The sequence below is a fragment of the Urocampus carinirostris genome, chromosome 3 (genome assembly GCF_059441175.1).
Source record: "Urocampus carinirostris isolate Australia breed hairy pipefish chromosome 3, RoL_Ucar_1.0, whole genome shotgun sequence".
Classification (NCBI taxonomy): Eukaryota; Metazoa; Chordata; class Actinopteri; order Syngnathiformes; family Syngnathidae; genus Urocampus; species Urocampus carinirostris.
Window position 1 is genome coordinate 39,576,472 of NC_142351.1, and position 127,715 is coordinate 39,704,186.

The 127,715-nt window shown below is 38.3% G+C and overlaps 3 protein-coding genes across 4 annotated transcripts; 2 read left to right on the forward strand and 1 right to left on the reverse strand.

Annotated features, from left to right (window-relative positions):
- Window positions 1-2,334: 2,334 nt before the first annotated feature.
- On the reverse strand, window positions 2,335-11,968 carry pln2 (phospholamban 2). Its single transcript, XM_088331809.1, has 4 exons — window positions 11,735-11,968; window positions 11,072-11,204; window positions 9,964-10,037; window positions 2,335-2,872 (listed from the first exon to the last, which is right to left on the reverse strand). Exon 4 carries the CDS (start codon window positions 2,749-2,751, stop codon window positions 2,590-2,592), a length of 162 nt encoding a protein of 53 aa, XP_088187935.1. The 5' UTR covers window positions 2,752-2,872; window positions 9,964-10,037; window positions 11,072-11,204; window positions 11,735-11,968; the 3' UTR covers window positions 2,335-2,589.
- An 8,079-nt stretch (window positions 11,969-20,047) lies between these two features.
- On the forward strand, window positions 20,048-25,345 carry LOC148369681 (T-cell surface antigen CD2-like). Of its 2 annotated transcripts, none has more exons than XM_088331807.1 (8): window positions 20,048-20,112; window positions 21,262-21,552; window positions 22,296-22,369; window positions 23,656-23,830; window positions 23,891-23,977; window positions 24,052-24,129; window positions 24,882-25,036; window positions 25,105-25,345. In XM_088331807.1, exons 1-8 carry the CDS (start codon window positions 20,061-20,063, stop codon window positions 25,180-25,182), a joined length of 990 nt encoding a protein of 329 aa, XP_088187933.1. In that variant the 5' UTR covers window positions 20,048-20,060; the 3' UTR covers window positions 25,183-25,345. The 2 variants fall into 2 exon arrangements, with proteins under 2 accessions (XP_088187933.1, XP_088187934.1); XM_088331808.1 differs by having other exon boundaries at window positions 23,903-23,977.
- Window positions 25,346-31,011: 5,666 nt separating this feature from the next.
- Window positions 31,012-112,957, forward strand: ptgfrnb (prostaglandin F2 receptor inhibitor b). The gene is made up of 15 exons (XM_088331802.1): window positions 31,012-31,426; window positions 46,388-46,500; window positions 46,588-46,846; window positions 54,444-54,851; window positions 59,953-60,381; window positions 70,584-70,730; window positions 70,819-70,979; window positions 71,050-71,170; window positions 72,490-72,709; window positions 72,808-72,995; window positions 75,191-75,298; window positions 104,352-104,538; window positions 106,838-106,956; window positions 107,041-107,091; window positions 111,083-112,957. Exons 1-15 carry the CDS (start codon window positions 31,363-31,365, stop codon window positions 111,193-111,195), a joined length of 2,688 nt encoding a protein of 895 aa, XP_088187928.1. The 5' UTR covers window positions 31,012-31,362; the 3' UTR covers window positions 111,196-112,957.
- Window positions 112,958-127,715: the final 14,758 nt, after the last annotated feature.

Sequence of the window (127,715 nt, forward strand, 5' to 3'; positions counted from 1 at the left end):
GAAGTCTGAGGTTGTTTTTCTTCAATTTCAACTCCCTTCAAAGAAAATGAGGTGACGGTAGTCAAATGTCACTATTGACCCTGACATTGGTGCTGGTTGGTCTGCCACTTGATTTTGCTTTGAGCGGAGTTGAGAGTGGATCCTCCTTGTGACTTCAATAGTTTTGTTGGTCTTGGCGTAAATGTACAACAATAATAACAATGTTTATATTTATATCATTTCTGTTGTATGTTATCAAACAGTAAAATTATGATTGTGACATTTTGGTGAAGTGTTTTATGTGTGACGTCTTTTTTCGGCGAGGAACAATATGAAAACTCACCAAACGCTGGACTGGGCGATTTTTTGATAAGATAAAATCAGATCATAAAATCCAGTTGTGTAAATTCCTGTCCTGGTAAGTTAGATTTCTATGGATGGTATTTTAGATCAATTGCTCTGCCGTATTTGCTTGATTTTTGCAGTAAATCCGTTCCATAAAAAAGCAGTGTTAAGTAAATCTCCATGAAGTAGGAACATGTATTTATAGTATACTCGCGTGTAAAACAATAGTTTCGCTCCTGCAAATTACAACGTATGAGCAGCTTTTCTCATCCAGGATATTTTCATGCTGCAAAGCACTGGGGGACTTGTAGCACAGAGATGCATGAGACAAGCAAACTTCGGTTAACTCGCTAAAAAGCTTCATATGTATTGGTTGATTTGTCTGGGGAATTTCAATTCTATTTTCCGGCTCGCAACAAAAATACTACAGTATTTGTAAAATTTGGACAGATTCCTCTTTAAACCAATATGGATGTTGTTTTATTTTCGAAACACCTTGTAGCTTTTTCACTCAGTTACAAAGACTCTTGCTCGGTGTACCGTAATAACTGGTCTGAGGCACAGGCAAAATAAATAACCATATGTGAAAGTCCATGTATTGCGGATGCCACAGTTGTTCTTTTCATATATAGTGTAAGTCCATGCTTCTGGCAAGTCACGTATGAGTCCACCTTGTAAACAGACAGGGACGTTGCAATAGAAGACACTTGTAAAGCGAGCGCAAACAAGCGTAGTCCAATCTGTGCACTTTTGTGTGGGGACGTAGCTCCTGCTTACCCCTTCAAATTTGTTTTCTTGCAAATGCCATGTATGCGGCGTTAGTTTTTTGTCACCAGGCATTTAAACTATTCAATTGGATTGTTTCAATCAGAGAAAAGCAGACAAAGCAGTTATTTGGTTGGTTTGAGTTTAATGGCGCTTGTTTATTCATGCCGTAATCCCACAAAGTACGTATTCACCTGTAAACCCTATTAAAATGATAAAATCCAATGCTCCAACTACAAGAAAGTCGAAACCGTGAAATGGCGAGGGAATAAATTTAAAATTCGACTCGATAATAGAGCTTTTTACTACATAATCTTGGCAGTGTATCGACTGTGTCATGTAATTTGGATTGATTTATATATCATGAGTGTAATTTCAAATATTCACCAAATTAAAACTAATTTTATTTGCTATTTGCCTTCGCTCTGAAAACACCGGTCTACTAGTGATCCCAAAAGCCAAGAAGAGATCTGCAGGTTCGAGAGCGTTCTCCATTTGGGCCCCGGTGCTGTGGAATGCTCTTCCCCCTGAGATTCGATCTATAACCTCAGTGGAAATGTTTAAATCTAAGCTTAAAACACACTTCTATTCTATAGCATATGAATAACCTATATTTTATGTTGATAATATGTGTATTATTTGCCCTCATGTAGGTTTTAGATGAGGGGATGGTGTCATAATAGTCTGTAGTTTGCAATAGTCTTTGATCTGTGTAGCCCTTTGACACTCTTTGTGTTTAAGGGCTATACAAATAAACATGACTTGACTTGACTTTGCCAGCCTCAAATGATTGTATGACATTGCATACTTACAATAGTCGCCAGTCTTCGTTTTTTTCCAAGCACGGGGGAAAAAAACATTTTAAAGGACTTCCTTTTCCACCTGTAGAACGCTCCGTATTGCGACTTACCAAAAATTACACTTCATAAAACATTTTGATCTTGAGTCTTTTTCTCAACCTATGCAATCACTAATCGAGGTTTTTTTGCCTGACTTTAGAATTGTTAATCCGTTGATAACAATTATGAATATACCTATATTTTTGTTTTATATCAGAAATATTATAACCCAAGCAGTGAGCTTTAAGTGATTATTTGGATTGCTTTTGAAGTAGAGCAGCCTTCATATCCCTCATCGAAAATGAGTCCAGTTTCCTGGAAAAAAAAACAAGTTCATGAAAACTACATCAGGCATGTGTGGAAAGACATTATCCATGTTACCTTAAACAGAAAACAACGTCCACACTGTTATTCCTTTATGTTTATTTAACAGTGATCATCAAGTAAGGATTTCATCTTTTGTTCTCAGGAGGGGAGTGGGACATAAAACAACCCGTGGAAGTCCGAGAAAACTGTGAGTTTTACACATCAATGTGTGCGTGCTGTAGCTCACTCATTTTTGAGTTTGAATAAACTGAAACTAAAGTCTATGGGTAACGTAACGGAAACATGAAGTCACACACGGAGTGGATGTGAGTGCGCCCGGTCGGTGGACGCAGCATCAGCTGCTCAAAAGAACGATGATATAGATGAGGAGCAGGCAGATGAGGATGAGGGTGAAGTTGACAAAGAGCTCCTGCAGGTTCCTCTTTGCCTGCGGAGTCACCTCGATTTGCGAGGCCCGGCGGATGGCCGACTTGGTTATGTGCTGGACGCGCTCCATGTTTAGCTTTTGCGGTCTTCAGTGACAAGAGGCCACAGCGAATGGGTCAGGGCATGAAGTCAAGTATCTCAGGTGTGGAGTTCAGGTCCAAACTGGTTACGCAATAGAACACGCTTATTCCCTGCGGTTGAAAGGAAACAGGAAGAAGTTTGGTTTTACCATTCAATTGAGAGCAAGTACAGAGAGACCCTCACTGCGCTCAACATGTGATAATTTGACTTAGACTTTATCCACAGTACTAAGTACTGTGCCACTTTTCTAACGACAGTGTGGCTGTGCGGATCAGCCGATCATTTACTGTTCCGATTTCATGTCAACTCAAACATTGATGAATACATTTAAAAAAAATATGTTATAGACCTCATAGTTTGGATTAAGCCAAGATAAACCAACATTTTTATTATTCTTCCAACTTAAAGAAGAAATTTCCCAACTTAAAGAAAAAAGTCCATTATTCTGGCAAAATGTGTTATATTTGCCTGAATCTGATTCGATATTGTTTATTTTCTAATCAAAGTACTCACTCTAGATGCAGTCATTTTGTATTGTATCTTGACCGTTTTTTTTTTCATGTTTAAGAATGACTTTGTTTCATAGTAAAATGGACTTTTTTGAAAACATGAATTCATAATTGCACGGTTCCCTGAATTAACTTCTGAAATACCAAGTCAAGACAAAATTCCTAATGACGGCTTTAAGTCAAGTCTTGCACATGTCCGTCTTACTCGCTAAAGTGTATTTTTAAGAAATAGATATTGCAAACAGCACTGCTGCAGCAGTTCGTTGCTCCGAGATGTATAATCTCCAAGATTCCCCAAGTCTCTAAAAATAGAAACTTACGTCTCTAAAGAGCTTTAATCGAGAGCTTCCATCTTTAGTTGTAGTTCATATTTTGCAAGGCATCCATTGTAGAGTATTAAGAAATCCCCTCACCCCGAAATCTTCATGTGTACGGTCTCCTGCACAACCGTGCACCTTGAATTGAGTGAATGCATGCGTAGTGTTCATCTCATCTCATCAGCTGTACCGCTTATCCTTATTAGGGTCGCGGGGGGCTGGAGCCAATCCCAACCATCTCCGGGCAGTGGGCAGGGGACACCCTGAACTGGTTGCCAGCCAATCGCAGGGCACACGGGGACAGACAACTCACTCGCTCAGTCACACCTAGGGACCGGCCAATTCACCTGAAATGCATGTCTTTGGAATGTGGGAGGAAACCGGAGGAAACCCATGCAAGCACGGGGAGAACATACAAACTCCGCACAATAAGGCCGGTAGCTGGATTTGAACCCATGCAGGAGGTTCCCACGACCTCAGAACTGTGCCGCACACGCGCTAACCACTGCGCCGCTGTGCTGCCCATGTGTAGTGTTATAATATTAAAATATGTCACTGCCTATATTTAGTCATGATTGTATAATTTCTTTTTAACTTGTTTGTTTATTCAGTTATAATTATGAAACTCTAGTTGTGTCTCATTTTATGGCCAGAAATTGTCTTTAGTGCCATTATTGAGTCTATCACCTTACTTCTTTAAATAGATTACACAATGACAGACAGGAAACATCAATTTTATCTCATCACTAGATGCGATGAGCTCAAGTCGGGAATCTCATCTGGCCAGGATTGAAATCTTCCCTTCTGGGACCCAATCAGGAGGAGTCTCTAACACTTTGAGCGGACACGATCGTAAATGGGGTAAGCTAACTCTCTGCAAACGAAATAGAGTTGATTCACTCAGGCAAAAGGTAAGTTGCTTGAGCAGAGTGTAATAGGTAACAAGGCTATCTTCAGAGGGCACTGCTCCCTTTAATGTTGCAGCAAATGCACAATAGTTTTAAAATCAGCAAACTGTCTACCAACATGTGCCCAGAATATTCTGTAAATCAAACCTTTAAAGGATCTAATTTCAAAATAACACACAAAAAAAAAGAAAAAGACAATTTTTAGCTATAGGCATAGAGAAACTATATGAGGAAAAATTCCATGGGAAGATAAAAGCATATAGCAATAGGAAGTCAACCCCAAAAACAGGTCCTAGATAGAGCCCAGACCAGTTGCAGGCCCCCCTCCGTCTCCAGAATAAGACCCTTGACCACACTTAATACGTATATTGGAAAACACCTGTTCAAAAAGGTTCTAAAAAGAGGCAGTCTTGATTTTGGTGTTATCTCCCCGCCATGTTGCTAAACTTATCTGCCCACCCCTTTTCGCAAAAACATGACCATTATTGCCGCATGTTACAACGATAACAGAATCGGTTTCAGGCGCCAGCTGATGTCTGAGGATGGCCCGTCTCAGACTAGCAGTATTTTTACGTGTTTTCCATGCGTAGCTGCCGCATGCCAAACTCGATAGCAAGTGGTGACATTGGAAATGTCTTTCATTGCGGCTTTGATTGCGTTTGATGACCTGAGCAATGCCAGTGCAGCGAGGTGACCATGTTTTTGCATTAGCAGCTGCTGCTAACAGGGACCATGTTGCGCTCATGTGTCACTCCTTTAGCTATTTTAACAGATGAAATATTTTCATATACCGCTACTGTTTCTTGGGCGTTATCGTTCTTTATTTTCCTCTCACCTTCAACTCTTAAGTCCCTGTTTATAACTAGACATGTCAACACTTCATCCAGCTTCGAGATAGCTTTTCAAGTGTGTGTCTGCTCATACTGACAACTCATGGCCTGGCTCATTCTTTGTTTACATTATTATGAAAGAATATATTGCCGGGCAAAGACATTGAGCGCCAGGTAGAACTATGATATGAAAGACATAACTTTGAACAGTATTCCCGCCCTACTTTGCAGTTTGACTTTCACTTTCATGGTACATTGCGTATTTTCCCTTTTAAAAGGTTGTATAATGCTTCGTGTTTCATGAAATTACTCCAAAAGCTTTAGCACACTCAAACAATCACAATAACGGCCTTCTCTTTCTTTGGGGCTAATTGAAACAATCCAAATGAATCATTCTCAAATAACCTTTTCTACACGCCATTTGGGACCAATCCGTTCGGCCGAGAAGGGGGTGTATAAGTACAACTAACTGGTTTACAAAAGGATGCCGTTTCTCTGTTTAAAGGTGTGCAGTGTGTCGTTTGAGGTGTCCTGAAAAAGGTGAAAGTGAAAATGTTCTTTACTAAATACTGTATGTGATTACAATGCCCAACTGAGTTCAAATAGCCTTTATTATTTTATTTTTTTTCGTTGTGCCTATCTGCTTTTTTTTTAAAAATTTTTGTGAGATTTTTGAGCCCCACAACATATTAGGAGGTCGGAAAGGGGGAAATAGGGGGGGTGGAGTGTGATCTTATACAGTTTTTTGTTAGTGTAGCCTAAGAATCGTGATAATAACAAAAGGACTGTTTCAAATACTTTACAAACGCCAAATAAAACCTCCAAAATTATAAAAAAAAGTTCAAACGCATCTAAGAAAGGCACAAACTTGCGCCCTATTGCTAGGAACCCCACTAGTTATAAGGTGTGCTCGTGTTTGGGCCTTTAGCATTTTTGCTGTGGGGGCAGAAAATAAAATGGATAATGTCCATAAAGAAATCAAGCAATACTCATTACCAGATTAAGTATCTTCCGAAGTTTTCACCACCAGTTTATAGCAAATAACAAAATGTGAATTTTCTAAGAAAAATACAAAAACTGAAAAGAAAAATCTATCCATGTTCATTTTTGTTTTGATTTTTTGGGGGAGAATCAGTTGATTGTTACAAATATTAAACAGTTATATTCATACGAAAATTCTACAATAAAGTTAGTAACGATTGGTACTTTGTTGTTTGCATTTATTTAAGTGATAACATCGTCTAAGAACCACTTTCAACCTAAAAAACACTATAATTACACTCCACAGAATTTAACTTGATCGGGTAGTTATGGAAGGAAATTACTGCAAAAATTGAGGGGAATAAGTCAAATCTCCTTAATTATAATCTACATGACATTGTCCCTGAAAAGTTTAACAGTCTATTTTGAAACTCAGCGAAAAGGCCAGTAGCAACGCACATGATATTTTGTGGACCTTTTTAAACACGTTAAGTAATCCAGACCCTTCTTTTTTTCATTTTTTTCCTGGGTGTTGTGTCAGTGTGTGCTTTAAATCACCTAAGGCAGGCGTCGGGAACCTTTCTGACTCAAAGAGCCATAAAAGCAAAAAATATTAATTTTATTTTGGGAAAGAGCCACACCATATATTATGAGACAAATTTACTAAATTGCTAAACCCGCGCCCCAGACAAAAGCTTAGTCTTCAGCACATTTATTTTTGATGATTTGATGAAAATTATGAAAAGAGAATAATGCCAGAGCCCCTGTCCCAAATTCAACAAACAGACCACTTTAAACTTGTCTCTTTCTTGCAATTACTCAAGATCGGTTAAACTCCTTTTGACCCTTTTTTTCATACATATTGGTTTCAAAACCAGATGCAAGCATTTATTTTGTAAAAACGTCACAACATTCTGAGAATAGGGAGCCTTATGTGCTTACCTTTGGCGAGAGATGGGAGGGAATGCTTGTACTTTTTGCATAGCTCCACCCATCCCTCCCACTCACCCAATCAAATGACTAAGTTCTCTTCCGGTGTTTTGGCGTATTTACAGTTCTGTGGATTCATCATAAAGTATCTGAACACTGAACACAGATTATATAGTGAACTTTTAAATACAGGATTCTTTAGCGTTGTACAGCCAAAACGAGTTTTTTTTCCCCCTTTTTTTGTGTGACACCTTGACTGTAAATTGTAGTGAAAAATGTGCCCTATATATACTGCGAAGTGTTTCCTTTGCATTTAGCTTTGGTTTAGCTTTACGTGCACCTGAATAGGATAGACAATCTCGGTTTTGAACAAGATGGAGAAATTTTGCATGCAATCAAATTGGTCTCTGAGCCATAGGTACTCATAGAAAGAGCCATATATGGCTCGCGAGCCATAGGTTCCCGACCCCTGACCTAAGGGCTTACTTAGCACTTACTCCTGACAGCAAAACATAATTCTGTCACATTGGCCTGTGTGAGCAAAGTTAGGATGAGAACAACTTGTTTTAAGACAAAAAAAGGAGGTGGATTTTTTGGTCCTTGACACTTAACATGACTCAATACACCTTCATACCAAAGCGCTGAAACGCTGATTTGCAGAAAGAAATATGATTATTGTTCTCTTGACAGATAATTTTGCTTATATATTATCTATATGTGTTTATCTGTGTGTGTGTGTATGCGGAGCCCATACTTTTGGCAATAGTTGACCAGGGATAATGGATCGTGGCCACAAACGTGCATTTCATTTTAGGCAACAGAAATATGTGCTTGTGGATAATGCATTGCAGCCGCACAAGTGCAGTTCACTTTTTGGTGGACAGAACGGAAATGCCAGGCCTGACAAAAATGTGCTCTGCTGACCCCCGCTCACATTAATAGGTGATTAGGGATAATAGATTGGGGAATATATTTTAAGCCGGACGCACTGAGGCCGCAAAGTATGAAGCGCAAAGTAGCAACTATACGATAAGGGTTTAACTAAACATATGTTGTAATTTACTAAGTCCATTATGTTCTAAACTGTTATGACAAAGATGAGATTTTTTCATGGAATTGCGCAGCAATTTCTGTACAAAATTAAATACATATTTTAAACAGCTAAATTGTTTTCCAACTGCTATATCAGACAATTTTACCCAATTTGATTACGTTTTATATTTTCATCAACGTTTATAGAAAATAAGGAACAATTATTGTTTATTTTTTTATAATTTAAATTATTTTCATTATTAAGTTGTTTTCTTTTACTATAATTTTACTTGTTTTTCCACACAATTTAAGTTTAGTTCCAATAAAAAATAATTCTGCCATTTTTTTTTGCAGGAAAAATAAGACATACAATTAGTTAAATTGCTGATGGGTTAAAAATGTCAAAGGAAAAGACATAATAAAATAAAAGTACATAATATGAGCAAAATTATCTGCTAACAAAACAAGAACTTTTAATTTAGATATTGGTATTTTACATATTTAATTATTATTATCAATAAAGTGTAATAAGATTAATATCTAAAATATAGCATGGTTTTTTTTTTTTTTTTTTTTTTTTTTGCAAGAGCATTTAATTAGAAATATTCATATTTTTAGTATTTTACTAGTACGGAGCTGCAACATTCCCTTATTCATTTAAATTCTTATCCTCACTTGTTCAAACAGAGGATTGTTTGAGTTCCGAAACATTTTTTCCCATGCAAATTAATGTAATACGATTACCAAAATACACAAAATATGAATAGAAGGTGTACTTAATAAACAACTGTGAATACCCAAAATATGAATACAATGTGTATTAAAACAAGAAAAAAAAATTGTGTAGATAATGACATACTTAAAAATAACAACCATACCTTTATGCAGAAAAAGTATTTCCATTTTATCTATTACTCATACAATAATAATATATCATATTAAAAATACATAAAATTGTTTTCCAACAGAACATAAACATTTTGGGACCGTATGACGCTATTTAAAAAAAAATGCTTTTGTTGTTTTGTTTTTTTTTAGTTGGTTTTTGCGTTATGCCTTCACAAAGTCAATAATAAGTCAGTAATGAACACAAACAGCTATTGTTAGCTCCTTCTCCTGGAATCACTCCAGTGTGGCTGTGGTGCATCATGTGCCGGCTCGTGAAACTTTATATAAAAAAACTTGGAATGCAAAAGCGATCACACACTTGAAAAGAACATGGCGAGAGGGACTTTGGGGGTCCGTTCTCATTTCGAACAGCTGGCGCTTTGTGGCCACATTCTTCAAACTCATTCATAGTTTCCATCAAAGTGGCTTTCAGCTGCTATGGAAACTCAACACGCATTGTGGAGATGAGTTAAAGTGATGATAGAGAAGTCATGAGGGGAAACTTTTAAATGATTGCTAAGCTTGTTTTGTGAGTCGGTGAGCTGATGCGCTTGGGATGTCATTTGCCACAGATTTTTGCTTCTTGGAACTTTGCAGTCACAAGTCACAAATGTGAGTTTTTTTTCTACAATAGCAAAATCCTTGTGTTGGCAGTGCAGTTCCAAATCAGCGTTAACAGTTGAATACAACTCAAAACTGAAGTCGAAGGCTCAATTTTTGTAACTGAATTTTAATTAATGAAGGAAGTTGCAGGGGGTGATAAGCAAAACATTATCATTTGATTATGTGTGGATGATAGCTCTTACCTTTCAGATGGGAGCAGATCCGACTGCTGTTAGAGAGATGAAGAAATGTTGCAGATTCCAGCCTGTAAACAAAACTGGGGGATGGAGAGAAGGAGGGAGGAAGAGTCAGAAAGAGAGAGCGAGAGAGAAACAGAAGGAGAGAGACAAAAAGAGATGCAGGGTAAAGGGGCTAAACGGGAGAGATAGGGGGCGGAAGGAAGAAATGTAGGAAGTGAAGGAAAGAGAGGAAGAACAAAGGAAGGAAACAATTGAAAGAAAGACAAATATGGTAGGAAGAAAATAAAGCAAGAAAAAAGGAAAAAACGATATAAAAAAGCAGAAGGAACAGAGGACGGAAAAAATGAAAGAAGGAAAGAAAGAAAAGGAAAAAGGTAGGAAATAAGGAAAGAAAGGACAAAAGTACAAACGAAAGAAGTGAGGAGGAGAAAAAAGAAGGCATGAAGAATCAAAAGAAGGAAGGAAGGAAGGAAGGAAGGAAGGAAGGAAGGACGGAGGTAAACGAATATTAAGAAAGAACATAAGAAGAAGGAATATAGGAATGAAAGAATAAAAGTAGGAAAAATGAACAACAGAATGAAAGAAAGAGAAAAAGAAAGAAGGAAAGGAAAAAACAGTAAGGAACACAAGAAGGAAGATCAAAAAGAACTAAAAACGAGAGAAAGGAAAGAATGGAAAAGGAAAGAATCAATCCAAGAATGAAATGAATAAAGAATGAAAGTAGGATTGCAAGAATGGTGGTAGCAAAGTAAGAAAGAAAAAAGAAAGAAAGAAAGAAAGAAAGAAAGAAAGAAAGAAAGAAAGAAAGAAAGAAAGAAAGAAAGAAAGAAAGAAAGAAAGAAAGAAAGAAAGAAAGAAAGAAAGAAAGAAAGAAAGAAAGAAAGAAAGAAAGAAAGAAGGAAAGATGACAGGAAAGATGGAAGAAAAGATAGAATGAAATGTGGAAAGAAAGAAGAAAAGAAAGAACGACTTAGGGGAAGGACGAATGAACGTAGGAAGGTAAAAAAAAGAATAAGGAATGAAAGAATGAAAGAATGAAGGAAAGACAATGCAAAATTTCAAGTGAGAAAATGAATGTGCCCAAACAAGAAACAAATCAAACTTCACTTGCCAAAGACCGACCCGACTACCTCTGCTGTCGGGTTAGGGCAACATAAAGAGCGGGTGTGCAGACTGATCTGGCGCCGGTGGGCGCTCCCCAGCCATATCCCCGAGGTTGACGCCCTCTAGTGCCAGATCCTGACCTAAGTAGAATTATGTTGTCCACTTTGAAAAAAAGAAGTCTTTGTTCTTAAACAGGGGAAGGAAATCGTCTAAACATTTATAATTCTACCTAAAAATTTCCCCCAAAAATTCAAAACGTAATCACAAAATGTCACGATATTTCAATTTAGTTTCACATTTGCTAGGGTGTTTTTTTTTCTCCAAGCATCAACCAGACTTCAAATGTTAATGGTGTGGAACAGCAGGCAAACCAAAGCAAAATGTTTGAAAAGAAGACAAACGGATATTTAAGTGTGTGAATTAAATACAACAGCAGGTACATGAGACAAGCTGTCAAAACACGTGGCGGCTTAAGCAAGATTTAGTTCTCCGACGGAATCGAAATTGTGGGAAGAACTCGGATAAATCTGCTATTGTGTACGGGTATTATTTAACTGACTAAAGAGTAGATGAGAAGTTAGTACTACTTGTACTGGTGTTTAAAAATAAACATTAAAAAACTCTCAAGGTTTTAAGTTTTCTTCCGGGGGCTTTAGCAAATGCAACTCACATGGTTTTTCTGCGTGTCTTTTATTTCCTGCTGCAAAGAATGAGGTTTTCTTCTTTTTTTTTTCCTTGCAGGAGCAACAGTGTTTTGTATCCTTACATGGTGAAAAGATGACTGATCCCAAACCAGAGTGAGAGGATGAGGGAGTACTAAACAGCTTCACAGGCATGTCAGCACGTTTTATCTTTCAGCATGGAAGAGGTGATAACAGAGATGTAGGTCACTGGCATGATGTGCCTAAAAAAAGGTGAAAAAAAGCACGCATTTATCAATGTCCGAAATAACATCTGCGTGCGTCTTTTATGTCAGGCATACAACTTACAAAACGTCTCCGCCCAGGTGGCCGATCATTTAAAAAAAAAAAAAAAAAAAAAAACATTTTTCTTCAAATCAAAAGTTTGCTTTATTTTCTTTGGAAATTTCTGAATTTCGGTTTGTTTGACAATTTGCATACTCGGCAGCCAATCAGAAGCCTTCATCGAATAACTGCTTCTGGACGAGCGTTATAAGGTCATGCATTTGCATATCATTTTCCAAAGTAGACGCACACAGAACACAAGAAAAATGGACAAGTGGTTAGGAATCTTGCCAAAAAAGAAGAAAGATTCAAAATAAACTTACAAAATTTGTAACGCTATAAAACGTAAACATACATTAAAAGCATCGTGGAAAGAGGAGTTCACATTGCAGATACATAATGGTGAAAGTGAGGGTACACATACATATATACTGTATATATGTAGTCATTATTACTGATGTGACTCAGCTTTGCCTGCTCCTTTGGCGCCAACTGCCGCGGGTTCTGATTGGCTCCCGATTAGTATTCGTACCCAGTCCTGTCCGTCCCCTTTTGTCAGTCCATCTGCGAACCTCAGTTAACACTAGGCAAGCCTTTTTCGACCCTGACTCCCACCTGTCGGTTTTTTTGCTTCCGTCTGACCCCCGTTTTTGATCCTGACCACAACTACTCTCCCGTCCCGGATTTCAACCGCTTTTTGTCCCCGACCACGTCTTCTCTCCTATTCTGGCTTACGACTCGCTTCCAGGCCCGACCACTTTTTTGCTCTCCTGTCCTGGCTACTGACCGCCACGGAAGATCCACTTCCGCGTTCGGAGCACAATCCGAGTTTCAGAGTGACAGCAATCACCGGATCGTTGGCGCAACCCTGGTACGGGGGTTCCGAAGGTATTCGCTGATTACCATAGGATTTTATCCCCGCTATTTGTCAATTTCACTTTACAGTCCCCACTTCAGAACAGATTCGTACGAATAACTTTCCTTCACTGGTTTTACTGTACTGTCATTTAGGTAGATATGACTAAGGAGTATATGTAATGTTGTTTTTTAGTGTAGTGCGTAAAGGCTTCAAATCACAAGATATCTGCCTTTTAAGGTAGCACCATTTTAATTTGACACACAATTTTGGCAGGAAACAGAATCATCTGCCTCTCAATCTGTCGGCACTAGTAATGTGGTTATTTCGGGACATGCGCTTGTGTCCGAGGATTGTTTATGGATAAAGCACGCCCACAAACTTCAGTCAGAATCTTAACATGCGTTTTTCATCCCCACTGTTGTTATTGTCTTGTTTTTTGTTGTACGGACGAGACGCTGCCTCTTTTGTTAGCTTTGCAAAGGTTGAGAATCCCCCGATAGGCTAAAAAAAAAAGCCCCCTCGTTCCTCGCCCGTCTGCCCAATCTGCATCAACTCCCACTGTACTCCGGATTTAGACAACTATGTAGAGTGGCCCACCGATAGATTAGCCCTGCAGGCCTGCTGCGCGGCACAGAGGAGATTTAGCATATTTATGTTTATGGATTTGTAAGTCATAGTACAACTCTCAAATTGTCTTACCAAAAATATTTACTCCTTGGAGGTTTTATCTGTCACTGGTGACTTTTATGTGTTATTTTTCGTGGAAACAAAGTCTCTTTTATGTCAAATTTATTATATTTTTATGTTCAGTATTGAAGGATTTTATACATTCGAAATGAAATGAAATGAAATGATCTGCATTTATATAGCGCTTTTCAAGTCAATGACTTCCCAAAGCGCTTTACAATGTGCTCCACAATTCCCAATAGCGGCCTTGCTGCCATGTAAGGCGCTAACCTGCTTATTGGGGGTATTAGGGGTTCAGTGTCTTACCCAAGGACACTTCGACATGTAACACGGATGAGTCGGGATTCGAACTGGGATCCCTTGATCCCAAGACGAGCGCTCTACCTACTGAGCTACTGATTTTATACAATTGAATGCAAGTTACATTTATTCAGTGCAATGAGGATTTTCACCGAGTTGGCTTTAGTTCAATGAGCAGTGAAAGTTCAGCGCATCTAGATGCGGTGGGGCCCTGATGACGGAGGACGGCAGGCATTGTTTTGATAAACGCTCTGCTGTTTTGAGTTTTTCCAGACATCGAGGCAAGGGGGTGGAGCCCACGTGGGGGCTTTCCTGGCACGCCCATGGGAGGAGCCGGCACACCAGCTTGCGGAAAAACGTGGGCCGAGAAGAGACGCGAGTGAACGAGAGAGAGGAGGCTTGACAGAGAATCTAGCGACACTAATTTGGCTAATTCGGCCATATTCGATGGAGTTCACTTAGTTAAATTGTTTAAGAAATTAAATCTGCCCCCGTGTGGAATTGCCGGTCTCTTGTCCATCTCTACTATCAAGAAACAAGCGCGCAAGTCAGATAACTAATTCAAACAATTTGGTAAACGGTACATTTTAATATTTAAAACCTAACAGTATCTATTTTCGTTTTTAGGGGGAGCCTTGTGTCACATAGATTTTTTGGTATAAAATAATGTTACAGTAAAATCTGTTTTCCAAATATTAAATCAGACATATCAAACTAATTTAAAAATGTTCTTTGTAATCTGAAAACAAAATGTTCTTTTTTTTAGATGTTGGAATAAACCCTGAAAGACATTTTTATGTCATGTCCTATAAATAACTTTAAACAATTTTCATGTTTCCCTGCGACTGGTTGGCCTCCAGCACCTTCACAGCCCTAGTGTGGATAAGCAGTGCAGATAAAAGATGGAATGATGTTTTGTTGCAAAAGGTTGATGACATAAACCCTAGAAAATAAATAATTACTTTAAAAAAAAAATAATTAGTCGAAGAAACGCCAAAATGAAAAAAAATGATGGATATATTTTTCATGTTTCCTTCTTTCATTTTTTCATGTAATATTATAAATGAGTATATTTTTCATAAAATAATTCATAAAAGAAACCTTAAAAAGAAAACATCTATAATAAATACAACAAATATGAAATATTTTGAAACATGTTTTAACAATATAAGAAAAAAACAACTATTTCTTTTTTTGTAAAAACATTGATAAAATAACCCCCCAAAATGCAAATGATTTTTTTTATTATATTTGATAAGAAAATAATCAAAACAATATACTTTAAAAATCTTCATTTTAGGAAAACATTTGAAAATGGGTGTCAAGTATTGTTTATGAAATTTGAAATTCTGTCAATATAAGAAAAAAAGAAAAAGAATGATCATTATCTGGTAGTGGGGCACAAAAAATATTTTGACTACATTTTTTAATACAGAATGTTTTGCACTACAAATATTGGGGGAAAAAGTCCTTGGGAAGCTTCATTGGTTTCAAAAAGGCATTTGAATTATTAATAAATCCTCAATGCCTCAATACTTGGCTACTTAAGTGCTTATTTAGATCACTACCCTCGCTATAATTTTGAAATCTGTATATCTATATATCGTTTCCCTGTGCTGCTCTCACATGAACAGCGCGATTGTATCCCGTGTCTGATTGTGGCCAACTAAAGGAAAACCATAAGTCTCGGTCACATTTTCATGCTAGTTTTCAGCTAAAAGGCAAGCGAATAAAACTTTGTGTCTTGGCTCGGATGTTAGACTCGAGCAGTGGAAAAATATCTGTTCTATTTATAAAGGCCCATTTAACAGAACGGGGTCATGTGTGTCGCACAACATGTCAGGATGTGAGAAAGACGTCACTGAACTTAAAGTTTCTTAGATAAGATTCATAAACATAGAGTATAGCCACAGGATTTGACAATAATCTATATAACGAAAATAAGAATCATATAGTAATTAGCTCCCGGGCCTCATATCAATAAAAATATGTTCTACCGTATTTATCTTAGTATAGGTCACAGTTTTCTTTCATAGTTTGGCCGAGGTTGTCATGATTGCTGACGTGACTCAGCTCTGATTGGCTCCCTGTCAGTATTTGAACACAGTCCTCTCTGTCCCCTGTTGTCAGTCCGTCTGCGAATCTCCAATATCCTAGGGAAGCCTTTTTTGATCCTGACTCCCGCCTGTCCCATTTTTGCTCCCGTTTGTCTCCGGCTACGACCAGTTTTGATCCCAATCACGTCTGCTCTCCCGTCCCGGCTTACGTCCCATTTTTGATCTTCGTTCACTACCAAGAGCCGGCTAATGGAGACGTTTCATTCGTGAACACAAGTTGCTGCATCTCAACCCCTGTTTGCCTTTTCTTTTGGCGCGAATATAATTACTATATTAATAATCGCTATCTTACCAGATGGTAGTCGCTATTTTCGAATAGTGACATGATCCAAAAAGACGTAAGGTAGACGGCTTAAAAAATAACATCATAAAGACTATTATAATTATTCACAACACTTATCACTTGACAATCCATCCAAGGAAAGGAGTGTGTACCGTTTAAAACAATGATATTAAACTAGATTCACCCCTTCTTCAAGAAACTAAGTTTACATCACAAAATGACTTTAAGTTCCGGATATACTCACATAAACGCCTACATCTCATATACGCGACACCCTACAACTGTTTTAAAATAGCCACATACTAAAATAAATTCAAAATATTACTAAAGTAAAGACATTGATGCGAATTGAATTATGTAGTTAATAAAAATTAATACAGTGGGCGGTCTACATCACTACATTATTTCAATTGAGTTTTTAAAATATGGTAATGTTTCAACTTATTTGATAATGTTTAGGGATGTTGTGGGCTTGAGGAATTTTTGAAAACTCTGTTATTACTTATATTTTATGTTGATAATATTTTGTATTTTCTGTATAGCTCTTTTAGACTTAAGGGCTATACAAATAAACATGACTTGACTTGACATGTTATCTTCACACTAAACTCAAGAAGGCGCTCTAGGCCCATGCTGTGCCGAATATCATGGCAGGAACGTTCAGAAGATAAAGTGTCAAAAGTAAATATTATCAACTTACTCAAAAGTAATTTTTCTACAAGGTGCAAATGCTCTGTTCTATTACATTTCCTCAAAAACGTGAGAAGTTAGTAGTGAGAATTGCGCCATGCTTGGGGGTGCCTTTTTTTAATTGCCTTTCGAGATGACATGTATGTTTTTGGTGTTGGATTTTAACAAATACATATCCCCCCATTAAAAGTGCGACTTTTACTCTAGGGGTAACTTGTACAGTACGTTTTTCCTTCTAAATTATGCATGCTCAGGGGGTAGAGCGCTCGTCTTGGGATCAAGAGGTCGCAGGATGGATTCACGGCTCCTCCGTGTTATATGTCGAAATGTCCTTGGGCAAGACACTGAATCCCTAATGCCCCTCATAGGCAGGTAGGCGCCTTGCATGGCTGACTCCCTATTGGTGTGTGAGTGTGTGTGAATGGGTAAGGGTGAAGCACATTGTAAAGCACCTTGGGAGGTCTTCATTGACTTGAAAAGGGCTATATAAATGCAGACCATTTACCATTTATTTACCATTTTTTTGGCTGGTGCAATTTATATTCCGGAGCAGTTTACTTGTTAAATTTACTTATGTGTAATATACTGTACATCCATCCATCTATTATCTGCACCGCTTATCTTCGGGCAGTGGGCAAGGGACACGCTGAACTGGTTGCCAGCCAGGGCACACATGGAGACTGACAACTCACTCACTCATTCAAACCTCGGGAAAATTTGGACCGGCAATTAACGTGACATGCATGTTTTTGGGAGGAAAACGGAGTGCCCGGAGGAAACCCACGCAAGCACGGGGAGAACATGCAAAATCCACACAGGAGGATTTGATCCCATGAATTCAGACCTGTGCCACCGGCGCGCTAACCACTCAGCTGCCGTACATGAATATGTTAAATAATTGATACGTTTGTAGTTCTGCAGACATTCAAAAAGAGAGAAGACCTGAATGCATTTTGAACTTGGAGGTCCGGAGAGGACTCAGACCTCATATAAAAATTCCAACACGCTCCGAAAGCCCTCCCCGTAGCTCTTTCGTTTTATCAATTCACCTCAAAAGCAGGTCTGCATAAAAGGTTTGGAAATCAAAGAACATAAGCAACATGATTGTCAACAGTGCATAAAAGTCAAAACAACAAACGACAGTGGGGCATGATGGTCAAAATAAGCAACTATGCAATCTCCTTTGCAGGTGTCAAATAATAAAAATCAGAATAAACTTATCAATAACATTATAACTAAGTACACATGTAAAGGAAAAAATACATTTTATTTACCGTTTTTATTTGAGTATTTTAACCTATAAATAACTCAAAGTTCGGGTGCACTTCATACACAAGTATATGACCATATTAGTGCAATTATTGACCATTCGAAAAATATCGCTGACCACATTTGCAAAACTTGGGATGTATGGGTAATCGAACCAGAATCGCCGTGGTGAGAGCCCCAAATCCTAACCACTAGAGCTCATGTGATTTAGATGACATATAAAAATACATTTGATATCATCTTATTATCACACTCTTTTATTCATGGTACCAGACATTACAGAATGGAAAAAACAAAATGTCGTCCTTAAGAACATAAATAAATGCAAAAAAGCACCACGAGGTAAACAACTCTTTGTTGTATCTAATGATTAATTGGACTTTGAAAAACGTTAAATAAATAAATTGTAAACTTCATGTTGGAATTGTGTTCATAGTTGACGTTTTCAATAAATGATTTTAACGATGTCCGCCTCTATTCAACAATAGTTGTCACTTACAATGCTTCGTTTAAGCTGAGAAAAAGTGAAATATCATTTTTTCCTGATCTTTAATAAAAAATTTGGGTCCTGCGTTATACATTAATTTGTGTTATACACAAATGAATACGGTACTTTTGGAGTGATGTGACTTGAGCTGGTCAAGTGGAGTAGTGGGTGGATGCGGAGGAAAAGAGGAAAGACCGGCAGGGTATTTAAAATGAAACTGATTCTAAAACATTTACCATTGAGCATGTCATGCCCTTAGAAAATTTCCGTGCTTTAATTGCCTCCTTATTTCTTTAATAGTCCATTGGTTTTGGCATTAGCCAGGCTAAATATTTGTGTGTCTTCTTTGTATTTCTTGATAGTCACACCCTTCGTTTCCATGGTTATTATGTTTCTGCTTACAGTGCAAATAATACAGCATCGTGTTTTTAAGTTTTTACGGAGCACACAAGATTTTAAACTAAATGAAGAGAAAAGCATTGTGGGAGGGAGTTGACAAACGGACCCAAAAACTCAGGCAAAATCATTTTTTGTTGATATAGTATTGTGGGCTAAAATTCCATATGAAGGGGCAGGAGAACCATCTTATTTCACACGGTAAATTTATAAACGGCAAAAGGCTGGGACACCGTATCAAGAGGATCTACTGTAAATGATTTGTGCAAGATAGCCAAATTGAATCGAATTCGTAAGTCTCCACTGGCTTTTATTAGAATCAAAAAAATCAAATGTCATACAATACAAGGCTTACTAATACCTTAAAATGTATTAAACAGTTATTTAAGAAGGTTAGGTAATGCTCTGGGATTTACTGGATTAACATTTGATATGACATTTATTACAGTAGTTTTAAATCTGCAGGTTTGTATTTTTCACTTCTCTCCAACAGCAACTCAGAAGAAGTGTGAAATCAATCATAATTGCACAGGAATTGCTTCGTGCATTTGCTACAGAATTGCATTTAAAAATGAAAACATTAAAGAACATCAATTGTGTACAAATTCCCCCAAAATAAATTAAAGATACATTTGATAAAATAAAATCTAAAAAAGCAAAATTACCAGGGTTTTTTATCGTTTTAAATTATTTCTTATAATAAATAGGAAATCAAATAAAAACGATCATTGTGAAAAAAAAATTACTTTATTGCAGTGTGCTCTCATCCACATTGTTCTACCCATTTTTTTTTAAACACACCTCAAGCACATTTTTTCTCTTTTTTTTAGGTAACAAGTGGCCCCCAGATAGCTTCCTTTTTAGGAAACAACAAAATGAAACAAGGTCACGGCTGCTGCAAACAGGAAGTAACCTTTATGTATGCTCATCTTCTCAAACAGCTATGAGGCCGATGCTCACTTTGGTAATCGTGGACCTGCTCCTCGCCTCCGCAGGTAAAACACTTTTAATATATATATATAAATAAGCGGTGCAGATAATGGATGGATGGATATATACACACATATATATATATATATATATATATATATATATATATATATATATATATATATAGAGAGAGAGAGAGAGAGAGAGAGAGAGAGAGAGAGAGAGAGAGAGAGAGAGAGTAGAGAGAGAATTAATGATGGGAAAAAAGGGAGGGGGGCACCGGAGATTATTAGCTATTTTCGCTATAATGCTCGATTTGGGTAGATTCCCTTGCACAGAAAAAAAAAACGCTCATTCCCAAGAAGCACCAAACATGGTGTTAAAAATGAAACCATCCTCTTACTTGTTGTTGCTGAGAGGTTTGGTCTCGTGCTCCGGTTGGACACGAAGTGTGCCCCACGTGCTGAACTCTAAGCCATAGTGCGGGCCTGCATGGCCACATCAAGCGCCCGCCATGCGGGGCAGTAGAAAAGAGATTAGTTATTCTTTGTTGTGGACCAGGGACGCTTGACCAGACCAATTGTTTATGGGCGTGGTAGTAGATATGTGATCATGCTTCTTTGGACGTGGTCTTAGACATCTGATATTCAAAGGATTGGATCATTGAAGTTGCTAAACTTGTTTGAAAGCCAAGTGAGAAATTTGCGTAATGTTCTGTACTTGAGAATGCCCCTCCAATTGACATAAATTCTTACAGTGAGAATATTATTTTATCCATACATAGTATTGGATGTTTTAATTACATTTAAAACTTCATTTTCGGATTTCAATATGATCCATTGTGAATTTGTATGTTCAGGAACTGTCCTAAAGAGGACGCCGTCGTTCCATCCATTCCAAAGTTCTGAGTTACTTGGAAGTCAATTTTGTGCTGGGCTTATTTGCTCTACTGAGGAGGAGATCTTGAGTTGTACGAATTGAGTGTGGTCTGTGAGTTAAGAATGCAACCATTGGAGGAGGGTGTGGGTTATACCAATTTGGTCGCTTTGAATCTCTGTAGTTTCTATTATCGCTTGAACTTTGTAGCACTTGTTTTCGATTGCACTAAAATATACCACAACATCTCATGGTCAAATATTACACTGTGTCACTTTAATAATCACAAGATTATATACTAAGCATTATGAAATAATTACTGTATCTTTTATCCCTAGAACCTCAAGACAATTGTGACGGCCACGTTGTTGTGGGCGGGCGTTTTTCAGTGCCTTTAGAGCACAAACTGGAAAAATCCCAACAACTGAGATGGACGCACATCAAGTCGGTGATCTTTCTCGAAAAACGCGGAAAAGTCATGACTGGGAAGCCGGGGGATGTTTTTGAGAACGGATCGCTGAAGCTGAACCACGTAAACAAAAGCTTCCAAGGCGTCTATTACCCCCAGATTCACGATACGATGGGGAAATCTGTATTTATGGGAAGAAACTTTCATTTGTGTGTGCTGGGTATGTAATGAACACATGTTGAATTCTTCTGCTTTCTTTTATTTTAGTATTTTATTATTCTCTGCATTACATGTTTACCTTTGGTCAGATAGACACATACATTCCCATTCTTCAAATGGAGCTCAGATTTCAATACTGGAGAAACTATGATGACATCCTAATTGAAGTAGTGGTTTAGCCCAATAATATAGCCAAATTTTTTAAATGTTATTTTTAAAGTACAATAGACCCCCGGCATACATAAAAAAAATTCAATTCAAACTAAATAAATCTGATCCGAGGTGGGGATTGCAAAATGAAATCGCCGGGGGATGGAAACCATTGGTAATTAACTAATGTATTTCAAACACCCCGTACCTCAGATAAAAACAATAAAATAACAAAACACTATAAATTAAGTACTACTTATATGTAATATACGTACATAGGATTGAATGATATTATAAAGAACTTAAAAATGAACTTTTTTTTTACCTTTGTTGTGACTAAACTTAAGCTGGTCTAGTTGAGTAGCAGGTGGACGCAGACTGGGGAAGAAGATGGCAAAGGTGAATTAAAAATGCAACAGAATTTAAAACAGGCCCTTATTAGATTTATTTGTTTCATCGCCTCTTTATTTAAATAATAGACCCGATCACCGGTTGAAATTGAACGAGGGCAGCGATTTGAGTGCCTAGATGGTATTTCATGATAATCGTATGTTGTTTTGTTTTTTTGTTGTTTTTTTTCCCAAATCTATTAAGATCCAGTGTTGAAGCCAGGAGTGAAAGTGGAATGCAACTCGTCCTATGTGAAATTTACCTGCATGCCTGTCAAGGTAAGAGCAAAAACATTTTTTTTGTTTGTTTTGTTTTGGTGATTTTGTTGTCTAAAGATCTATCACAGGGGTCACCAACCTTTTTGAAGCTAAGAACTACTTTTTGTTAGTGAATGGCTAAAAGGGCTACTATTTTGACATAAATTCCTAAAATAACAATTTGTGTTATTACTATGTGTTCACTACGTTATTGCCATGTTGTAGTGATAAGAAAACATCAGTTAGAAATAAAATTTACTATAAAATCACAATGACCCAATACTGGCGAGCGATTTTGGGAATAGGTTCGAGAGCTACTAAGGTGATCTCAGGGGCCTACCTGGTGCCCGCAGGCTCCACTTTGGCGACCCCTGGTCTAGTGAACATATTTTAGCTTACTCAAAAACTAACTAATAAAGTCCAATATGATCAGATTTATAAAGCTATGTTTTCTTATGGATCTGTCAGTCATTAATTTTCAACAGGCACAAATTTCCTTGATATAGAAATCCCCATTACATGAACATAAACCGCAGGCTGGTAGAGGCCTGGTGATAAGTTTACAGTTTAGTAGACACTCAAAATGAAGAGAGAAGACACCACTGAGTTTGAAACTTGCAAGGAGCACAACAATGGACTGTACAAAACAACCCTCAAAATGGCAAATTCCAGAGATGTGTTCTTAAAGCCCCCTCTGAGAATCGGAATCACCTTTCTTATCATTGTATTGCGACAAGGAAATTATTTTTGCACTCCACTTGGCAAAAAACAAAGACAGGTTCAGGAGGTAATGTGCTCTTCTTGGGACCCTGAGGTCGCAGGTTCGATTCCTGGCCTTTCCATATATATGTTGACGTGTCCCTGAGCAAGACACTGGATCCCTAATGCTCCTGATAAGCAGGTAGTTGCCTTGCATGGCTGACGCTGCTATCGGTGTGTGAATGTGTGTTTGAATGGGTAAGTGTAAAGCACACTGTAAAGCGCTTTGGGAAGTCTTTATTGACTTGAAAAGCTCTATATGAACGCAGACCATCCAATGAAAGAAGCCGGTATTTTTTATATTTTATATCTTAGCAAAAGTGGGCTAAAATCACTTCAAAGAAATAAGTGATATCGTTTTTTTATCATTCACTTAACTACATTGAAATAAAGTGCAAGAAGTAATGCACAGTATAAAACAAATACACAGTTTCTGGTGTATGATGCAATTATGAATCAAGATAATCTCAGGGGCCTAAGAAAACCTTCTCAGGGGCCCGATGCGGCCCCTATGTCTAGACTTTTACATAGGTGTTTTTGCCCCACAGACACCTAACACCGCAGTCAAGTGGTTTCAGAACGGCGAGCTTTTGCCAGAAGAAAACAAATGGAGTCTGCTACGAGTTGCCCAAAAGGTGGCGGACATTTCATTCACATGCTCCGTTTCCAATCCTGTCAGTTCCGAAAACAGTGATGGTGTAACACAAAACTGCGTAGACTCTGGTGAGAATCATTTAGTTAATGATGATTTTCGACCGTATTTTATTGTCTTCTCTCACGTAGGCATTGTTTCAGGATCTTCGATTTTCCCTAAAGAGCTATTTGGTCTGGATTTTTGGATCATGGCCAGCATACTGGCTGGCATGGGAGGTCAATTTTATCAAGGAAAAATTATACATCACTTCATGAAAAACTTACAAAATGTGATTGTTTTGTCTGATCAGGCTTTGCACTGTTGCTGGTCATCGTCTTAATTGTTTGCTGTGTCCGTGCCGTGCGAGACAAAAAAAGACAGGTCACGGGTAAGGCATCACATTGGCATTTTGTTGTTGTTGTTGTTGTTTTTCAAATAATAACATTGTTACCATTCTCAACTGCAGTTTTTCACTTGCAAAAAAGCAATACGGGCCAGAAGAGTACTGTGCTCCACTTTTGTTTATACTTCCTTATCTTTGCTCCAGCTCGGTATCCTAGATGGTAGGGCGCCCGCTCCGAGACTGGGTGGTCGCTGGTTCAAGCCTCGGCCGAGTCATACCTAAGACTTACAACATTGGTACTCATTGCCTCCCTGCTTGGCGTTCAGCATTAGGGGTTGGAATTGGGGGGTTTGGCCACCTAATGACTCCCAACACTTCAGTTGGGTTGAGCGAGAGGGCTGGGAATCCCCTCCTCTGAATCAATCTCCCAAAAAAGAGTCAGAAATGACTCTAGACACCTCCCACTAGGGGGATATGGCTGTGGTATATATCTTTGCTGCAACCACTTTTCCTGCGCCTTTGTGCCTTTCCTTGCCCCACAGTGCCATACATGGAGAATTTGTGATCCGTGATTGCTTACAGCTGGTTGGTAATGCTGAGGAAGAGAGGCGTGGGAGAGGCTAGGCCGCCCCTGAGCTTACTCGGTGAAAAGGGGCTTGTGTCTTATGTTCTTCTAACTTACTCTAAGTTTTGTGTAGAATGGATTCTTTTGCCCTCCTCATGAACGTGATTTGCTAGAGTAAAGGGTAAAATGGAGGGTAAGGAGGAGTAATGTAATTGAGCCTTAAATCCAACAGCGGAGAAACAGCGTCTAGCCTTGAGCAATCCAGAAGGACACCGCCATCAATGTCATCACACGAGCAATCTTCATCACCATTCTCATGGACACGCTGGACCTCAGCATCTTCGCGGAAAACATTACTGGACAGAACAATCCAGAAGGCTGGCACAGGTCAGAGTGGGAATTGAACCCTGACTTTGCCCACTAGTCTAAGCTTTTTTTTTTATTATTGCTTCCAGGGCTTCGAACTTGCAGCCACAGAGCAGGCTCCTCCTTTACCTAAGCCGAGAAAGAAGATCCATTCGCAAAAAATGTGACAGCACAAAATTATCGCAATTTCCTAAATCATGGAAGTCATGGTTTCCCACTATTCAGAAACTACAGGACCGCTTTTCACTAGTTCCTTTTGCTTTATTATTGTATTGTTCTCAGCGAAGGGATGCTGCTGGAAATGTGAATTTTCCTGCGGGGATGAATAAAGTATCTATCTATCTATCTATCTATCTATCTATCTATCTAGTGACGGGTTCTTGCTTTGTATAAATAATCAATGACCTGATAATTGTGTATTTTCTTTAAATCTAAACTGTAGATCAGGAAAAGATATGAGTATCACCTCTAACGCAGTGGATTTATAGACCCACTGTAAATTTTTATTAAAAGTTTTAATCAAAACAAAAATTGTTATAACTGTAAAAGAAGGATTGTTTTTATGAATTAATTGGCCGGTCCAAATTATACCTTTTATCAAATCTTGTAATACCAAGCATAAAAATTTAACATAATTCTTAACTATTATAACGAAAGTTAAATAGAAAATAATTGATAGATCCACAGGGTAGAGAAAAAATAACTCTGCCTTAAGAAATGAACTGTAACCATCTGGTAAGTTTAAAATAAAATGTGCAAAGTGATTCGTTTTTTTACAGAAAAGGGAGTTACTGTAATTCCTCGTTTATTGCAATTAATGAAGACCAGAACCTTTTCTGGTATGCGAAACCCCGCAAAGTAACATGCTTACAGAAATAGTCACCCGGGGATAATTCTTCCGGGTCGCACAGGTGCCTTTCATTTTAGTTAGAAAGAACACAAAGACGCATGCCCTCTCTGTATCATCACTAGTAGAATAGGGATAATGGATTGCGGCCAAAACAGCAAAGTTTATTTTAGGCAGGCCACAATGCCACGCTTCAGCGTTTCATCTGCCAAAACCGAAAAAAAGGGTTCTGCTGGCCCTTGCTTTCAGCAATAGTGTACTCGGGATAATGAATTACAGCCAAAACATTCCAGTTAATTTAAGGCGTGCCACAGTGGCACGCTTAAGCCGCCAAGCCCAAAGAAAAAATGCACTCTACTGGCCCCTGCTCTAAGGAATGGTTAACCGGGAATAATGGATCGCGGCCACCAAAATTGGCCATTTCATTTCAGGTAGGCCAGAACGACAGGCTTCTTGACAAAAGTGTGTTCTGTGGGTCCCTGCTCACAACAATATGGGGTTGTGGATAATGGATCTCTGCCGCACAGATGCAGTTCATTTTAGTGGTAAATACAGTAATGGTAGAAAACAGCCATCTGGCCTGAAAAATGCACTGGCCTCCACTAACAGCAATGCTCAATTGGGGCTCGTGAATCATAGCCGAACAAGTGTAGTTCACTTCTTGGTGGATAGAAGAGCAGAAAAGAGCTCCCAGGACTAAGAAAAATAGTTTCTGCCGTCCCCTACTTGCAGCATTATGTGATTGGGGATGATGGATTTTTTTTCAACCCGGAGTATACCGAGGCCGCAAAGTACGGAGCGTGAAGTAGCGAGATAATTTGCCAAACGGTATGCTTTAGCCTCCGGAGTGTGCCTTCTTTAAATACTACATTCTGAGCTACATCGACCTCTAGTGGCGAATTTATACTTACTGTTATTTTAACAATTTCAAGTTCCACGTCATTTTTTTTCTCACTATGTGAATCTTAAAGAAAATGAATGTTTTTCAAATACAAGTGTTTCATTGTGACAAACAATTTATGTAGATAAAGGGTTTAGTAATAACATTTTATTATGGTTAAAAAACACAACAACCTTGAAACCTTTAGTTGGTTTTACCTTTTTCTCAATCACAAATTCCCAGATCTGTCATTTGAACCGTACTCGTAGTTCGAATGAAAGCGTATGAATGTAAACAAATACGTATGCTGTATATTTTTTATTTATGCAAGAGAAAATAATTTTAGGATTTGGTGTGTTGTTGTAAGCATCCGCGAGTGCTTTCAGCTCCGTTCAGAGCAGGCGCATCGTAGAATTGTGCTCAAATGTTGTGGTTAATTTGTTGATCTCAAAGAGCTTCCTGCTTTGTGGGAATTGTTTTGAGGGAAGAACATCTTAGCTTTTTTGCAAAATTCGAGCTTGGTCTCATAAATTTATTCATAATATCTTGATAATAGGTCTTAATGAATACATAAACGTTTATCTAACTGTTTGGAATGCAGTACATAAAAGTAACAAGGTGAAAGTATTAAAGAATAGTTATGTCGACCCGCTGGGAATTTAGCCACAGTAAAGCTTTAATTTAACGGCAGAAGTGCACTAGTATATTATGACCTCTAGATGGTGGTCTTTTGTTAATTTACTTGACAGTTTTCCTTATCCCAATGAATCAAGTGGAAAAAAAAATCAGAGTCTTGACACAATTCATAAATGTCACAAATTAAAGAAATATATTTGCATTTAAACGTATTTAAAATGAAATCTTCCACAAGCATTTTGCATTGAAAAAACAACAAAATACACTTCCATTAAACTATTCCTAGAAATTAAATTAACTTTTATTTTATAATCTTTTATTTAGGGTTACTTTATTCGACCTAAAAACACATATTTTTGTTTATTGGAGCTAATGTTGCTGCAAGGAATTGATGAAGAGATAATTTAATGTGAATCTTAATACTGTTATTGTTAACTCCTGTATTTTTCTCAATCTATCCTTTATGCACCTTTGGGATTAGAAATTCTGAAATTCTTAGTATGAATTGGTATAGAAAACGAGGGTTGATATCAGTTTTTTTCAATTTATCCTACTCATCAATTCGTTATTAAACAAGTAATTAAATTGTTTTTTTATGAAACCACAGTGTGACATATTTGACCGCTAAGCGGCAGTCTGTTCCCACGTACGAGCGAAGTCAGTGCCAAAGTGCACAACTTGGGACCGGTAAAACATGGCGGAGACTTCAGTAGGGATTCCACGATAAAAAGAAATACAAATTTTTGACCTATAATTTTCATACCTGTCAACCTCCACGGCTCCATGCCCGTACAAACTGTCGTATTTTCCCGTACAAAATGCAAAATAATCGTACACCATTTTTTTTTTCCGAATGATGCATGATGGGAAATCCCCAGGCGGCAGACGCATGCGCACAGTAGCATCAAACCGCTCGCTTCGTTTAAAATTTTAAAAAAAACGATACCTAGATAGAGGCTTCCGCGGCGAACTCCCTTGACTTTGTGATAGTCGGTGTATACCGGATGGTACCCATCATTGACAAATTTGCGTTTTTCTTAAAATGCATAAAAATCGTACTTTGTACGACAAAACCATACAGGTTGACAGGTATGGATTTTTTTAAGGAAAATTAACATTGGCTTGGTATGATAGATTTCGTATATTTGCCTTGTATTCAAATCCACGTTTTTTCTGAATTAATGTTTTTGTGTACCAATAGACCGCACTAAATATTACACACTGTCTCTTTGATTAAGTCAAAATGTTTGCTGCTCTTAATTATTCTAATTCATTTGAACAGAATGCGCCTGTAAGGCATGTCCGACAAAATAAAAGCAAGGCCAGGGTCTGGCCCCTTGCCTTACCTTAAGGAACGCGGCGGGTCGCATGGTGTCGTGGGTTGTTGGAAAATTCTTGTCTGTCATTATTGATCATTCCTGGAATAAAACATTGCGGCTTTTTTGGGCAATGCCATTGGAGTAAAATCTCTGGAGGACAGTGTTGACAATATGTGGCCCATAAAAGCTAATTAAACTAATACGTCATCCAGCATAAAACGGTTGGGGGGGCGCTTGTTTTTTCTCTTCCTCTCTCTTACTCTACTCTCTCTCTTTTTATGTGTGTCTCTTCTTTACACCCTCTGTTCCTCTTTTTCTCTCCCCTAATCCATCGCCTTTCCCATTCTTTCCAATGTTCCGCTATGTCTCTTTTTCTGTCTCTCTCGTTTTTAATCTCACTCTTTCTGTATCGCTCTCTTTCTGTATCTCTCTCTCTCTCTTTCTGTATCTCTCTGTCTCTTTCTGTATCTCTCTCTCTGTATCTCTCTCTCTTTCTTTATCTCTCTCTCTCTTTTTCCTTCTCCTCCTCTCTTTCTCCCTGGTATACTCACCCAATCCTTAATCCCACTCACAGTTTCTCTATGTGTCCTTCTCTCTCCTTCCCTTTTTCTTTGTTTTTCTTTCTGTCTTTCTCACTTTCTATTTTTCTCTCATTCTCCGCCTTTCCTGCTTTCCATGCCTGTCTCTATCTGCCTCTCTTTTTCTCCCTTTATCCATCCTTTTTCTATCTTCCCTTCTCTTTCCCTCTTCTCTATTTCTTTCTTCTCTCTCTTTTTTTGTTCTCTTCAGGGTTTGTATGGGTGCTTGAAATCCCGAAAAATGCTTGAATTTTATTGTTGTGTTTTCAAGGGCAGAAAAAAATGCTTGAATTTTATTGTTGTGTTTTCAAGGGCATAAAATGCTTGAATTTGGGGTGAAGTGCTTGAAAATGCTTGAAATTCTTTCCTTGTTTCGCAGCAGACTGACTTGACAGACCATGCATCACACAAAGAAACATTTAAAAACGAAATAATAAAGTCCGATTAAAAATGCTCCAATACAGAAGCTGCTCTTTACAGTGGGTTGTATGGTGTTGTCATGTGAAGCACCATCGCACAGGCTGCTAGCAGGATTTGAACCCAAGACCTCAGAACTGTGCCACAGACACGCTAACCATTCAGCCGCTGTGCCGCCCTCTAAAATCATGTCTATATATTTCCACTTGCAAGATTAAAAATTGCGTATGTGAATCAGATATTTTTGTGGCTCTGCAAAATCTATAATTCCATACCTGTCAACCTTCACAGCTCCATGCCCTTACAAACTGCCGTATTTTCCCTAACAAAATACAAAAAAATTCTTACACCATATTTTTTTTTTCAAACGTGTTTATTTATGTAGTTTAACATTTTATCTTGCACATGTATTTCGTTAAATCATATATATTGTTAATTAACATTTTGTTGTGAGTTACTGAGTTGCTCGGCATGAATGAGGTTTATTATAAAAAAAGTAAAAAAATTAAGTAACTTGGACGTTCACTGTAAAAGGAAAAAAATACATGCAGATACAATTAAGTAAAATAATATATTTTCTTATTCAAATTATTAATTCATTTTCGGCATTAAATTATCATTGGTAATACTGTATACTGATTAAAGGGATAACCACAAACCTGTCTTTTATAATTTTCTCCTTTTATACTTCCCTTTTTTATTAATTTCTTTATTCAACATAATAATTTGTAATATAATGAATCAAGGCAAGTGAGCCGTTTGAGAAACGGCTCTCTTTAATGAGTTGGGCCGAAAAAGCCGGTTCTCTAAAAAGAGACGGACTCCTATCACTACACATCTCGAACTTGTTTGACATGATTGATTTGCCGTTTCGTGAAAGTCGGTGTATACCGGATGGTACCGATAATTGACAAATTTGCGTTTTTCCGTACAGATTTTCTTGTACGTTGTACACGTCTTAAAATGCATAATAAACGTACTTTGTACGGCAAAAACGTACAGGTTGACAGGTATGTAATTCACACCGGATTTTTTCTCACTATCACTAATTAACTTAAAGGGACAGTGTATTATTTGACTAAAAATGTCAAATTGTCCTTGAAAGTGCTAAAAAAGAGCTTGAATTTGCCATTTAAAAGATGTACGAACCATGTTTCTTCGTTCTTTCTTTATGTGGTTCTCTCTCATCCTTTTCGTCTTTCTCTCTATTTCTTTCTGTCTTTATCTCTATCTCTCTTTATCCCTCTCTCTTTATCTCTCTATCTCTCTCTCTCGCTCTCTATCTCTGCTGCTCAATATCTCTCCCGCCTCCTCTCACTCTATCTTTCCCTTCCCACTTCTCTTCGAAGGCGGCCAACTTCCGGCCCCGGTCTGCAGTCTTGTACCTGCTTGGTGACTTAACATCCAGCGCGCAAATTTCAGCCGGTCCCGTCCCACAAAAACCTCCCCATGTCTGTGTCGAAGGTTTGGATATATCGCCTCCGCATTTGGACTCCGGACTGCGAGCGTTGCTAAAAGTGCCCGCCGGAGTTTCTTCTTGGAGGGTCCGACAGCCGCGGAAGAACAAGGAGGGCACTCTTACTTTTCCTTTTTTTTTTTTTCATTTTTTTACCCCCCACGCTGGACAAACAAAAGAAACGCGGTGGGGGGGATTCAGGATAATTGGCTTTATGGAGACCGGAATGATGGAAACATATATTTTGACGCTGCTGTGGGTTTCCACGCTCATGTGGGGTAAGTAAGACGCCTTGTTTGACAGCTCAACTCAAAATTCACGCACGAGGGGAATCTAAAATTCACGTTTAGTTTTAATACGCTTACTATTTGTGCCAGGAGACATCACTTTCGATCATTTAAGTGTAAGATTATATCTAACTTCACCCAGCAGACTCAAATTCCGATGCAGACAGCGACGACTTTCGTTGCTAATATGTTAAAAGTCTGATAACTTTGTATATTTTCACTTAAAGGGACAGTGTATAATATTTCGAGCCTCCTATTGGCACAACAATCTTCATTCAGTAAAAAACAACATTGAATGGAATTATAAACAAAAATACATGAACTATCACACAGGTTAATTTTTTTATGAATATTGAAATTTGTATTTCTTAGCGGAAGTTGTCATCACCATGTTTGTCTGTTATCTTGCTGCTACGGCTTGCATATGGCATGGGTTTTCGTTCGCATTAGACAATTCAGTGCCATCTAGTGGTCAAATATAATACACAGTACTTTTTCATGGTGGACTGTATATTATAAAGTGGTAAAGAACTTTATTAGTTAAAAAAGAAAACTATTGATTCAAAGAATAAGGAAAAATACATGAACTGTCCTATGAACTTGCCTTTTTATATGGTTGGTTGTTTTTTTGGGGCACCATTTTCTGTGGTGTGTCTTGGGCAAGGACAGCCCGGTGGAACCCATCCCTTTCCAGGCTGACATATGTTTCCACCCGGTCTCAAACCAGGGACCACACTTCGCTAAGTGACGGCCTCAAAGGACTAGAAACAAAGCAATAATCTATTGTACAAGTTTAACAACTGGATTGTCCACCTGGGTGTATAAAATCATGATATTTTAAGTATCCCTTTAAAATACTTTTAGGTGGAGAAATTTCAATTTATTTCATTAATGTGAATCAAACCTAGTGGGTGCTGACACCATTGTAGGTCATTTTCATGCTAAGGGTACCCCAAACAACCAAAAACCTAGAGAAAGGTTGGGCAAAAAATGAGATGAAAAATAGTGCACTTTAGTCACATTCAGATCCAGTAGTTTTGTACTCTTCCTTGTGCCTTTTAGCACTCATTTTCAGTTACACAACACAATACACTGACATCAAGTGGTCAAATATTCAAAATCGACACCTTCTATAATATATATTATCGTAGCATAAACATAATTAAAAGAAGCAAAAATAATTTAAGTAATCAGCAAAAATACATGAACTATTCTATAAACTTTTATTTTGTAAGGACTCGTTGGTTGAGAAATTCGTCATGATAGTAGGCCATCATGCTGCAAACCGTAGCTCAAAATAACAAAAACTGTGTCGTTTTCAGGTGCACTACACAATCGAGGGACATCTAGTGGTCAAATCATACTCACTTTCCCTTTAAGGTTATCAGTATTATAATACATTTTGACAGTAACATCACATTGAAAATCGAGTAAAAACCTAAACTGCTCGATTAATTAAAAAAAAAAAACATTTATGTGTTTTATTATGTTTGGTGCTTTATGTTCACTTTACATCTCTGTGATTTTTATTCATACATGTGATTTTTAGCACTGGTTTTCCGTTGTTTCAGTACAAAATCTAGTTGTCACATAAAACACACTGTCCTTTTAACTTTCTTTTTAAGGCATGAGCCTCAAACTATCATCCTGATGGCCGCAAATGACCCCGGGGGCTGTGAGTTTGAGATGATAAATGATGAGGAAAATGAGAAGCATGGCGTGCTTCAGCCACAAACTTTGTAATCTCCCTTGTGCTTTCTGACTCTTGTTTTTGGTTTCACAATACAAAACAGCAACACCTATTGGTCAAATGATGAACATGGTTCGATTAAAAGTAAGTGACCGTTGACAAATTATTTCACTGGGGTTTGTCGTCAGGTTGCTTGGAGGCTATATGTTAGCAAGTCTGACTCCTGTATATTACAATATGATTGCATAACAACAGTTGGCCAATGGCAAATTAAAGGCTAAATCTGACTACGTAGTTGAAAACCGAACAAGTACTTCCATAGTAATGTTTTTAACTCATATAGAAGAATCACCTACCAGTTTGGGACCACAAAAGGCACAATTAATTCTAGGGGTTAAACAACTAACCCGTACAGCATAAAAAAGGATTAAAAGTAGTTGAAAAGACTCTTAAAATATTTCAAGATTTTTAAAAAATGACATTATTACTATTTTTAATTGTCAAGTCACATTTATTTGTATAGCTCCTAATCACAAAATGTCTCAAAGTACTGCACAGGCCAAAATTACACCATCCCCTGATCTTAAGCTTACATGCAGGTAAGGAAAAATGCAAAATCTGTAAATTTAGACCATCTTGGAGAATGTTTTTGCAACAATTCCTCATTAGGGACTAAATCTGGCCACTTCTGATAAGATAAAGACAGCTCAATTTTAAATGTCTAGTTTTGGACTGGATCAAGTCTACAGGAGACCAGACCAGATTTACGCCAACATCTCAAAGACCAAATTACCACAAATGCCCCTACTCCCCCCAAAACACCTGTAAGTTTGGAACCCCGAGAGATACAGAAGATTCTAAGGGTTAAAAAAACTAACCTACAGGACATAAACTGGTTGAGAAGTTGCCACTGTTCCTTCCAGAAAACAACTTAAGTGGTTGGAACATGTTGGAAAAGTTTAAAATAATTAATTTTCAATATGTTTCAAAGACATATTTTGGGGAATTAATTTTTGACCAAATTAAATTATATAAATGCAACAATTACTTTTGGGGACTAAAGTCTTAACTTTTTGTGATTAAAGGCTATACAAATAAATATGACTTGACTTAAATCTGGTCTACGTTTGATGAGAAGATAACCTGGTTTTTGACGTCTATTTTTGGGGTAAATCGAGTCTAAAAAGGACCAGACCAGATTTATCTGAAAACCCAACAACCAAAAGACCAATAACATCTCCTAGTTGGGGGCACCGAGAGGTATAGCAGATTCGAAGGGTGAAACAACCAACCTACACAGCACTAATTGGTTAAAAATATGTCAGAATTACGTTCGAAAGACACCAAGGTGCCATCAATATCTTTTTGGTTGCGACGTTAAAGTAGAAATAGGGTCTTTGTCAAGACATCTGTTTTGTTAGACAAGGTCAAATAAACAACTACTTTTTTGCGACTACATCTTAACCACATATAAAGGTAAAATACTTAGTTTTGGACGTCTAATTTTGGACTAAATAAGTTTTAAACAGACCAGAACGGATTTGGCTCAAACTAGGCTAAAAGACTAAAAGCTGAATTATGGTCTGCAACTTGCTTTTTTTATCGCATTTGGGCCCCCCATTTTCTTCGATGTTCGGGTTGTGTAATTACAGTTAAAATATATCGATGTTTGTTGACAGTTTTTATTATTTATCATGGAAAAAATTATCATGATAATTAGCATCAGCATTTTATCGTCCAGGCCTAGTGTAACCCATTTAGGGTATGCACACCTCTTGGTTTGTAGAAGCTTGGAGAAACCAATAAGCGGATGACACAGTTTGAAAAATATAATTTTCGTAAAAATTTTGAACATTTACAACATACAATATTTTTTATAATATTGAGCCCAAATTTAAAAAAAAAGATGATCCTTTCAGTGAGTTTGTTCAAAAGGTCCCTAAAATCCATTTGGGGTTTAATTACAGTTAAAGTCAAGTCAAGGAAAATCCCGATAGAAACAATACTACCACGTGATCACTGGTGATGAAGGGTGGGAGTATTGGAAGCTCAAAATGGGTTGCTTGCCATCTATCTCGAGTCCAATGATCCAGGGAAGATGACTAGAGCTCCCAGGTCTACCTTGTAGGCAACTGGGGCGGCTCAGTTTCCAGGCAGTTCAAAAAAACTGATTTGAAATTTAAAAAAACATGCTTATGATATGTGAACAAAAAAATTACAGTTCTAAGTTTCATCCAAATATGATTCTGTACAACAAAATTATGTTTTGGTTTTTTTCAAAAGTAGATAATAAAATGTGTTACAGAAATTGAATAAGTTGTAATACTCTTTCACAATCTTAGTCAAAATATAGTATTTGCCACCTTTTAAGGCATTAATTTGAATACAAGTTTGTTTTTCTTTTACACAACATACATGCTTTTTGACAAAAATATATCAAAAACTAATTTAAACTTAGAAAATACTTATAGAAGCCCACAAGCTTAGCTTTCATAAATTTTGGTGTTTACCACTCTCATCTTGAAGATAAACCTTTAGAATTAGCGTACCAAGCTAGAAGGGGTCTTTTCTTATTGGAAAGTGCTTCAGACTGCATCAAGTGGCTCGGTGTACTTCGAAAAGAACATTTTGACCGTTTTATATTCTTAAAGGACTATACAAAAAGTGTCAGTTGAAATTATAGGGCGTATGTACCTTTTCATCTTGTTTTTTAACCACTCACAGAGATGGGACAATTGTGCGTGCGATCTCTTTAACTGTGTTAAGCTTGAGTGAGATATTGCCAGCGCAACTTATGATCATTTCCAAAATAAACCTTTATTTTACTCAAATGCACAATACAGATGAATAACAATAGAAAATATATACAAAGCTTTTGCTAACCCCTTCTTTTCAGTTAGGTTACAATAGTATTTATTTTGACCCTCTGCAACAAATTCAATAAATGCCTCCACCCCAAAAAACACCCAGTGATTGGGGACTCCAAGAGGTACAGTAGATTCTTGGAGTATAAAAACCATCCCACAAGGTACAAACTGGTTAAAAAGACGTCTATTTTCAGACTCTATTTGGTCTTTAATCAATCAGACCTAGCCTAGTCCAGTAAGATATTTTGGAGGTAAAGAATTCTAGACAAACTACTAGTAATTGTTTTCTACTGTACTGTACATTTAACTGTACTTTCAGGATTAAAATGTATGTACTCTTCCCAGTGTAACATCGTTGAACTTCTGTTAAGATCACTGTATTTAATTCAATGTTCATTTAACACTCAAAGTGTGGAGATACAGTATTTCCATGATCTGTGAACAGGGTTTTTTTAATTCACATGCTGAGTTTTCACAAACCGTTGGCATTGTCGGTTCCTTTTCAAAACTCGAGGCTGTGTCTTAAACATTGTCTTGGGTTGCCTGAATGTTTCAGCATCAGTGCCCTCACTAGGCCACCTTATTCACAAAATGACATTTGTAATTGGATGTTAAGTCAAAATGTGCAACTAAGACCATTATTTCAATTATTACTCATGGAGAGAATAGGCATCCTGACAGCTCTGACTAATATGAATTGAAAAGTGTTTAACCTGAGTTCTTTTGTCAGTTCTGGTTCTCTGGTTCCATTTTGCTTCTTATTATATTGTCCCATCTTTTTACTATAATCATTGACTACATTTACATAATGGATTAGTCTGACTAGGATCTGAATGAATTGAGTTTGCTTCGTCCCATTCCCTCTCAGGCAATCTGTTACATTTACATGTGTACACAAGGAATGTAACTCAAATGAATGATTGAAAGAGAATTGTTTACATACCTAGAGACAAATTACAAGGGTGACACCGGAGCAATATCATTACTCGAATAGATGTCGTTGCCGCGTATAACTCTTGACAATAAATAAAGGATGATTTCATTTATGTCACTCAACAAATTAAGCATAGTACAGTGCTTGTTTACACCATGCCCCAAAAATAAATGAGCCCTGTTGCTGTGTTTACATGGTGTGCTTGTACGGAGTTTACCAAAACCAACCAATATATTGTGTATACAACCAATATATTGTGTTCTACAAGTCCCATAGTGCATTGCACCTGGACTAATAACTTACTCTGATTTCTGTGTGTGTTTTCATGGCTTTGCAAAATCTGAATAACAATTGTCTTTATACTGGCAATAGTCTGTTTCTTATTGGGTTAATACCATTTTAGCTTTTCATCCTTATAAAACTACACATTATTATTATATATTATCCTTATAAAAGGCCATGAAACTATTTAGTCACCAACCAAATTTTCCCAAAGGCCTGAACGTTCTTATCATACTGACATCCGTTTAGTCATCACATTCGTATTGGTCACAAGGAGTTTGCTTAATTTAGTGATGTGTCAGATGCTCAAATGTCGCAAGCTCTCCTGCGGTGCGTCTCGTGTGATTCCGCCTTGGAGAAGTTGGAACTTGATAGTTGACGTTTACTTCCTTCCGTGAATTCCCATATTTCCACATAATGAGATTGTAAATTGACAAAAAACGGTAGGAAATAAAATAGATTGGTCTTAAACAATGACAAGTGGATAGACTTAGTACAGTCTAGTATGTCAACATACAAGACAGTAGGATTATTGTTCAACTTTTTGAGAAGTTAAAGCACCCTCCGTTTTTTTAAAATGTCATTTCCATTGTTAAAATTAAATGTTTCCACACCAAGTCTTTCAGGGAAATGTTTTTACTCTTGCAAGCTGTCTTAAAGGAACATGCAGTTCCTTTTAGGTGGGCCACAATCATACGCATCAGTGACCTGTATCGAAAAAAATGGTGCTAGTCCTCATCCGCAGTAAAATGTAATTGAGGATAATGTATCGCAGCCACACAAGTGAAATTCATGTTCGGTGAAAATGCAGTAACGCCGAAAAAAAAATTATGGTTGTCATCCCAAATCCAAGTGGAAAGGCCAAAAAGATCAGGTTTTGTAGCTGTGGAGAAAGAGTGAAACGTAGTGAAGCAACCTGTACGAGCCATTCCCTAAATGTAAACAATGACCTCTTTTCATACTCTGGGTAATAAGATCCTAATGTTCCATCCAAAATACAGCTTTATTAGGTTGAAAAGTAAAATTAAAAAAAATATAAAAACAGGACAAGAAGAAGAAATAAGTATTTTATTCATTTATAATTCATCCAAACTAATTCAACTAATTGATGGCTCCACTATTGACTGCGCTTTAGCCAACTGAATATTTTGATTTGTTACTTTTATTTCATGTACAGTCTTCCTGAAGTCGTGAATTTACAGTATTGACATTGTTTGGATTGAATTACTGTTGATGGAATATTTTTATTCTATGCGGAAAGGAAGACCCAACTGTAGTTAATAATAATTTAAGGAACAAAGCATTTTATCCAAAGCCACCAGATATCATGAGAACACAATCAAAATGAAGAATAAAGAACCTGTTGAATATTCAAAAATTAAATTTAGATACACTTTTTTTTCTTTTTGTAATTAAATTAATCGAAAAGGATCAACTACGAATGGTGCATTTATTTTGTTTTAAATATTGGAGTCCTGCAAAGGACATAGGATGACAGTTTGTCATTTTGATTATTATTGCACACTGTTGTTTTTACCATTATGAACTCAATACACATTGTCACTATCAGCCAATCATGTTGCTGTTCTTTGATTTTCCACATCCTTAAGGGCTTTTAATTGTAATCCTGTGCAGTCCTTCGAGACATTTTTGTGATTAAGGGCTATATAAACAAATGTGACTTGACTTGGCTGATCAGTTTTGTAACCTAGGAGATTTAATAAAAAGAAAGGTCTCAGGGGTGGTTGAAATTTCGTATCTGAAGTTTCGCTCTCGTGTACGGCACAGTTCTGAGCTCATAAGATCGAACCTCCTGTCTGGAGTTTGCATGTTCTCCCCGTGCTTGCGTGGGTTTGCTTCGGGCACTCCAGTTTGCTCCCACATTCCAAAGACATGCATGTCAGGTTAATTTGCCCGCCCGAATTGTCCCTAGGTGTGAATGAGCGAGCGAATTGTCTGTCCCTGTGTGCCCTGTGACTGGCTGGCAACCAGTTCAGGGTGGCAACCACTTTAGGGTGTCCCCTGCCCACTGCCCGAAGATAGCTGGAATGGGCTCCAGCACCCCCGCGACCCTACTGAAGATAAGCGGTGCAGATAATGGATGGATGGATGGAGGCTCGCTCTCCTGTCCTCCTTAAAATCTACTACTGTCCTCTCTCCTTATTTTCAGTGTACTATACTCTAAATTGACTGTTGGCTGATGTGACAAGTAGGATCAATTTGAATTGGCGAAATATTTTTAAAAGTTATCTGTATTATGAGTTTGACTGTGGTACAGCTTCTTACTATTCATGTGTAACCGCGGTGTACTGTACTTGTCCCACCAAAGATCCACATTCACGCTGGACTGGATGATGAGGTTTTTATTAGAGTTTCTGAAGATGAAATGAGTCACAACATTAACTTCCCTGCTGGCTTTGATCTCTTTGATCTCGTTGGCAGCTCGCTCTGTAGACTGCCCAAATTATATCAAAGAGCTTTTTTTTCAATTTATAAAAATACATTTTAGAATATCACAATACATTTTTACATCTATTTTAACAAGATACTTTTAACAAGAGATCGTATAGTGGTTTAACGTTTACAATAAATTCAACATATTTTTCGTTAGTCTGAATTTTAACCAACATCATCCTTTTTATATATATATATATATATATATATATATATATATATGGGAAAATAGAAATAATAACAATATTGAGTATAAAAACGGATACAATTCACCTGCAAATGAAATGAGTCACAACATTAGCTTCTCTGCTGGCTTTGATCTCTTTGATCTCTATAAGGGGAATTAACATTTTAGCACAACAGCTTGACAACAATCAATCACATTACTGTGCATGTTGAGAGATTTGTCAGCTGTGGTTATAATGTTTAAAATTACCTTTTTTTCGTGGAGCACCAAAAGATGTGTCTTACCATTGGCAGCTCGCTCTGTAGACTGCCAACAAAACCCCGCCTTCTGGTCACATGTCAAAAGCCAAAACAAACCCTATCCCATACCAGCAGGTGGCACTGTTGTACTCATCATTGCAGGACACTTACCAAAAACTATACACATAATTCAGTACGAATTTCAATAAAACAAAAGTTGTTATTACACCCGTTACACATGTTTCCTTTTCCGGCACTACTCGCTATACAAATCCATAAACTGACTATCACAAATGAGCTGCCTGAACAATCGCAGCTGCCATTTAGCAGCAAACTCACGCGACCTTTGACTGCACTGGCTGAAGCGACTCGGGTTTGATACCTTGCACGGATATAGAACAAGAATGAAAACAGAGGTTGGAAATTTGTGTCTGGTTTGAGGTGTTGGGCCAGACTATTAAACTGACAAGTTTTTACGCCTGTGGGACTTTATACCTTTAGTTAAGGGCAAAGTTCAGTTGGAGATCTAAGCTGGGCGGGTCAAAGTGTTCGGTGTCTACTCATCAGTGTTTGGTTTTGTATGGTTAACCGTATTTTCTGGAGTATAAATTACACCAGTTCCATAAGTTTTCTGGGTGTGCAAACTACCTCAGAATTGTGTTTTTTTTTTCTCACCTTGGACAATCCATTAGTTATACTTCGAATGCCTTTTAGCCAGCCTATTTTCAAATGTTAATGAATTTGGAAGGTCATTTAATGGGCAATGTGTTTTGCCTCTTGACAAGTTTAGATTTTAGTAGACACTCAAAATTAGGTGACACGACATCAATGAATTTTGAATGTGCAAGGAGCACAATAAAGGGCACAAACTTCAGATAAGAAGATCAGACCTTTCTATTAAATTAAATCTCTTGGGTTACAAAAGCAGATCCACCCTAAAGGGTGTGGAAATCGAATAACAGCAACATGATTGGCCGATAGTGACAATGATGTAAACAGTTACCATAGTCAAAACAACGAACAGCAGTGCTCAATTATAGTCAAATAATGAACTAAAACCCCGTGCAATCTACTTTGGAGGTGCCCTATATAAAATACTTAATACAATAAAACAATAAATATTCCCTTCATCATTGGGTACCTATCTCACATCGTCATTTGCAAAAATGATCCTGTTTGTAAAACAAAGCTTGCTTGCTTTTCATATAGATTTGTCTTTCTACATTTATTTTAAAAACTGCACATACTCGCCTAGACAGGCTTACCTTCAGGTGTTTATTTCACCCCGTCTGAAATCCACTCACAGGATCCTAGGGATTCACTCCCGCTCTGGTTATAGTTTTAGGAGGTAAATAACCATTGATGAACTTCCGGTAATTGTTTTCTCTTATACAGTACATTAAAATCTGCTTACGAGCTTAAAAAGTATGTACTGTACTTTGCTCCCGTGTAACATATATTAATTAATAACTTGGTACTCGTTAATAATCCGGTGCTTGAATACCAAATTCTTTTAGTACCGAAACATTTATTCCCAGACAAAGTAATATTATTTATCTATATGTTCCTAAGCATTACGAAGTACCCAAAGTCTTAATAAAACGTGTACCTAAACAATATTATTATTATCATTATTATTATGTGTGCATAATAAAGTTCACCCTTCTTGTTTTTCGTAATAATTTCTCTTTTCAACTCTATCATTGCTCTCACTGTTTTCAGAATTTCCTTCCTCTAACTTTTTTGAATCCATCATTATTGGCAAAAAAAGCAATAAAACAAGTTAAATGACAATGCATTTTCAATGTGTGGTGTTGGACTGACTAGCTCCCTTAAAAAAATGCTACCGAAGTAGCAAAGATTTATGATACATATCACCCGGTCATGCATTTGTCTTTCAATGTGTTCAGGTTGATTCAATCTTTCGCTTGAACGCTGCTGCAAAGTTGTTCTAATATTATCGATTTAATACCAATTTGTTTGAATAGAGTGATTCACTGTAGAAGTTCAAAAAATACAGTGATATATTTTACTAAACGAATAACCAAAAGGAATAAAAATGAAATCTGAAATTATTTGAATTTTTGTATGTATGAGTGAAATATCTAGCAACAGAAACCAATCTTATGTTAACTAGGGACCATAGTGCTAATGCTCAGGAGTAATAACACCCCATTTGTTCTTGATTTGAGAGCTTGCTTTAAAATATCCGTAACTAATTTTTTTTATCGAGCTGTTACTTTATTGAAGGTGTAAAACTGTCATAAATACTACACTGAAAAAAAAACGACCAAGCTCCTTGGTAATAAATCTGCATGGCTTTGAAACAGCTGCTGGCAATAATAGTGTGGCAAACACGGTCTACGGAAAATGATCATTACCATCTTGTCCAAACTGTTGACAAAAGAGCTTCAATCGAAATTATAAAAAAAACCTGGATAATAAGAACATTATCGATCGCTAATGAAATAAGAAATGACTTACTGTTCATACTCATCTGAATAACTCTTTTTCTTTCTGCTTCCTGGACAATCGTCATTCACATGAATTCTCTTTTAGCTGCAACTTGGTTGTGTTTTCTACTGTTCCTCTCACTCTGCATGTTGATGCGTGTCCACTTTGTTAACTTGGTGTGGAATGGGTGCAGAGTTTTGTGCCATATACATGCATCTAAGTCAATGATTGTAGGTGTGCAATGTCTGTCTGTAACTCTTAGAATAGAATTGTCTTGATTGTCATTGATAACAGCGTAGTGTACCATTGACAGGACATCTATATTCTACTGCGATACTAAGCTTTACAGACAAAATCTCTGAACAACATAACTCTTTTTTTAGATTAATTCACGTTTTTTGTGTGTTCATATGACAATACTGTTGGGAAATACAGAATACTATAAGCTTGAAATGATGCTGACTACCTTAACATTGAATTGTCTTTGTCATTGATGACAACGTAGAGAAACATTGAGTAAGCCAGAATTTACACGTATAACTCGTCTCTATACTATAAGACCCACAGTGCTTTGCGGCATAAAAATATCCTTGATGAGGGAAACTGAACGTGGGCACAAGAAATCTGATTGCTCAAATTCGTATACATGCACAAGTAATCTGAAAATTACAGTACTAAACCAAGTATTGCAATCGGAATACTCTGACCAAGACCTTAATACGATTTCTGTGTGTGTTTACGTGGAGAGTATATTTTCATGCTGCTTTAATCCTACATCCAAGCTCATTGGCATCCCTCAACATACTTGATCTGGTAAGGAGCATTACTTTAAAAGTCCCTAGTCAACTCCTAACTTGGGCACATTGTTTCCATCTATTGGTTCCTACCAATATTCTCCCATCTGTACATGATCAGAAAACTTGCAATAGTCTATTTCTGATAGATTGTTGCCTGTATGTAAACGCATATACCTTATTGATTTTCTTTTAAGCCTTTCAGTGGTACTTTAAAAAATCTAACACAAGCAAGGGGAAAAATAAGAATACCATTATTGGTAAAGTAATTCTGAAAAATGAAACTTGAAAAAAGTTCAAGGTATCAAACTCGCATATCTTTGAATTTGCAGTGCAGCAAAAGTAAACCTAATCGATTTCTGGTAGAAGTTTTTTATCTGCACTCATATGGCATCTTACTTCATTTTGAGATTATTTTTAATTCAACAAAAACTCATTAAATGGGTTTTGAAGAGTGTGTATCTGTCACATCTCATCAGATTAGTTTGTAATTAGTTTTGAGGAAGTGGTGCATGAGGCTTCTTTGATTTGTTTAGTTGAATTCTCATTACTATACTTAGGCTAGATAAGAGTGCTTCCAGGCTCTGGCTTTTAAATGCACAAAATTATGTTGGTCTTACTTTGTACATAGAGGTAACCATTTGCAGTTTTTTTGTGATTTAGGCCAAGATCTCTAAATAGTTAGTTGAAAAACAGGATACGGGAGTTTTGTTTTTTTATCTGATTCCGCGTTTTACCTGAGTTGTGTTAGGCACATATTTATTTGATAGACCAGATCAAACGGTTTCAAAACAATGCTTAAGAAGACAAACCCCTCTCTGTTTTAGGTGTCCAATTTGTCCTTTCCAGAGACTATAGAGACTATCCCAAAAAAATACTTATTCTTACGTACCTTCTCAGTTTGTTTGTGATAGTGTACACAGCCCAGACAAATCATTTGCTGCTCTCTACCCAGTCTGGAGGACATCATTGGCTCTTAATTCTTCAACAGAGCCACCAAAATTAAAAAAGGAGTCCTCTTACCTTGGACACCACCTCCTTTGAATTGATGCCCAGCGGTCAGACGCTACAGGTCCATTAAAAGAATAGACTTACAAGCTAAGACAGATTCTTTCCCAAGGCCATCTCAACCCATAAGAAGTGCACAAAACTGAGAAAAAAATATATTGCCCATGTGTAGAACTATAATTATATCATATGTGTATTCTTCGACTTATTTTGGAAATACAGTATGTTGCAGCTGAATGTCAATGCACTATTCTGATACACATACAACTCAGGCCAGTCTCCAAACACTACCTTATGAAAGGTTATTCCTTGTCATCCTTACATTCTTTATTATTATCTTAAAGACTTAAACAGATTATTATCATGTTTTTATTCCAATCAGTTATTTTATAATAATGTATTTAACTCCCAGTAAAAAATAAAAACACTTGCAAGCTGGGGAATCCACGAAAGAACTAAACCCCACAGCTTTAACAATGTCAAAAAGGCGTTTAAAAGATGCCAAGAATGTCATTGCTCTATTTTTCATTGCACTATTTTTGTAATGCACTTATTAAAACTTGGGCCATTCTCCAAGCACGACCTTGTAAAATGTTTGCCTGTTTGTGGTTGGTTGGTTGATCCCTTAACCACTAGAGTTGTAGGGGCACCATTTCCTGTTGTGGGTCTTGGGCAAGTACAGCCTGGTGGTGCCCATCCTATTCCAGGCCAACAAATGTTTTTATCTTACTTTTCTCTTTTAATCATCGATTATATTTTTCCCAATCAGTTCTTTTATAACATGGCCTCTAACTCTCTAAGAAATACAAAAAAGTGTTAAAGTTGGTGACCCAGCAAAACAACTATACCACACACATTAACAGGGTTAAAAAGATGTTGAAAATTCAAAAGGATGCCAAGATTTTTAGAATGTTATTACACTTTTTTATTTGCACTGTTTAACCCAATCTCAAATCACTACCTTGTAAATATTTATCCTACAGTATTTACCCTAACATTCTTTTTTTAAGCAAGCTTGAAAATACGTTAAAAATATGCTAAGATTACAAGAATGCCACCTTTCTCTTTTAATCCTTTATTGTATACCATATTATTTGTGTATAACCTGAATCCCGGAATTTAAATTAAAAAAAAAAAGGTATAAAATTGTAAAGTACAAAGCACTGAGTAACTAATGTAGTTGAATACATGCAGAAATTATTACATTTGTTTATTGACAATGTAAACCATGAACATAATACCCATCCATCCATCCATCAATTTTCCATACTGCTTATCCTCACGAGGGTCACAGCGGTTCTGGAGCCCATCCTAGTCATCTTCGGGCAGTGGAAACCCATAACTGGTTGCCAGCCATTTGCAGAGCACACATGGAGACTCTCTTTCTCATTCACACCTAGAAATTATTTGGACTGTGGTCAATTAACCTGAGGAAACCGGAGTGCACAGAGAGAACTCACACAAGCACGAGGGGGAACATGTGATAACTGGAATTGAACCCAGGATCTTTGCACCATGGGACTGTGCGCTAACCACCCAGTCACTGAGCCATTTTAACACAATACCAATATAATATTTTACAAGGTATTTATTTAAAGTCCAATTCATCTTTAAATTCACCAAAGTGTTGTTTTTCATCGTGCTTTTTTGCGTTTATATCTTTCAGGATGACTTTCTTTATTGTCTAACATTTGTCTCTAGTCCATTGAATAAAAATAGATGAGATAAGATCTAATGCCTTTCATATGACATCTATATCACTGGTGGCTTTCACTATAGTGGCGTGGATTCGATTCCTGTTGCATGCAATGTTTGGTGATTTTATTCAGGACAATTTTTTGGCTGATCAATCATTGCATGAATACGTGTATGACGTACATCTAAACTTTAAGGTTTTAAGATTAAAAAAGGCATATTATTAACAAATATATATGATATGTTTATCCTAAAGGTTTTTGTCTAATCTCGTAGACAATGTTCACTACATTGTTATCAATGACAATAAAGCCATTTCAAAATCAAATTTGTTGCTTTTAATTTAAGGTGGATGCTTCGCCCGGGTGGTGACTGTATCTCCCGGCCCTTTGATCCGTGTGCAGAGTCAACCAGTCTCCATCAGATGTGATGTCAATGACTACATGGGTCCCCGTGAGCAGGTTTGGACATTCTACTCTGCTTCTTCTTAAGTGTTTTTCCGGTACTTCTGGTGTCCAGATCTGAGCTTCTCATCTACTGGCCCTCAGGACTTTGAATGGATGATGTCAAGGGAGGCGAATGGACAGCGCATTAAAATAATCTCCACCTTTGATGCCAGTTACTCGCACCAATCGCTCACCCAGCGCGTGGCGTCCGGGGACATCTCGATGATGCGTCTCCAGGACAATGCTGTGGAACTAAAGATAGCGGAAGCCAAATCACAAGACGCCGGCTTCTACTGGTGCCAAACGCCTAGCACCGACTCTGTCATGAGTGGCATTTATGAGGCTCAAGTCCAACTCATCGGTATGAGGAAGTGTTTGTGAGTGGTTGTTTGTGTGCATGAATGAGTGTTCCGATTAGTGTAGCGTTTGACCAGGCTAGCTTGTTTGACTTTTTGAAGTGAGTTTATCTGTATACGGTTCATTTAACAGCCAGTGCCATGACTTAGCAATGCTCTACTAAACATGTTCGAACTGTAGCACACGAGCAACCACTACAGTTTCTTATGTATGGCTTCGATTTGGACCTTCATGTGGATTTGCTTTAAGGACAAAAAGTGGGACCTCTAGGCCAAAACAAGAAGATATAATTCCTAATGAGGTGTTCAAGGCCTGTGAAAAAATGCTACCTTACTACCTTCATCCATCCATTTTCCATACTTAATACATTAGATTCTCAGGATACAACATTTATCTGTATGAGATGGGTATTGTGAGGTGAATTTATTTTATGGCGGGGGATAATTAGCTAAGATCTGCTACCCCAGGAAAAAATAAATAAAATTGTATACACATTTTGAACATGACAAAATAGTATATAGTAAGTAGACACTTAAAATAAAGAGAAAAGACATTACTGGATTCCGAACATGCAAGGACGACCGGGAGAGAAAACTTCAGGTTTGGATTTCCCACCCGTTTTGAGACCTTTGTTTTGATTACATATCCTAGGTTAGAAAAGCAGTTCCGCCCTAAAGTTGTTGGAATGAAAGAACAGTAACATGATTGGGATATAGAGACAATCATATAATCATCAAAACAATGAACAACAATGCACAATTATAGTAAAAATAATGACCTGGCATCCCATGAAATGTCCTTTGCAGGTGCCCAATATTAAAAACAGAATTAACCTTTTAATCTTATATACGCTTTTAGATAACAGTATAAATTGATAGACACATAAAAGAAAATGTAAATTTTAGTTACCTTTGTTGACTTGACTTAAGCTGGTACAGTTGTGTAGTGGGTCGATGCTGAGGGGGAGAAGACTGCCAATTGTAATTAAAACTGACCTTAAAAATTCCATTTATGAGGATTTTCATGTCCCTTAAAGTCTTTGTTACTTTAATCGCCTCATTATTTCTAATAATTCTCTTGATCGTCAATATTCCCTTAGTAATGGTAGTTATGCGTGTGCCTCCATTGTATTCCTTGGTAATCGCAACCTTCGTTTCCATGCTATCATGTCTGCTTCTATCTATGAAATACAATTCAAACCATACAGTATTGTATCACACTATCTCTCTAACTATTTACAAAGCAGACTAGATTCTGAACTGTACCAAAAGAGAGAAAGAAATTGTGGGATTCATGATGTCGTAAAGCAAACCAATAGCAGACCAGCATCTTCTATGACCTTGACCGATCTTAGAGACGGCCATACACACGAACACCGCACAGTTTGAACTTCAAAACTTCAAAAGGGTTTTTTTTCTTTCAATTTTTGGTTGTTGTTGATGTCGTATGGTGAGGAAAATGGGGGTATACTATGCCTTGTATTATAATCGCATGCATGGATTGAGACCACTTTCCACATGTGCAGCATTTTTTTTTTTTTTTGTAAAATCGCCTCTGTCTTCAGAACTTGACCTTGCTCACCAAAGCAAGGAGACCTGCCAGTTCGCCCTTGCCAAAAGGCGGTGAAAAATGGCAGCGGGATTACGCTTTGCTCGCAGAGTATAGGCACCTAAGGTTCGTTTGCCTGGCTACAGATAAAATTTGTAAAATAGATCAAATCAAAATGTATTTGTACAAATCTCTCGAGACAACAAATCACAACTCAAAGCTCTGTATAAAGCATTCAAAGTACAATAAATAAATAAAATCCCCCCTTTTTACCACCCAACATTTAGGAAAGGTAAATGCACGGATACACATACAATGGTTAAAATAAAATAAATACTAAATAAAAAAAGGTTGAGTAAATACAATTATGACCTTGCACTGACTAACCATGTGAGGAAAGGGTTAATTGTTGGGCCCGTTACATTAAAAAATGAATTAGTTGTAGTTACTCACTACTTTTTCCAAAATGTAATTGAGTTAGAAATCTTAGTACTATATTGTAAAAGTTACTAGTTACCAAAAAAATGTAACCATTTCCATTCCTTTCAAAATACATTGTTGCATGTCAAATATTTTTTTTATAAGTTTTCTGAGCAGTATTTGTGTCAGTTGAATAGAGGAGAACAAAAAGGGACTTAAATAGGTGCTGTTGCCTCCGGACACATGATTTGCAATCAGCAAATGGCACCCGGACCATAGTTTGGACACCCCTGATCTGGTGCAAAAGCCGCCTTTCTTCTTTTTTTTCTGAGCTCAAGTCTTGCATAATTTGGCCTATTTTATGATTCAAAAAGAAAACCTTGTCTTCAGCATTTTCCTTTGAATTTAATTGGGTTTCTGGTCTGCAGTTCGTTTCCCAAATATGTAAATAACATTGTCCTGTGTCAGTGTAAATACGCTGCTATCCTTATTTCTTACAGGGAAATGAAAAGGTAGGCGTGTTTTGTACTTTTAAAAATATATTTGACACAAAACACCATGAAGCCGGGAACAGGTTATTTAGTTCCATAATGCACAATCATGTTCAGCTGCTCCCAAGCTCACCTCCCTTGGCACCTTGTTAAATTTAGACCTAAATTAACTCGGCAGTACTGTTATGTGGAGCGTGCGTGCACGTTGCCATGCACGGGGCGACAAATATTCATGTTGTTTGTGTGTGAGGGAGCTGCTTGGTTGTTAGACGAGATGATGAGTCGGATTTGCTGCTGCAGGGCGCATACCAGTCGAGACTTGTGCACAGCGCTCACACACAAGCAGGCGTCGTCTATTTCCCTGATGAGGGTTTGGTTATGTAAGAAACAAGTGAAGTGGAGGTCGCTACGGGTTTGAAAACTTGGTTCAGGCAAGATTTAATTGATAGTGCAAAACATGGATTAGTTTTTTGTTCTGCCTTAGCTATCTGTCATCAACAATCATATCACAGCCGCACTGACCACAAGTTGCCCCGGACTGCAATTGTGGTTTCACTAAATCTTTTCCTACTTTTTTCATTAGGAAATGCATATAACCCTGACGAAGTTGACAATTCTCATCCCCCAATAATGGTGTCCCCAACATAGTTAGCAACATGTATACAGTGGATCATATTTCCCCTCTGTTATGTTCTGTGGAGGCAGATCCACGCGCAGATACACGAGCTGGGTGACAAGAGTTTATCCGGGGCAAAAGTAATTAACCAAAAGTGCGCCGCTCATCGGAGATAAATGAAAAACATAGTTCGGAAAAACTCACTGCTGGCAAAGTTGAGGGAGTCGGGGATTGATCAAATACTGCTATCGGGGGATCAGGAAACATGCGCAGGCAGGGACATCAAACAGGCAGGCAATGATCCGACACCTTCTGCTGTTGGCACAGTCCTTAAATGCCCTTCTACTGATTAGAATCAGGTGCAAGTAATGTATACTGGTGTGGCTCCTTCAGTCCGTCTGCTTGTTGGCATTGTCTTAAGGATGGTTTCAACATTATCGAAGAAAAAATGTGCAGATTTTTTTGAGATTTCCTTTTTTAACTCAAGGAAAAAAAAGATTATGTGCTAACACTCACTGTTTATGATTTGGATTATTTCAGAATTCTGTCTCCAAAATCACAACACCTAAAAATTGTGGCTGGTGTGTCCTGAGCAGACCTCGATTTAAGTGTTGTTTTTTTGAGTCATTCCTAAGACTTAAAAAGTGGTCGGCGGCGCCCTCTGTTGGCTGCGGCTGCATCGGCTCGCTACAACGGGTCAGGTGCAATCGACATTTCGTTCTGTGTACATTGTTACACAGAATGACAATACAAGGAAATTATTATTATTATTATTATTATTATTATCATGTACATCAAAGATCGGGTTGTAAATATAAATCATTTTTCTCCTCATGCGGAAGAAGGCATTTCCAGTCCAAGACCGTTCTTAATATAATCTCGTCTTGATAAGCTGTTGAAGGTTAATTCCAAATGACTATGTTTACATGCAGGGAATAGTCACAATCTGTTTGTGTGTGTGGGGGGCGGGGCAACAATCATTGCATTGTAGACAAACCTTACGATGCTCCTTAGACGTATTCTGATCAGAGAACCAAAGCACCTGCGGCGTCATTAAACAAATAGACGTTGTTTCTGCCTTTAACATGACATTATACAAAGAATGATTTTCATAGATGCCATTCACTAAAATTAACAGTCATGATTTTTTTCTCTGTGGTTTGAAAGCCTGCTCGATTACCGGGTTCTTCCTGTTAACAGGATCACCCGTATGTAGCTTGCCAACAGCATGAACTTACACTATACACGGATAGATATAACTGGGGCATAGTCAAGTCAAGTGTAATGTATTTATATAGCCCTTAATCACAAAAACGTCTCAAAGGACTGCACAGATTACAATGACACAGTTACCTGATCTTAAACCAACATGCGGGCAAGGAACAACTCAAAACCTCAGCGTGAGGAAAAAGAGAAACCTTGAGAAGGGACCTCACAAGTGGTATCCCCCTTTCAGGATGACCAGGGTGAATTACATTTAGCATTACAGTACACAAACATAGTAAACACTAGGTAACATGTTGAAAATTTGTCCGGAAAGTGCATCACAGCAGCGACGCCCCCAGCCTGTAAACTAGTCCAAAAAGTCTATGACGGCCACGACGCAGCTTCCCATCTCTGCCAGCTGGTCCATGCAGGCGTTCACATGCTTCAGGTCAAACGCTGGTCCCCTGACTCATCTCAAATCGTCCTTCTCCTTCATATCACCACCAGGCAGGCAGTCGGAAAAAGACAGGACATTACTGAATATGAGGTAGGCATCAATCATAAGCTTTGGAATGGAAGTGCGTCATAAGCCTTGATTTAAAAACTTCCATTGAGGTTGCAGATCTTATCTCCGGAGGCAGGGCATTCCATAGCACCGGGGCCCGGATGGAGAACGCTCTCAAGCCTGCAGACTTTTTGGCTCTCGGAGTCACAAGTAGACCGGCATTTTACGAGCGCAGACTCCGTGCAGGAACATAGGGGGAAATCAAATCAGAGCGATAAGAGGGTGCAAGTCCATGCAAACATTTGTATGTTAATAAGAGAACCTTAAAGTCACATATTAAGTGGACTGGGAGCCAGTGCAAGTTTGCCAATACAGGAGTAATATGCTCAAACTTTTTGGTTTTAGTCAAAAGTCTAGCTGCCGCATTCTGAAGCAACTGCAAACTTTTGATGCTAGACAACGGGAGACCAGAAAGCAATACATTACAGTAATCAAGCCGAGAAGTAATAAACACATGAATTAAAACCTCTGCATCTGATTGGGACAGCATCGAACGATTCTTTGCAATATTACGGCGGTGGTAGAAAGCTATTCTGGTAATATTTTTCACGTGTGACTGAAACAACAGATTAGGATCAAATATAACACCTAGATATTCATCTAAGGTGCAGAATATAAAATGGAATTGGCCCAGATAATCTACCAATACACATGAGGCTTTTTAAGCAAGTAAAGCAGAGTTTGCATCTATCACTCCTCCCTCTACTGCAAGCCCAGAGTGCTTTGCTTCAAAAAAAATAATCCCGGATGGAGGAACTGTACGTGGATACAAGCAATTCGATTTCTCGAATGAGAAATCGGAAAGTGAAACGACTGACCCAGCCATTGCAATCGAAAAACTCTGACTCAACCATTATCATAGTTCTGTGCGCATTTACATGGCTTAACATAACCAGAATAGCAGTGATAGTCAGACTTCAATTAGACAATTCCCTGCATGTAAAAAATGAGCATTGTTTCAACAAGGCAGGTAGCGAATGCCAATAATTCAGAACCAAGACAATCTCTGTGTTTTCGCCACCAATCAAGAAGGAAGTAAAGATAAGTCCAATGAACTGCTCAGCAGCCAAAACACAACAATAAATTTGATTTGAATACATCTTCACGGTTGATAAACTTGTCAGAAACTCGACTCAACATTATAAAAGAAGCCCAGGATAGAATTGGACTGCAGGAACACTCCCTAGGTGTGTTTGCTCCAGACATCCTTGCTCTAACTTGTCAGACATCTTGCTGTGCCACATGAATCATTACAAACCTTTAGTCTTAATGTAACATATTTGGTAATACTGCATGCACTGGGATTGAGCATTTTAACTGTAAATCTTAACAAGAAAGATGTCTGTTAGCTTTGTATCTTTTACCACCAATTTTCTCTAAACCCAAAATTTTCCCCTTGATCTTAATTCTCAAATGTTCACAGTGAGAGTTCTCCTTGAAATTAAAACTAGGTCAAAAGGAAGGATATGAGGTAAACACAGAGCTTATCTTCATTATTTTTTGTGCGTGCGCTCCTCTTTTATTAGTTGTTTTATTACATCGCAACAAGATCTGAAGCAGTCTGAACACCATGAATAAAAAGACACTTGCAAATGAGAGCACAGACATTCAGATTAAAATCAGAAAGCAAAGGGATATTTATATATATTTGCAAAGGGAGTTTTTAACACTTACCAGATTTTAGCAAGGAAATTGAGTTATCCACACAGCATTAAAAAAGGACGCTCACCATTCATAACGAGATCATCCATCATGGTGGACTCAATACGAGTGCCCTCTAGATGCATTACTGCTATTGACAGGAATGAGTAATTTCTCAGTTTTTGGTACATAATTATTTAGCTCCTTTTGTTACAGGGAGAAACTGGAAATCTATCATGTTTGTAACATTTGACCACTTATAGATTTTTTTAGAGGTTTTGTTACTTTTTTCAACAGTTTTTTAAAGTTTCATATTCCAGACCATAGGGTGCAATAAAAAAAAAAGAAGAAAATCACGAGAAATTGAAAAATCCATCCGGTGCACCTTTATAGACAGGAAATTCGGTCAATAAAACTAGAAATGCATAATTACAAGTGAATGCTTGTACATATCGTAACCATTTGTGAGTGAATCAATTAATTTAGTTGTAAAACTATATTTCCTATTATTTTAGTTTTGTTTATTTTCTGACATTTTACCTTTTGTTTAAATGCCAACCTCACTTTTGCTATCCAAAATGTTTTGTGAAGTAATATTTTTTAGGGTGTGCCTTATACTCAGGTGTGACTTATACTCCAGAAATTACGGTACTCTTAGGAAGCTTGTTCTTGGGTTTCTGAGTGGCCAAAGAAGTTGATCCCATAAATGTTGACACAAAATAAGATTCTAGAGAAGTATTTATTTCCAGAAGAGAAATTGAGTCGTGTACAAGAACAGAACAACAGATACAACTACATAATGCCCCAACACCAATGGACAACGGTTATATACAAATGACTACAGCAGCTCTTACTGTAGTTTTAATTCCAGGTGCCTTATAGTATTGTGCACATAACATACGACAAAATATAGACAAATGACTACTTTTAAAAGTGCACCTTATAATCCTGTGCACTTTAGAGTGTGAAAAATACTGTATAAATACCAAACGTGTAAATGGTTGAATAAAAAAAAGTATGTGAAGTTTAATAAATATTGACATGTTTCCTCTGTTTTTTTTTATAAAATTATGCATTGTCTTAGTGCTTAACCATTTTCTCTTTTCTTCCACAGTTATCCCCAACACCCTTAAGGTGACCCCGCAGACTCCACCCCCAATCATCCCTGAGGGGAGTGATGTCACGCTGTCCTGCAACGTCACCCGGGAACTCGCCCAGCCCACCTACCTGTCCGTCACCTGGTCACTGAAGAAAGGAGGAACTTCCGAGGAGATTTTGACTTTTGGCCCTCAGGGCGATGTGGTCACAGGGGCCAAGTACTCTCGACGCTACGCCGACGGAGCCATCCGATTGGCACCTGGAAAAAACGGATTGTTTGAATTGGTCATTTCCAGAGTGACCACATCAGATGAAGGAATTTACGAGTGTAACGGAACAGAGTGGACTCATGAAAACGGGGGTAAATGGATTCAAATTGTGGGGAGCACAAAGGAAATGGGAACCGTTGCTGTTACTCCGACAGGTAAGAAGTAACATTTATTCTGAAATCAGACGGGATGCGTTTCTTATTGAGTAGACAACTAAAATAAGGAGAGAAGACTAATGGATTTTGAAAGATAACAGAGTACAGTCAAAACCTGAAATAAGAAATTCCAACTTGTTCTCGCAATAATAGTTAAAGTAACAGAACTGGCACCCTAGGCAAAACTCCTTTGCAGATGTCTAAAATTCTAAACAGAATAAGTGTATCAAAAAGCCGGTAGGAAATGTTGGCGTGGTGCTTGATTTAGTCTCTGAAGAAATTTTTGGCTGCAGTGACTTCAAAATACATGAGCAGATGGTGGGGCTGGACTTCAAACCTGTGTCCACCCATTTGTTTGAGACAAATATAATGCTCGTTATACTGAGCTGCTCTTTTTACCACGTACCGGTACTTCTGCAAGTGGGTGGCAAAGTCAATTAGTTGTCATGTGATTCAGGCAGAGTGACAGTTAGCCATCAAGTCTAACACTGTTTTCACAGCAATGTGTCAGTTGGGAAACATGTTGCATGAAGTTATCTACAACTTTATTTGCTATTATCAGTGTGTTAAATCTTGTCCCAATCAGAGTGGCATCTGCATTCTCTCCCGATATGTAGACCCCCAGGATACGACGCTAATACGTTCTGAAGTGGGGATTGAAAAGTGAAATTGCCCTATAAAATAGAGTAGAATCCTATGATAATTAGCTAATACATTCCAAAGTCGTAGTACCCCAGATAAAAACATTCAAAATAATATATAGTAAGTAATACATGTGCATATGATAAAATAACATTATAAATACAATACATGTAAAGGCAAAATAAAATTATATTTACCTTTTGGTGTGACGGGATTTGAGCGGGTCAAGTGGAGTAGCGGGTGGATGCAGAAAATGGGATAAAACAGCAATGGCGGATATAAAAATAAATACATTTTAAAACTTCCTTATGCGAGCATTGTCATGCCCTTAATTTTTATAATAGCCCCGATAATTAATTGGTTATGGCCATGCACCTAAGGGGCCTGTCACACAGACATTTACAGCTGAATCACAGCCAGAAATTTCTGCCTTTGAGGCGGACGCTATTGGACGCATTGAGTTCGCCATTAAGACGAGATACAGCGGTGCTCAACACGAGTTGGAAATTCGCGCGCGGGTGGCAGCGCGAAAAAGTTTTACCCTGCTCAATTCTTCAGAGCGCGGGCACACAGCCTTTCTCGAGCGTATTGAGGCTGAACCACGGCCAGAAATTTCTGACCGTGAAGCAGATGCTGTTGGGTGCTGTTGGACGTTTTGAGACCTCCATATAGACGAGATAGAGCAGTGCTTTACTCGCGGTCGGACATTTTCACGTGGTTGGCCGCGTTCAAAACTTTTGAGCTGCTCAAAAGTTTGAGCACGTGTTAAACCGCGTGCCGCACACGTGGTCAACACGAGCAAATGACGCGGAAATGACGCGGAACGACGTGCTCTGGCCGCGGCCAGGGCGTGCTTACACATGGGTAGGACGGGAAATTTCAGCGGGTAATCGTGGGTGGAGCATGGTAATAGCATGTTCTGCGCCTGTATCGCGGTGTTATTACGTGAAATTTGCGTGTTACGCGTGTGACAGTCAAACGCCTTTCTCCGCGTATAAACAGTGCGAATGCCGAGCACACGTCAGTTGTGCTCGTGACGTCAAGGGGGTGAACATGGATCCCCGTCAGCGTAGTTTCTCTTCATTTCGAATAAATCTTTCGGTGCATTCGCAATGGTCACAGTAAGGTTTTAATGCTAGGACCTTAACTTGGCCTTTTAGCTGAGAGTAAGAGTCCCGGCTCCTAAGCTTTGTATCATATTATGAACTGATCGATAATGGACAATGAATAAAGAAGATAGACCAATAAGACTTAAACCCCACCCCCCCACCCCCGTCAGCGTAGTGACCTCGTCTTAATCCATTTATATTTCTTGACATTTCTTTTCAAGATAATAAAATAAAAATGATGCGATAGCTTGAAATCTTGATCTTCACGAGACTGTGTCTTGTGCGGTTATGATTTCTACAGCCCGGTGCCGAGATTTGCATCCCCTCGCTACTACATCCACATTTACCTCGTTTTATCTCACTTTTAGGGAATGTAATGGCGAATATATAACCAAAACCACTTCGTCTTGCATTTGTTGGAAATGTATTACAACTTAAACCATTCCGTCTTTGTTTTTGTTGTGAACGTAATCGAACGGAAATCCTCCCCCCCTCGCGTGAACACGCATTCTGCTGCGCTTCCAACGAAAGCGATCGTATTCTATATAAAACGCTTATTAAAACAATAAAGCGAGCTAATTATAACAATTGGGAGATCCTAGTCTATATAACGCGTTTATTTAAACAATAAAGTGCGATCGTATTCTACAAAATGCGTTTGTTAACGTGGATGAAAAAGTCACGCGAGGGGGTGGGGCGGTGTGGGTGTTGCGTAGGAGTCGGATTTGGGCACAACACCGGGAGCTTTTATACCCGTGGTCCACACGAGAAAATGACGCAGAAATGACGCGATGAGGAAGCGGAACAGTCGCCGGCGTCTTTTTTCCGGCCATACCACAGACGAACGGCGGGTTGTCAAATTTTGCGCATTTTCCATCCCGGGCAAACACGGGCAAAAAAAAAACGCAAAATTTTAGCCGTGATTCAGCCGCAAATGTCTGTGTGACAGGCCCCTTAGCAAGGGTGCTGATTTGTGTGCCTTCTTCTTATTTTATAATAAGAATCTTTGTTTTCATGTTTATTATGTTTTTTTTTCAATTCTCTAACATCACTGCAAGCCTTGAGACCTATAGCGAATGCCCAGAGTATAATACTGTCCTAATGAAACACTAGATTCTGAAATGAACAAAGTGAGAGAAAGCCATTATGCCAAGGGAGCCAATGGCATATTGGCAGCTTGATGATACCGTGATGAAAACCAATAGAAGTCCAACATCTTGTATGATGTCAACCAATAGCAGACAGGCATCTTAGTATCTGTGATGTGTGACTCGCAGTAAAACGCACAAACACTGCAAAGTTTTGCATTGTACACTTTTGGCCATGTGAAATAATTTGTTGTTGATGTTGTGTAGTGCGTTAAACACCATAAGACAGGGTGTAAAAGATATCTTGGTCCAGAAAATGAACACATCGTATCCTGGGGGTCTCAAGTCAACTAGGATAGGTTAACCTGCAACCCCAATAATAAAAAGTGGTTAAAAATTGTTGGCTTGATATAATGTAGACATTCCTCATACATGACATATGTAATCCTAAAGAGGCTGTCTATATTGGAACGGCATCCTTTACGCTGTGTCCCAGGAGCCTGATGACCCTTGCTGCTGGAGTGTACTTGTGTTTTAGTGAAGCTTTAACACACACACACTTTCACACACACTTAATACACCCAGTCTTTCATTGTTGTTGCCGTAGCCACCATATTGTCTCGCTTTCTGGCTCTCCATATCCATGTTGGCTACCAGTAAACTGCCTGACTGATTTGTAATGAATCTGCAGCACTACTACGCACTTACATGCACACATTCACAGTCTACTTTGCACATGTCTGGGGTCCATAGTGGCTTTTGTTGAATGAGCAGCTTGAGCAAAGATGAGAAAAGTCAAACAGTGGCCTTTGTCTCATTTTGTCCCGCTCCTGATGCCATACAGAGAACTTTCCCAGCATGCTGCACTCTCTCGAGGTTGCCATTGGAGACTGGGTCTGAGTTGTCAGTTTAAAGATACAACACTTTTAAATCAAACCATCTCTTGTCAAGTCAAGTCAAGTCATTTATTTTTGTATAGCCCTAAATCACGAAGAGTCTCAAAGGGCTTCACAGATTGTTACACTATATTACACAGACTATTGTCAACCGACAAGAGGAGTAGGTTATTCGTATGCAATAGAGTAGAGGTGAGTTTTAAGTTTAGATTTAAACATTTCCACTGAGGTTGCAGATCGGATCTCAGGGGGAAGAGCATTCCACAGCACCGGTGCCCGGATGGAGAACGCTCTCGAACCAGCAGAAGACTTCTTTGCTCTCGGGATCACCAGAAGACCGGCACTCTCAGATCGCAGGCTTCGGACCGGGACATAGCGGCAGATCAGATCTGAAAGATAAGAGGGAGCAAGTCCATGTATGATTTTGTACAGTACTAAGAGAACTTTGAAGTCACATCTTTGGCTAACTGGGAGCCAATGCAGGTTAGCCAAAATCGGTGTTATGTGATCGTACTTTTTTGTCCTAGTTAAAAGCCTCGCTGCGGCATTTTGTACTAGCTGAAGAGACTTGATTCTGGACCTCGGGAGACCGGAAAGTAGTGCATTACAGTAGTCGAGACGGGAGGTAACAAATGCATGAATTATTGTTTCCGCATCAGACTGAGACAGTATTGAACGGATTTTAGCAATGTTGCGAAGATGGAAGAAGGCAGTTCTAGTAATTTGCTTTACATGCATCTCAAATGATAGATCAGGGTCAAATATGACACCTAAATTTTTAACTGAGTCACTCTGTGTGATGTGACATTTGTCAAGGTTCACAGCAGTTTTTGAGAAGAAGTCACGGCATTTAGAAGGACCAATGACTAACATTTCGGTCTTTTCAGGGTTAAGACGCAAGAAATTGAGTGACATCCACTCTTTTATCTCAGTGAGACAGGCCTCCAAATTTCCACAGTTTAGTGTGGAAGATTCCTCCAACGGAAGATATAGTTGAGTGTCGTCTGCGGTTCCTGACTTGTATTAGGGCATCCTGTCACACATCCCTAATTTTTGAAAATGTATTATTACACTGGAGTCAATTTAAAAAGATTTCCCTCGACCTTGCAAATAATTTTAAAAAATACATTTATTTTAATTTTATGTAAGATTTTTTTTTAATCAGGGTTCACATGGTAGTTCTTTGGTGGTTCTCAAAGGTGATTTCAAATATAGATGGTTTTTCATTTTTGCAATGCTCCTTTCATCATGTACTCGTAGGGTTTGGTGCAGCTATATAATTCAGCACTTAAGTTGAGAAGGCCTAAAAATTCAGCAAGAAAGCTGTCTTTGTGTAATTGCTACCATCTGCTCTTATCTTTTCAAGGTCAGTCCCTCAGCGTGAAGGCTTCTTCATCTTCATCCTCACCCTCCTCGAATCTGCAACTAACCCCCAGTGACAAAATGACTTTGTTTTGCTCCATCACTGCTGACAACCTGCCGTCCCTGTCCCTGGAAGTGTCCTGGTTAGCAAACGGCCGGGATATCATCACTATGGAGCGCAGCGGGGTGGTGATCTCCAATATGTCGGCCAGCCCGCCTCAAGGAAATCATGGGGAGGCGAGCGTGGAGAAAACCGGGGCCAATGAGTACAAGCTTACAGTGAGGCAGGTGAGCATGGAGGACGGAGGTGCTTATGTCTGCCGCATCCGGGCCTTCATCGAAAAAGGAGGGAGAAGCTCTGGAGGAGGAGGCCGTTGGCACATGGCAGCTGAGAAAATGTCCAGCCCCGTAATGGTGAAGGTGTCTCAGATCAGTGAGTGAAACATACCACAGATCTATTCTCTGTTTTTGTTTTAAAATGCTTATTTCAGAGATCTTTTATATACATTTATTTTTGCTTGATGATGCCAACAATGCACACGCACTAATACTTCATTAGGACAAGACTGTGAAAAAATATACAATATATCTTGGCTATCTATAGAAAAATGAGTATTCATATTTTGTTTCTCAAATCTCGTTTTAGAAATATGTTGCTGCTTATGTCATTGCACCAGGTGCAATGTTTTTTCAAGTTTTTTTTTGTACTTGCGAGGTGCGGTGATGGTCCTATGGGAGAAACTGGCTCTGAGCTTGTTATTCTGTTTATTAAGGAACCTGTAGCGTCAGAGGGGTGGTTGCTGCGATAGCGACAGCTGAAAAAATCTTTAAACTTGTTGGAGAGCAGCCGATGATTTTCTGGGCGGTGTTGATGACTCTACAATGTTCTCCAGTTTGCTGCTATGTTACCAGCATACCAGACCATTATGCCATATGCATCACTCTACTTTCTCCTTTTTCAAAATATGAGAAAGAAATACTAGAAAAATTGTTGGATAAGGCAGATGGAAAGAATTTTGCTGATACAATGCGTTTTTGTCTTCATATTGGTAAAAACTATATGAAAATGAGTTTATTTTAGTGGAAAAATTGACTGAAATATCTGATGAAAATGTATTATAATAAAAAATGTCCGCCAATTGGCTAAGATATTCTTTTAAACGCATTACAATGTGTACTTATTGTTGTTACAATTTTATTATAGAGTTGCAAATGACCAATTATTGGTCCGTTTTTTTTTGGGTTTGTTTTGCCATAGATAACTGCAACATCCATTATCTGTTTGATAATATCGGCTTGATGATTATCATGCATATCATAATTCAAATTATCTGTCGACTGTTGCGTGGCATGTCACTTTTTAAACTTCACAGCTTTCAGTTACTACAGCAGCCTAAAAACTTTCCAATGTCCCAAAAGGACGCCGAATGCGTTAGCACATGCTCGTGTTTGCGCAAGCTCCTCACAAACACTTGTGTCCCACATATTGGCCATGCAGGACTGTTCTAACTGGTAGAGCTGATACCTTGTAGCCTGGAGGTATACATTCCGTCAATTCTTCTTCTGCTCACACACGTGAGCCCTTCCCGTCTGTTGCGTATGCCACCCCAAAGCACACACACAAACTGTTTTTTGGACATGGTAAAGGAGGTAAACGCATGCTTGCAGTCACTCGTACCATGGGTAATTCCTCTCACCCTAGGTTGTAGTTTGAAGTGTGTACCTGTGATATTATATCAGCTGGAATTGTTGTTAATAAAATGTCTCAACATATCAATTTACTAACAAACTTTATAGCAGGGGTTCTAAAACTTTTTGGCCCCAAGCACTTGTCGAATATTTTCTGGAAACCCCTTGGGAAGATGATAGTTCAGTTGACCCCCTAGATACGATATTAATCCTGTCTGAGGAAAGGATCCTAAAATACGGTGCTGTATATCCGAAAAATAAAAACCTATGGTAATTAGCCAATTAGCCAACCCCGGTACACCTGATGATAATTATATAAAAAAATAGTACATAGTAAGTAATACTTACATCTGTAATATTTTCATATGAATAGATATTATCATAAATAAATATACTGGAAAGAAAAATTACGTTTGGTCACATTTGTTGAGACGAGATTTAAGATGGTCCATTGGAGTAGCGGGTAAACGCATGCAGGGGGTAATGGCAAACAAGGATAAGAAAATTAGACTCAATTTGAAGCTTCAACATGAGAGGTTTGTCATGCCCTAAAAGGATTTACTTGCTACAATTACTTCCTTATTTTTAATAATGGTCCCGATCGTCAATTGGTTACAGCCATGCAACTTAGCAAGGGTATCAATTTGTGTGCTTTCTTTGTATTTCTTTTTAATTGCAAGAATCGTTTCCATTTTTGGCTTTACTTTTTTAGCATCACTGCAAGCTTAGGACCCATAGTGAATAAATATAGTGCAAACAAAAACGCGCATCATTTCACCGACTCGCAGTATCTTGACAAAGAGCCAGAGATTCCAAACTGAATGAAAAGAGAGGGAGAGGGGCATTGTGGGAGGTAGTTCTGCCGATTTCATACGTGTATTTTGTTGTGGCGCAAACCAATAGCAGACCAGCATTTTATATAGTGTCAAACTATAGCAGACATGCATCTTGGAAACGTAACTCGTCATACACAAGAACACCGCACATTTGAATTTTGAAGTTTTGGGGCACGGAAAATGTTTTGGCTTTGATGTTGTATAGTGGGGAATATCCCATGAGGAGGGGTCTAAAAAAGACATCCTATTCCACACTTTGGACGCCATATCCCGGAATCTTCTGTTTTTTGCATCCATAACTCTCCATTGTGACTATAAATAGCATTATTGGTTTGAAAATTGTCTCAAAAGAGAGGTTTTAGTCTTTCTGCCTCATAAACTTTGGCATTAAGAGTACACTGCCTCTAATTAAAGTGGATGTACATTAGCAAGTATGGCAGAAATTAAAATCCTCCAATCTTCCACCATTTACCCCAACCCTATATTCCGATTTGTTACTGTGAGTGTGGCTTGTGAGGTCATTAACCACACGCTTTTCAACATTTTCAAGCATGACCAATACTTAACGCCTAGATTATTCAGTGCACCCAACACCGGGTTATTCTATTCCTGGCAGGATGGATGTTGACACAGCAACCCAAGCCACTCCTTTTAATCTTTTCATGTCACGGTGAAAAGAGCCCAAAGTTTGCATCTGTCTCTACGTTGTTTTGACAACAAAGTTCTTCTTGTAGAGAGGTCCCCGTTGTTCAAATGGCCACTCCTAATATGGTCAACAGTACGGGTTGTAGCGTTATTCGAAAATGTTTACCTTCAGTGGAATTTACTGACGTGTTAACGTATTTGCATGGGGCAAAAAACTAAAGAAACACTTATATTTTGTGAACATTTATCAATATATGGTAATATAATATTGTTGTGTATTTTTTATGTTAATCAAAAACAAGTTTATAAATATCACTTTTTTTTTTTTTTATACAAGCTCTTTTTTCTTGCAGTGTTGTGTGCTTATTTAGGGTGATAGCGCTGGGTAAGAAACTGTCTCTTAGCCTGTCAGTCTTAATTTTAAAACTCCTGCACTGTTGATTCCTTAATAATGCAGTCCGCTCTGCTGCGGTAGCGAGAGCCAGCATTGTCCTCCAGACTGGAAAGAGAGTAGCTGATGATTTTCTGAGCTATGTTGACAATCCCTTTAAGGTCCTCCTGTCTGCTGTTTGCACAAAGCATACCACTCTGTGATGCTGAGGTTGAATCTCGAACAACAAATTGTCTGTGTTTCCACCTCCTCCATGTAGAGAGCAATAAGCTGAGATTTATACTTACTGTTTTTTGTGAGTAATCGATACATAAATATAATAAATAAATAATGTACAACAAAAAGGCTCTTGAAACGGAATAATGACACACCAGGTCTTAAAATCAGGTTTTATTTTACCTTTTTTATACCCCACGTCCACTGTTATTACAAACAATGCACGTGTGATAAAACTAAGCTTGCAAACTATTTGAACTGCTGACTTTGCACACAATTACACCAAGTATGCACCGGAATCAAACTAGTTAATGATTGCAGCCATCCAACTGAATCAGGAAGCTCAAGTACAAAGTCTTTTTTTGACCCTGCTCCTATTTGAGTTATTGCAGTATGCGGCCTATAGTCCGAATGTCGCGATATTTGGTAATCTACAGCCGAGTCACCAACCTTTTTGAAGCGGAGAGCTTTTCTAGTGCTTGCTCCTTAAACAGATTGCTTGTAAACGGCACAGGGTTATTTGTAACTAGACATGTAAACTTTTAATTTGGATTGTTTCAATCTGCATCTCCAATTGATTTGCACGAAAAGGCGCTTGTATAGTGTTAAAGTAAATACGCGAAGTAACTTGTTTATTCAGTAGAAAATAATCTGTGGAAGCCTAAAGATGGAACAGCGAAAAAGAGAGTAAATACTGTACAATGCAATACTTCATTTGTGGAACACCACGGCATCACCTGTGCAGATGTGATCCTCCTCCAACACCAAATTGTTGTTTCTCATTAGGCACTGAGAAATGCGCATACAGCTTTATGTTTGAAGCTGAAGGAAAAGGGTGGCAAGACGAACTTGGTGGGTGGTGAATGTTGTCAAAGCGCGGAAGAAATCAGCCTGTCACACCCACGCTTTCCACTGGCAACACAAAAGAAAGACGTGTAAGTGATGGCACCTTTTAACAATTCATGTGTCATCTGCTTTATCTGAACACAATAAATATGTAAGTGTTTTCCTCTTCTCAGTCTTTCTTTGAATAGAAAATGCAAATTAATTGGGTGTAAGAATAATCATCTTTTGTGTCTTGTGAAATGTCAAAGAACTTTATCGTTTCATCCATCTCGATTTTATTTATCATGAAATTTAAGTGTAGAAAATGCGGCGGGTCCGAAATGCCGTATTTTGAAGTCGAGTCGAAGTTTTTGTTTTGTTTTACTCAATAATTGAATTGAGTTTTTGATTTATTTGATATGGCGCCTAGAAAGGCAGTTTCTAAACCATGTTTTTGCGGTGCCGTGGACCATGGAGCAATGATCCAGTGCAGTCACTGCAAACACTATATACACTATGAGTGCTCTGGACTGTCAGTTCAGGACCTAAGCCTCGCGATACAGGATAAGCAAGCTACTTACATCTGCAAGTCCTGCGTCCCCGGCTTATCCGCTGATGATAAGGATTCTTACGCCTCTCTGAGTAGCTCTGGAACGGTATTCACCTACGTGGATAGCACTCCGGTGCCTCTATCCGGGTAGTCTGGGCCGTGCGGTGCCCTGAACTCTGCTGATTTGGTCTCCACTGTCCGTGAAACCGTGAAGGCCATGGTACCAACTTTGGTCCGAGAGATCATGACGCAGATGATGCCAGAAGTTGCCAGAATGTCGGCTAGCCGAATGGAGGAAATGCTAGCAAAGGAGGCTAGGAAGCATAATCTCGTGGTGGTTGGAGCAAAGACACATCGAGAAAATGGGGAAGCTGTCCAGGATATCCAGCTCTTTCAGGAAGTCGCCGAAGCAGTCCCGGGAGTAGAGAAACAGGACATTCTGGAAGTTTTTCGTGATGCAAGGCTGAGGAATGATGATAAACCCAGGATTGTGAAGATCCGATTCCGGAATACAAGATCAAGGCTGGCGTTTTTCCGTGGATTCAATCGGGTGAAAAGTACCTTCCCGACGTTGTCTTCTGGATTTGTTCGTCCAGATATGACACCAAAAGAAAGGGAACGCGACAGGGAACTACAGGACGAACTTAAGCGCCGTCGGGACGAAGGTGAAGTAAACATTATTATACGGGACGGGAAAATTATTGTCAAGCCGGGAAATGCCTAAGGTCGCCTTCTCCTTTATTGAACAGCCCCTTGATTCATCTCATTAATGCCCAATGTTTGACTTCTAAGGCAGATGACTTGGTCTCGTACATCAATTTCTACACCCCTGATATTTTGGCAATTACAGAAACTTGGTACTCCGCTGGTGACACAGGGCCAACTATAGGGAAATATCAGTCCATTAGAACTGACCGTAAAAATGCCCAACATGGAGGAGTTTTGCTCATGGTTTCTCATGGTATAACTGTGTTTTCTGTCGCTAATTATCAATTCGATAGAATTGAGTTATTGAGATGTGATATTCTTATTTCTGGGGTGAAGCTGAGAATAGTGCTTGTATATCGCTCTGGTCTGAGCTCTTTTCAGGCCAACGTCGCTATGTTCGAACATCTGAATTCTATTTTTGATACTAAATTGCAAATTCTACTTATGGGTGATTTTAACTTTCCTGACCTTCACCACAGTTTTCTTCAAAATTCTGATACTAATCTAACTTCAATGTTCAAAAACTTGGTTTCAAATGCAGGTTTCTTTCAGCATGTCGATAAACCAACCTGGGAGTCCAACGTATTAGACCTTGTGTTTTCCACTGACAGATATCTGATTAAAAACCTTGACGTTGGGCCGAGTCTCTCTACCAGTGATCACGATTCTGTTACTTTCCAACTTAAACTGGCTCTTAAAAAAGATACCGCTGCTCAGAACTACATACATTTTAAAGACTGTGATCTACATGGCATGAGATACTTTCTGTCTAGTGTCAACTGGTACCTCTTATTTGAAAATTGTGGGAATATTGAAGAAATGTGGGCAATATTTAAATCTGTTGTTTACACTTTGATATCTGTATACGTACCCTCAGTTGCTGTTACACCTCACGTCAACCGTGATATAGCTGAATTGCATAGGCGAAAGCAGTTTATTCACAAGCTTTATAAACGTGATCAGTTGGCATACTTGGAAAGTTATCAAGATGCTTCAAAGGAACTGCGGAGGGCCATCAGGCGGGAAAGGGTGGCTGAGGAAAATAAAGTTTTAGAGGCTAATAATACTCGTAAATTATTTTCATACAACCGTAAACTAATTTCTAGGGCATCTATTCCCAACCTGAAGGCATCTGACGGTACCTATGCTACAGATAATGCTGACAATGTCCGTATATTAAATGATCAGTATGCCAGTGTTTTTGGTCGATACAATGGGGTTTCACCCGACTTTCCCAGCAGAACTTCAGCTGTTCTAAATTCTGTGGAACTTTCAAAGGAGTTAATTCATAGATACTTGTTAAAACTTCCCAGCAAATTTTCAGCCGGCCCTGACAAAATTCCAAATTTCTTGCTTAAAAAGCTAGCTGACTTTTTATGTGAACCATTATTTTACCTGTTCTCTAGATCTTTTGAGGATTCACAGCTGCCTGAGGACTGGCTTAGTGCTATTGTCATACCGATTTTTAAAGGGGGGAGCACAACAAGTGCAGCCAACTATAGACAAGTTAGCTTGACTAGCTGCGTCTGTAAAGTGTTTGAGAAAATTATCTCAGATGCCATATAGAAATTTATACAGGAGCACAATCTTTTTACGTTTAAACAACATGGGTTTAGGTCCGGACATTCTACCATGACTAACTTGATAGCTCATTTGAATAATATTACCAGTATGTTTTTTGTTCACAATATGGCTGGTCATGTTGTTTACTTAGACTTTTGCAAGGCTTTTGATAAAGTGTCTCATAACAAGCTTTTACAAAAACTGAAATGCTATGGTATTAGTGGAAAACTGCTTGAATGGATAACAGCATATTTGTCAAATCGTAAACATTTCGTAAAAATTGATGATGTTCTTTCAGCGTGGTCGGAAGTTTGTAGTGGGGTGCCGCAGGGCTCAGTACTAGGACCATTATTATTTCTGTTTTTTGTGAACGACCTACCTGAGGCCATTCAAAGTAGTGACATCTCAATTTTTGCCGATGATGCTAAACTGTCGGCTTTCTTACCAAAAACCCAGGTGACAGGAACAATTGATTCTCTCCAAAATGACATTAAATCAGTTTTTCTTTGGTCCGAAAAGTTGCAACTGCAATTGTCATCTCATAAATGCTTAGAACAGTCGTTTTTTCATGGTTCTGTTCCGCTGTATAACATTAATGATCATGATTTGCATGTTGTTACTGGACATAAGGATTTGGGTGTCACTCTTACTTCAAACCTAAAGTTTATCACGCATATCGCCAAAATTACCAACAAAGCCAATAACATAGCATCAAACATTTACAGAAATTTTTACAACAAGAACCCAGCATTCTTAGTTCGAATGTTTTGCGTTTATGTTAGACCCGGGTTAGAATATAACAGCGTTGTGTGGAACCCTTACTTACTCAAGGACATTAACCTACTGGAAGGAGTTCAACGACGGTATACGAAGCGGATACCTGGGATGCACAGCTTGTCATATCCGGAAAGACTACAAAGACTGAACTTGGACTTTTTGAAGCTCCGTTGAATTCGATTTGATTTTATTTTTGTGTTCAAAGTACTGCATGGAATGATCGATGTGCCTTTTGATAAATTTTTTGAGTTCTGTCGTGTTGATGGTTTACGTGGTCACAGATATAAGTTACGGGTGTCTAGACCTACCAGCAACTTGCACGGAAACTTTATTTCCTTCAGGATACCAAAAATTTGGAATTTTTTGCCTGACCGGGTTATTAGTGCAAATACGGTGCAAACCTTTAAGCAAAGGTTGGCAGAAACAGATCTGTCAAATTTCCTTAGGGGAGGGGGCGTAAGGTGACCATATTTGGCCATGCTCACTCTCAGCATTAGTTTTTCTTTTTGTGTCATGTTTTGATTAATGTATCCAACAATACCTTCAATAAACATTTATTTTCATTTCAGAATATTTTTTCACCCCCGATTAGGAAAATTGCAGAGGCTGCATGAGATTGTGGCACAAATTTGGTCTGAACCCAGGAAAGGAGTCTTGATTGGTATCAGTGATCTTCTGCTTGTGTTGCTTTTCTAAATAAGACATTCCAGTGAGTGAGAGTGGTACATGAATAATTGCCATGGAGGCTTCACACTTCCTCATCCATCAAAGTGTGTGTGTGTCTGTGGGGGTGCTGGAATCTTAAAGCAGATGGTGACTGTGCATGAGGTGCAGAGTCTGTTTGTGACGTTCTAATGACATTGCTCCAATCCCAGTCTTTTGCCAAACGCATGAAGTTTTACGTTCCTATAACTTGTGAATGTTTCAAAGTTTCCTGGCCATATTGAGGTTCGACTTTCGTGTCCTTAGCACATTGCAGATTTTTTTCTATTGATTACTTCACAAATTTGTCCATGCATCTCTTAATGAGCGTCAGTACAGTCAAATCAATTGGGTAACTGCCTTCAGTTTCCTGGGCGCTAATATATAAGTTAATGTATATAAGTTAAGTTGATCATTCGTCTTTGTACTACAAGCAGTTTCCCTTTTTGGGATGTTTTCATGCCGCAAAGCACTGCAGGACTTATAGTACAAAGACAAATGATCCATGCAAACTCCGACTCACTCGTTAAAAATAGTTCCGTGTGTATTAGTTTATTTTCTCCATGACATTTCCATTATTTTCTGCCCCTACAGTGAAAAAGCTACAGTCCATATAAAGTAGATGCAACAGTTGTATCCATTCAAATGTAGTCGATGCTTGTGGATAGCCACGGACAGCATATCTTGTAAACAGATGGACGCAGCAATCCAGTCCATTCTTGGAGCGAAAACAAAAAAGTATGGCACTTTGTTGATTTGGTTGGTGAAATGAATAAAATCATGTCAAAAGTTTGATGCAGGAACATGTATTTGTGTCGCCACTCCAACTTTGCCCTCGTAATTGAAATAAACGCAAATGTCATGTATTAAGAGTTTGTTTGTCACTTGTCATTTAAACTACTTATTTGGATTTCTCCAATTAGCGCCCGGGAAACAGAAAGCAGTCCTCCGATTGGTTTTAGAGGATTGGCCTTCTAATTGTTGCATATATTCCACAATGTATGTTAAAATCAACCAATAGGAATCTATAAAAAAATCTGTATACAAGTGTTTATAAATCCAAGCAAGGGAAAAACATGCTAAAAAAAGTATTCTATTATTATTTTAGGATCTGAATCGTACCCCCTAAATCGTGATTGTCATTGAATGTTGAGGTAGCTCAAAGATTCTCACCCCTAATTTGACTGACCCATCTCGTCTCCTAAGGCATTTGTTTGTTTGCTTTTTGCTGTTCAATTATGAAATCTAGAGGGCTGACTGAAAGACCTTGATCATTCACAGTCAACAGTGCTGTTTCTTTTTTATATTTTTTATTTCAGCCTGGCTTCTCTGCTTGACGGTCCAAAGCAGAAAAGAAAAAAATCCACTCACTTGTGCGGTCGTTGTCAAGCTATGCTGGGCAAAGCTCGGCAAATGAGTGTAATGTGCCGCCAGGATAGGAATCATTCCTCCTGTGGGAGCTCAGTAGAGGACTGTGTTATTATTAGAAATGAGCCTCTGTTCAAGGAAGTGCTGCTTATAATAGCTCTGCTGAAACAGGTCCAAATATTTATCCTACAGTATTTATTCCAACAAATAAGGGAATATAAGTTGTACTGTTTAGATAGAAGCATTACCGCATATTAAATTCATTATTAGTTTAGGATTTTATTCTCACTCTGCAGTCCTTTTATTTTTGGTTTGGATTTCAATCAATATATTGAGCAGTGTGTTTTGCTTCCTTATTTCCTCAGAACCAAGCTTCACCCTGGATATTGAGACCATCGTTCACCCCCAGATCACCAGTGAACCAACAGAGTTAGCTTGTCATGTAACTAATATAACGCACTTACCCACTGGGGGTCGGCTTGGTGTTACATGGGAGCACATTGCGCTTCGTGGTACGTTAACTGCGGTCAGCGGGCACATAAAAAAATGAATTAGTGCAGAAAAAAAGTGGTAATTGTGTTCTTTTTTTCATTGCCTCAGGTGCTGCCAGCGAACCTCCGGCTACGCATTCTATCGGCTCCATGGACGGCAATGGCAATCTGTTGCCTGGTCCAATGTATTCGGACAGACTGGAGACCGGCTTGATGTCGTTGGCAAAAGTCCTGCCCAACACTTTCAAACTGCGTTTCCAGCGCACACAGGTAGTCGGAATTTGACATTGGTAAGATATATTTGAATCCTCATTTTAAAGTCACTGACTGGTATCCGCAGGAGATCGACATAGGCCAGTACATTTGTGCAGTTTCAGTTTGGGGCCTGAACGGCCAGGGTGACATGATGAAGGCAGCTGAGCACCGGAGCTTGCCCGTGACTGTGCGATGGGACGCAAAACGTATGGAATGCTTTATTTTTTTCATAATCGCCTATTTGCATGTTCTCTAAATATTTATTTTTTGGGGTGAATCTTAATATTTTGTCACGTTCTGTGATACAGATCAGTGTTTCTCAACCGTTTTGAGTGACGTAAAAAATATAGGGTGCATTCCTTATTGATGCTTTTTAAGATTATTATTCCTTCGCTACTTCACGCTTGTACCTTGCAGCCTCAATGCATTGCAGATTGAAAAATATTCCGCAATCGAAGTCTGGCAGAATATATTTAGTCTGGCCAGGTGGCATTTTTTTGGCAACTGTACTAAAAATTCAACTGCTTTCTTGAAATGAAATGATCTGCATTTATATAGCGCTTTTCAAGTCAATGACTTCCCAAAGCGCTTTACATTGTGCTTCACATTTCCCAATAGCGGCCGTGATCTGTGCAGCCATGTAAGGCGCTAACCTGCTTATTGGGGGTATTGGGGGTTCAGTGTCTTACCCAAGGACACTTCGACATGTAACACGGACAAGCCGGGATTCGGACTGGGATCCCTTAATCCTAAAACGATCGCTCTACCTCCTGAGCTACTGCCGCAGTTCCGATCCACTATCCCCTATCCAGTATTGCTGTGAGCAGGGAACGGCTACTTTGCAGACTTTTGCAGATCATGGGGTATTCCTTTGGATTGCTCGCAAAAGGGATCTATACAGGGTTGTTCCTTCATCAATTCTCGTTTAGGCGATTCATCTGGACTGCTGTAATCAGAGCTCAGGAAAAAGAAGGCAGTTTTCTGACTAGTTTGCTTGTGAAGTCGCTTGTAAAGTGATGCCATTATTCATTTTTTGTTGAGGCACCTATTATTAGAAAGACAATCCTCAAAGCACCAAGGACAATAAACTCAAACTGCAGAATTTTGAAGGCATACTGTATCTCCATTTGAGTACCACTGTTTTAAAAAAATGCATATTTTGCAATCCAGTCATAGTTACCCTGCTTTTAAGTGTGATGAATGATTTTCATGTCAGAAAATACTCTATTTTTTTGTGGACTTCAGAGGAAGTCTCTCAAAAGTTCTATTGTATGCTACTCCGTACACTCCCCTTCCTCCAACACATCCACATGCTGACCTTTGAGGCCCTACTCTAGCTAATTCAGTCATGATGTAATGGTGTTGCTCTGTGGGCACGCACATCTGCTCCAGATCAGAATAAGATTGCTTATCTCCCTGTCCTGGGGATGCACCATCAAGGGAGTATATACCTCCGTCCAGGCTGAATAATGTCTTTCATAAAGCTGTAAGATCCATCCATTGATCCTTCGCCGGTTATTCCCAGGTCCGTTGTTAAATGTTGAAGCCAGACGTGTTCGTGAGGCTTCTGTTGGTGGTGCTACCTTTGAGATGAGCTGCACAGTGCTGACCCAGAACCTGGTTGATGCTGGGTTTTCGGTTCTGATCCAATCACAAGAAAGTCTGGAAAGCAATGTTAGGACCATCATGACCTTCAGTCCCGACAGCGTCATGCAGCACGGGGGAGCCATAGACCCCAACAGGAGGTGTGTTTTTCCCTCGGAAGCTGAGCCCACCTGGCTTACTGGTGCTGTGTGTCAATTTGAAGTACCATTTTTTTCCTATCCCTCTTTTTTTCTTTCAGGGACAGTCTGGTTTTGACAAAGTCCGGTCCAGCTGAATTCCGGTTTCGACTGGGAGGCGTCCAGTTGTCTGATCGAGGTTTCTACTGGTGCGACATCACAGCTTGGATAAAGCACCAACCTGGTCAAACATGGACGAGAGCCACAAGTGCAGAGTCCAACAAAGTCAAGATCGACTTTCAAGAGAACGGTTCGTCAACTAAATGGAATTGTTTGCCTTCACCTAAAGAATGGGTCGGCGAGACGTACTGATTGTAGCTGGTCAGATGAGAGCAAAATTTACCTTTGTGGGCTTAATGCAAAATGTTATGTTTGGCATAAGAGTAACTCAGCACATCACCCTGAAAACTATCCCCACTGTCAAACATGGTGGTGACAGCATCATGTTCTGGGGTTTCTTTTCTTCAGCAGCGACTGGGGACGTTGTTAGAGTTGATGGGATGATGGTTTTACCAACTCTCCCTGCCTGGCCTGCTGCTACCTCCTGCCTTTCACATTGGAGAGAGGGCCAAACCTTTGTGCCCACCCCTAACTAAAAATGACAGAGGCAAAACAAGCGCAGCGCCTTGTGGATCATTTTTCAACTGCAGGAGGGGACAATGTCGGGTGGGATTTGTGTGGTAAAGTGGTCTTTTTCTGTGGCAACACCACAAACCTACGTAGGCACATGAAAAAAGCTTACCTTGCAAAGAGCAACATAAGTATTTTTTATTTTATTACTTTTATTTATATATTATTATTAAATAAACACATTATTGATAATAAAAAGAGTAATACCTTTATTATTATTTATTTTTTATTGGGATTCCTCAACATGGTTTATCAGTGGTACTTTTGCATATAGGGCTCTCTCCGATATTTGGTGGTGAGAATGGAGGAAGAGATCCGCAGGTCCGAGGGCGCCCTCCATTCTGGCCCCGGTGCTGTGGAATGCTCTTCCCCCTGAGATTCGATCTGCAACCTCAGTGGAACTGTTTAAATCTAAGCTTAAAACACACTTCCATTCAATAATTTATGAATGACCTATATTTCACGTTGACAATATCTGTGTATTATTAGTTATTGCAACATCCCTTGTAGCCTGGTTATCCTGGAAGGGGGATTACTTTATATGCAGTCCCTTCACAAAGTTTCCTCATTCCCCTCATGTTGAGGTTTTTAGTTTTTGCTTGCCCTCATGTAGGTTTTAGATCAGGGGATGGTGTAGTCTGCTGTTGTCAATAATCTGTGGTCTGAGCAGCCCTTTGAGACTCCTTGTGATTAAGGGCTATTCAAATAAACATGATTTGACTTGACTTGACACTATAAAGTAATAACTTCGTAAGCTGGAGACGTTGTGTCCCGGGGGTCTATTTCAGTGTTTTGTGATTCGTGTTCACACATCCTATTTTCAAGTATGGTTTTCCGATTTTTGATCAGGCAAATGTGGTCGCCAAAAGAAACATTGCATACAAGTCGTCCACCCACACTTGTCAATAGCCATGAACATAAAACCGCAATTTGTATTGCACACATACAGACCTACTTTACTTTATTTGAAGTGAACGTGAGACCATCAGAACAAATGTTCAAGATGGAGTTAATGTGTATCTGGAACGAGAATCATTTGGAACACACCAAAGACATCTTAAGGATGAAACGAGGAGGAGCTCTAAGCGAGGCAAATCTTTCTCTGAGGAGAAAGGCAGCCCAGAAAGGCACCTTTTTTCATATAAATGTCGATTTTTCGTCTGCGCCCCACCCCCTCTCTATCTGGTATGTCTTCAAAGTGAAGCCCCTGGCCAAACATCCAGCTAGGATCTATACAGCTGCTTACCCTCGCCGTGTGTTTCTGTGTTTCCATTTAATTTTTTGTACAATACATTAAAATATTTTTAAATGTCATCCTACAAGCGCAGATTGATGCAGCAGCATCTTACAAAGTTAAGTGTTAATCCGTCATTGGGTGACCTCAGTTCAAAGACACATTCCTCACGTCTCAAAGATTTACTAGTGTTCTTTCTCCGATATTGCTCTTAAAAAGACTTTCAAAGGGCCAGTTCAAGGGCCAGTCAGATTCTCCACAGCCTGGGGCCCCAGGTTCGGTCTGAATTTAACATCCCCAAAATTTAAAGGATTTGTTCTTATACAAAACATGCTTGACATGTGCATTCTTCAAACACTAATAGGACAAATAGGGCAGTAAACGAAATACAGAAGAACTTAAAAATGTCCTTTTAGAATAAATAAATTATGTCAAGAGTGACCTGAACCTCCCCCAGAGGCCAACACAAAATTACCGTCGTAACTTATTCCTCCGTTTTCACTGGCGTCCTCGGGTCTTAGAGCGAGTGTGTATATTATAGGTTTGCCTTAAAATATATTTTCTTGTTGTTTCTTTTTCAGGACCCTCTTTCTCCATTGCCATCCAGTCAGACACCACGACTGTTTATCCATGGCAAACGGCCAAGATGAAGTGTTCCCTACGTGTCTCTGGATCCTCACCAAAGACTGGTAAAGCACACACACACACACACACTTGGCTTACATTACATATGTTTAATGTTGGGATGTACCAAAAACCTAGCAACTGTGCATTTTCAGCCTTTATAAAAACCAAAATATGGGTTACTAAGGTTGTGGTTACACTGGCTTGTACTGGGAGGCCGTTTGTGCATAACTCAGCTGATTATTTTTTATTTCGCACACGAGAAGGAAGGTAACAGGAGCTCTGACAATTTTTTTTACTATCATAGCATCTTAAAACTTTGCGTGACTCTTTGAATCCTCGTTATTGTTAGCCACTAGCCATACTTATGTGCTAACAGTACAAAGCTTACTATCTACAGTTAAGGGGTTGTAATTCAGGTCGTTTGTCGCATTCTATTTCGTTGTCCCCTGAAGTCAATTGGTTGGTGCTAAGCTATGTTCAAGGACAATTTTGTTTACCGTTAATACTATTTTTTGGCAAATCAGTGAGTAGTTTGTTGCTTTAGACTGCGCCGTCTACCGCATCTTTAACTTCAATTCCCTCTTACTCACGTTTGCTTGCTACTGTCGATCAAAAGCTAAAACGTTTGAGAGATCGACTCTTACATGCAGCAGCTTTAAGCTATTTATTTTTTATAAATGCTAATGTCAAATTAATTTGCTTGTGTCATTTGGATTTTCGATCATATAAGCATTTCAATGCCTTTTTTTGTTAAATCTTAATGTAAATGGTCTGCATTTATATACTGTAGCGCTTTTCAAGTCAATGAAGACCTCCCAAAGCGCTTTACAATTTCCTTCACACTTTTCCCTTGTTCTGTCCAAGTATTTCAATACAACAGCTAGCAATTTGCCATTTTTTTGTTTTATGCCCTTTAAGCAAAATTAATGCTTTAACTTATTATTATTTTTCTGTTTTGCTGTTTTTATATTTCAGACATGGGTTATACATCTTTCAGTTTTCAGTTTTGGTCCCAAATTGTCATTTCAGTGCATCCCCAATCTGATGTCATCCCCGGAAGCCCAACCCTCCCTAAGTTTCTATTTATAAATACATGAACAACTATAGAGTACCTGAAGAAAATACGGAATAAAACAGGTGGCACCAATATGGTGCCAAAGAGCACATGCTCAGTCTGCAGACTGATTCTGAAAATAGCTCACCAGTAATGGGTCAATTGAGATTTTCTGTGAAATTTAATTTTCAATTGTCATAATGTTTTAGTGGTTGATTTTAATACTACTTTTAATAATAACAACTGGGTGATAACGGTACTCAACATAATAACAACATAATGATAACATAACATGTTCTTTTTCGAAAGGTATATCAAACTGGTAGCCCTTTAAGCTAATTGTTTACAAAAAAGTAGCTCTTAGCTTCCAAAAGGTTGATGACCTCTCTATTACAACATCCATCCATCAGTTTTCTGCACCGCTTATTCCCACCAGGGTCGCGGGGATCTCATTATGATCATTTAGTGCTGCAGAAAATGAATAATCTCTTTTATTATAACAAGTTATACATTTTTCACCTAGACTTTTTTATTTGTTTTTGTGCTTCTAAATTGCCCGTGCTCAACCTGAGGCACGCACATGTAAACAGGAATAAATAGAGCTACAGTGCTCGTGCACAATTTGCATATATGGAGCGCTCACCTGTCAGACAAGAATAAGATTATTGTGCATTTAAAAGAATGTGCTGAATAAAAAGCCCCACTCAGAATTAACTCATCCATTCTGAAGACATGTATTCTTGCTTCACAGACTGATTGCATTTACTACAATCGTATAATGAGAAATGAAGTGTGCCTAACACTGGCCAAATGAATTGATTTCCTTTCATTTGTCGCTCTCACCTCCCCCACGTCACACAAATATCCCCACGACACCGCTTTTAACTGACAACTCGTCTGATTTCTAAAAACCGCCATTCAGTTTTCCTTTCATCTTCACGCTTGTTAATGTAAACATGTCACATGAGCTCATGAGCCACTCCTTGCCTCCCTCAACCTATCCTTCAGCATTCCTCCTTTTTTTGGCCTCTATACTACACCACCCGTCGCACGGTTTCTATATTAAACCCCTCTTGCAAATTGATCAAACGCTCAACACCTCACTCGTTGCTTGTGGTCTTGTTTGGGTTTTTTGAACAGGATGCATTTTCCTGTTGTGCTTTGTAGAAATGTATGTAAACATGTTTCTTGGCTCCATGCATGATTGAGCCATGCGTGTAGTGTGCAACCTGGGAGGAAATTCTGCCAATGCCTTTAACTACTTCTACCCGCGGATGATAATTATTAATTAAGGTTCTCGCGTTTATAGTCCCTGGAGCTGTGTTGTACTTTAATAGTGTCAAAACTGCTGATGTATTTAGTCAGTGAACGGGGGCTCCAAGTTGCCCAACTGCCCGTTTGGAAGCCCCAAATCCCCAGACTGCCACGACTCAGGTCAAAGAGATCAGAAAAGCACAGAATTGAATGTTGAGTAACAGGCTAGTAAAATGGTGTCATGTGTCAAGTACTGACAGAGGTGTGGGCCACTTTCGCTAGCCAAGTATTTGCTTCCTCAGGTGATGCAGCTTCACTTACAAGCCATCAAGCTTCTCCAGTCAGTGTGTTTAGAACAGAAAGGTCTTTATTGTCATTGATTAAACAATGTTGTGTACATTATTTACAACTAAATTAGAAATGGCACTCCAGGATAAGCATGTAATAAAAGACTTAGAATAAACTTAACATCAGGATAAATAGGCAATATTAACAACGTAGTGCTTGTAGATTAGCCAAAGTTTTAAGTGCATCAGAAATTAGTTCAATGGAAAATAGTGCAATTAAATGGTCAGAAATATGATGCCGAAATAGGAATTATGAAATAAAATATGAATATGCATTTTCCTAAACATGGGCGAGGTAATTTTGTAAAGTTTTGCATGCTTGTTCAGGGTGATGATGGCCCCTTGTGAGAAACTGCTTCTGAGCCTGTTAGCAGAGCTACCAAATACTAATATTTTGTAGTTTACTATGCCAGTTTACAACAAATTACTTAATATGCATTTTCTATGAAAGCTTTGAAAAAACAATGTTCATTTTTGTGTTGAAAATGTTAATCAGTGCAAAAAGGTTTATTGTTGCAAATATTAAAGTTATATTCATACCAAATCTGTTCAATCTTTTAATGTCTCAAACCATTTTCAACATATAATAATGCTCTTAAATGCTACTATAAAAAATTGTCAGAATCTAAAAATTCTCTTTTTCCATTCTGAAATTCCATTTACAATATTTAGAAGCTCTTTTAGTCTTCCTTTTAAGCGACCTGTAGCATCTGCTAATGGAAAGCAAGTCACAAAGGTGGTGGCCAGGGTGAAAGGAGTACGACGATGTCTTCCATACCGGTCAGAGAGCACCCTATGATTTTCCTGTTGATGTTGCTCTGTAAGGTTCTCCCGTCTGCCCCTGGTCACCCAGCAAACACGGTGATGCCCAATGCCAGTATGATCACTTTTTTGGCTCTGTTATAGAACCAGTGCTGCTTTTATTGTTGATGTTTGTCAGTCAGGATGGCAGATGTTCACTGCAAAATGTCCTTTTAAAATTAGCAAAAGTTTTGTTCACAAAACATTTTGCAGCATTACATCAGTGTTGCAAATTCTGCTTTGAGCACAAAGAGAGGCATGAAGATGTTTTTGCTCAGCTTTTAATACTCAAACACTAGAGGTCATTTATTCATTAAAGGGGTCAAAAGGGTGTTGGAGCCTATCCCAGCTGTTTGAAATGTGATAATTCAAAACATTCTTGGAAAACAATCATATACTGTTGATCTAATTTCAGAACATACCTCAGCCACATCCTTTTAAAAAAAGATCTACCACGCATGACATTTGCTCTCTAAGTCTGTGCTCTCCGTCGTCTGGGGATAATGGATTGGGGTGTACATTTTATTTTAGACAGGCCAGAACAGCATGCCTCCCAACAAAAGGGTCTTTTGCTGCTCCCCGCTTGCAGCAATATAATATGGGATTGGGAATAATGGATCGAGGGCAGAGGACTGCAGTTCAATTTAAGCGGAAATAACAACAAGAAAAAACAGCCGCCAGGCCTGGCAAAATCCGATCTGCTAGTCGCTGTTCACAGCAATATACAAAAACCTAATCGCAGCTGCACAAGTTCATTTCACCTTTTGGTGGACAATAATGTGCTCTGCTCGTTCCTGCTCAAAGCACTAGACGACAGGTGCTAATTGATCGCAGTTGCCAGGGTGCAGTTTATCTTAGGCGGAAAGAGTGGGGGAAAAAAGTCGCTACGCGCCACACAAATTAGCTCTCTCGGCTCCCGACTTCAGAAATAGTAGACCAGGGATTTTGCATTGCGGCCAAACAGTGCTGTTCATTTTTGGCATACCATAAAAGCACGCTTCAAAGCACTCTGTGATCTTGCACCCAGTACATAGGTAGCAATGGCCGAATTTTTGTTTAATGTTTAAAAAAAAAATTCAACCCGTGATGCAGCGAAGCATGAAGTAGCGAGGGCTTACTATATGATATTTATCGAGTGAATCCAACATCTGTAATTACACTTGCATCAGCATTTTTTCCTTTCTCAATTTCTGAATCGGAATCAATTGCATTATTGGGTCATATACATACACAAATATCGCTGAACATTCATTGGTTCCCTATGTGTGTTTGTTAGCTGACACCAGCTGACTCATCATTTTGTAACTCAGATGAGCAACTGTGCACATTCCTTAGAGGCCACTGAAAACGGCTCTCGTGTTGGAGCTTGTATTTTATGATGGGCATTATTGACGTATTGGCACGAGCATAGTTTTTGTAGCCCTCTCTCCGCTTGATCAGTTATCATTTTGACAGCAACTCGATCTACCTTGATCTGTTTGGAATATTCCCATACCTGTCAACTTCAGCCAATTGCTCCCCTTATTAATGATTGCAATTCCTATTATTAGGTGATAGTAAACCTTACAAGCACAACGCAATGCCTGTTTACTCAAAGAAGAGACTATGGAGAATAAAATGATAATTTGTTTAAAAAGTACGCTCAAAAAAGAAATGCTTGATTTGGGGATAACATTTGCTAGTGTACCGCGACAATATTGAAACTACCGTATTTTCCGCACTATAAGGCGCACCGTGTTATAAGGCGCACCTTCAATGAATGATATATTTTTAAACTTTTTGCATACATAAGGCGCACCGCATTATAAGGCGCTATAAGTGCATGCTGGTTTAAGATCAGGTAATTGTGCAATTTTGTAATTCCTGTGCAGTCCTTGGAGACATTTTTGTGATCAAGGGCTATATAAATTAATGTGACTTAAATAGACTTGGCAACAGTAGAGGATGTAGTTACGTTATGCAACCATTAGATGGTGCCGCGCTAAAGGGAATGTCAACAAAACAGTCAGATAGGTCAGTCAAACTTTATTAATATATAACAAACAAGCTTTCCACAATCTTCATTCACTCCCAAAATGAATAAACAGCTGTTTTATTATTTTCTCTGAGGTAAAGCATTTTCGTGACACATCTTTAACATCTTTGAACAACAGCAAGGCATAACATTTTACTTTTCCTCCATTTCGTCAACACTCAAAAAACCTTCTGATACTGTTATGGTAAATTAAACGTTAGTGCAATCACAATATAGTGACACTCGCAATGTGCAAAACAATAACAATAAAGCAATAACATAATAACTGTAAAATGTAAAACGTAAACACACACCAAGTAGGACCACCTCTGAATTCTTTAATGTTAGTGCCCGTGCCAGCGCTGTTGCCTTCATTCGAATAGTTATTGTACTAACACTTCTACTTGCTGCTCTTTGTTCAACAACCCACTGTTCAAGTGTGTCCTCTAACTGTGGCCATCTCGCTTTTATTGCCACGGAAACTTTGTTTATTCTTCCTTACTTGGCGCAGCTTATCCTCATGCTTCCTCCACTTGTTGCTGCTCTATTTCCGTGTTCTACTGCGTGACTGATCGCCTTGAGTTTAAACTCTGCGTTGTAAGTGTATCTCTTAATAGGAGCCATTTCAGGGTCTTTATACAAACGCACAAATAAAAGGGAATCGTTGTTTAATATTTCCCAGTACGCACAGCGCACTTCTTCGGTGGCTGCTTCTCTTAGTTGCGAGACCTTGCAATTCAATATTGATCCATTTATAAGGCACACCAGATTATAAGGCGCATAGTCAGCTTTTTAAAAAAAAAATCAGATTTTATGTGCGCCTTATAGTGCGGAAAATACGGTTTTGTTAAACGGCATACACAAATTGAATAGATCAAAATAGACCAGAAAAAGAAGTTTACAAGTACGTATTTCTAAGGTTTTTATTGATGCAAATGTTCATATTTGATGTGGATGAAATGACATCATTGACACTTTAAGGGACAGTGGCTATTATTTAGTGCTTCGTCTTGGTAAAAAACGTAATTTATTTAAAAAAAAAAAAAAATTTAGATTTAAATACGTACTATAATATAAATCTTTTTTTAATACACGTGGATTAAGACATATGTATTTACTTTACATTACATGAGCCTCGCTTACATGGACCTGACATCATTGTCCGCCATCTTGCTGCTACGGATACCAAGAAGAATGGCGGGAAAAAAACCTTGAAAAAAATAGGTCAATTAGGTCACTTTGAGACTCCAGACTTTGTAGTCTTCCATGCACTTTTTAGCATTCGTTTTCAGTTCCACTAGACAATACAGGTATGTTTCGTAATACAATAATACTATTCCTTTAAGTTCACGGTAAGAACCAATTTATTCTACTAGACATGAGTGATAGGTTTCACAGATACCACAATTGAGCATGAAAACTCAAAAGATGTGTTAGAAGAGGGTAAGGATTTTTTTTTGCTTATTTAGAATATACAAAATAATTTATCTTGGAAATGACAAAATATAAACTAAGACGTGTAAAAATTCAGCGATTTGCAAATACTACTGTGGTTAAGGTAGACTTCGCCTTAATATCACCCCAAGTGTACATTTTTTCAGCCCGCTCTCCAATTACAACTGGAATTACTGGCATGTTTTTGCAGTCATGCCAATGTGTGTTTTAGGAGGCACCGCCGTCTTGTTGAACATCGATGACATTACCGTTGTGAGAAAATTTTCTTGTCTGTTTTAAACCCCCGCAACTTCTGCAATGACACTTTTTATTTATTAATTTATTTACCTGTTCTGCTTCTGAAAGTAGCTGGAGGGGAGAAAACTCGGTGTGTCCTGCAGCTTTTTAAAGAACACAGATATTAAAGTTATACTGTATAGTGGACCAGCTCGGTAGCCTAGATGGTAGGGCGCCCGCTCCGAGACTGGGAGGTCGCTGGTTCAAGCCTCGGCCGAGTCATACCTAAGACTTACAACATTGGTACCTGCTTGGTGCTCGGCATTAAGGGTTGGAATTGGGGGGTTTGGTCACCTAATGACTCCCAACACCGCAGTTGGGTCTAAAAACCCGGCGCCGATTGAAGGCGACGAGTCGCGTCGATAGCTTCGCGTGACAAAATGATTTCCTGTAGATTTCATGTTGATGGTTGGTACTGGCTGAATAATAATAAAATTCAAATATGAACTAACGTTAGCTTTTGGTGGCTTAAGAGGCTTCTTGACATTTGCTGGATGCCAGTGTAGCGCAAAAATCAGTTGCTGCTGCTGCTTTTGCTCCACCTTCTCACCTAATAGATGGCAAGGCACATAATTTTGAGTTGTCAGCTTTCCTAGTCGTACAAAACGTTGTGTATCATTTATTCCATGGGGGAATGGTTGTAAAGGTACAACTACTGCTACCCGTATTACTCCATAATGGTTGCCACTGAAAGGAAGCAAAAACATTCAAACGTGTGTAGAGGGATTGAAGTAATATTGGAAGAAAGACAACAAGTCATGTTTATTTGTACAGTCCTTAAGAATGATTTTCCTCCTTCTCATGTTTGTTTAACATCCGGATTGCGGCGGGTAAAGTAGTGCTGCTGTAGCTGAGCAGTTCTGTTGAGGTTTGTATTACAGAAACAGAATCTTCTGTGCAATGTGGGATACATAAAAAGGTTTAATGGTTTTAAAATGGCTTACAGTCATTTTCATTCTACAAGGGCAGGCTACCACAAAAACAAACTTTGTACAGACCCGGTCTGGCAAGTTCTAAGAACTCGAGGCCTTCTCCTAAATGCAATCTAAAAACAATTCTGGAAACAATGTAGGGACAGAATAACTAATGAAAATTATATCGGTGATTATATTAAGAGGTAAATAATCTACGAGTAATTATGGAGTGTATTAATTATGACTAAATAAGTAAGGTTCTCTAAATGACCAAAAAAATAAATAGTTATAAATGAAATAGTCAAACAATAATGACTATATATGCAGCAGCACATTTCAATATTACAACAGGATGCACCAAAATAAAAATTTAAGGCCGAAAATAAAAACCGAAAATGTAAAACACTTTGCTAGAAATCAAAATTAAACATAGCCTGCCTCACACCCTATATATTAATTATTTTCCCTATTGGCTCCTAGAAATGGTACAATGAAAATGATTTAAAAAAAATAAAAGGCACATCACTATATTCTAATTTGATGTGTTTCGTCTAAGCATTTTAATCAGACAACAAAAAATCTGTAAGACCAAAAAAGTTGTATATGAGAAGTGAAACTATTGAGAGAACAAATAACAAGCAAATTCATTATACTTTGATTAATGTGACGGATAATGAGTTAAATAAATATCTTGTGGCTGTTGCACTGCGCAATTTCGCTCTACTCTTCTTAAGGAAATATCTTTGGGGCATTTTAGCATAAAATAGACAGTAGGATGAATAGTGACAAGAACATTGGAGCAGGGTTAGATTGATGGTGATCCAACAAATGATGCGCATATTCGCCAAAGTAAAATTCTGATAATGGTAAATCAAATGCTCACCATACATGGCTTGGTGCCAGACAATTCACTTAAGGCTACAACAAATTTAATGTCGCACACGAAGTACATGTTTACGTATTGAAACAGCTCAATTCCAGGAGGTTAGCTCCCTAGTGTTAGAATGTAAACATTAGCCAATGCCTGGCTACTGGCAACAAAAAGGTGGAGGCAGATGGACAGGCAAAACTTTAGAGAACATGTATTGTTGGTAAAAGTTTGTCAGAGTTTTGATCTCTATTTCCTTCTTTCTTATGTACAAAATTAAAAAAAAAACAGTTGCATCATGCACAAACCTGCATCTAAGCTTCATAGGGCTTGCCTAACTAGACGTAAAATCACCACAACATTGTTCTTTGGGCAGCCTTATTTCCGTTTTGTTTCCTTTAGTGCCAAAAATTCACCACATCTCTAAATTGTATATCATGTTTTCTATAGGGGAAGGATTGTAAAGGTACAACTAATACTCCATTTATCACTCCATAATGGATGCCTCCAAAAGGCGAATGGCTCTCAGATGTTGGTAGCATTTGCTGATTAACACCTGCCAAATTGTTGCTTGAGAACGCCTCAGATGAATGCATCGGATTGTGTTTCTGGCGCGAAAGCCTGTCTTCACTCCTTTTTGCTGCTTTGAATCCTCTTCTCCTTCCTCTCCCCTCACCAAATTACCCAGCTGTCTTTGCAGGGGCGACAGGCAGCCGTTAATTAGCCAATCTCACGCTCCGTTAGCCGGCTGGAGAGACGGAACGAGCTAGTGAAAGAATAGGTGGCGATGTAGTGAGGGAGCGAATGAGGCAGAAGTGGAGGCCGCTAAACAGACTTGGAGTGCGCAACAGTGGTAGAAGCTGAATAGTAGAGCCAGTATATGGGGGAGAGGAGGCTTGAGAATGAGTGAAAAGTTTACCGATTTGGGGGAAACACTTGGTTGAGAAGTAAGAACACAAGGAGAAAGTTCTTTTCTGTCAGCTGCATGTCAGAAATAATAAAGCATTTGCAGTCATGCGGTATTGAACAAATGTGCAAAAGGATGCTTACTAATGAGTCACGAAACTGAAATTCAGCAGTGGTGTGTGCAGATATTTTTGGGGGTAAGTGCTCTTGGGAAGGAAATGGGAAGATATTGCTTTTCTGGAATAGCCCGGAGGTCACCAATCTTTTTGAAGCCGAGAGCTACTTTTTTTTGTTACCGGTTAGAGCGAAGGGTGCCAGTGTGACATGCATTCCTAAAGTAACACCGTATCATGTTATTACTATGTTGTTTCTATGTTATTATTGTAATGACTAGGTGGTAATTATTATAAGTTTCTTTAAAATGGTTACTAAACTAAAACATCCACTCTGTGGAGGGGCACTACGTGATTTACAGACTACCATATTTACCTTGGGGCAAAAGTTTTCAGTCAACCACAATTGTGCAAATTCTCCTGCTTGAAAATATTAGTTATAATATTGTTATTGTCAACATGGGTAAACCTCAATCAAGAGAGACCGAATGTGGAATTAAAAAAAAAAATACATCGTTCCACTTCTAACATGGTGCCGCTTGACTACTAGTCTTGTAGTATATTGTGTACTACTGTATGAGCTTGTTTACGGCATTGAGGATCCTGGATATGTATATATGTACATATACATTTGTAAGGGAAAATACAACATTTTGTAAGGGCGTGGAGCTGTGGAGGTTGACAGGTATGATAATGTAATCCCTCACTGTAGCGTGATTTACTTTTCGCGGTTTCAATTCTGGAGGTTCCGATTCCCACCTCCAATCAGGTGTTCTTAGTGGAGGCTACCTGGTGCTCAAGTGCACCACATTGGTAACCCCTGGTCTAGATAATTGTAAGAAATTAATTGCATTTTAGCAGTATATTTCACTGCCCTAAAATGGACCAACCAGTAATTAAACAGAACAATAATATGTGAGAAAATAAAAATAACTAATAAAATCCATTGTCAATAGTGATGATTGATTAAGGATGAAAAATGAACAAAGAAAGGAACAAATTATTTCATAAACTGGCAATCACGGCACACTACTGTGTCGTGGCACAGTGGTTGAAAATCACCACAGTAGATGTTGATCTAATATGTAGTGCAACCAAAAATGAGTCAAAGTAGACTTAAATACCACAGAGACTAAAAGTAAACAACAAAAAAACCCTTCTCTTTCAAATTTTTACACAGCCTGTCTCAAAGGAAGACAAAAAAAGAGGAAAAAGATTTATTTTTGAGGAATCATATAAAGGCAAAAAGGAAAACGGAAATACAACAAAAGTAGGGAATAAGAAAGAAAAAAAGAAAAGAAAGGAGTTAAAGAGAAAAAAACACACAAACCTGAGGTTTTGAGTTTTTCCTTGCCCTTATGTAGGTTTTAGATAAGGGGATGGTGTAATAATAAGAGACGGCTCAGCTAAAAAGTCTCTGTAGTGCGAAGTGGAAGGAGAAGAGGACGACGAGGTGAGCGGAGAAGATGAGGTAAAATTTTGGACTATTTGATAAAGTTTCAGGAGCGAGCAGAGAGAGTGGGAAAGGTGAGATGGCACAACATTCATTTGGACAGGTAACTTAAAATTAGTTTTACCTGGTTATATCAGTATCAGAAATTATTTTCCCCCCATTTTATTAACACTCCACTTATTGAAACATAAATATTTTGTTTGTTTGTTGTACATGATTCAATTGTTTGTTTGTTTGTACATGATTCAGATTGAATCGTTTCTTGTACATGATTCAATTGTTTGTTTGTTTGTACATGATTCAAATTGAATCGTTTCTCCGGCGCCGTCACGAATGGCAGCCACTCCAGCAGCTCCCGTGTTATTTTCGATTGTTCTCAGTTATTTTCGATTGTTCTCAGCTTAGGGATGCTGCTGGAAAAGTGAATTTCCCTTCGGGGATGAATAAAGTATCTATCTATCTATCTATCTATCTATCTAATTACAAACTCGACAGTATTTCTTCCACTGACACAAATGCAAACAAGATCCTTTCATTCAAGTTTTCTGTGCCCAAGGCGATGTCCTTTATTTGTAGTTTCTCCAAGAATCCTTTGTAATATTCCGCATCCTCTAGATGACTTAGATCAAAACATTGTACAGTACACCCCCGGACTACGACATTAATCCATTCTGCAATGGGGATCACTAAGTGTAATTGATGTATAGATGTGGATATAAATCTATACAATCAATCTTTTCTTGCATGGTTGGTTTGTGCCTTGCCATAATGTAAATTATTTATTCATTTTTTGTTTTTTATTTTGTTTTTACCTATTGTGTGTGTCTGTGTATGTGCATTGTTGGGTGTGGGGAAAAAATAGGTTTTTATTTTTTAATTATAAATTTAATGTTTTTATTCAGTCTTTTGTGGTGTATTTGTATGCCTGAAAAGTGCTTATACAACTACATTTTGAATGTTTTTTTATTATTTTACTTTTGATGTGTTACGCGCATACAATTTAGCAAGGCTAGCGATTTGGGTGTCTTCTTAATATTTCTTAGTAATCGCGAGCTGTTTGTCCATGTTATTGCTTCTTCCTGTAGCATCACTGCAACCCATAGCAGATAATGAAAGTATAAAAAATGGCATTTTATCGCGGACACGCTATATCTTTATGAAGCACACAAGTTTCTGAACTGAATTGAGACACATAAGCATTATGGGAGGTTATTCAGCCAATAGCACATCAGCATTTCCCTGATGCAGTGATGAAAACCAATAGCAGAATCGGCATGTTATGTGATGTAGAACAAATAGCAGTCAGGCATCTTGAGACGTAACTTGTCATACGCACCAACAGCAAGTTTGAATATTCAATGTTTTGGGGCACACAAAATTATTTGTTGTAGATTGTCATATATGTCATAAGCGGGGTTTCCATATCCCGGGGTTTAATTGCATGCCTTTTTGACTCCAAACGCCATTGGGACAAATACTAAGAAGTAAGACTCTGAGAGATAAAGCAAAAGAGGTGCATGGAGTCAATTAAATTGAATATATTCAGCAGATTTTAAACAGCAGAAGAACGGAATGATTTTCACTCCATTAGTCCCGCCGTTAAAGAAGACTACAAGGCTTTAAAGGAAGTATTAAATGGCATTGAAAAAAATATCAAATTCAACTCTTAGTTAAAAGGCCAAAATGGCAAGTGGGCAAGACGAATAATTCATCTGCTGTAGATCTTTTTCAGTGCTCTGCAATAATGAGCGATGTATTGCTGCCCGGCAGCTTTTGTCTCCGAGAGGCTAAATGGTGTTTTTATCTTTTGTCGGAATTCCGTTCTGCCTTGCTTTATGGCGCGGAGAACTCGCAGCCATTTTCATTATAACCACGTGTGGTAATTGCCGGTCTTTTGCGTGTCTGTGTTTGAATTTCAGGCAGTTAGGAGCCTTGGAGTCTTCTCTTGGGATTAATCGGGAGAAATCCAATCAGGCTGTTTTCATTTCCGCAGACAGCCATTTTAGTTTTATGAGCTTCGACGAGAACCAGTTAGAGGTGCGCTATAGTTCTCACTTAGCCGTCGCTTCTTTTCTGCTTAATGAAGCCACCACATCACGTAAATGGAGCTTTTTCACTTGGTGAAGTTGGGCACCAAATAGGTAGACGAGATCAGTATTTTACAACAAGGTGCTGCAGGAAATTTCACAATTTTAGCTTTGTAAAAAAAGACTGCCTTTGTTTAGTGTATTTATTTTCTTCCAGTGATCAGCCTAGTAACTAAAATTCAGCAGATTTATTTTGTCTTTCTTTTGTATACCAAATATCTACTCATGAAGTTCTTCAGTATTAATAACTTTATAATTTTGTAAACACACAAATTAAGGATTGAAGACATAAATGTATTTTGAATGCAGAAGAACAAGGGCGATCCAAACCTCTGATAAAAAATTCGAACCTGTTTTAAAAGCCCTTCCCTGTGTCTTTTCGTTTGATTAAATCCCTTAGGATACAAAAGCAGATCTGCCCTGAAGGGTGTGGAATTAAGAGAAAAGTAACATTGGCCAATAGTGACAATGCTGTAAACGGTACATATTAGCCAAAACAACGAACAACAGTGCGCAATTATAGTCAAAAGAACGAACTGGGAACCTTATGAAGCGATTTAAGATTGCATTTCAAGAAATAATTGAATATATCAAATAAAGTAAAAATCTTGTATATAATTTTCTTCATTTTAATATTTTTTTTAATCAACAGAACAAAAACAAAAAAGAGGAAATATGAGTATGTAATGAAATTTCAATTGATAAAAGATACTAGAAATAAAAAATATATGTTGTTTTACTGCCAATTTAGTGCCTGGTGTCCCTTCATGGGGGTCCCCAATAGAAATATATTTTTTCATCGGGCAGTTTTCGGTTTCATTGTAGTGCCAAAACTTAACTGTGTTTCCACTGATAACGACAACTGATAAAATCAGACTTCTAAAGACATGACGATAGATCACTTAATTTTCAACTACATGCTATATTTTTTGTAAAAATAAAAACACAGAACCAAACTATTATGTGTCTTTATATTTATTTACAGTTTCATACATGTAATGTTTTCGAGACTAAAGATTTCATTTATCAATTGATCAACTCCTACTTTATCTATACTAACTTATAAGTAGTATTAAACAAAACAGATATTGTTAGAAGCTTCATAATACTGACAAATGGATACTGCAGACGGAGTGCATATGTATGATTATAATTGTGTTTATTATGTGAAAATATGTTTCTTCTAAACATAGTGCTCCAATACTGAAAAGCACACAAAAAAACAATCATTCTTATCGAGTGGAATTATATTAGCTGTTTACATTAGTATATCGCAAATGCTATATCAGGCAAATGTAACATTTAGCCAGTTAAGGCTCATAGCAACGCGCATGAAGCAAATTTATGGCAGGGATGATTCGCTGAATGAGTACCAACATTGAAATATGTACAGTGCACTTTGTGAATGTCTAGTACAGAAAAGTAACACATGCACGGGTGGGCAAACATCACACTGTAAAAATAAAATGCAATGAAGAATTAGCTTTTGTCTCTGAGAACAAAGGTTTTAGCTGTTTTGTTTCATGTTGTCTTATAATACCTGTATATGGTGTGGCTCTCACTGAAAAAAAAATCAAAATACTTGGAATTCTAGGCTCTTTGAGTCACAAGGTTCCCGACCCATGCTCTTGGGATACTGAGACAAAAGGGCACCAAATCCACAAACAAAAAAAAATTGTTATAGTTGTAATAACATTTTAGTTGGGCAGACTATATTAAAAAGCTTAGTGGGCCGCAGATTACCCACACCTGGATTAGCAAGACATCATATTTGGCAGTTACCGTGCCACAATTACTGTGCATCCTTTGCAAAATGCACATTCATAAAGGACCATTTTGACGCAACACCACGACATATAATGCCCACACAGTAACATCCCATGTGTAAGAATATTTATCACAAAGCAATTCTCTGAGTTACCTAAAACGTTTGCACATTGGCCCTCATGGTCACCAGTCACAATCTGATTCCTGTTATTTCATTTCAAAATTTCCATCGTATGGCGAGTCAGTGGTCACTGGATTCGTCTCATCAAATCAACCGCGGGTTTATTCATGTAGCAGGACAGAGACTGTAGGTCCATATGGGGCCGCAGCTGTGAGTCAGCCGTCATGCAGTTTCATCCATGGGAAGAGCTAGATCCCTTGAAGCTCAAGGTCTCCCTCTCACCAAACCACTCCCTGTTGTTGATTTGGAGTTGTGTGATAAAGAAAATAATCTCTACGTTCAGTAAGTATTCCAAATCCCCATGTGCCCCCCTTCTCAGTCATTGTCGCTGCCAAGAACAAGGAAAAACATGAGTAGGAGAAGGAGGACTAACTGTAAGAAAGGCGCCAGTTACTAAATATAGTTCCGTTCCTGGAGCAAAGTTGCCCTCACCAATAAAAGCAACCTAACATCATGAAAGGCTTTTTTGATATGAGCCAAAAAGTGTCTTAGATCACTAACAGGAAAGGCATTTGTTCTTCTTTTTGTGTAAGGAATATACAACTAGGTGGCTTTTTAGACTTCCATACACCTTAAGAAATATGAAAATACAATATTTAGAGACTATAGTGCTCTTAGTCACTTCGCTGTGAGCATAAAGGTCTTGGGCCAAAATAATTATGCTCCAGCAGTACCTAGCCTAGATTTATATTTCCTTACACAGCCACTAGCATCATTTCTGTGGCGAGCTTCATTTTATCCATTACTAGACTTTTGCAGGTAATGTTAAATGAATTAACAGCTAATGCATATTGTACAGACCTTAACTACTCTTGTTAATGCTAGTATTGTGGACATGGCTGCTAGCTCAGCGAATGACAATGTCTTATTGCCTACTGTTGAACAATACACAATTTCAAAAACCTTTTTAAATTATGCTATTTAAATTAAGTAGATACATTTCCTAAAAGTTTTTCTTTTCATCAAACATGAAAAGGAAATTGTCAGAAATGTGCTACTCGCACAACTGTTTTGTTTTAGCAAAACATGAAAGGAACATGGTAGAAATATGCCAACCAGTTGCAACATTTAGAGAAATTCCAACATGGTAATTTAGTTTAAAGAAAAAGAATGGTCAATTGAATATCAGTCTATTTGTCTCATATAAGTCATTAAGACTCGTGCTTGAAAACATTGTGATTTCACAGTACAAATCCTCGAAGGTGACAGAGGAGTCCAAGATTTATTTGTATAAAATAAGTACCGTAAATTCCGGACTATAGAGCGCACCTGATTATAAGCCGCACCCACTCCTTTTCAGGTGATTTGACACTTTTTTTCATACACAAGCCGCACCCATGTATAGGCCACGGCCGCCCGCAACAAAGCTTGTGACATAGTCACAAGTTTAACCCATGCCAAGCCATGAAACCGACAATTTTGTCTTCTGGATATTTTTCAAATCCAGATCCACAGTTGGCATCACGTGTAGAAAATGATACCCGTAATTAAGGTATGATGCAGACTTGTAAAGTCGGGGTCCCGTTGAAAGTAATCCAAGGAAACAAAATGTATATTTCCAAAGTTAAGGGTGGGAAAAATATATATCCACTATTGTCCGCTGCGACAACAGACAGATCTACCGGTCAAGTCAAGTGAAGTCATTTTTATTTGTATAGCCCTTAATCACAAATAGTCTCAAGGGGCTTCACAGGTTATTACATATAAGAAGTTTAGGTTATTCATATGCTATAGAGTAGAAGTGAGTTTTAAGCTTAGATTTAAACATTTCCACTGAGGTTGCAGTTCGGATCTCAGGGGGAAGAGCGTTCCATAACACCGGTGCCCGGATGGAGAACGCTCTCGAACCAGCAGAAAACTTCTTGGCTCTGGGATCACCAGAAGACCGGCGCTCTCAGAACGAAGGCTTCGGGCCGGGACATAGGGGGAAATCAGATCTGAAAGATAAGAGGGGGAAAGTAAATGCATGATTTTGTATAATAATAAGAGAACCTTAAAATCGCATATTAGGCTAAAAGGGAGCCAATGCAGGTTAGCCAAAATTGGGGTGATGTGATCGGACTTTTTTGTCCTAGTTAAAAGCCTCGCTGCAGCATTTTGTACCAGCTGAAGACTCTTGAGTTTGGTCATCGAAAGACCAGAGAGTAGTGCATTACAGTAATCGAGACGGGAGGTATGTTACGAAGATGGAAGAAAGCGGTTCTAGTAATTTTCTTCACATGTGTTTGAAAGGACAGATCGGGGTCAAATATGACACCTAAATTTTTAACTGAGTCGCTCTGTGTGATGTGGCATTTGTCAATGTTCACAGCAGTTTTAGAGAATAAGTCGCGGGACTTAGATGGACCAATAACTAACATTTCAGTCTTTTCAGAGTTAAGACGCAAGAAGTTGAGTGACATCCACTCTTTTATCTCAGTGAGGCAGGCTTCCAAATTTCCACAGTTTAGTGTGGCAGATTCCTCCATCGGGAGATATAGTTGAGTGTCATCTGCGTAGCAATGGAAACTGATATTATACTTGCGAATAATATCACCTAATGGAAGCATATAAATGCTGAAGAGAAGGGGGCCAAGCACTGAACCCTGCGAAACACCACAGGTAACATTAAAGGGCTCAGATGTCATTTCGCCATATTTAACACAGTGTGTCCTATCTGAGAGGTAGGATCTGAATCATAAAAGGACGCTTCCTGAGAGACCGGTAACTCAGCTTTACCACATTTCCCATCAGCCCGCGTTTGCTGCGCCCCTTATTTTTGATTCGTCCGTAGAACACATAACAGAATAAATCTCTAAAAAAAATACATTACAAAAATATACAGTTGCAAATACATATTATACATGGTTACACATATTTACGAAGAAAGACTGTACACCAAGAGAGTTTTCAAAGCTTTAATAATAATAATATAACTTTCATCCCAAACCGTGCCTTTGAAAGGTACCAACACGATAGTAGGATCACGCTCGCAATGTATCAAACATACCTGTGAAAAAGAAGCATCCCGCAAATGTGAAATTCACGGTAGATCGTCTTCAACTTCCTCCTCACAACTATCGCCATCAAGTGCGACTTCCTCAGTATCGGTACGTACCTTAACTTTACAGAAAATATATGCTAAACCTAGGTTTGGCAAGAAAACAACAATGATAGTTTTTGACGCACAAGATGACCCTACGTTCAATGTAGAAGAAAACACCAATTTTTGATGTGTTGGGTTGTCTCATCTCATCTCATTAGCTGCACCGCTTATCATCAGTAGGGTCGCATGGGTTTCTGGAGCCCATCCCAGCAAACATCAGGCAGTGGGCAGGGGACACCCTGAACTGGTTGCCAGCCAATCGCAGGGCACACAAGGATAGACAACTCGCTCGCTCATTCACACCTAGGGACAATTTGGACCAGTCAATCCACCTGAAATGCATGTCTTTGGAATGTGGGAGGAAACCGGAGTGCCCGGAGGAAACCCACGCAAGCACGGGGAGAACATACAAACTCCGCACGGTAAGTCTGGTAGCTGGATTTGAACCCACACAGGAGGTTCCCAAGAACTTAGAACTGTGCCGCACACGCGCTAACCACTGCGCCGCTGTGCTGCCGTGTTGGGTTGTTTATGTGTCAATCTTATTTAATTCGTTTATTACAATGCACCATATTTTCCCATCGTAACACATTAAAAGGTTTTTGTCCCCAAGATGTACCTAACCAAGCCAACCCAAAATGTGGTTTTAGAACAATGTTAAACATATCAGTTTGGCCAGACAGAATCATTTCTGCTCATTACTGCTCCAAATTAAAGTTTTTGTCAACCCAAATAAAATTAACAATTACATGTTATCAAACCTAGAAATACCTAAAGGCATGCATTTTTAATAGTCTGTGAAAGGTGTTTAAAATAAAGTTGTTAGAACTTTTGTTGTTTTTTTTTGTATCGTTTCTGCTATACACCACGGGTGTCAATATCTGTATTCTTTTTTTGTGTGACATTTATTGTTACCATTTTTTTAACGGTTTCATTTTGGGGGTGGGAGTGGGGATGGGTGTGGAACCACGACAGCTGTTATCATAGCTAGCACCTGTAAAGATAGTTCTGTCATGGGCAGGTTTGAGTAGGTGTGAATCTCCTGGTGGTGGGAAGCACCATTTAAACCAACGTGTTTCTGTGTAATTACACTGTAATACCTCGTCTATGGTGCTTAATGGAGACTGGATCCTCCCGTGATATGTAAAATCTGTGAAGTAGCGCCGGTCCCATTTTTTAGCATGTGCTCCACCAGCTGTTTGCAGCATTAGTTGACTGTGGATAATGGATAGCGACACATAGTTGATGTGCATTTTTGCAGTGAAAAAAAGCCGCCACGCATGACAGAAATCTGCTCTCTTGGTTCTTGCTCTCAGCAATAGTCAACACGGGATAATGGATCGTGGCGAAAACAGTGCCATTTATTTTAGGCGGGCCACAATGGCATCCCTCAGCGGCTGGAACCGAACAAAAAAATGCGCTCTGACGTCCCTTCTCTCTGCAAAAGTCGATGGCCGATCACGGAGAATTACATTTTAGCTGGGCCAGAATGGCACGCCTCCAACGTTCCCTCTAAGCTTCCACACATCTGAGTGTTCACACACAGTCTGTGAGCATCGCTTGGAACATCAATTGTGCGTGTGGCAACCAAATCGTTATCCAACATGTCCAAAACCTGAGATGAAATTAAGTTACATTTTGCTGAATTTACAGAAATGCTAAATTACTTTTTAACATTTAATAATTGCCTAATGTACTATTGAAAGGTTGCACAGCCTACCACCTTTACATGATCTTTCCATATTAAAAATAATTATCTTTAACAACATAATACTAACATTTTGTGAATTTATTTAGTTGGTTTTACGATAGAGCACAGTACAGAGGAAGTGCAATGTTGCCAAAAAGAATGACTTGATATATTTGCAAATTATTTAAATCAAGCAATCAACAAGACCGCCTAAACTTTTTTTTTTCTTAATTGTCTTTTCCTGCTTTTTTACTTCTTTTTATTTTTGTTATTTCGTTTCTTTTTTTCCCTTGTTTTTGCTTTTTTTTCCAGGATTTTATTTTTCCTTTTGTTTTTTTAAAAAAATGTTTGACTTCTTTTTTTCTTTATTTTCTCCCTTTTATAAATCTTTTGCACAATGCTACATCACAATTGGCAATATATGGATTAAAGCAACAAACACAAACTGAAGAGCTTTTTCGGAGCTAAGACGAAAGAGTCCGTTCTCTTAAAAGAGACGGATATTTGCGCGACATTGACATAGTGACGTTGGTAAGTAAGGTCACAGAGTCTTACTGTGCAAGCTATAATTAAAGTAAAACACACTCGTCTCTTTACATTTTAATTTCTTGGTGATAAAGAATAATACAATAATAGTAAGAATAATAACAATAATAATAACAATAATAATATAAAAGATCTGGCTTCACCTAAATTTCCTCCATTTCTTCCCACCACCTCTCTTGTCCCACTCCCCCTCTCCCTGGCGCAAGAACTCAGTATCAGATGCGCGCTTACTTTTGTTTAGACGCTGCCCTACTTAAAAATGAGACTGGTTCCCGGACGTTCGTTCGTAAGTTAAATTTGTTCGTGAGTTGCTCCAGTGCTATATTTTGTATGGAATGTATGTTTAAGATTTATATAAGCAAATAAGCACTACAGCACTGTCCTCTACTCGATTAAAGGTTCACAAAATATAAAATGTAACTTGCAGTAATGTCCGGATATTTTTCGACATCCCCCCAAAAATTTTTGTATGTACCGTTGTTCGTAACTCGAATGTTCTTAAGTAGGTGAGAGTCTGTACTCAATTTTGTGCTGATATAGACTTAAAGACACCGCGCTTAAAACACACCGCAGGGGGTACCCATGTGGTTTTTACTCACATGCACTGTAATCCTGGCCATATTTGCCCAGAATTCTATATGCTCGATAGTTTTTATTGTTCACTGAAAAGTTCTGGACAGTGCGCAATTGCGCACACATGCGCCTCGTGACAAGAGTGCCTTCTATTAGAACAATAATATTTGGGTTAATGGATCGCAACTGCATGAGACCAGTTCATCTCAAGCTGAAAAAAAAATTACCTCCAGGCCTGACTAAAGTCCACTGTGCTAGTCCTTGCTCGCAGTAATAAATAATTGGGGATGATGGATTGCAGCCGCACAATTGTATTTCACTTTTTAGTGGATAGAACGGCAAGAAAGAGCCAGCAGGACTGGCAAAATTCTGCTCTGCTGGTTCCCCCTCGCAGCAGTACGCTATTGAAGATACTGTATTGCAAATTATATTTCAACCCGCGATGTACTGAGACAGCGAAGTATGAAGCACTAATTAGCGAAAGATTACAGTACTTGCAAACACCATGTATAAAAAATTGTTTTCGTAGCTCCAATCATGTAAAAAATTCACTCGAAGTGCTGCAAAAATTCGACCTCTAAACCCAGTCGGATTATTCTCTGCATATAAACATAGCCACAGAAAAAAAACAGATTACACCAAATCCACCTCTTTAATTTGGAAGACAAATAGACAATGCAGACGACCGAAAGAATAAAAACATTTGCAAATGACAACGGCGTGAAGACAGGAAATTATGTAAACCATTAAGAGACGCTGAGTGTTACGCGCGAAAAATGATCGATGAACAATCGAGGTAGAAAAGAGAGAACAAATGAACGTCATGAAAGGGGAGACCGTGAAGTCACCCGGAGCGAAAAAATGAATCCTTCTAAACTTTTCGCAGAGTCGCTCGCTCTTGAAGAGGTTTTGAACTGAAGTTAGAAATGTAAAAAAAACAATGTCACAAACCCAATTTTATATGCTGTGCTTTGATTGGGTTGGCTTTCATTTCTTAGCACATTAATTTTACAAAATGGTCGATCGTCATCTCATTAGCTGCGACGCTTATCCTCAGTAGGGTCGCGGGGGTGCTGGAGCCCATCCCAACTATCATCGGGCAGTGGGCAGGGGACACCCTGAACTGGTTGCCAGCCAATCGCAGGGCACACAGGGACAGACAACTCGCTCGCTCATTCACACCCAGGGACAATTTGGACCAGCCAATTCACCTGAAATGCATGTCTTTGGAATGTGAGAAGAAACCGGAGTGCCCGGAGGAAACCCAAGCAAGCACGGGGAGAACATACAAACTCCGCACAGGAAGGCCGGTAGCTGGATTTGAACCCACGCAGGAGGTTCCCATGGCCTCAGAACTGTGCCGCACACGCGCTACCCACTGCGCCGTGCTGGTCGATCGTGTTTGTATAAATCCGTGCTCAACAACCCTTTTTGAACATAATAGCTACTTTTGTTAGTAATTAGCACGAAGGGCTACCAGTTTAAAAAAATGTCTTAAAAAAAAAAAAAACTCATATTATTACTAGATAGATAGATAGATACTTTATTCATCCCCGAAGGGAAATTCACATTTCCAGCAGCATCCCTGAGCTGAGAACAATACAATAATAAAGCAAAAAGAATACAGTACAAATACCCAGTGTGACGTGCAAATGCCCACTGTAGCGTGTTATATAGAATAACTAAATAGTGCTACACAGAATACATATTGCAATAAGATTCGGTAATATGCAATGTAGGTGGTGTGGTTTACTGTGGGCTTTTACTCTGCCGGGTAGAGTTAAAGAGCTATGTTGTTATTATGTTATTACCAGGTTGTAATTATTAGACGAAGAGTTAAAATAGCACTAAAACATTGTTTTTAAAGACACTGATCATGTCAATGATTTTTTTCATGCCGGTTAGAAATCAAATTTCCTAGAAAATCATTGTGACCCATCCATGGTGAGCTATCGTCAAAACCAGTCTGTGGGCTACTTAGGTGCCCTTAGGGAGCTACCTTGTGACCGCTGGAGTAAGAGTTGCATCACATTTTCAGCAACTAAAATGAATGTGCCATAAATGACTAAAAGTGCATTTTCTTTTTCAACCACAAAAAAAATAATAAAACAGTAAAAAGGCTTAGGAAATAACAATGTTGTGAAGTCACTTCAAAGGTGAGGCGAGTAGTGTGAAGCTGCCTTTCACTCTGAAAAAAGATAGTGGTCGAAATAGGAGCTCTGGCAAGCTTTTGCATTTTCTCAAAGGTTCGTGTGTCCATCTGCTTTCACGTTTTTGCTAGCCACTAGCTAGACTTTGGCTAACGTTTACATGCTAACCCTACAGACCTAACTACAGTTGAGTATTTTTCATTTGTAAACACACAACTTATGTGACATTTATTTTCTCCATCCCTAAAGTCCAAAGTTGTGTACGGCGAGAGTTTAATGTTCTCTTATTTTTATTTTATTTCTTTGGCAAATATCCAAGTGTGACTTGTTTGTTGCATTAACCACCATAATCATTATCAATTCCCTCATACTCCCGTTTTCTTGTCACTAGTATGAAATGTTTGTTTATTGAAGGTATTGTTGGATACATTAATCAAAACATGACACAAAGAAAAAACTAATGCTGAGAGTGAGCATGGCTAAATATGGTCACCTTACGCCCCCTCCCCTAAGGAAATTTGACAGATCTATTTCTGCCAATCTTTGCTTAAAGGTTTGCACCGTATTTGCACTAATAACCCGGTCAGGCAAAAAATTCCAAATTTTTGGTATCCTGAAAGAAATATAGTTTCCATGCAAGCTTCTGGTAGGTCTAGGCACCTGTAACTTATATCTGTGACCACGTAAACCATCAACACGACAGAACTCAAAAAATTGATCAAAAGGCACATCGATCATTCCATGTAGTACTTTGAACACAAAAATTAAATCAAATCGAATTCTGCGGAGCTCCAAAAATTCCAAGTTCAGTCTTTGTAGTCTTTCCGGATATGACAAGTTGTGCATCCCAGGTATCCGCTTCGTATACCGTCGTTGAACTCCTTCCAGTAGGTTAATGTCCTTGAGTAAGTAAGGGTTCCACACAACGCTATTATATTCTAACCCGGGTCTAACATAAACGCAAAACATTCGAACTAAGAATGCTGGGTTCTTGTTGTAAAAGTGTCTGTAAATGTTTGATGCTATGTTATTGGCTTTGTTGGTAATTTTGGCGATATGCGTGATAAACTTTAGGTTTGAAGTAAGAGTGACACCCAAATCCTTATGTCCAGTAACAACATGCAAATCATGATCATTAATGTTATACAGCAGAACAGAACCATGAAAAAACGACTGTGCTAAGCATTTATGAGATGACAGTTGCAGTTGCCACTGTTCGGACCAAAGAAAAACTGATTTAATGTCATTTTGGAGAGAATCAATTGTTCCTGCAACCTGGGTTTTTGGTAAGAAAGCCGACAGTTTAGCATCATCTGCAAAAATTGAGATGTCACTACTTAGAATGGCCTCAGGTAGGTCGTTCACAACAAACAGAAATAATAATGGTCCTAGTACTGAGCCCTGCGGTACCCCACTACAAACTTCCAACCACGCTGAAAGAACATCATCAATTTTTACGCATTGTTTACGATTTGACAAATATGCAGTTATTCAAGCAGTTTTCCACTAATACCATAGCATTTCAGTTTTTGTAAAAGCTTGTTATGAGACACTTTATCAAAAGCCTTGCAAAAGTCTAAGTAAACAACATGACCAGCCATATTGTGAACAAAAAACATACTGGTAATATTATTCAAATGAGCTATCAAGTTAGTCATGGTAGAATGTCCGGACCTAAACCCATGTTGCTTAAACGTAAAAAGATTGTGCTCCTGTATAAATTTCCTATGGCATCTGAGATAATTTTCTCAAACACTTTACAGACGCAGCTAGTCAAGCTAACTGGTCTATAGTTGGCTGCACTTGTTGTGCTCCCCCCTTTAAAAATGGGTATGACAATAGCACTGAGCCAGTCCTCAGGCAGCTGTGAATCCTCAAAAGATCTAGAGAACAGGTAAAATAATGGTTCACATAAAAAGTCAGCTAGCTTTTTAATCAAGAAATTTGGAATTTTGTCAGGGCTGGCTGAAAATTTTATAAAAAAGGGACTGAATGACTGTTTAGTGCCAGAGCTACTAACAATTTATTTAATCAAAGCCAGGCTCTTGAAGGTTCTGCATGGAATTTAAAACGTACTCTCTGTCGCCATTTCCTGGCTTATAGTCAGAATTGCAACCTCAGTCAGGTTAATTATGATTGACGTGCAAATATGATCTTTTTGGGGGTTTAGGTTGGCTTTTGGACTATTTGAAACAGGCCTTTTCTTACTTTTACCATGTTCACGCTACACTAACAAAAAACTGTGATGACAAGCATGATGTCACTCTCCAATCCCCCCTCCCCTCACGGGGGGCCTTTCCTTCTTAACGTGTTGCACTTCCCAAACAGTTTTGCTGAAAGTAAGAAAACAGCAGACTGGTGCTTTAAATGTTTTTATAATGGCTCTTTGAACTCATTTGGGCATTATTAAAACATTCTTAATAGAGAATATGTTCTACTTGCAACTTTTTAAGGACACCTTAAACGACGCAACCCACCTTTAAAGCACAATAAACTTGTTGGTTTATTTTCTTTTTAGAGCCTCAGCAGCTATACTTAATTGCTTATACCTTGTTGGATTTTTTTCAAAGCATTCATTTTTTATCAGAATTTAATAAAAGTATTTACAATCAGAAGTCAAATATTTATAATTGTATGCCATTTATTTTAACCCCTTAAAGTTCCTACGGCCCGCCGGACTTTTGATAAACAAATATGTGTCCGTACGTTGTCACCAGTCACTGAAATACGTCATGCACAATATCATTGGAACGCTTTAACGATTTGGATTCAAGATTATGACCATTTCAAAATGTATTCAATACAGAGTCATCACAATCAGTCTGAAACAAGATACCCGAAAACTATAAAGCCGGCGTGCCTTACAAGTTATGTTTTGTAGCTGTCATCAAATTAGTTGAATGTTTGCAAAAATTGCCTCCTTTTATCTAGGACAATTCATAGAATCCATCCATGTAAAATATTTACACTAAATCAGACGATAATGCAGACAGATTAAAAAAAAGAATCCGCCTAAAACCATATCTGTTTTGTTGGACTTTAATTGCAGTAATTCGTTTTGCTCCAAAACTCCTCTTTAAATACAGACTCTGACCTTTTCATTGACACTATTTTCGACCAATAGCAGGTCTTATTCTACGGTCTACAGACAACATTTACCTAAACGGCCTCTTTGATATAACGGAGATCACCTCCTGTAGTTCCGAATATCTTCAGCGAGTAGTAGCCAAATCAAATGATGAGCGAAACATTAGTTAACCATTGACATTCCAACTTAATTTTATGCCATTTTTGTATATTCTATTCAGAGCCGAAAATGACCGTACACAATGCAATTCATGATTCATTTTTGCACCATTTTACACTTAAGTGTACATAATCATTGATTGACTTCAGAAAAGAGAAGTCAAACATTTACAACTCTTTCAAAGTTGCAAAAAAATAGCCACTTTCTAAATTGCCTAACCCTACCCTTAGAAAAATGTCTAAAATACAATACAAAATTTTAAAAGACACCAAGTCAGGATTTAAGTTATTTTGTCTCCTGTTTGCCCATGCTCGACTCATTTGCATTTAATTGCAAAAAAGATTCAGACGAGAATAAAAACCTTCAATTTCTGTGTGTTCCAACTCGATTTACTCAATTTTAGTAGCACTTGCAGCAATTATTTCAGGTTGGGACAAAACGTCACAGTCTTTCCTTTCTAAATAGACCAAAATTGTCCATATTTTCCAAACGGTTCAATTTACTTTGGGTACGTCTTGGACTAGGATTTTAGACTGTTACAGGAACGTTAAGGGGTTAAGCAAGCAAGTCAAGTCAAGTCATGTTTATTTGTATAGCCCTTAATCACAAAGATTCTCAAAGGGCTGCACAGACCACAGATTATTGCAAACCACAGATTATTATGTGCATGGAATTGTTTTTTTTTCATTTTTATTTGCTTTTTTTTGCAATTTATTTTGATGTGGTCGTTTGTTATTTGGACGACTGTTAACATTTTTGTTCCATCCTGGTTCAACTCTTGTTTGTATGGGTGCCAAATCTCTCTATTTCTCTCTCTCTTCCACTCTCTCTCACACTGTCTTCCACTCTCACACACTCTCTCTCACTTACTCATTCGCACCACAACTCCCAGGAATAATTAGTTCCCCTCTCAGCCAACGATTACATCCATTATCCCAATTCTCTCTCAATCCCAGTTTGCTCCCATTTGTCATCAGCAGCATTCTTTTCTTATGCTGCCGATGCATCACTTTTATCACCCTCATTGGGAGAAGAGCAGCCGCCCCCTACCGCCTTCTTCATGATTAAGCGGCTCAGGCGGTTCTGATGCGTGTGACGGTTGCGGGTTGTGCTCAAGATACAAAAATTTGCCAGGGCCCTTTGCTAATGTGCTTAAAATACATAAATGGCTCTAAACCATTGACGCCATATCCTTCTTGAAGGATGGTTTGGGCAGACACAAAATATTAATCAGCAATCCGAAATCGATCGCAGGTTTGATTCCCGGCTCCTCCGTGTTATATGTCGAAGTGTCCTTGGGCAAGACATTGAATCCCTAATGCCCCCAATAAGCAAGTCAGCGCCTTGCATGGCTGCATGGCCGCTATTGGTGTGTGAGTGTGTGTGTGAATGGGTAAATGTGAAGCACATTGTAAAGCGCTTTAGGAGGTCTTCATTGACTTGAAAAGTGCTATATAAATGCAGACCATTTACCATTTTTCTGCACTAATGCTCTAACTAATGCTAGACACGGCATAAGTATCAGCATCATCATTAGCATTAGTCTAAACTATTTGCCCTCTAAAAAGCGTTCTTCAAAACATAGTGCGGATTAAAAAATGTTTGAAACAAAATTTGTTTAATTAGGACCTGAACCACGCGCAAAAAGTGAAAATCCACAAAGTAGCGCCGCGCCTTCACTTACCTTGAGATTAAGTCAATACTGACTGACAGAAAATGGCTGTAACAAATTAACAAATGTAGAGCTACAAAAACTAACATACAACACTTAATTGCAGTTGAATGACTGGTTTTATTGTCATTGTCCCAAATACAATTAAATTGGAGGGCTTCTCCTTTCGGTGAAAGAAAGCAATTTAGAGTGGGCGGCGAGCTGCGCGCTAGCATAGGGTGTCCTTAGAGTGAGCCATGATAAAACCATCCCGAATGTAGCCGTTTCCCACTGATTGTAGCTACAGGTTGTCCTTTTCATCGCTAATGGACCTGGCGTTGGCAAGATGTAGGATTCGCAGCTATGGCTTAGGAGATTTGTTAGTGACGGCACCCCAGTCGCTTATAGAACCCGATAATAATTCAACTGAGCCCGCCCGGTGTTTGACTGACAGCATACACCAGTCACAGAGACAGTCACACCCACACAACACAAAGAGCCCTCCCTAATTTGTCCCCGCTGTCAAAACACAATGCACGATACAATGATGTCAATGACAATAAAGACAAAATCTCCCCAAGTCAAAGACTACGAAAGAGTGAACCAGCGATGACCGAAACCCCAAGTAGCGAGAGGTCTCTGTATGTCTAAGTGTGCTTGTTTATTTATTTATTGTTTTTCAGACCACCTGGCCTACGAGGTGCGTTGGTTCTTCACGCGACTTCGCGGCGGACAGACCACAACACAAGTAGCCAGCGTTGACCGCTTTGGTGTTGTAAGGAAAGAATATCGCAACTCTTCCAGTGATGTTTCGGTCGAACGCCAGGACACGCACTCGTACACTCTGAACGTCCACAGTGCACATGACAGGTAAGTGTGCACTGTTTTTTTTTTTTTTATATATATTACTCTTTTTTTTTTTCCCCCAATTGGCAATGAAATATTAATGTCATGCATAGGTAGTTCTGAATTGCTCGTAAAATAACATACAGTACCTCAGTACGATTCTGTATTTGAACAAATATTGGAAACACACAATATTGTGAGCTGAGTGGCTATCTTGGCAGTAGTCAACATTCTTTTGAGAGATTGTCAGTCCAAGGAAACACATTGAGAATTTACTGTGATCGGGTGTGTCTTATTTCCTTTGCACAAAAATTCAGGTGGTAAATAATTTACTTTATTGACCAAATCAATTAAAGAGCCAAGTTTATTTTTTTTAAAAACCTGACTCATTTTTTGGAGCACAACATACGTTTTTACATCATTATATCAGGAAGATGGATGAAAAATCATGTTTAGTTATTCTGGAGGGTGGCTACACACAACTTTAAGTGAATTATTTTTATATTTTTTGATAGCTGAACACACACACAGTTTTTTGTTACTAATCATCTACAGAAGAAACATGAAAAGAACACAAAACAAAAAGAGAATAAAAAAAGAAAACAAAGAAAGATAGAAGCTGGGATCTTAAATTGGCACCGTTTAGATAGAAAACTATGTTGGCTTAATTATTACGTTATTGTCATTTGATACAAATCCCCCTTAATGTCATACCGTCCAGCGGTCAGGGGTCCTCAAGGCTGGAGACCCGGACAGGAACCACGCAATCCAGTGTTTGAATCCATTCTTAGCTGTGGGTGGCTGGAGGCTTCTTTAATGTTGCCGGCTGTGTCCCACCTGGTTTGCCGCTGTCTTGAACAGACATGGGCTGGCCAGCAAGTTTCTCTGGTTGCTTGTCAAGGTGGGAGTGGATCAAAACCTTTTTGGTTGTGTGCATGCCAGGATTTGGTCCTGTGCTGCTTGTTTGATGGGACCTCTTAGCAGCTCGCAGGCCTCTTTTAAACTAAAATGCAGTTTATTGGGCACCCTGTCTCCCGGATCCGGTCTGGCTAGCAACCTTTGATTTAATTACTATTTAATGTATTTATGATTGTTTAGGTTAACATTTTATTTCTGTTTTAGGTATTTATGGTTGTTTAGTACACTTTTTATTGATATTTGGAGTATTTTGGAATGTATAGGAACGTACTGTCCTTTATTTATGGTGGTTGATGGGGACCAGATCATTTTAGCTAAAAATAAAATGGTCATACAATATTCGGGGTCAACAAAGGCTTCTTTCATCTCCGGCCAGCGTGTCCGGTTTTCTTCCAGAGAGCATCTGACCATCTTATGCCAATTCGCAATTAGTGGTGCAACTAACAACTATTTTAATTGTTGACTGGTCACAGACAATTGAAATGATTAGTTGAATAATTAGATCATTAATAATTATTTCTTAAATTTACACTGAAGCAGATTTAACTAGGCGACAAAGGATAATAAACAAAAGAAAAATGGGTACAATGGAAAATACATATTTTATTGAATGTACTGTGCATTCATAAATAAAATAAATGAAAATACCCTGTTTAAAACCATTTAGGCACAGTGCTTGGTCAGTATAGACATTCATCCATAAATAAACCTCTGTCCAATTTTTAGGGACAGGCAAAAAAATATGTTGACTCCTTCAGACTGCATGCATTTAATTTTAGATACATTTTTGGCATAGTCTGGGATAATGCTCAAGCTCTCTACTATAGCAAAAAATATGCATATAAAACATACAATGCATGGCATCTAAACCTTACTGGCTTAAATTAATTTAGTTAATTGCATCTTAACAAGGCGAATCAGACTGTCCGAGGGGCTTTCTTTGTAAATGTTCCTGTGTCACGGAGCTAATGCTATGATATGCAAGGTTTGCTTTGCAAACTTTGCAAGTTGTCTTTTTTGTGGTAAATATGCTCTCAAACTTTAGAAGCTTGGGAACGCGTACTAGATGTTGATGCTGTCTTTTCTGTAGGTTATCGGTCGAAAAAGAGGCGCTATTGCCCGAGAGCGACTCTCAGCAGAGATTGTATTCATCTAGAGATGCTACAGCATATTTAAAAAACGTGATCATAGAGATGGTTGGCAATGGAGTTCATTGGCATCTATTTCTATTATTGATTTTTGGCGATACCATCGACTAGGCGTTGCAACCCTAATTTCTATACACCTCAACAGCTTTTTATATATATTTGAAAATTATTCGAATGAAGAAAAGGAGCCCTCATGTATGAGTCGGTTTCTACCGCTACACACGATTGTAAGCATCTCAATGAATTCTGTATTGTAGTGACAGCGGGGAGTACCACTGTGTGGCTACCCCCTGGTACCTCTCCGCCTCCACGGGAGCATGGACCCAAGCCGGAGAGTTGACGTCCTCCAAAATCTTCCTGACAGTCCGATTTGCAGGTGAGGAGCGTGCGCACTCGATGTGACATTGCGGCTTCCATACATAGATTCACCAATTTTTCTGCTATCTGGTTTCGTTTACAGTATGGGAGTCCCTACAGTTGCCTCTCTTGTATGGCGTTTCAGCATCAATAGGTAAAATCTGGTTTATACACACTCACATTCTGGCCTCAAAAAAACAACTCTTTTTGTTAATGCACTTTGAGCCACACTGAATATAAACTGATCAATAAAATCTGCTTTGGTTGGCACTGGGGCCGCTTTTTTTGGGTGTATTACAGAATGCTGCAATATTAATGGAAATGTTGGCGTTTCTGTAGTCTCGGTGGGGGAAAAAATGACAGTACAGGCTGCAGTAGCGGTCTTTAGAAGAATAATTGCGACTAATTGTTGTTTTCACAAATTGACTGCGACAAATGAAAAGCTATAAAGAAAGACAAGAGTGTTTACAGCAAGATACAGTAGACACCCGGGATGCAACATGAATCTGTTCTGAGGTGAGGATTGCGAAGTGAAATTGCTGTACTGCGGGAAATAGAAATCCATGTTAATTAGCTCAGTACCCCTGGTCCCCCAGATAAAAACATAATAATAAAATAATATAGAGTAATATACATGTATCGGATTAAATATCATAAATAAATATACTTGTACAGGAACAAATTTCATTTTATTTGCCTTTGGTTTGACAAAACTTGAGCTGGCGGAGTGGTGTAGCAGGATGGGAGGAGATGGCAACAGCTCATTATAAATGAAACTGATTTTAAATTTTCCACTTGCAAAGATCGTCATGGCCTTAGAGGATTTCCCTGTTTTAATCAACTGCCCATTTTAAATAATCGGTCCTAATGTCAATTGGTTATCATGCTTTTGCTTCTTCCTTTAGTATCGCTGAAAGCCTTGTGACCCGTAGCAAATAAATAAAGTACAAAACATACATATTGAATTGCACTAATTTGCAAAGGCTTAACAACACACACAAAATTGTGATCTGTATTAAGAGAAAGGCATTGTGGGACGTAGTTCAGCCAATAGCATCTCAGCATGATGAACCATTAGCAGACTAGCATTTCATATAAAGACTACCGATAGCAGAGGATCTTAGACTAGGTTCACACTGCAGGAAAATCTGATTTTTTTGCAGGGACATGACCTGTATCCGATCTGTGGAAGTCCGTTTGAACGGCACCATTCCGAATTTTCTTCACATCATGCCACATTCATATGTGGTTCTAAATCCGATATACATCTGATGTTTTGGAATAGTACTTCTGTGCGAAAAGTTAACGTGTATTCATGCAACCTGCATGTTATCGAGAGGCGGTAAAAAGTGTAGAACTTAAAACTATGGGGAAGGAAAACACGTAAAGTTATGGATTGAAATAATATTTAGGGGGACAACTGTATTCAGCTTCCAGTAGGACAATAACTTTCAAATTTCTAGATATGCTTAGCGTGTGACGTCGTCCGTCTTCTTCCGCACATGCGGGACACCGGAAACGCATAGAAGTCACAGTGGGATCGCATTCAAGTCGCATCAGATTTCCCTGAAAAAATCGGAATTGAGCATTAAGCTCTGCAATGTGAGCTTAGCCTAAGACACGTAACTCGTCATGGGGCAATCAATTCAAATAAGCACGAATACCGCAAAGGGTTTGGTCATGTGAAACAATTTGTTGTTGATGTCATGTAGTGGGGCAAATGCTGTGAAAAGGGGCTTCAAAAACATCTTTTAAGATAGTCTTTTTTGTAATTAACATAAATTGCTAATGAAATGTTCTGTGCAGTTTGAAACGGGATACAATAAAATCAAATTTGTAAATTGAAGATATCCTAAGGTAAGGACTGCGTAACACGGGGGTCTACTGTATTTGGGTTAATATAAATTAAACATAAACATAGACACCGGTTGATTGTCTTAGGAAATGCTGTGCAGTGGTACGGAAAAGTATGTGAACTTTTTTCAATTTTTCACATTTCTGCTTAAAATCCCGATCAAATATGTTCTTAGCTTTTTCTAAATTACACAGATGGAAAAACCTGTATACCTGAACTAAAACCACCTAAACATTCACAGTTTTCCTATTTTTATAAGTATAGCTTGCAATGACAGTAGGGAGAGGAATAAATAACTGAACCTTTTGCGTGAGGTTACTCTAAGGAAAATTGTAACGTAGTTTCACAAAACAATTTACCATACTTCCCAATCAACAAACAAATCAGTCTTTATTTCTATCCCTCATTCACCAGAAATAAACCTCAACCGCATCAAATAAAAGCTCGTGAAAAGCTGTAAAGAGGAGTTAACTTCAATCTCCGATATGTTTTCCCATTTTATCTGTAAAGTCTTCTTACTATCCAGGGGTCCTTTTGCCTTATTGTGTACCAAATATTGCATGGACGACTGCTTCTTTCACTTCCACACTTGTTGTTTTTTTTGAATGAATATTTCAGACGACATGCTTCCCTGAAAGATGATATTGCGCTGCAGTGTGTACAAAGTAGCAACACTGGTGAAGCAGTAAGGAATTATTGTTTTTAGCTAGCAAATATTGTTTGTAAAAGCAGTGTTTCTCAAACTGAGGCTAGCGGGTCACCAATCAAGCTATGTTAAATAAATACAGGCAAATCATGCGGTTTTTTTTTTGTTTTTTTTCATCCTCCACTGAAATAAATGGATGTGGATTTACTCTGACAGTCATATTTTGTCAAGTGGATGCACAGTATAGGATTTATTAGATCTAGATATATATTTTTTCTTTTTATGTATTTATATAGAATATATAGTAAATCAAAATAGCTGTTTGTATCCAGATGATTTCATTCTGCGACAAAAAAATGTTTTGAATGAATAGGTAAAAAAGAGTGGAGGAAAATAATTTAATTAGCGCATAAATCTTTTATTTTAATTGGATGCCACTAAAACAAATTATTTTACTATTTATGAAAATTCTCATTTCATTTTTCAAATACAATTTTCTTTTTTTCCATCTTTTCAGGGAATATATTGTGTAATTAACTAACTTCATCTTAACAAAAAGTTTTTTAAAGATTTGTATTCCTTTGGGGGTTTAATAAGTAACTTTTATTTTTCCATTTACCGGTACAACAGTTCAAAGCAGATCATTTTTCAACTTAAAAATAATTATGTTCAATTTTCTTTGTGAAATCTAGTTTTTCTTTTTTTTTCAGTTTTTTTTTATGTAATATGAATGACATCTGACTTACTGCCATACAAACACTTAGTTATTACTATACGCCCGGAATACCGTATTAAGCCGTTCTTATATCGTTAGTACTACTTATGTGTAATATATATGTGAATAGCGTTAGAAAAAAATATTCATGTAAAGGAAAACTGAATTTGATTTACCTATTGATGCGAGTCTAGAGCTGGTTGAGTGGAGTAGCCGGTGAAGGCAGAGGGGTCTGGACGAGCGATTCAAATCAAAACTGTTCCACTTGCAAGGCTTGTCATGCTCTTAAAAGATTTCTTAGCTTTAATCACACCATTATATATTATATATGATCAGTTATGTCCATGATTAACGAGGGCAGTGATTTGTATACCTTCTTTAATCACAAGCTTTTGTTTCCATTGGTATCGTGATTTTGCTTGTATCTTTAGCACCACTGCAAGCTTTGGGACCCATAACGGATAAATACAGTACAAAAAATACATTAATGTCTTTATGAAGCACATTAGACCCTTAACTAAATGAAGATTGAGAAAGGTATTGTCGCAGGTAGTTCTGCCAATAGTAGCTGTTACACAAACCAATCGCTGAGTATTTAAGGTTGACCAATAGCAGACAGACATCAGAGAAACTAAAGTGTTTAGGCACGCAAAATAATTTATTGGTGATGTTGATAGTGTGAAAATGCTGTCAAGAGAGGTGGAAAACAGACCATAGACTGAAGTGAGGTTGCTGTATCCCGGGGGTCTACAGTATCAAATGACAAAATAATATATATTATTACGGTTTCTTTTTCCTATAAAGGTAGTTATGGTATTTTCAAGGTACACTTGTGGGTGGGATTTTGTGGTCATGGCACACATAAATCACCATTTTTATTGACAGTCCTGTCTAGAAATCAACTTTTTGAATAAATATCCTGTCCTCAGGTGTGGGCCTGTTCTCGCTGGTCCTGGGCCTGGTTTGCGCGCAGTGCTGTTGCCGCAACGCCGCACACACGCCGCGCTCGCGCAATAAACTGATGGACCTGGAGATGGACTGACAAATACTTTCCCCTGCACCCTCCAACTGCGGAGCTCCCAGAAAAGACGCCCCCAACGACCTGTGGGATACCCGCCTATTTCCCGGCAAGGGACGTTGGGAGTGAGACGTTTTTTCTTCAGGAGCCGAACTGAACCAATCGCGGTGGAGTAGCAGGGATTTTCCCAGATTTTTTTTCCACAGGCTATTTCACTGCCATGTAGGAAGAAAGGACCACTTACCTTCTAGACAATGACTAATGAAGAGCTCCGGCTGCCCTCGGGTAAACTAACGCTGCGTTTCCGATGCCAACAGAATGTTTTAGGCGGATCATGACGGGCTACCAGTACAACTCTTTGTTCTGTCCCACCGCCGACCGCAATTGGCCACACTGGGCCTCATTTTTGTGGCGTTTCCGGAGTGGTCAAAGAGAAAGGTCAACTTCCCCCTCGCCATAATGCACTCCACACCCTACAAGAAAGGCATCGTTCTAGCAACCCAGAGGGTTCCCAACTTAACAAAAGGACGGTGATTATATTTTGTTCTTGCCTCTTTTTTTTCTTTGTGACATTATTTTAAAGTGGGACTGATTTTTATTCTTCCCGATAAATGTTTTGTGTGTTTTGCGTGCACAGTGTCTGTGAGCATGCTTTTTTTTTTTTTTTTTTTTTGAGTGGCGGGAGAGGTTTTCAGGGTTACGTCAAACACTCCCAAAAATTGCTGTCATTCCACTACTGTAAGAGTCACGCATTCACCCTTCTCCCGACAAGAGTAGAAAATGAAATATTGATTTTAATTTGTCACCCGTACAGATTATTCCACCTTTCAACAGTGAATGCAGCCTCTGTCTTTGAATCTCTGTAAGATAAGCAAGGCTTATGTATTTCTAGACCCTTTTATTCTGTTTATCTTTCAAAGAAATACAGAAGACCCCAGGGATACGACATTAATCTAATCTGAGGTGGGGATCGTGAAATCGCCGTAAAGCAGGGGACAGAAACCTGTATTAATTAGATCATACGTTCCAAACCCGTGGTACCCCAGATAAAAACAATAAAATAACAAAATTATAGGGATTTCGACTTATGTGTAATATTTTTGTATATGTTCAAATATTGTAAACAAACAAGTAGTGGAAAAAATATATACTTTGGTGTGACGTGACTTGAGCTGGTGGAGTGGAGTAGAAGGTGGATGCAAGAGGTGAGATGAGACGTCGGATTCAAATTAAAAATTATTAGAGACTTAACTCGTCATATGCTTATACACCACAAATAATTTATTGTTGATGTCATGTAGTTGATTAAATGCCGTAAAGAGCAGCCAAAGAGAAATTTTATTACACACTGTAAAAGGTAAAAATGTCATAAGGCGGGAATAACGTATCCCAGGGGTCTACCATTTAATTTTTTTTCCAAAACAGGTTGCCGCGTTAAAAACAAGGGCATTGAATTTTACCCATTCAATGTGTTTGCAATACTGTGCTACTTTGAGGGACTTGGAGCTTTCTTGTAGTATTTTAAGCAAGCGGAACCGGTTTTTGAACTTAAGAGGGGCGTTTGTTAATTATTTTACACCCTCAGTCAGAGTCCTGATGGACTGCGCCTGCGGCAAAACAGAGAACTATATGCAACCATCCCTGTTTCATGTACTGAAATACATATTGTGCCAAACTGCCAATTAACAAAATGTCACTGACAGACATGCATTTCTTCACATTCTGTCGTGTACTGGCCATGAGATGCGTGTATGTCGTTTTTAATAAATAGATTTGTTAAAGAGAAGCATCCTGATTTTGTCGTGTTGAAGGGACACTAATATTTCATCACGAGTTATCGCTGTATTGTGGAATGCGAAACGAGTCCAACAAAGCACAAGGAAGAATGCAAACTACGGCCACTCAAATTAACCAAACCACACCATTTTTCTTCTATATTTTGCTGGGCCTTTTACAAGGTTTTTGGCTTTTTCGAATACCCGTAGCAGCAAGACTGCGGACAATTATAACCCCTCCTTCTCGGTGAGGCTCATATTATGTAAAACAAATAAATACTGTACACATTTCTCAACCTACGAGGATGAAATGCACGTTTATATACTATGAAGTATTTTTGCTTGTTGTTCAATATATAATGCATACATATATATATATATACATATATATATATATATATATATATATAGACATATATGAGTTGTTTTTATGTTTTTACCACTAGGAGATGCTAAATAACACACAATATTGTGCTAACTTACCGTTCTTCGGAAATGCGTTAAAGATAAAAGTGGCGGTCTCGTGACGTGTGTGCTTTGTGCGGTGCACACAAGATGGATTAGAGTTTGAATAAGACAGTGGGTGTTGGTTTGTTTGCCAGGGGGGAGTGGCCCCGGCTGGCACCCCAGCGCTCCATGGAAAATTACTTTTTGCAAAGGATGTGAGGCGTCGTTGTAAATGTTGGGCGATTTGCTTTTCATCAGCATGTTCTGGGTAGGAGCGATCCTGCTACATGTAGAAATAAATGTCTAAATAAACAAATGTCTACAAATGTGCCATATAAACAAATGAACGTGTAAACAAATCACATAATACCTAAATATCATACATTTAATTCATACATGCATACATTTTGTCATTTATTTATCTCAGTATTTGTTGTGTATTTTGTCACGTGAAGATGCTATTTAAATGAGGGGGCGGGTCAAACTGGCTGAATTTTTCACCTAAAGCTTATTTGCCTAAAAGAAATAAATACACGATGAAATACATGACAAAATAAATGATTAAAATATACAAAATAGACAAAGAAATACACAAGAAAATATACAAAAAAAGGCTATGAAATACATGACGAAATACATAAAAAATACACAAAAGATTACACACCAAAATACATGACAAAAGACTAAAATGACAGACGATGAAAATAGATGACAAAATACAGTACACTACAAAATACACGACGAAATAATTGCAGAAACAACAAAATGCATGAATAAAAGAGTAAGTTTACATCACATATTTAGGTCCTACGTGATTTATATATGTGTTTGTTTATTTATATGGCATATATTTATAGGAATTCATCTTAGACAGTGTTAGTTTATTTACCAGGGGGAGTGGCCCCGGCTGCCCCCCACCCCAATCCGTGGAAAATTGCTTTTTCCGAAGGATGTGTGTCATCGATGAAAACGACGTCCGCCTTTCTTTTCGTAAGCATATACAGTTCAAGCCATCAATCATTTTGCGGTGAAAAACGTTAAAAAAAACGTCACTCTAGACTGTTTTATAATTCAACGCCGGGTTGAATCTCAACATATGCCGTTCCTCTTGTGAGACCTGCGGGATTTGTACTCCGAGATTATATTCTCCTATCCTCCATTTGTCTGCATTTTCAGATTCTCGGGAGATTTCCTGCACGACTTTCAATCTTGGCTTTGATTGAAAATGCAGAGCACGATTGTTCAAGCGGGCATTGCGTTAAGTTCTTTAAATTTGATGAACTCGTATGGAGGAAGCAAGACCTGCAAGCAGAGGTGCAGGTGCTCAAAAAGAAGGAATGTATTACTTTATTCCTGGTTTTATTAATTAACAGAAAACAAGGGGTTAACAAAACAATGAAATGTCCAAACCAAATCTCACAAAGTTCAAATCAGAAACATATACCGAACCTGGAAATGGAAAATGCAAAGGAGCGAAGTAACAAAGGAACCAGGTGGAAATGAAAATGACAATGACTCGACCATATGGTGTTCAAACAGTCTTATATAAATGTCTAGGATGATTACAGACAGGTATGGAGATTCTAAATACCTGTGCCCAGTTCAAAACCTAAATGGGGCCCTCTGGTGAAAGGAGCCCTACACTTTTTTTTTTTTTTTTTTTTTTTGCACCTTTCTGACATGCATTTCGTCATTTATATATTTCAGTATTTATTTTGTCCTGTATTTTGTTGTGTGCTTTGTAGTGTAGTTTGTTGTGTACTCCGTCACAACATAATGTTATTCAAATGAGAGTGCGGGTCAAACTGGTAGCATTTTTCACCTATAACTCATTAGTTCATCACTGATCAACCAATAAATAAAAAGCTCAGGCAACAAGGTCTCATTTAAATATCATTTTGCTGTGAGAAAATACACAATGAAATGCACTTGGAAATACACTGCAAAATAAGTGACAAAATACGCAATGGATGGTTGGATATGTGACGAAATAACAAATATATATACAACAAAATATACACACAAAAAAATGCCGTGACAAAATAATTGATATAAGTCAAGACACATTTATATGTATAGCCTTTAATCAAAAAAATGTCTCAAAGGACTGTACAGGACATAACATGCTACAAAACTCACGCCGAAGTATGTGATGAAATATGTGTGAAAATACACGACAAAATACACAATTAACACGACAAAATTCAAAACATAATTCATGGCAAAATACACAACAAAATAACAATATATGACAAAATCCACGACAAAATAAAATTCCCTTACAAAATACAAGTAAATGAAAAAGGAAAAGACAAATTGCGCAAAAAATTAAATGACAAAATACACAATAAAATACACAATATAATAAATGACAAAATACACAAAAGAATATGTGGCAAAATATACAACAAAAATACACTTAATACAGTACACGATAAAGCTCAAACTTCACAACAAATACGCCACAGAATAACAAAACAAGATGAAAATACAAAAAAAATACACAACAAAATAAATGTCTAAATATGCAATTGAATACGCCACAAAATATGTGACGAATTAACAAATATTTACAACAAAATACGCACACAACAAATTCCATGACAAAATGATTGAACAAATAAGCGACATAAAATGCGACAAAACACACGCTGAAGTATGTGATGAAATATGTTTCAAAGATGCATGACGAAATGAAAATACATGAGAAAATGTATGACTGAATGAAAATACATTACAAAATACAAGAGAAAATCCGAGCTGAAATACGCTACAGAATTCACTGCATACACAACAAAACACACAAAATACACGATGAAATACACAAGAAAATACGTGACAAAATAAAACATGACAAGATCTACAATGAGCATACATGACAAAATGCATCCCAAAAGAAATGACAAAAGAAAAGACACAACAAATAACAAAGTACACGACAAAATACCAGAAAAAATGAAAATATATAACAAAATACACAACAAAATAAACAATAAAATATACAAATTCAAAATAAAAAAAAATCACAACAAAACACAGAAAAATAAAACGAAACACACGGCACGATATACAGTGCATCCGGAAAGTATTCACAGCGCTTCACTTTTTCCACATTTTGTTACGTTACAGCCTCATTCCAAATTTTATTAATGTAATCTCTTATCTCAAAATTCTACACAAAATACTCCATTATGACAATGTGAAAAAGTTTTTTTTTTACTTTTTTTTAATTTATTAAAAATAGAAAACTAAGAAATCACATTTACATAAGTATTCACAGCCTTTGCTTAATACTTTGTTGATCCACCTTTGGCAGCAAATACAGCCTCAAGTCTTTTTGAATATGATCCCACAAGTTTAGCACACCTATCTTTAGGCAGTTTTGCCCATTCTTCTTTGCAATAAGTCTCAAGCTCAATCAGGTTGGACGGGAGACATTTGTGCACAGCCATTTTCAGTTCTCTCCAGAGATGTTCGATCGGATTCAAGTCTGGACTCTGGCTGGGCCACTCCAGGACATTCTCGGAGTGGTTCTGAAGCCAATCTTTTGAGATCTTGGCTGTGTGCTTTGGGTCGTTGTCCTGCTGAAAAATGAACCTTCGCCCCAGCCTGAGGTCAAGAGCGCTCTGGAGCAGGTTTTCATCCAGGATATCTCGAGATATTGCTGCATTTATTTTTCCTTCTATCCTGACTAGTCTGCCAGTTCCTGCTGCTGAAAAACATCCCCACAGCATGATGCTGTCACCACCATGCTTCACTGTAGGGATGGTATTGGCCTGGTGATGAGCGGTGCCTGGTTTCCTCCAAACATGGCGCCTGGCATTCACACCAAAGAGTTCAATCTTTGTCTCATCAGACCAGATCATTTTGTTTCTCATGGTCTGAGAGTCATTCAGGTGCTTTTTGGCAAATTCCAGACGGGCTTCCATGTTCCTTTTACTAAGGAGCGGCTTTCGTCTGGCCACTCTACCATACAGGCCTGATTGGTGGATTGCTGCAGAGATGGTTGTCCTTCTGGAAGGCTCTCCTCTCTCCACAGAGGAACGCTGGAGCTCTGACAGAGTGATTATCAGGTTCTTGGTCACCTCCCTGACTAAGGCCCTTCTTCCCCGATCGCTCAGTTTAGAAGGCCGGCCAGCTCTAGGAAGAGTCCTGGTGCTCATTGGGACCTTCAAAGCAGCAGAAATGTTTCTGTATCCTTCCCCAGATTTGTGCCTAGAGACAATCCTGTCTCGCGGGTCGACAGACAGTTCTTTTGACTTCATGCTTGGTGTTTGTGCTCTGACATGCACACTCAACTGTGGGACCTTATATAGACAGGTGTGTGCCTTTCCAAATCATGTCCAATCAACTGAATTTACTGCAGGTGGACTCCAATTAAGCTGTAGAAAGATCTCAAGGATGATCAGTGGAAAAAAGATGCACCGGAGCTCAATTTTGAGCTTCATGGCAAAGGCTGTGAATACTTATGTAAATGTGATTTCTTAGTTTTCTATTGTTAATAAAGTCAAAAAAAGTAAAAAAAAAACTTTTTCACATTGTCATAATGGAATATTTTGCGTAGAATTTTGAGATAAGAGATAAAATTAATACAATTTGGAATGAGGCTGTAACATAACAAAATGTGGAAAAAGTGAAGCGCTGTGAATACTTTACGGATGCACTGTACAAAATACCAAATCAAATGAATGAATAAATGCACGACATAATACTCAACAAAACACCAAGAAAAAGTACACAACAAAATACATGGCAATGCATGACAAAATACACAACAAAATGTTAAAACACAATAAAAAAAATTAAAAGTGGTAAAATTCCTCACAAAATGCATGAATAAACATATAAATTCCCTTTCCCTCATATATTTAAGTATTACGTGATTTCTTTCTATGAGTTGAAAATGAGTTTTTCGGAAGGTTGTTAAAAACGCGGTTTGCATTTGCTTTTCGTCAGCATGAGGGCTTCAAGCCATCAATCATTCGCATTTGATGTTTTTCGCACCTCTCTGACGCCAGGCTCTCCATCCGTCCCTGCTACTCCTTCATTTGCAAGTCATGTGATTGGAAGTGGGATCCGGTGGCGTCTGTTTACGAGTGTGTCTGGTTCCAAGCGAGCTCTCTCAGGGTCCACTTGACCCACTTTTCCCAGTCTTGCTTTGTGCGTTCACTCCTGCCATGGATCATTTAGAAATGCAGTCCTTTTGCAACTTGGGATAACGGGTCCCCGCTTTACGATGTTTTCTCGTTACTATGTGGAGTAAGAATATTTGTCGACCCTTCTTTACATCATACGAAAACTTTGCAGTGTTTTTACATATGATGGGTTATGACTCTAAAATGCCTGTCTATTATTGGTCGATGTTAAATTCCTGGTCCACCATCGGTTTGCGTCACAGCATCATGAAAATACGGGTACGTTATTAGCTGAACTACATCCCACAAGGTTTTTTTTTAATACAAATATGTTGTGTGCTTCATAAAGACTTTGCGAGTCGGCAATACAATACTGTATTTTGTGTACTATGTTGCTCTAACTCCAAAGGCTTGCAATGATACTAGAGGGAGAAACAAAAACATGCTGAAAATGGAAGCAAAGATTGCGATTATCAATAAGTACTAAGAAGACTCATTAATTGCTACTCTCGCTAAGCATGACCATATCATTCGACAATCTGTACGATTGTTATTACATACCCTGCGAGTCATAACAATGATGTATTTTTAGTACTTTATTTATTCATTATGGGTCCCAAGGTTCGCAGCGATGATAAAAGGAGAAACAAAAATACGACAATAGAAGCTGTCAATCATCAAGAAGTATGAAAAAGACTCATCCATTATAATCCTGGCAAATGGAAAGTTTAAAATCAGTTTCGTTTCATGCCATATCATTGTCTCCTCCTTTTCTGCATCCACCTGCTACTTCACTTGACCAGCTCAAGTCCCACCACCAAAGGTAAATACAATTTATTTTTTCCTTTACATGTAGAAAAATGTACAATGTTATTGAATCATATACACATATGTGACACACGTATTAAATCCTATTTTGTTATTTTAATGTTCTTATATGGAGGTACCAGGGGTTAGAAAAGCATTATCTTATTACCAAAGGTTTTAATACCCCACTATATTGCAATCTCAATTTGTGTTTCCTACCTTAAAATGAATTGGTGGGTCGTATGTGTTATTAAATACAGAAATAGAACCAGCCTTTTAACAATGTGTGCCTTATGGGCGTCAAAATACGGTATATTTTGTAAAAATAAGGATTACTTTACAGGATTAATTTTTTAATTAAAAAAATATGTTTCACAATAAGGGGACCATATTGAAGTTGGTTTGAATTCTTTTTAGTCTTTTTCTTATTCCCAATAGCTAGACTGCTGTCACTGTCTTGTACTACGGACAGACTGAACGTATGAAGTCATATCTTTAACTCTACCCGGCAGAGTAAAAGCCCACATTGAACCACACCCCTTACATTGCATATTACCGAATTTTATTGAAATAGGTATTCTGTGTAGCACTATTTAGATATTCTATACAACACGCTACAGTGGGCATAGTGGCAGTTTTTTTTATAGCTTGCCACTCCTTGCACATTTGATCTCTGCACTATTGTTACTTACAGTGTTATTACTTACAGTGTTATTGTTTACAATATAATGGTACTGTGTACCTGACTTGTTAACCTGACTGCCCATCTTGCACATCTGGTTAGCGTCTCTTCTTGCACTATCGGCACTATGGTAAATAACACAATACAGCTTTATTTATATCTGTACACTGAAGGACACTGAGGGAAACTGTGGGAGTCAGATCCATCGACATTTCGTTCTGTATACACGTGTACTAGAATGACAATAAAGTAGATCTGAATCTGAATCTGAATCTGAATTTACACGTCACATTGGGTATTTGTATATTGTATTCCTTTTGCTTATTATTGTATTGTTCTCTGCTGGAAATGTGAATTTCCCTGCGGGGATGAATAAAGTATCTATCTATCTATCCATCTATCTAGCTTTGTTTAAATCCGCCTTGTCTGTTCACTCCCCTCTTTATGCCTTCATTCCCCATACATGCCTTGGTGCTCAGGACCAACCAGCCCCCCCACCCACCTCTACATGTGTAAATGACCAAGAACGTCGCAAAACGAACAGAAAAATGACATGGAACTAAAGTGCATAATTCCATTTCGGACACTAGAGAAATGTCGAGAAGTCCCAGTGTGAGTTGGACATTTTGAAACTGAAGACTTTGTGTGCTTAAGACAATATTGGGTTCTTGATGTGCTTTTTATGTGAACTACAACAAAACATATCTTATCCGCCATGTGAAAAAGAATGCCTTATTTTAGCTCAATATAATACACTATGTGCTTAAAATGTGAGCACTGCAAGCAACTACCTGACTCTGGTATTCTCCAGTTATTTTCCGAAGGTACCATTGTTGATTTATCTTTAGCAAAATGTAGTACTTTTATTTATATTTAGTTTATTTTGTCTTTTATTAGAATATTTGGTATTGGAGTAATCAAAAGTAAACAAGTACCATTACTTTAATATAATAGTATTCGGATTATGCTATCGATAACATATTTTAACATGTATTTATTAACTGTATTAGATTACATTTTGAAGGTAATCCTCCTAACCCTGGCTATTGTTCAGACTCAGTGATTCCGAGTGGGATATTTGTATAGAGGAGTTTGGATATTGCATTTGTGTTATTAAATGTAAAAGCAATACATAATGCAAGTTTTTTTTTTTAATTTGTGGTTTAAATGTTTGCACTATTCTGTTTTGACAATGAATACAACTAGGTCAAAGGAAATTCCTCTACCTTATTGACCCAGCGTCGTAATATTTCATGACTTTAATAAAACTACTTTTAAAAAATGCAAAAGACCCGGATCAACATTTTGAACACCATTTGGGTAGTAAAAAAAAGGTCTCTTTTTGTTTTTTCGTATCTGGGTCTTACAATGTCTTAAAGGGACATTGTGTATTATTTTGCGGCTGATAGTGGTAAAAAACAAAAGGGGAAAAAAATGGTGCGGTTTAGTCACTTTGAGTCTCCTTAATCTGTATTGTTCTTTGTGATTTTTAGCACTCGGGTGGACTTCACAATAAAGCAACATCTAGTGGTCAAATATTACACCGTGTGCCTTTAAGCCAGGGATCTTAAACTCCATTAACCCAGTTCCCACTGGAAACAGTCTGGGTAAGGTTAGGCGGCATCAGGTTTTTCACAAGTAAAGCTATAATAAAAACATTCCAATGTTGTCAGATATCTTTATTTTTTAACACAAAATAAGATTTAAAAAACTAATAACGAAATGAATCAGGACCGAATGAATTAAACAATAACAATAGAGGAGGTATAAATGACTAAAGAAACCACTTAAAAGTTGCTTGCAAGAAAAAAAATGTTTTTTTTTTTTTTTAGTTCAATTGCCCATATTAACAGTTATTAAATCTATAACTTTCTTAATACGAATAAAACAGTGATCACAAACTTTTCTGAACATGGCTCTTTTTTTACCTACTCCTATCTGATAAAAAACCTACTCCAACACAACCCAAAAAATGACTGAAAAAGGACCAATGAATAACTCAAATAGAAAATCAACCAATAACTGGAAAAAGGCCCCAAAAAACAGAAAAAGTACCTAAGAAAAATGAAACATAACATTTTATCAAATGTCTATACGGATTAAAAAAAATAATCAAAAAAACTACTAAAAAGTATGGAAAAAGTCTTAAGAATGTTTTTTGTTGTTGTAGTTTGGGTTTTTTTCCAGGGCTACAGACTTAAGGTAAAATAAATCCGAGTCATTGATTTCTGTTAGGGTCTGGTATGCGTCCGTCCAACAGAGGGCGCCTAATCAGTTTGTAATTGGGACAGGTTCATCAAATAACCCCATTCCTGTCCCCAATTAGCTTGACCTTTTGTAACAACATTTTGGACAGCATTCAGTGACGGGCGATTTTTATTTGCCACCTTCGTTTTCCACCATCACCTTTTTCCTGTCCATCCTGCTTTCTGAGGTTTGTTTTTGTTTCAGTTTTATTGTTTTCTTCAATTGTTTGTTTGTTACTTTGTTGATGAGTTTGTTATTATATGCCATCTGTTTTTGAGCACCTTGCCTTTTCCTGCTATCTGCGATTGAGTCCACCGCAAAACCCGACAGATTTCCTTCTTCCTACGTTGTCTGGATCCACACAGTGTTGTGGCACTTCCAATTGACATGACTTCCCCATACATGTCGCGCTGTGCACACGCGTGATCGCAAATAACTTTTTGCATGAACATGAGTCTCGGTTGCTGAGCGACATCCCTGCGGCAACTGTTCAGAGCACGTGCGCCAATTTCTATTTAACTCCTCTATAGGGTTAGGAGGGTTACTTAAAATATATAAGCCAATATAGTTGCTAATTCCCTGTTGAAAAATGTAATCAGTAACATAATCCGAGTACCATAACATTGCAATAATGTACCTCGAATACTGTACTTTTGTAATGGACTTTTGGTTTACTCTAATACCAAATATGCTAAAAAAACAAAACAAAAAGTACTGTAAACTAAATATGAATAAAATAAATGGACAATGTAAACTTCAAAGAGAAATAGAGGAACCCAAGATCAGGTAGTTGCTAGTAGTCCAACAGAAAGTGCTCAGATTTTAATTACATAGTATAGTATAGTGTATTGAGCAAAAATATAACTTTCACATGGCAGATAAAATATGCATTGATTTAGTTCACGATAAGAGCACATCAAGAACCCAATATTGTTTTTAACACACCAAGTGTTTCTAAATTTCCAACTTCATTTCATCTCCCCATGTCTCTCTATTGTCAGTAGTTGAAATTATAATATAGACAATTTATCCACGTAAATGTAACACACATGTTAAGTGCACAGAGCTAATGATCGGATGCCTGAAAGGATGCAGTGGAAGAGGACTCCATTATTGAATTGAATTCATCCTTTCAAGTCTTGTTTTTTCATTTGTTCATACGTGTCTGTTGGTGTTGTTTCGAAAGCTGCACTTTAAATACACTTTTCTGTAAGTTTTGTGCCATTTTTGGTCACACAGTAAAATCATGTTTTTTAGACAGGCACCTTGGGCAGCTCCGTGGGAGGAAGCAGGTGTGGGTTGGGTTCTTCCTGAGTGTGCTGCAAGTGTGTGGTACGAATGAGACTGCAAAGAGAGAGTGGCGCGACCGGATATGGCGAATTTAAACAAAGCTAATGCGAACTAGGAAAAGAATAAAAAAGAGTTCAAACTGACGCACACCGAACTTCAATATTGTTTTTGTAGTATTTAACATAAATATGCTTCTAAATAAAACTGTAAGGTAATCCTTATTTTTACAAAAAAATACCTTAAATTGTATTCTTTTTTTTCTGGGGTTGTACCTTCCATTATCCATTATCTGCACCGCTTATCCTCAGTTGGGTCACTGGGGTGCTGGAGCCCATCCCAGCTATCTTCGGGCAGTAAGCAGGGGACACCCTGAACTGGTTGCCAGCCAGTCGCAGGGCACACAGGGACAGACAATCGCTCGCTCGTTCACACCAAGGTACAATTTGGACCGGCCAATTAACCTAACATGCATGTTTTTGGAATGTGGGAGCAAACCGGAGTGCCTAGAGGAAACCCGCTCAAGCACGGGGAGAACTCCTCACAGGAAGGTTCGATCTCATGACCTCGGAATTGTGCCGCACACGCGCTAACCACCGCGCCGCCGTGCTGCCCGGAGTTGTACCTGAATACAATTATTTTTGTTTGTTTGTCCTGATTACATGTATTCCGTTACTGTTAGGTTCATGTCCCCAACATTTTTAATAAAACGCTCTGTAATAAAAGAAGACATAGAGAATCGGTTATTTAGAATTAGTTACTTTATTAATCATCATATTGAGAGCCCCGGAGATCGAGCTGTTACGAATCTCCGCCTCGCTTGCTCGCTAGCTGGGCTCTGAAGAAATCTCCGAATCTCCTTCTTTTTATTATGTTTTTTGCCCTGTAATACATGAGTCTCTTTACTGAGGGGCGGGGATTCTATCTAACAAAGGAGACTGTTTTCTAACTTTTGCTACGTAGAGTTAATCAATCTTCTTTGGAAAGCTTGTCATCCGGCTGAAGATGGACGGTTTCCTTTTGTTTTGGGAGAGCCTCCTTTTCCTTCTTCTCACGCTTTTTGGTGAAAAACAATCTTGAAGTATGGCATGAAGAGGTCATTCCAGGTCAACATACATCCGTTGGTATGTGAGAACAAAACACAGTCTGTACATCGAAACACAACTCATGGCCTTGCAGGCTGAGAACTCTTCAAAATGGCTGAGAACACATATAACATTTTAAATATCAACTGTAGGATAAATATAATTATACAATCCTAACAGTTACTCCCCAAGCTTGCTCCTCTAACCGACAGTTATTAAGATTCTTGATGACAAACATCTTCCATTGTAACTAAAACAATAGAATAAATTTTCTTTATAATCATAGTGTATATTGTTTACAATCAGATTTACATGTGACATTCAGGAATAAATATGTAGTATACTAGTAAAAAAAAAAAACAATCTCAGGATAGCTTGGTAATATTTTCAAGGTAGTGGTTGTGTACTGGCCTAAATTGTTAGTGCATCAGAACAATAGAGTGGGTGCCAGGAGAGCTAATTTGTTTTGTGAGCAGCTGGGGTGTTTTCCCCTATTCTTTCCGTCTAAAATGAACTTCAACCATACGGCTGTGATCCACAATCCCAGGTCGACTATTGCTGCGAGCGAGATCCAACAGAGTGCAATTTTTGTCTCGTCCAGTAGAGCTTTTTTTTCCCCATTCTGACAACCAAAAAGTAAACTGCACTGGTGTGGCCAGCATCTATTATCCCTGATCACATGTTGCTGCAGCCAGGGGCAGACATAGCACATTTTTGTCTGGGCTGGCCTCCCTTTTTTTGTCATTCCGTCCCCCAATAAGTGATCTACACTCTTGCGGCTGTGATCCGTTATTCTTGATTGCATATAGCTGCAAGTGGAGACCACTGCACACTTTTCTTGGGCCTGGCAGTTCTTTTCTCGAGTTATTTCAACGTTGAATGAAGTGTACTTTTTTGGCCGCCATCTGTTATCCCCAATCCCATATTGCTGCGAGCAGGGACTGGTCAGAAGGTGTGTTGTTCTGGCCCGCCAAAAATGAACTGCACTGTATTGGCCTTAATCCATTATCAGTTGACTTTTTTTGAAAGTTGTGGCCGAGATCGAAAAAAAATGTGTCAAGTGTGGCGGGTCCTTTTTCTGTTGTTTCTGTGTGGGGGCAGCATGTAAAAGAGGTGAGGCCCAGGGTAAAAGGGGTCCTTTATAATGTCGGCTCTGCTCCCCCGAATGATTAGTGGAGCTAAATGACTCAAGTGTAAGGGATTGATAAAATATGGTGGATTTAAAACTTGGCGGCTAAATCTTGTCATTTTGTACGTCGTCTTGACACGCTCGTTTACGCTACTCACCAACCGCTTGTATTGACATCCCGGCTATAATTCCATAAGAGAGAGGAGTGATCTCAGCTAATGCTCCATAAGGGAAGCATTAAAGCGAAAGGGGATAAGGGAAGTTACTTGAACTCGTCCTCGTCGCCCTACCGGCTGTCAAGACACTTTTCCGAAGTGCACGACCCCAAGCGATTTTGCGTAAAAGAGTCCAACTTTTGCGTGAAGCCTCCCTAGTTTCAGTCAAATTGACTTTAAAATAACTTGTGCAAATCAGTGACGTGCTTATCATTTTGTTCTGATAATTATTTTTTCAATCGTAATACAGTATGTATGCAGTATATCAGTTAATCTTTTCAAAATATATTCTGTTAGCAAAAAATGTTGGTCGTATTTTTCTTAATTTTTTACATTTTTGTGTATTTTTTTTACTTGTAGTGCTACCCTTAATATATTATCTTGAGTACATGTATATCAAAATGTAGATTTTTTTTTTTTTTTTTTTTTTTAAAGATTCCTAAATTAAAAATGTAATTTAATAATTGTTCTCTTTTTTAGTATATTTCTAATTAGCTATTTCAAAACTGACTTATTTAAACTATTTTACTATATTTTAACTAGCTGTAAAAATACCCAGTTTAAAATATTTGAGAACAAATATAGAAAATATTGTAATTTTTCTAATTCAGTGTGTAGTTTCCAACATTGTTTTTTTAAATTTGATTATACTATTTCAAAAGTGACTTCTTGTTTTAATGTTTTTATTTTTCTCATTTTAAAATTACCTTTTCAGTGCTATAAATAAATGAGAAAATGCAAAAAATACCATTCTTTATTTACCAATCTAGACACAGATCCCCTTTAAAACATGCACAAATATAGATTAGAACCAGAAAGACAAAGCCAAAAATCAAGTCTCTAAGATTGAAAGATTGAATGCACTCTGCTTTGGAGCAAAATATCATTAAAATGAGTCCAAATTTGTCTCATTTTTCTACATTTTATTCAGACAGTACTTTCTTTTTTGTCTTCTGTATTGAACTCCATTATTACCCAACATCCATAGAGCATTTTCTGTGTTTGTAAACAAGTGTAACGTATTGAAGTTGCGTCTAAATTGTTGAGGCAGAATTCATGTCAGTTTATAGCAGCCCATTGACTCAAAAATATCGTAGTTCATCGGTCGGAACAACTTAAAATAGCGCAAAGTATGTGTTAACAGCAAGAGAGCGTCTTTATTTTTGTCATCAAATTTAACGATAACAAAAGTGTTCTTTTCATCAGCCGCGGGTTTCTTCCTTCGAAGGTATTGGAAAAATTGAAAAATCTGCCTTAAAAGTGGTTGAAAAGTGCTTGAATTAGGCCATGAAAAATCTGTCCGAACCCCAATGGGTTCAATGAGCTTACCAAACACATTTTGTATTGCAATAATTACTGCTAAAAGTATTCAAATCAATAAAACAACAAGAATCCCGACAGTTAAGCTCCTGCCTTCTTTAGTTTAAGTAATTTAAAAGTTTTTTGTAAACCCTACAAACTTCTCGAATATCACTGTGTTTGTCTGCCAGAACATATTTCACTGGAATTTCTGGGGAAAAAAAACCTTGAAAAAAAAAATGATGACATCGTCGACGAGGACAACGTCTCTTTCGAGATGTGACGCAGCCTCAAATTAGTTTCATGAAATGAAGGGCAAAGACTGAAGGCGGCCGTTCAGAAAACATAAAGCCTCTCCAATTTCAGTTTGCTGGATTGTAAACATGCTCATAAAATCCAGCACGACCTGACTCTGCCCTCGATCTGCAGGGGGGGG

Bases quoted from the DNA above. Each gene is read 5' to 3' on its own strand.
- pln2 (XM_088331809.1), bottom strand. From the start codon at position 2,751: ATGGAGCGCGTCCAGCACATAACCAAGTCGGCCATCCGCCGGGCCTCG.
- ptgfrnb (XM_088331802.1), top strand. From the start codon at position 31,363: ATGGAGACCGGAATGATGGAAACATATATTTTGACGCTGCTGTGGGTT. The intron at 46,847-54,443 runs GTATGAGGAAGT...TTTCTTCCACAG, and splicing joins GGCTCAAGTCCAACTCATCG to TTATCCCCAACACCCTTAAG. The intron at 106,957-107,040 runs GTGAGGAGCGTG...TTTCGTTTACAG, and splicing joins CCTGACAGTCCGATTTGCAG to TATGGGAGTCCCTACAGTTG.
- LOC148369681 (XM_088331807.1), top strand. From the start codon at position 20,061: ATGAGGCCGATGCTCACTTTGGTAATCGTGGACCTGCTCCTCGCCTCC. The intron at 22,370-23,655 runs GTAAGAGCAAAA...TTTGCCCCACAG, and splicing joins TTACCTGCATGCCTGTCAAG to ACACCTAACACCGCAGTCAA. The intron at 23,978-24,051 runs GTCAATTTTATC...TTGTCTGATCAG, and splicing joins CATACTGGCTGGCATGGGAG to GCTTTGCACTGTTGCTGGTC.